The following is a 103,000-nucleotide window of genomic DNA, read 5'->3' as shown; positions in this document are numbered from 1 at the left end:
AGCTTTTCTTATTTAGCTCTAGGCTTTGTTTTTCCTTGGATGATATACAATGCTTGGGGACTTGGGTATTTATAGCAAACCAAATGAAAGCTACACCACACACTTACTTCACCTACAACATCCACCTACTTCACCTACAACCTCCACTTACTTCACCAACCTCACACACTTACTTCACCTACAAATGACATTGATTCTCAACAGAATATTCCACAAGGACAACTTCTTTCAAATATGAAAACGTTACGAGAGCAGTGCCACCTTCAACGGACTGGAGAAAGAAGGGAGCCGTAACCCCCATCAAGGACCAAGGCAGATGCCGTAATAATATAAGTGCCTGCTTAGTTCATTAATATCTTAGAAACACTATATGTTCTTTTTAATTTAGGAGTTTAGTTAATTGCTTAAGTTATTCTAACTACTTTTCACTGCAATTAAAATACAGGATGTTGTTGGGCTTTTTCGGCAGTAGCAGCTACAGAAGGAATTGATCTTTTTGTCTGAGCAAGAGCTGGTTGATTGTGATACCGCTGGTGAAGACAAAGGGTGTGAGGGTGGCTTGATGGATGATGCTTTTCAGTTCATCCAACAAAATCATGGAATTAGTGCGGAAGGTAGTTACCCATACAATGGTGCGGATGGGACATGCAACACCAAGGAGGAAGCCAACATTGCAGCTATGATAAGTGGCTTTGAAGACGTGCCTGCAAACAGTGAAAATGCCCTCCTCATTGCTGTTGCTCATCAACCTGTTTCTGTTGCTATTGATGCTAGTGGTTCTGACTTCCAATTCTATTCAAGTGGTGTCTTCACTGAAACTTATGGAACAATCCTCGATCATGGCATTATAGTTGTTGGTTATGGAGTGAGCGATGACAGGACTAAGTATTGGTTGGCGAAGAACTCATGGGGTATAGAATGGGGTGAAAAAGGTAATGACTGAAGACACATGGCAATACTACAATGGTTGTTGCCATGTCAGCTTATATGGTTGGGAATGGTTGTAATTGGTTGAAGTTAGTTAGAATCTATGAGTGGATAAGGAAGGGTAGCTTAGTCATTAAAAATTATGTAGTTGGGAATGGTTGTAATTGGTTGAAGTTAGTTAGAATCTATGAGTGGATAAGGAAGGGTAGCTTAGCCATTAAGAAATATGTAGTCTATAAAAGCATTGTAAAACCTTTTCATAATTCAATTCAATACAACCAGTGCTTTGTTTCTATTTCTCTGATTCATTTCTTTCTCTCAGTTCTTTTTCTTCGTATACTTTTATCTCATAGTTATGGATTGTTGTTGGTTTACATATGTTATCATGGTATCCAGAGTTGTCGGTCCGCTGTGATTCTATGAATGTTCTTGCGCTCCGCGACTTTGTCTTGCAATCTAAATTTCTGGGGAGTTTTGCTGGGAATTCCATCTGTCAAGATTCAACCTTTGGGCATTACTGGGAATTTGTTTTTCATCAATAAGTATGTCGATTTTAGTTGATATGTTTCAATTCGTAGTCGTGATTTGCTTTTATCATGTTTCTTGATGCACGAAGCCATTATCCTGTCAAATTTGTTAAGGCACGAAGCCATTATCCTTATTGAATCTGTTGAGGCACAAAGCTGTAATCCTGTAGAATCTGTTGAGGCACGAAGCCATTATTTGATTGAGGCACGAAGCCATTATCTTGTAGAATTTGTTGAGGCACGAAGCCATTCTTGAAAGTTTTCCTGCGTTTCTTGGTTGTTTGTGTTTCTGGCTATTTTTGTGTGGTATTCTGATTGTGAAGATGATTGTTCTTGGTGTGAACATTGAGGGAGTTTTGGGAATGTTGACAATAAAGCTAAATGATATGAATTTTTCGAAGTGGGCATTTCAATTCAAGTCAGTGTTAAAAGAGTATAAGCTGTTTGATCATTTCGATGGGTCTGCTGTGTGTCCTTCAAAGTATGTCATGCATATAGATAATGGGGTGACTACAAAAATCACATAAGCTTTCTTAGACTGGGAAGCAATTGATATGGCATTATTGATATAGCTACTTTGTCTAATAAAGCAATTGAGCACGTTCTTAGGTGCAAAACTGCACATGAAGCTTGGTTTAGTCTCCAAGATAGGTATGCTTCAGTATCCAAATCTTGAGTACATACTCTGAAAACTGAATTTCAGACATTGCAAAAAGGTGGAGATTCAATAGATTAGTCCTTGGCAAAACTCAAGAATATTAAAGAACAACTTCTCGCTGCTGGTGAAGTTGTTTCAGATAATGATTTTATCTTGGTTGCTTTATCTGGATTACCTAGGGAGTTTTCTACTATTAGAACTGTGATTCTTACTAGAGATACACCACTCATTTTGAGAGAATTTCGTGAACAGTTGTTGTGTGCTGAAAGGGAAACTAAATTATGAATAGTTTATCTCATAGCTTCTCGGGACTATACATGCAACAATCATCACAAGGTTCATCTCAGGGATCTACTACCAATTCCAGGGGGCTTCCCTTCACAATTGGTGGTGTTTTAACTCAAATGCCACCTAAAGCTTCATCCTTGGAATCCATTCTTCTGGTCCATCACATAGTACTATTTCGAATGGTTCTTTGCCATTTCAGTCTTCTTCCATGCCAATTCCCTCTAACATACCAATGATATATCCTCAGTTTCCTAGCTCTTCTTTTACGGCTTCACCACTTGTATTCCCGGGATATTCTGAATTTCCAAATGCATATGGTTTTGTGGGAAATATTGGTGCTACAAGGCAATTCTCGAATCACAATCCTGGTCCAAGGTCTTTTAGGCCAAACAATAATAATGGAAATGGGGGTTTCAGGTCTTCACAAGGTGGGAACAACATAAGTAGTGGCAGAGGTCAATTTTCTGGTAACAAGCAGATGCCTAGTAATTGGAATTCTTGTTCTGGTAATACTGAAACAAAGTCACACATTGTTCCAAAGTGCCAGATTTGCTCAAAAATTAGGGGTCATACAGCTCCAAATTGTTGGAAAAGATCTATAAATGCAAGTTCAAGTGGTCCAGTGATTGAGTGCCAGATATGTGGGAATAAGGATCATAGTGCATTAGACTGTTATCACAAGAATAATTTTGCTTATCAGGGCAATCCACCATATGCATCCTTAACTGCAATGCAAGCTCAAGTTCAGCCAACTTTCTTGCCAAATAACTCCTAGATTGTTGATACAGGTGCATCACATCATATGACTGCGGATGTGAATGCTCTTCAACAAGCTACTCCTTATGAGGGTACTGATCAAATTACAATTGGCAATGGAAAAGGTTTGCCAATTCAGCACATTGGATCTGCAACTTACACACATTACCTCATTCTTTAATTTTGAGAAATGTGTTACATGTTCCCACTATTGCAGTCAGCTTGTTATCTGTTAAACAATTGTGTAAAGATAACTTCTGTTGGTTCATATATGATGACCATAATTTTTTTGTGTAGGACAAGGTAACCAAGGCTGTGATTTACCAAGGAATAAGTAATGATGGAGAGTTGTTTAAGATTCCTACCAAGTTGATTACAAGTGCTGCAATGAAGTCTAAGAGTAAGCTTACTAGGTTAATTGGTCAGAAAGTGAACCATGTGGTATGGCATCAAAGATGTGGACATCAAAGCAATGAAGTCTTGTCTGCAATGTTAAAACAATCTCAGATAGTTAGTACTAATGATAATACACAACAAATGTGTTCACATTGTATTTCAGGAAAAATGAGTAGATTACGTTTTCTAGATAAGAAAGACAAATGTACATTTCCTTTTTAAAAGATTCATTCTTATCTTTGGGGTCTTTCACCCACTAAGTCTATTGAAGGATTCAAATATTATGTTAGCTCTGTGGATGAGTTCTCTAGATGTTTATGGATATTTCCATTGGTTAATAAATCAAAAGTGTTTGATGTTTTTCTCAAGTTCTACAATTTTGTATATAATCAATTCAATGTTGGTATTGAATGCCTTCAAACATGTGGAGGAGGAGAGTACATGAGTAAGAGATTTCAGGATTCTCTGGCACACAAAGGTATACTTCATAAAGTCTCATGTCCTCATACCCCTCAGTAAAATGGAATTGCTGAGAGGAAACACAGGCATATTGTAGATACAGTTATAACCCTTATGACTGCTGTTGGTTTAGCTCAAGAGTTGTGGTGTCATGCATGTGTTCACTCTGTTTTTTTAATTAATAGAATGCCATGTAAGGTTTTGAACAGGCAATCTTCTTATCAAATGATGTTTGGTGTTATTCCTCAATTGCAAGGGTTGAAAGTGTTTGGCAATGCAATGTATCCATATGTTAGACCATATAATCATAATAAGCTACAACCAAGAGATGTGTTATGTATTTTTCTTGGATATGCAACTGAATATAAGGGTGTTATTTGTTTTCATCCTCAAACTAGAAAATTCATCATTTCTAGACATGTTATACACAATGAAGATCTGTTTCCTTGCAAATCAAGTTCTGGAGTTTCAACAAGTCAATCTCAGGGTGTAACATATATTCCAGAGGTAAAAAACAATCACACATCTGCAACATTTGTTCTTCCAGTAAATCCTAGAATTAATATCTCAATATCAGACAATATGAATCTGTCTCCCAGTAATGAAGTGCAAATTTCGAACTCTGAATCTACAACTTAAGTGTTACAATTACTTCATCAAGACTCAAGTTCTGCAGTTGATAGTACTTCTTCATCTCAACAATCTAAAGCAATTCTCCCATCTCCAAATATAACCTACGTGTTACTTGTCCTTCATCATGCACAATTGGAGGTAATCCTTCCCTTTGATACCTCTGATATTAGTAATTCTTCACATTGCAATACTCATACTCACAGGATACAAACTAGGTGATAAACTGGGGCTATTTCTAGAAAAGATTATTCTAGTTATAATGCATCTTTACCAGAATTATCTACTTTAAGAGTAGAAGAGATGGATAAGTGTCAAAATGGTTATTCTTTTCTGGCTCACATCCATGATATTGCTAAACCAACATCATTTTGAAGCACTACAACAAATTCAAACTGGCAGAGGGCAATGCAAGAGGAATATGATGCACTTCGAAGTCAAGGTACTTGGATTTTAGTTCCTCCACCTAGTCATCGAGTAGTTATTGGAAGTAAATGGGTGTATAAACTAAAGAAGAACTCAGATGGCACAATTTCAAGATACAAGGCACAATTGGTTGCTCAAGGGTACTCTCAAGAACATGGTCTGGATTATTTTGAGACCTTCAATCATGTGGTTAGGCATACCACTGTGAGACTTATTATTTCACTTGCAGCATAACACAAATGGGAATTGAGATAACTCGATGTTATAAATGCATTCTTACATGGTGATTTAGAAGAAGAGGTTTATATGAAACAACCACAGGGGTTTATTGATTCATAGCATCCACATCATGTTTGCAAGTTGATAAAGTCCTTGTATGGTTTAAAACAGGCACCTCGAGCATGGAATGCCAAATTCACTGGTTATTACTTGCAATGGGATTCATAATGTCTCTATCTGACACAAGTCTATTTGTGAAGTATGATGGAGTTGATATTGTTGTATTACTACCCTATGTGGATGATATAATCCTAACTAGTTCTAATTCAGAGAAGGTGCAAGCAGTCATTAAAGAGCTAAGGGATGTGTTTGATTTCAAGGATATAGGCAAACTGTCGTATTTCTTAGGACTGCAGGTCACCTACAAAGCAAATGGGGATATATTTCTTAGTCAGTCTAAATATGCTAAAGACTTGTTGCATAAAGTAAGTATGGATAGTTGCAAGCCGGTGAATACACCTTATCGACCACACACTCAATTTCTTGATTTAAAAGGAACAACTATATCTGATCCTACTTCATATCGGAGTTTGGTAGGAGCACTGTAATACCTTACATTTATGAAACCCGATTTGGCATATGTTGTCAATGCTACTTGTCAATATATGAATAATCCTACTGATGTACACTATGATTTGGTCAAAAGGATTTTGAGATATGTGCAAGGCACTATCAACTATGGTCTAACTTATTCAACTGCAACAGATAACTCACTTGTAGCTTTCTCATACTCAGATTGGGCAGCTGATCCTAATACTAAAAGATCAGCCACTAGATTTGTTGTTTATTTAGGGTATAATCCAATCTCATAGCAGTCTAAGAAATAATCTTCAGTTTCTAGAAGTTCAACTGAAGCTGAATATAAATCTCTTGCTCATTATGTTGCTAATATTACTTGGATTCGAAACATGTTGCATGACTTACATTAGTTTGTGTTTGAACCTCCTTTTATACACTATGATAACTTGTTAACACTAGCCTTGTGTTCCAATCTTGTGTTCCACACCAGAATTAAACATCTCGACACTGACTTCCATTTTGTTCTAGAAAAAGTTCAAAAAAATGACTTACTGGTTCAGTATATGCCAACTGAGGAGCAAACAGCTGATTTTATAACCAAAGGGTTACACAGTCTAATATTTTTCAAACATTGTTGCGATCTTCAACTTGGTTCCCTAGCCGAGATTGAGGGGGAATGATGACTAAAGACACATGGCAATACTACAATAGTTGTTGCCATGTCAGCTTATATGGTTGAGAATGGTTGCCATGCCAGCTTATATTGTTGGGAATGGTTGTAATTGGTTGAAGTTAGTTAGAATCTATGGGTGGATAAGGAAGGGTAGCTTAGTCATTAAGAAATATGCAGTATATAAAAGCGTTGTAAAACCTTTTCATAATTCAATTCAATACAACCACTGTTTTCTTTCTATTTCTCTTATTCATTTATTTCTCTCAGTTCTTCTTCTTCTTCATATACTTTTATCTCATAGCTATGGATTGATGTTGGTTTACATCTGTTATCAGAAAGGTACATAAGAATACAAAGAGATGTTGGTGCACTTGAAGAACTTTGTGGCATTACTATGTCTGCATCTTATCCCACTGGTAATTTTATGGGTAAATTACGTTTAACCCCCTTAGGTTTAGGATCGATTTCAACTTCTTACAACATCTTTAAAACATTTCAATTTTATACATTTACTTAGCATTTTATTTCAATTCCATACATCCGCTAGAAAATCCGTTAAGTAAACTATTAAGTGATGACGTGATAAATATGGGATCCACATTTGTGCTGACGTGGCTGCCAAATTTGTGTCACGTGGCAAAAAAAATAATTTTTTTATACATTTAAAAGATAATAATTTACCCTACCCTATTAGAATAAAAATAAAAACCCCTAAAACCCATCTTCCCCGACCCACCTTCTCCCTCTCCTCCACTCTCTTCTCCTACCCCTCATCTTTAACCTTTTCTTTCCTCCCTCCCTCCCACCAACACACTCTATAAATCCTTGCAATTCCCACACACCTTGAAACAAAACCCAGCAACTCCAAATCCCTCGCTGTAAAGCTCTCTCCTCTCTCTGCCGCTAACCCTAACCCCATCCCCGAACCAACCCAAAACCCATCATCTCTCCTTACTCTATCTCATCTCACTGAATCCATATAGGCTCATCTACCCTTCCCCCAATTTCAAACCCCCATATGGGCACAACCACCACTGTTGACGCCTCCAGAATCCGTGAAGCGCACAAATGCACGTCTTTGTGTTTTCCGGATTAGTGGTAATGTGGTTCATCCTAAGAGTCTACACCTTTCTGAGAGGCTCATAGACCTGACGACGTGCAGTCATCCCTGGTGACGGAGATGTCATCCCTGACGACTAGATCTGAGTGATTTTGGTGAAATAGGTCTGGAAGATGAAGATGCACAGCGAAAGAGAGAGGTTGCTGAAGAAGACGACGTGGAGAAGATGTGGGGTGGGGGGGGGGGGGTTGCGGGGGAAGTGGGGATGGGGTAGGGGATTGCGGGGAAGGTGGAGGTGGGGTGGGTTTTTTGGATGGGAGTAGGGGTAGACAAATGGGTCATGGACCTGTGGGTTGGGGCAGGTTCATGAGGTTCATGGCAGGTATGAGGTGAATCTAAATTCTTTAAAGACAAAACGGGATGGGGAGAGTCCACAAGTCTGAGGACAGGGGCCCTCGGGATGAACTGTCTGATAGAACAAGTCTGCAAATCTCGAATCATGCTCGAGTCTCTACCCAACCAAATTTCTCTCTTGTCAATCACAAACCCACCCACCCTCTCCCAAATCCACCCTCAAAATTTAATAAAGATTTTTCCAACCAAATCTCTCTCTCTCTTGTCAGTCACAAACCCTTCATTCTCCCAAATCCCAAATCCACCTACAAAATTTAATAAAGATTGAAGCTTTCACTCTCACAGATAGTGAGAATGGGCAATGAAAACCCACATGGAATTCTGATCAAAGGAAGCTTTTTATTGGTGGAATTTCATGGGAGACCTTAGAAGATAAGCTTAATGAGTAATTCAACTACGACGACGTTTTACAAAAGGTGATCATGAGGGATAAGGTCTCCGGCCGCCCTAGAGGAATAACCAATGAACAACGCCGTCATTACTAGACCGACCCCTCCTATTCATTTGCTTCGTCACATCGGAGTCTATACGCATTGTGTTGAAGCCCAGAACTCAAACCCCCACATATGCCACTGTTGGCTGTCGCCTCTTGCAATCCAAAATCTGAACTCGACAATCGTTTCCGTTACCGAACCTCTTTGCCTGAACCAACCAGCCACGTCTGAGCTGCCACTGAACTTGCTCGCACTCACCATCGCACTAGTCCACAACCATTTGCTGCAAGTTTTTTTTGCTTGCACAAATCCCATCGGTTGCAATCCTTTGGTATCTGTGTGAACTGAAAGAAGTCTAGAGAAAAGAAACAATTTAAAAAGGGGAAACGCAGAAGCATTGAAAAAGAAGAAAAGAAAAAGTACGAAAAAAAAAGAGAAAAAAGGGGAAAATCATTGTTTTTGAGTTGTAGTTTGTTTTCTATGTGGCCCACACACTACAATTAAAATGGCTTGCGATGAAATCATTATAGCTCGGACCCGTGGTTCTTCCTATCATCCACCCAACAAGTGTCCTTGTTGTGGCTTGACAGGACATTCCAAAAATTGTTGTTTCGAACTTATTGGTTATCCTATTAATTGGGATAAGACTCGTGATCCCCGATGTAATAAGTTGCATGCATTGATTGCTGAAACTAAGGTACATTCTGAACATACAATTAATGATGGTAAGACTTTAAAAGTTTTTGCATCTGTTACGAATAATACATGGATAATTGATTCTGGTGCTATTGAACATATGACTTGTGATTCTAGACAGGTACAAACCCTAAAACCATCCCCCAAAACTGTGGTGAGTCTTGTCAATGGTAATGTTGCACCCATCATCGAGGAAGGCGATGTATCACTTTCTGATACCCTAAATCTTGATTATGTACTCTGATAGAGATTTTACCACACACGCAAACGGGTAAAAAACTCCTATAGTACTTGCAAGAAAGACAAGGTTGTTGTAGTATAAAATGGTTCTCGCAAGGTCGTTCTCCACAGGGATTATTAAGTAATTCGAAACAAACTAAATTTCAATTAAGTACTGTAAAGCAGAAAGTTGAGATGATTGGTTTTATAACCTACTTAAATTAAAACGAATTTAATTAATAAAAATAAACTAAAATGCAATATTAAAGATGAAAGGAAAAGAAAACTATTTTGGAAAAATCAAATTAAGAAAGCATTAGGGTTCCACCATCAACTAGCAATCCTATGTATTTTTGCCAATTACTTATGATCTACACATGCCACTTTGAAGGTTAGGTTTTCCTAATTTATATTCTACTTGGAACCTCCAACATAGAACGTATATCTAACATGCAACCCGTTCGGCATTCGGATCAAATCTGAACATGAGAGACTCATTATGCCTTATGAAAACCCTTTGAAAAACCATGCAACCCTTAAGACGTGGTGTTCATCTTAAGTGAAATTACAATTATTAATCACAAGAAGCCAGCATCAATTTCAAGGAACCTTCCGACCAAAATTGCATCAAATTACTTTTCTAAATATCCTAATGGTGATCAAGCATTAAGACAATTAGATAGTTTTAATCACGGTGATCAATAATTCAAAGTATGCATGCAATCAATCATAAGCAATTAAATAAAAACCACATATTCATGCTAAGGCTTACGGCTTCACCCTAGCAAAAGGAATTAGTTACGCATATTCATAATTGAAATCATAGAAAATATTATTAAGAATAAACGGAATGAAAACACCTTAAAGTAGAAAACCTCCAAGAACCCTAGCCAAGTTCTCTGTCTCCCAAGGTAGCATAAAAGAAAGCCTCTCCAAGATTAAGAACGGCCAAGCCTTTTAATATCTCTCTAAAGCCAACACACAAACCCTAACCATCAAGTATTTTATTCCCACTAAGAAACTAAATAATAATAAAATAAAATAGAAAATAAATTCCTAATTAAACTAGGAAAAACTGCACAGAAACTGTTCAGCCACATTTTAGCCTCAAATCTCCTCCAAATCCGGCCCAAGATAGCTTGTTTTAAAAATAAGAATGCTCTGAACACATCTCCAGAAGGCCACAAATCCATCCAAGGTCATCTTGGGCTCCAAAAACGCAATTCAAGCCCAACATGTCACTATTCCAGCACTGCGCATGGCTCCTTTATTTTATTGCCAGAAAATCATCGCTTGGTAGAAAAAAAACTGATATTTTAACATGATCAAGCTTTTAAGTGACTCACGAACGTCCTCCAATTAGAATTACTCCAAAATTCGTCCATTTGACCATATTTTGCTCCAGATGAAGTCGAAAATCCTATATTGGAAATATAATTCAAAGTATCAAAATTCTTCCAAATTATTAACCAAAATATACTAAGAATAGGGTTAAATATATAATATAAAATATACTCATCATACTCGTTGTTCTTCTTTTAACTATAATTTATTATATGTTGCTCAAATAACTGTCGCCATGCATTGTCTTGTGATTTTTTGGCCTTCTTTTTGTGTTTTTAAGGACATTCGGACTCGCAAGACGATTGGTTATGGTATTAAGAAGGGGAAGCTTTACTACTTGGAGCTGACATCGAACAGTTCCCGATTGTTGACCCAAGCTCTTGCAATGGAAAGAAATCAAGGGGATAGGAATAAAGCTTCAGATATTTGCTTGTGGCATCATCGACTTGGACATTCTTCATTCAGCTATCTACGGGGGTTGTTTCCTAGCCTATTTGTTAAGCATGATATTTCTAACTTTAATTGTGAAATGGCTAAAAGTCATCGTACTACGTTTCTGCCTAGTTTGAATAAAAGTTCAATCTCGTTTATGATAATTCATTTTAATGTTTAGGGACCATCTAAAACTACTACACTTGGTGGTGCCTATTGGTTTGTTACTTTTATTGATGACTGCACACATATGACTTGGGTTTGTTTGATAAAGTCCAAAAATGAAGTTACTTCTTTGTTTCAGCAGTTTTACAAAATGGTACAAGTACAATATAAGTCACAAATACAAGTTCTTAGGAATGACAATGGCGGCGAATATGTAAACTCTGAACTTCGTGCCTTTCTTGATCATAATGGTATTGTTTATCAGACTACATGTCTATATACTCCGTAACAAAATGGTGTTGCAGAACGTAAGAATCGTCAGCTTCTATATAGGTTGTTCGTGCTTCTTTCCTTGTGGCGCGTCTGCTGTTATCTTTTTGGGGAGAAACTTTCACCTCAACTGCGTATCTCATAAATCGTGTTCCATCCCAATCAGTCGACTTTCAAACATCGCTCCAGACTTTCTTCATATGTTGATGCTTTTACAGTTCCTAACCTTCCACCTCACGTGTTTAGTTGTGTGGCCTTCGTTAATCTTCATAAACAATAGAGAAGTAAGCTTTAACCTTGGGCTTTACAATGTGTGTTTGTGGGGTATGCCTCAAATCAAAACGGGTATCGTTATTATCACCCTCCGACGAAAAAATTGTTTGTCACTATGGATGTTGCATTTCATGATAATGATATGTACTTTGCTGATCCCGAGTCTTCACTTCAGGGGAAGAATCAGACAAAAGTTCAAACTCTTGATTATACTATTTGATAGGAGCATATTCATGCGACTTAAATGGCTTGTTCTCGTGCATTTACGTTATGTTTCTTTAGTTATTTTAGTCCTTTATGCTTCTTTTGTGTGTTTTGAGGTTCTAAGGGCAAGGTATGCAAAAGGATGCATTTTGGAGCCTTTTGGAGCAAATTAGAGATTGGAATGGATATCATATGCTTGGAGCCAAGAGGATGGACGAAATTAAAGACTTGAAGTAGGAAAGTTAAATCCTAAAAAAACCTCATGTTTAAGCATCATTGAAGACTCCTACGCATTTTAGAACACAAAAACAACATTCCTTGCAACCTTAGGACATTGTCGTGTGCTTCCTTGTGTCTCCCTTCCTTGCCATGCAAGGAAGGGCTTTGTTCCCTATTTTAAACACTTAAAGCATTCACTTATCATATCATTCACTTATCACTCACCACATATCATTCATTTATCACTTAACATATCATTCATTTATCACTTAACATATCATTCATTTATCACTTATCATAACCATACACTTATCACTTATCATACTCATAATCATCTACACATTTCAACCATTTAAACATATGCATTTCAACTCACATGCACACCCACCTCTTTCCAACCTAATTCACATGCATACCTATTCTTTAAATCATCACATGCATCATCATCATGCAACCAACCTTGCCACATGCTTTCCAAGCTTTCCCCCTTCATCATTAAGCCACATTCACTCCCATTTCTCTCCCCTTAACAGCCCTAAACCGTCCATAATTAAAGGATACCATTCAACACAACACAACACCACAAACACATCCACCTTCCTTAGCCGTGAGTCTCCCTTAGAATCCAAAAACCATCTTCCATTTCCACCAATCCTCATTCATTTCCATAATTCCCCAACACTTCCATCCCCCCAACCAACCTATCCTTAAACCTTGTGCTACAACAACGAGGAAGAGAAGAGTGCCTAAACGTTCATACAATTCAAGTTTTGAGTTGTTGAAATGTTTAGGTGTTTCTTTGATTTCAAAGTTTCATTTTAATTCTCTTTGTTTTGTACGTATGAGAAATGGAAGAAAAGAGTGCTTAAACGTTCATACAATTCAAAGTTTTGAGTTGTTGGAATGTTTAGGTGTTTCTTTGATTTCAAAGTTATGAGGAACTAAACCCCCTTTAGCTAGGGGGTAATTCGAAACTATGTTTATGTTTGTAATATGATTTGATTACTTTTAATTACGTTTCATAAGTTGTGAATTCAATTTGTTTAACTGTTTGATTGATAACCTATTTATGTATGTTTATTAAGAATGAACGCTTAATTTTCATGCATGAATTTGACGCTAGAATATAAGTGAGTTTCACGTAATAGTTATGAACTTATATTCACAAGTAGTGGAGGTTGCTTATAAACAATCGTGTTAAACATATTCTTGGCATAAGTTTCATGCAATCATAGTAACGAATGCCTCGTCAACACTTATAGTTTTCATGATGCTTAATGATTCTTGCTTGTATCTCTATTATGCAATTCATGTAGGGAACTTGTGAGGAATGCTTTGGATTGTCGTATGCAATCATCCAATTCATTAACTTAAGGAAAACTTGACGGTTAATTTAAGCGGACCTAATTAACCCGGGGCGTTGAGAATTCATGGTTTATTGAAAAGCAATTAGACATCGTTTTGTATGCAAGTATAACATATGTGGAGATGAACCCCTTAGCTAGCTTCCCATCCATTCATTTCCGTCAAATCCATATTTACAATTTGTTTTGTTTCCAAGTTTCCATTTTTAGTTTAAAGTCGTCCAAATCCAATCCCCCTTTACTTTATTGTTCAATTTAGTTAGAAATCAATTTAGTTTGTGTTTTTAAAGCATTTTGAGTCTTTTGGTTTGTCTTAGTGTTTTAACGTTTAGTTTCACATTCTTTGAGTCTAGTTTAGTGTTTTATCTTGTTTTTACGTTTTTGAAGTCAAATCCAAGGGGTTAACAATCCCTCCTAATCCCCGGTCCAGAACGATCCCTACTTATACTTATACTACAATTGACAAAAAGAGGGTTTAATTTGTGTGCGTATAATTCTCACATCAAATTTTGACGCCGTTGCCGGGGATTAGCAACTTTGCTAATCCCTTGGATTGTTTTATTTTCGTTTGTTTTTATTTTTCCAGATTCTTAAATTTGTTTTGTTTCTTGTTTTAGGTACTAGTTCATGACTCGGAGTTCTCATCCGATTCGTGAACATATCCTGGAGTGATTGGGTTCTTCGTCCGGCTGCAAGACGTAAAAGAAAGCGCTACTTGGGAGGCAACCCAATACAGTAAATAAAACTTTTGCTTGTTCATTGATTTTTTTCGATAAATTACAATTGTATCTAAACATGGCAGAAAGATGGAGCCTTTACAAAGGTTGAGTACGTGAGGCCCCACTACGTGGTGACACTCTCGGAGCAAGAGGCATCGGAGCAGGAGGCATCGGAACAGGAGGTCTCGGAGCAGAAGGCATTGGAGCAAGAGGCATCGGAGCGGAAGGCATAGGAGCGGGAGGCACCGAAGATAGATCATTCAAGGCCCCAAACCTTGGTGGAACGTTGGATGACCCAGGAAAGAGGTGCCTCTGGAAGAAAGCTGCAAGCCTTTGACGGTCATCAAGCTCATCAAGTTTCCTCTTCATGCCTGACGAATAATTGTTGGCAAGCACGTGCAAACTTCGGTTCTCGTACTTAAGCTGTTTGATCTCCTGCTTAAGACTCTCCACCTCCGCCATCAAGGATTCAACCTGACGGGAGCGAGCAAGAAGGCGTTGGCCCATGTTGGACACAGAGCCAGCGCACTGAACACTCAGAGCCAGGGATTCTTGAACGGCCAACTCATCGGACCGTCCTGAAAGCAGCTGACTGTCTTTGGGAGTGAGGAGGTTCCGAGCCACTATCGTAGCCGTTGTGGGATCCGTCATCACAGAGTCCTCATCTGTAAGAGGGCCATGGGAAGATAAGAAAGACGGGCACCATACCTTACCCTGACGAGGCGCGACCGGGTCACTGCTTAGACTCAAATCTAAGCAAATGTTCGATGGGTTGGATGAGCTAGCCATTGTTCAAGAAGTTAAAAGAAAAGGGTTGGATGGAGGAAAATCTCGACGGGCCGAAGATGATTTTTGGGAAGTCTTCAAAGTGTGCAGATAGAGGTGATCGATCACCTCTATTAAAGGAGATGCGTTCACCGATTCAGAAATGAAGAGACGCCACTCTTCAAAACCGGATTTCCCGGCATAAAGATCGCCAGCTCTTCAGACGCAATCCAGGCTTTTCAGAAAGCGTGTGCAAATTTGTCAAAAGCTCCCAGCTTTTCAGAAGACGCGTGGAAGGCGAGAAATCAGCTGCACACTTTAGCCGACAAACGTGGGTGACAAAGCCGAAAGCTCCCGGCTTTCCAGAAAGCGAGTGCAATTTTGTCAAAAGTTCCCGGCTTTTCAGAAGACGCGTGCCACTTTATCAAAAGCTCCCAGCTTTTCAGAAGACGCGTGGAGGACATTGCCGCATCCGCACTGCCATTTGCCATTACAATTCCTATATACATCAACCTTCATGGCAAGGCATACACCCACAAATGCATAATTTTCCTTCTCGACCGAAAATGTAAGCTGCAACCAACCCTCTCAAACATGCTCAGATTTCTCCTTCTCTTGAGAACACACTTTCAAACATGGATGTATCCCCCAAAGAAGATACCACATGCCTGCAGTACGAATGAGGAAGAGGAAACGGTGGATCGAAGCATGTGGATTCATTTGCTGCCTCTTCGAAAGCAAAGGTATCTCATATCATCAAGGGCAAAAGCAAAGGTATCTCATATCATGCTCTTTCCCTGTCTTTTCCTTTGTCCTTGATATTACTTGCATGGCAAAGTTAAAGAAGCAATCAGCCGGCACTTGGAGTCTATCTGGACTCTATTCCCTGGTTGCTTACCTAGCTTTGTTGAGCTATCCTCTAACCTTCTTCAATACGAATTGGAGAGATTGAACAAAGAAACAGATAAGAGGAGGAAGCTCAGACCTTCGGGGGAGACCAAAGGAAGCCTGCTGCCCAGTTCAAGAGTAGCACAAAGGAAAATCAACGATGGGAGCAGCGCAGTTCAAGAGTAAGCCTGTGGAATCACAAAGATCCAAGCCTCACTGCAATCACCAAGGAGAAGATGGAACGAAAACTCCATAACCAGATTTGCATCTCTAAACTCTTCTCTTTGTTAGATACATTCTGCCATGTTTAGTACGTTTAATTGTTGTTTATATGTTTGTTTGTGTTTAGTGTGGTTTTTAACATTGAGGACAATGTTTGATTTAAGTGTGGGGGAGATACTAAAGTGTCTTGATGCAAATTCGTAGGGTTTTATCCACCATAACTTCAAATGTTGTTTCTTGCTGTTTTTAAGTGTCTTTAGTGTGTTTTGACTTAAAAATTCGAAAATCACATAAAAATTTGAAAAACATGTTTTGAAAAGCCTAAAAAGAGTGTTTTGAGTCGTTTTTGTGTCGTAGGTCACCTTCCAACACAATGATAAGGATTTGGTTTCTAATTGCATGACTGTTAAAAAGAGTTATAAACATAGAGAAAAGTTTGATTTACTCTTGGTATATGCTTGGTTATGGTTATAATGTATGACTTCACATGCAATCATAAAAGAAAAATTCGTTTTTGTAACATGCCTGAAGGAAGGAACTCAAACAAACGCTACAGCCCTGAAAGACTTGAGCCTATAACGTTCTTTGGAGAGTATAGTCTGTGATTTCTTGTGTTCTAAAGTCGTTGCATGATCTCATTATTCTTTGCTTGGTTACTACTTAGAAGGCGTTTCATCATATAGTTCCAAATGCTAGAACTCATGCCCATTTCATTCAAAGCATGTTATTGATTTGCATAACACATATTCAAGAAGAAGTTGTGTAGTGACCACCAACATAGCCAAATAGCCTCACTTCCCATATTTCGTATTTGTTGTAAGTGTTACCCCCGTTGAGCTTTGTTTAGCCTTTATTCTTTGTTAACCCACATTTTCCTCACCTAGCCTAGTTTAGGACAATCCACACCCTTGTTCTTAAAAGATAGTGAGCATGACTTAAATGAATTCCTTTTGAGTTACATTATGCAAGAAAATGAGTGTGGGGGAAGGAATGCTTGTTCTTAAGTATGTTTGAGATTCAAAAGAAAAGAAAAACAGAAAAGAAAAGAAAGAAAGAAAGAAAGAAAAAAAAAAAAGAGCTTGAAAAAAATAAAAGATTGAGTGATTGAAGAAAGGGTTCAAAACACCAATTCTGGCCGTAAATTGTCTAAATTCTCCCTTGGGGGTTCAAAGTTGACTTCTGCATTCTTAAGGGAATTCTAAGTGCCTGATTCAATACTTTGCTCACTATTGCTTTAAGAATGTTTGTTTACCCTTCACCTTTCATTGTTAGCCAATACCCCAAGCCCCGTTACAATCATTGACTTCTATCTTGAGTGTTGTGCATTTCAATTGTGGAGTTTGAATTTGGTATGAGCATATGGTGTCACTAGTTCTCGCGTCTAAGTAGTAGCATTCCATTCATGAGATCATATCTAAACATGCTTATTAACTCTAGGAATTGCGTTCTTTGTGATACATATATGTGAGTGTTCGTTTTCGTGTTTACATCAATCTTCTCACATATACTTAGTGTAGGGTGTGTAGTCAGAAAATCTGAGTGAAATTGAGTGCATATCTTGTGAGGAATTGAGCAAATTCTCTAAGGCATGTTACTACATTCAAAATATGGTTTTAAATGCTTAATTGTGAAATAGTATGTGGTGATTATGATTAAGAATGTACTTAAGTGTGAAGATGACTAAAATCTGTGGGAATGATGATTTTTAACATGTCATGTGCATTGGAAATCCCTAAGACGATTGTTGGAAGGTTTAGGTTGTGTTTTACTTGTTTTGTTTCGTTTCGTTTTGTTTTGTTTTTCTTTCTGTTTTGCTAGAGGACTAGCAAAAGATAAGTGTGGGGGAGTTTGATAGGAGCATATTCATGCGACTTAAATGGCTTGTTCTCGTGCATTTACGTTATGTTTCTTTAGTTATTTTAGTCCTTTATGCTTCTTTTGTGTGTTTTGAGGTTCTAAGGGCAAGGTATGCAAAAGGATGCATTTTGGAGCCTTTTGGAGCAAATTAGAGATTGGAATGGATATCATATGCTTGGAGCCAAGAGGATGGACGAAATTAAAGACTTGAAGTAGGAAAGTTAAATCCTAAAAAAACCTCATGTTTAAGCATCATTGAAGACTCCTACGCATTTTAGAACACAAAAACAACATTCCTTGCAACCTTAGGACATTGTCGTGTGCTTCCTTGTGTCTCCCTTCCTTGCCATGCAAGGAAGGGCTTTGTTCCCTATTTTAAACACTTAAAGCATTCACTTATCATATCATTCACTTATCACTCACCACATATCATTCATTTATCACTTAACATATCATTCATTTATCACTTAACATATCATTCATTTATCACTTATCATAACCATACACTTATCACTTATCATACTCATAATCATCTACACATTTCAACCATTTAAACATATGCATTTCAACTCACATGCACACCCACTTCTTTCCAACCTAATTCACATGCATATCTATTCTTTAAATCATCACATGCATCATCATCATGCAACCAACCTTGCCACATGATTTCCAAGCTTTCCCCCTTCATCATTAAGCCACATTCACTCCCATTTCTCTCCCCTTAACAGCCCTAAACCGTCCATAATTAAAGGATACCATTCAACACAACACAACACCACAAACACATCCACCTTCCTTAGCCGTGAGTCTCCCTTAGAATCCAAAAACCATCTTCCATTTCCACCAATCCTCATTCATTTCCATAATTCCCCAACACTTCCATCCCCCCAACCAACCTATCCTTAAACCTTGTGCTACAACAACGAGGAAGAGAAGAGTGCCTAAACGTTCATACAATTCAAGTTTTGAGTTGTTGGAATGTTTAGGTGTTTCTTTGATTTCAAAGTTTCATTTTAATTCTCTTTGTTTTGTACGTATGAGAAATGGAAGAAAAGAGTGCTTAAACGTTCATACAATTCAAAGTTTTGAGTTGTTGGAATGTTTAGGTGTTTCTTTGATTTCAAAGTTATGAGGAACTAAACCCCCTTTAGCTAGGGGGTAATTCGAAACTATGTTTATGTTTGTAATATGATTTGATTACTTTTAATTACGTTTCATAAGTTGTGAATTCAATTTGTTTAACTGTTTGATTGATAACCTATTTATGTATGTTTATTAAGAATGAACGCTTAATTTTCATGCATGAATTTGACGCTAGAATATAAGTGAGTTTCACGTAATAGTTATGAACTTATATTCACAAGTAGTGGAGGTTGCTTATAAACAATCGTGTTAAACATATTCTTGGCATAAGTTTCATGCAATCATAGTAACGAATGCCTCGTCAACACTTATAGTTTTCATGATGCTTAATGATTCTTGCTTGTATCTCTATTATGCAATTCATGTAGGGAACTTGTGAGGAATGCTTTGGATTGTCGTATGCAATCATCCAATTCATTAACTTAAGGAAAACTTGACGGTTAATTTAAGCGGACCTAATTAACCCGGGGCGTTGAGAATTCATGGTTTATTGAAAAGCAATTAGACATCATTTTGTATGCAAGTATAACATATGTGGAGATGAACCCCTTAGCTAGCTTCCCATCCATTCATTTCCGTCAAATCCATATTTACAATTTGTTTTGTTTCCAAGTTTCCATTTTTAGTTTAAAGTCGTCCAAATCCAATCCCCCTTTACTTTATTGTTCAATTTAGTTAGAAATCAATTTAGTTTGTGTTTTTAAAGCATTTTGAGTCTTTTGGTTTGTCTTAGTGTTTTAACGTTTAGTTTCACATTCTTTGAGTCTAGTTTAGTGTTTTATCTTGTTTTTACGTTTTTGAAGTCAAATCCAAGTGGTTAACAATCCCTCCTAATCCCCGGTCCAGAACGATCCCTACTTATACTTATACTACAATTGACAAAAAGAGGGTTTAATTTGTGTGCGTATAATTCTCACATCACTATTCCAGATTTAGGTAGTGTGAATGATTTAGATTTAAGCGATGATGTCTTGGAAATAAGTGGTGATCATTCACATGAAAATAATGAGGTGAGTGAATTGGAACTAAATGATAATGTCTTGGAGACAAGTGGTGATCATTCACATGGAAACAATGTTGAAAACCTTAAAAGGAACGAGTCGACATTGCTAGATAACTTACTGCCTGATAGCTCACTACCAGTTTCTTCACCACTGGATAGTCTTGTGTTAGGAGCTACTTCACAGTCCATCTTGAGTCCCAATAACCATAATCAATCGTCTTTAATCCCAGATGCACCACCACCACATCGTCTACCTAATCGCGTCAACCAAGGTATTCCTAAACTTACTTATAAAGCCGACCCTAATGCAAAACTAGGTATCCGGTGAGTAAGCCCAACCCTGAGTCTAATGTGTTATACCCGTTAAGTAATTATGTGTCTACCAATTGATGTGAGAATTACTTGACACTCAAATTAAACCCTCGTTTGACAATTGTAGTAGAATGGATAAGTGAGGGATCGTTCTAGACCGGGGATTAGGAGGGCTTGTTAATCACTTGGATTTTGACTCAAAAACGTAAAAACAATATAAAACACTAAACTAGACTCAAAGAATGTGAAACTAAACGTTAAAACATTAAGACAAACCAAAAGACTCAAAATTCTTTAAAAACACAAACTAAATTGATTTCTAACTAATTTGACAATAAAGTAAAGGGGGGATTGTGTTTGGACGAGATTAAATTAAATGGACAAATTGTAATTAAAGGCAAAACGTAAATATGAATGAGATGAAAATATGGATGATGGAATAGCCAAGGGGTTCATCTCCACACATGTTATACTTGCATACAAAATTGATTCTCAGTTGGTCTTTCGATAAATTATGAAACTCAACACCCCGGGTTAATTAGGTCCGCTTAAATTAACGGTCAAGTTTTCCTAATGTTATTGAATTGGATGACATCATTCGACAACCCAAAGCATTCCTCACAAGTTCCCTACATGAATTGCATAATAGAGATACAAGCAAGAATCATTAAGCATCATGAAAACTATAAGTGTTGACGAGGCATTCGTTACTATGATTGCATGAAACTTATGCCAAGAATTTGTTTAACGCGATTGTTTATAAGCAACCTCCACTACTTGTGAATATAAGTTCATAACGATTAGGTGAAATTCACTTATATTCTAGCGTCAAATTCATGCATGAAAATTAAGCGCGCATTCTTAATAAACATACATAAATAAGTTATCAATCAAACAGTTAAACAAATTGAATCCACAACTTATGAAATTCCAACGAAAGTTAATCAATTCATATTGCAAATATAAACATAGTTTCGAATCACCCCCTAGCTAAAGGGGGTTTAGTTCTTCATAACCTTGAAATCAAAGAAACACCTAAACATTCCAACAACTCAAACTTGAATTGTATGAACGTTTAGGCACTCTTCTCTTCCATTCCTCATACGTACAAAACAAAGAGAATTGAATTTAAACTTTGAAATCAAAGAAACACCTAAACATTCCAACAACTCAAACTTGAATTGTATGAACGTTTAGGCCCTCTTATCTTCCTCTTTATTGTAGCATAAGGTCTAGGGATAGTTGGTTGGGGGGATGGAAGTGTGGAATGGAGTGGGGAGTGATGGAAATGGAAGATGGTTTTTGGATTCTAAGGGGAAGTGTTTATTTGTGGTGTGAGAATGGAGAGATGGAATTGAATGAAATGGAAGTGTGGGATGAATTGAATGATGCAAATGAATGAAGTGTGTGTGGTTTATATAGGGAGAGAATGGATGGGAGAGCATGTGAATGATAGCTAGGAGAATGATTAAAGGGGTGTGAATGGTTGGAAATGCATGTGGGTGAATTGGTGGTGCAATGATGAAAGAATAAGTGCATGTGTGTGTTTTGTGTTGGAATGAATGTGGATGCATGATGAAGAGTTAATAAATAATGCATGTAAGGTTAGGAAATAAAATCATAACTTAAAGGGGGGATGATTAAAGGGTGTGTGAATGCATGTGTTGAATTGGTGGTTCAATGATGAAAGAATAAGTGCATGTGTGTGTGAATGGTGGTAGCTAGGGTGAATTATGATAAATGCATGTGGAATAAAGATGGAGAAGGTGGTGAAATGATGAAGTAGGAAGGTGGAAATGCATGTGAGATGTTCTTTGGAGAAAGGTGGATGAATGTGCATGTGAATTAAGTTGTGAAAGCATGTGGAATGTTTTAAATGGTTGAAATGTGTAGATGATTATGAGTATGATAAGTGATAAGTGTATGGTTATGATAAGTGATAAATGAATGATATGTGGTGAGTGATAACTGAATGGAAGTGATAAGTGATAAGTGTATGATAATTGAATGGAAGTGATAAGTGATAAGTGTATGATATGATAATTGAATGATATGTTAAGTGAATGATATGATAAGTGTTTAAAATAGGGAACAAAGCCCTTCCTTGCATGGCAAGGAAGGGAGACACAAGGAAACACACGACAATGTCCTAAGGTTGCAAGGAATGTTGTTTTTGTGTTCTAAAATGCGTAGGAGTCTTCAATGATGCTTAAACATGAGGTCTTTTAGGATTTAACTTTCCTACTTCAAGTCTTTAATTTCGTCCATCCTCTTGGCTCCAAGCATATGATATCCATTCCAATCTCTAATTTGCTCCAAAAGGCTCCAAAAGGCATCCTTTTGCATACCTTGCCCTTAGAACCTGAAAACACACAAAAGAAGCATAAAGGACTAAAATAACTAGAGAAACATAACGTAAATGCACGAGAACAAGCCATTTAAGTCGCATGAATATGCTCCTATCACCAATCACCTGTCAGAATCAAATAAGTCATTTGTGCAATTATCTACTATATATATTCATAATATTGTGCATGAGGCTTTAGCTGATCCATGTTGGCAAGCAGCAATGAATGAAAAGTTGAAGTCTTTGAAGAAGAATGCTACCTGGGAAATCACAAACTTGCCAGCTAGCAAGAAACCCGCGAGATGCAAATAGGTCTATACGGTGAAGTACAAAGTTGATTGGACGGTGGATCGCTTCAAGTCAAGACTAGTAGCAAAATGATACACTCAAAAATGTGGAATTGACTAAACATATATATTTGCCCATAAAGCCAAGATCAATACAACCCATGTTTTGTTGTCCTTAGCTGCAAATCTTAACTGGCCATTACAACAGTTCGATGTGAAGAATGCCTTCTTGCATAGGGATTTGACAGAAGAGATTTACATGGAACTCCCACCAGGGAATAACGTTCCAGATATGCATAGACAAAAGGTGTGCAGGCTTCGAAAATCATTGTATGGGTTGAAGCAGTCCCCAAGAGCGTGGTTCGGTAAATTTACCAAGTCTATGAGAGCATTTGGATATAAGCAAAGTAAATGTGATCACACGTTGCTCTTGAAACACCGGAATGGAAAGCTTACAACACTCATTGTATATGTGGATGACATGGTAGTTACCGGTAATGATTCGGATGAGCGTGCTGCCTTGTAGAAATATTTAAGTACAAAATTTGAGATGAAGGATCTTGGGTCTCTAAAATATTTTCTTAGGATTGAGGTATCAAGGAGCAAGTCAAGAATCTTCTTGTCATAGAGAATGCATATTCTTAACCTGTTAAAAGAAACTGGCATGTCAGCATGTAAACCCGTGACTACTCTGTTGGCAGAAGGAATGAAGTTGAGCATTGATTTAAAACAAGTACCGGTAGATAAAGGGAGGTATTAACGACTAATGGGAAGATTAATGTATTTAGCACATACTAGACCAAACCTTGCTTATGCCTTGAGTGTCGTTAATCAATACATGCATGATCCAGGATAATACACATGAATGCAGTTATGAGAATATTGAGTTATTTGAAAGGAAGTTCGGGAAAAGGGATTTTATTTAAGAAGAATGGTCATTTTAGTATTGAAGGTTATACAGATGCTAATTGGGCCGGTTCGAGTGATGATAGGCGCTCAACATCATGTTACTTCACCTTTGTTGGTGGAAATCTGGTTACTTGGAGAAGCAAGAAGTAGGGAGTAATAGCAAGGTCAAGTGCAGAAGTGGAATACAGAAGTATGACCCTTGGTATTTGTGAGATTTTATGGCTTAAACCACTACTACAAGAATTGGGTGTTAAACATAGTCAACCGATGAAGTTGTTTTGTGATAATAAGGCTGCTCGCGATATTGCTAATAATCCAATGCAACATAACATGTAGAGGTTGACATGTTTTTTATTAAAGAAAAGCCATAAGGTAAAATAACTGAAGTGCCTCCAATCAAAACGGAAGATCAAATAGCTGACATCCTCACCAAAGCAGTTTCTAGTGAAAAGTTCTCTAAGTTTCTAGACAAGTTAGGCATGTGCAACATATATGCACCAACTTGAGGGGGAGTGTTGACTTGTATAGTTTCCTATAATTTAGGATTTCCTAGTTTATGATGAATCCCTTTTAATTTGGGAGAAATCTCTTTGTAATCTCCTGTAATTATTCTTCCCTATTTGGTTAGAATTAAGATTGTATATTATACCTCTTCCTGAGAAGAATAAACATATTATTCAAATCATTCTCTTCTATTCTCTTATCTTTGTATTCTCAAGTTGAAATCTAAAATCACATTTGAGTGAACTTTCGTGTTGATAAGTTGAAAATAAAATAGAGAGTAATAGAGAATTTAAGAGAGAGATTGGGAGGAGAAATCAAAGTATTTAAGAGAGATTGGGATGAGAAATCAAAGTCAACATTCCTTCTCATTAGACAATGTATTTATGGGCTTTAAAGTTTACATAGAAATGTGTTGAACTATTAAGATATTACATATTGACCCCAGAAGTGAACAACTAAATAATAAATATCACCTACAACAATTTATGTCCCTAATTATATATTTAAATTATTCGATCCAAAGTGCAATAGAAAGAAAAAAACAATGTGCGAATAGCACTTTCTTGTAGGGGTGGGTGCAGGTCGAGTTGGATCTATTTTTGGTTGATCCAAACTCGACTTGTTTTTTGTAAACAAGTCCGAGCAGGTTCGTTTTTATGTATTTTTATTAGTAGAATAAGCACATTTGGATTCGTTTGATACGGTCTAGTTTCTACGAGTCGAACAGATCTGTTTTCAATTATGTGTTGTAAATTAGCAATCTAATGGATTAATGATCATGATATTTCATAGCAAATTAGCAATCTAAATATTTAATGATAGTAGTGACACACCCCGACCCAGAAAGTCCACTTGGACCCTGAATCGAGCTGTGCTGGCCGACACCTGGAAGGTGACGAAGCCATAAAATGTGATAGTGCATAAAAAGTGAATAAATTTGAATCTAAAAGTGTCTAAATACCAGAGTGCGCTACGAGTGGGAGCGAACCCATTTCACGCGCGATGTCAGAGCATAAGTAAGGTACAGTAATGTGAGTAAGAATCATACCCTCAAAAATATTCATCAATACTAAGATTCGCCACAGATTTTTATCGATACAAACTCAGCAGCTAAAACCTGGAGGGCACCAAAGAGAAGGTGTGAGTAAGCAATAAAACCAAGCTTCCCAAAGTTACTACCTCTCTAAAAGTAATGCCCCTAAATGTACAACCCGTATCGTTTTCCGTAAGACAGTACAACATATATACATATATCCAAACCATACTCGGAAATGACCAAAATCACGATTTGCCATCAAATCCACCACACATTAACAAGTAGGCCAAATGAACTAAATCAATACAAAGTGATATATCAGTCAGAGTCATCTAAAATGACATGTACAACTTAACCGTATCTCGTCAATCATGGCTAGTATATAAGTCGGAGTCACCTATAGTGACCTGTACGACTTATCTATATCTCGTCAACCCTGGCTAGCATATAAGTCGGAGTCACGTATAGTGACCTATACGACTTATCCACATCTCGTCAATCTTGGCTAGCATATAAGTCGGAGTCACCTATAGTGACCTATACGACTTATCCACATCTCGTCAATCTTGGCTAGCATATAAGTCGGAGTCACCTATAGTGACCTATACGACTTATCCACATCTCGTCAATCTTGGCTAGCATATAAGTCGGAGTCACCTATAGTGACCTATACGACTTATCCACATCTCGTCAATCTTGGCTAGCATATAAGTCGGAGTCACCTATAGTGACCTATACGACTTATCCACATCTCGTCAATCCTGGCTAGCATGTAAGTCGGAGTCACCTATAGTGACCTGTACGACTTATCCAGATCTCGTCAATCCTGGCTAGCATGTAAGTCGGAGTCACCTATAGTGACCTATACGACTTATCCACATCTCGTCAATCCTGGCTAGCATGTAAGTCGGAGTCACCTATAGTGACCTGTACGACTTATCCATATCTCATCAATCATGTGCAACACATGGCAACCAGTACGACAGTATCGAAGTTGCCTAACTCATAACTGTAGTCATGCTATAACTCAATCGATTCAATTAATACCATAAACTCACCTGAACTTACCTGGGTGTCCTGAGTTCACATTTGCACTTGAAAGCATTCCCAATAATTATAAGCAAGTAATATACATATGGATATATCATGATGCAATCTACTACTCAACCATGTCGTAGCATTTTCAATTATAAACAATATGGTGTGAAGTGTACAATCAATAACGCCATACTCCCAAACTACTTATTTTCAGGGATAATTATCCATAACAATCCAATTAACTCTAATTTAACTAACTAATTCACAAAACTAAAACTTGTCTTTACCAATTTCCTTCGCATTACTCAATTTCCCAAGCAAGGCTTTTGTCTCAAATATTTTATGGCTGCATCTAACGTCTCGTTAGACTGCCTACGTACCCTAAACAGGGATCAAGCCATTCGTAGTTCACATTGTACGTCAAGCATTCACAATAATTATATATGAAAGTAATATGCTTAATCAATTTAAAGGTGTCGATAGAACTCTCAATAATATGCACAATAAAAAGGAAAAGATCCACTCACCTGGAGTCCACGCTATACTACTCTAGCACGCGCATCGAGGCGTCCTGAATGATCGGTCCCTGTGGCCAATTATCAAATCACATCTCAGAACTCTTATCTGAAGAATATGCAATTCCCATAAAACACAACCTCGACGACTTTCTAAAATAGGTTGAGACCTATTGACCACAAGTCAACCGTCGATCAAAGATCGACGGTAGGGTTTACAACCCTGTATAACCTGACCCGGAAGATCCGCATATCAGATTTCCAATCTGCAACTTCCAATGATCCACAATATGTTTCTAGAATAACATCTTAAAATTTCATTACGATCCAACGGTCAGATCTTCGCCAATTGCCTAAAACAAGTGGCCGTGAACATTTATTTTACTAACTTACAAATCCAATTCAGGAAGATCCGTAAGTCGGATTCCCGATCCGTAAATTCCTATGATCTTTAAATATTACGTATTATAATGTATCCAATTTTGGTGACGATCCAACGGTCGGATCATCGATTCACATTTTTATCAAGTAGCGTATTATAACGAATTTAGGTTCCAACGATCAACCTACGTCATTCAAATGACAAAACTGAATTCAAAACATTCGACATAGCCTAAAAATAGCATTGGCGGCTCACTGGCCACGCGCCGCCGCACGCGCCGCCGCGGGTGGCGGTCGGCCGCCCCGACTCGCCGGAAAATCCAACTAATTCCAAAAATTATCAAACTTCACAGAAATGAAGATCTCAGTGAGTGGAGCAACTTTCATACCTGCCACGAAGTCCAAAAGTGGACGGAAGATGGTCAATTTTGCCCACGAAGCCGGCGGGTGCCTAAAACTTCCCGACGTCGATTCGTCGTCTACGGTGGTCCAACGGGGTCAAGGTTGGTTGGGTTTTGCTCCTGGGGTGATGGGCTACAAAGCCCAAGTGGTGGTATCGGCCATCGCTTTGCCGATTTGCCGGAAAATGGAGAAGGGTGGCCGGAGCACCATTGGTTTTCGTCAACTTTCGTGGCCTCAAACCTCCACATCCCGTGGTCAATCAAGGTGGTTCTTGGGTGGGTTTTGTAGAGGGGAATGAGAGCTTCAAAATGGTGGTGGTGGCATCGAAAAACTCCACCGGAGTTGGCCGGAATCGGCCTTGGAAAATGGCCACCCGCGGTGGGTGCGGGTGGACGAAAACCCATTTCCCTTTTTTTTTTTTTTTTTTTTTTTTTTTCTTCTCCCTCCATTTCTGATTGGTCCTCCCTTTAAATACACACTAACCTTGAATAACCGATTTCGAACGTCCGTAACTATACCGTTATAATCCGGACTCGCAAACGGCTTTCGCCTATACGTTCGTACCAATGAGTACTACGAGGATATGCTAAAAGAATAAGTCCCACATCTTTCAAGTCGATGGTCAACGGAAGTCAAAGTCCTTGCCTCTAGGGCAATTTCGTAAATTCACGCTTTTAAAATAAAATAAAAACGTAAAATTTGGAACGGGTTGTTACAATCTACCCACCTTAAGAAAATTTCGTCCTCGAAATTTAAAATCATCAGTCCAGTGTAGAATACTCAAATTTAAAGAGATATGTATGTAAATACATACATGAGGAAGACACAAAGTAATAGCGCCTACATAAAAGAGGATGACATTCCGTCATGATCGGAGTGTAATGACTCTTCTTTCATGCCTCCAAATTCGTACTTTCCTTCTCTTTCACATAAACGTGTTCAAAGCGTGACGCACTTCGAAATTTAGCAGCATGTAGTATTTTTGGGTCAAGCCCAAACAACAATTAACGAATTAAATAAGTAAATATAAATATTAACGTAGAATAATCTACTTGTTTACTTACTTAACAACCCAACGAATCAGTTATTAATATTACGGTCTGCACACCACAAAACCGACAATTCACTGATGTCTTGATAAACAAGTAACAATTCCCGAGGGTGCAATATTACCATCTTGCCCCTCAATGGGAAATACACATACCAACCTCAATTGTACTCATTCACTACCTTCTGAGGTAACATCGTCAATAACATAAATTTTCTACATCACAATCTCAATTAAATATTCGTTCGCAATAATCTGCTGTAAATCACAAGCTGCACATACAATATTTGTATTATATTTCGAAGAATACCATACTCCTAAACAGGAATGTAACCTTAGTTACCCATAATTCTAACAAAAGTATGCGTCCATTAAATATGCGCTATGCGTAAAATCTCCATATATCAACTCCAATGATACCATAGTTAACCCGAAATTGTAACCGTGGTTACAAGCGACTAGAATGGAGATAAGGATATACTGCAACCATGCTACTGGTGGACAAACAAAATATAACTCGTCCACAAAGGTCTGAGTAACTCATTTCAAACTAATCGTTAATCTAGGGATAGAAATGCAATAATGAACAACTTCTAATACTCAAAACCTTCATAACGACTTCCAAAGGCTTGGAAGTGGAACATGTAACACGATGAAATATAAATACACCAAGATGATAATCTTGTCAGGTTTCTGTTTGCTGAATTTGTATAGAAGTCTAAGAGTAGTTTTCTCAAAAAGTCATCGTCCTCTGGACGCAATTAGAAAATTGTAATTGCCCAAGGAAGTTTGAACTCTATATCCTCAATATCCCCACAACATTAATCAAAAGCGGGGTGCATCTAGGGTGAGGATTCATTTAGAACACATCAACGGGAGCCTCGATTTTGTCTCTTTCCCACTTCCACATTTGATCACGTCACAAAGAGAATTTCTAGATCACATCCCCCGAAGAAGTTGACTACATCCCACTTCTATCTTAGTGGTCTTAACAAGTATCTTGTTGTTGAAATTTCAACACCCATTTTCAGGAAATAACTATTGCCAATACTTCAAAAAAAAATTTTTTTTTTTTTTTTTTTTTTCTTTTTAGAGCAAGAAGAATATTGTTTTATACTTAAGTAAACAACCACCAATTGGAACATCATATAAGCGTATCATTGGTTTAGCATCACGATTAATGAATTTCACATTCTTTACATATACCACATATCTCGAACTGCGCATAAAAAAGATACTTCTTAATTCCATTCATACAAAATGATTAAAATCATTTGAACCATTTCTTGGTAGATTAAAGGTAACTCTATATCGATACTCATATTTCCCAATCAAATAGAAAAGGACATGCTGGAAGTGTGTGAGAGTAGGGACACCATAGTGCACTCATAGATGCCAATTTAATTCTACTATTGCTTCCGACAAAACTTAGCTTGTTCCAAAAAGTAAATGTAATAAAAAGTTCGAAGATCAATGAAGATTTGGACACATTTTCTACATAAAAGTCCCAATCAATAATCCAATAAAATTAGAAATTGTTAATTCTAGGTCATAAGTATGATGGTTCATCTTTAGCGGTTCTACCACCGAGAAACATAAGCGTTAACCTACTAAGAAATTCTGAATCCGAATTGACTTGTCACATCAATCGACAATCACTATGCATCATCAAAATCTCCACCGAGAAGTGTCATCTAGCCTTTGAAATAAGGTAACGACTGTTGACTTTAGGTCAACGAATAAGATGGTTCGTTTCAAACGGTGCTAATCGTGAAAATAAAAGCAATACTCCGTCATGTTGCCATACCAACTTAACAACGTGGTGGTATCCGCAGTAAGATTTTTGAGATATGACGCCAAAAGTATACGTCCTCGAATTTACAATACTACTAACCAACTCTACGACACGAACTAAAAGGTCTTCACAATTTTCCTCGACACTCATAACAATTTAACAGTGAGATACCGTCCCGCATTTCGATTCTAATGTCTACCTATGGAAGTGATCGAGAGGTGGTTAGTCAAAGGGTTTTCGTTTACCTAGATAAGTGATAGGGTAAAAACAACAATCATGAGTTTACCGTTCTATTACAAAGCTTATTTCTAAGCTTCCACGATCCTAAGGCTCAAGCGAAGTAGTTCATTGATCCTAGGAGGATTTAATGATTGCTTTTCGGATTTCTACAACTCCCAGGATATGACAACTTACATTCGCAAGCCTATTCTCACCCATTTAATAAGTACAACTACGAAAGCAAAAATTTGGAATAGCGTTGATTGAAAAATCTCAATGCTAGAAAAAGACCTTGCCTAAGATCTACTTTCAAAAAGACTTCATCGACAGTCGATCTTCCTCCTAAAGATCCAACATGAACCCAAGTATGCTTGAAGATATTAGTGCTAATAGGGACCGAACAATAATTATCCCTCAGATGATCTTCCGCGAAAAGTTACTAAGAAATCAAGACTAACTAAGATTTCCAATCCTTAAAGAATCAATACTAACGACGGTAGGACAATGATAGAATTATTTGGTAATATCCCTGGCGATACATAATTATCAAAACATTTACTTAGGCCATCAACTTGCCTCACTTTTACACCTTTCCTCCACAAGGAAAAACTTTGTTTTAATTCTAAGGACAACCGCCAAAATGATTTTATAAAATGTCGTCAAGACCACAAAATTGTCCAAAACTGAAGAAAAGTTAACATATTTTTCCCTATTCGCCGAGGTGGCATCATTCGAACATCAAACACAAAAACCTAGAGTGCTCACATCACGCGTGTGATGAACACAATACTGCCCAACATATGCTCTGATACCAAACTGACACACCCCGACCCAGAAAGTCCACTTGGACCCTGAATCGAGCTGTGCTGGCCGACACCTGGAAGGTGACGAAGCCATAAAATGTGATAGTGCATAAAAAGTGAATAAATTTGAATCTAAAAGTGTCTAAATACCAGAGTGCGCTACGAGTGGGAGCGAACCCATTTCACGCGCGATGTCAGAGCATAAGTAAGGTACAGTAATGTGAGTAAGAATCATACCCTCAAAAATATTCATCAATACTAAGATTCGCCACAGATTTTTATCGATACAAACTCAGCAGCTAAAACCTGGAGGGCACCAAAGAGAAGGTGTGAGTAAGCAATAAAACCAAGCTTCCCAAAGTTACTACCTCTCTAAAAGTAATGCCCCTAAATGTACAACCCGTATCGTTTTCCGTAAGACAGTACAACATATATACATATATCCAAACCATACTCGGAAATGACCAAAATCACGATTTGCCATCAAATCCACCACACATTAACAAGTAGGCCAAATGAACTAAATCAATACAAAGTGATATATCAGTCAGAGTCATCTAAAATGACATGTACAACTTAACCGTATCTCGTCAATCATGGCTAGTATATAAGTCGGAGTCACCTATAGTGACCTGTACGACTTATCTATATCTCGTCAACCCTGGCTAGCATATAAGTCGGAGTCACGTATAGTGACCTATACGACTTATCCACATCTCGTCAATCTTGGCTAGCATATAAGTCGGAGTCACCTATAGTGACCTATACGACTTATCCACATCTCGTCAATCTTGGCTAGCATATAAGTCGGAGTCACCTATAGTGACCTATACGACTTATCCACATCTCGTCAATCTTGGCTAGCATATAAGTCGGAGTCACCTATAGTGACCTATACGACTTATCCACATCTCGTCAATCTTGGCTAGCATATAAGTCGGAGTCACCTATAGTGACCTATACGACTTATCCACATCTCGTCAATCCTGGCTAGCATGTAAGTCGGAGTCACCTATAGTGACCTGTACGACTTATCCAGATCTCGTCAATCCTGGCTAGCATGTAAGTCGGAGTCACCTATAGTGACCTATACGACTTATCCACATCTCGTCAATCCTGGCTAGCATGTAAGTCGGAGTCACCTATAGTGACCTGTACGACTTATCCATATCTCATCAATCATGTGCAACACATGGCAACCAGTACGACAGTATCGAAGTTGCCTAACTCATAACTGTAGTCATGCTATAACTCAATCGATTCAATTAATACCATAAACTCACCTGAACTTACCTGGGTGTCCTGAGTTCACATTTGCACTTGAAAGCATTCCCAATAATTATAAGCAAGTAATATACATATGGATATATCATGATGCAATCTACTACTCAACCATGTCGTAGCATTTTCAATTATAAACAATATGGTGTGAAGTGTACAATCAATAACGCCATACTCCCAAACTACTTATTTTCAGGGATAATTATCCATAACAATCCAATTAACTCTAATTTAACTAACTAATTCACAAAACTAAAACTTGTCTTTACCAATTTCCTTCGCATTACTCAATTTCCCAAGCAAGGCTTTTGTCTCAAATATTTTATGGCTGCATCTAACGTCTCGTTAGACTGCCTACGTACCCTAAACAGGGATCAAGCCATTCGTAGTTCACATTGTACGTCAAGCATTCACAATAATTATATATGAAAGTAATATGCTTAATCAATTTAAAGGTGTCGATAGAACTCTCAATAATATGCACAATAAAAAGGAAAAGATCCACTCACCTGGAGTCCACGCTATACTACTCTAGCACGCGCATCGAGGCGTCCTGAATGATCGGTCCCTGTGGCCAATTATCAAATCACATCTCAGAACTCTTATCTGAAGAATATGCAATTCCCATAAAACACAACCTCGACGACTTTCTAAAATAGGTTGAGACCTATTGACCACAAGTCAACCGTCGATCAAAGATCGACGGTAGGGTTTACAACCCTGTATAACCTGACCCGGAAGATCCGCATATCAGATTTCCAATCTGCAACTTCCAATGATCCACAATATGTTTCTAGAATAACATCTTAAAATTTCATTACGATCCAACGGTCAGATCTTCGCCAATTGCCTAAAACAAGTGGCCGTGAACATTTATTTTACTAACTTACAAATCCAATTCAGGAAGATCCGTAAGTCGGATTCCCGATCCGTAAATTCCTATGATCTTTAAATATTACGTATTATAATGTATCCAATTTTGGTGACGATCCAACGGTCGGATCATCGATTCACATTTTTATCAAGTAGCGTATTATAACGAATTTAGGTTCCAACGATCAACCTACGTCATTCAAATGACAAAACTGAATTCAAAACATTCGACATAGCCTAAAAATAGCATTGGCGGCTCACTGGCCACGCGCCGCCGCACGCGCCGCCGCGGGTGGCGGTCGGCCGCCCCGACTCGCCGGAAAATCCAACTAATTCCAAAAATTATCAAACTTCACAGAAATGAAGATCTCAGTGAGTGGAGCAACTTTCATACCTGCCACGAAGTCCAAAAGTGGACGGAAGATGGTCAATTTTGCCCACGAAGCCGGCGGGTGCCTAAAACTTCCCGACGTCGATTCGTCGTCTACGGTGGTCCAACGGGGTCAAGGTTGGTTGGGTTTTGCTCCTGGGGTGATGGGCTACAAAGCCCAAGTGGTGGTATCGGCCATCGCTTTGCCGATTTGCCGGAAAATGGAGAAGGGTGGCCGGAGCACCATTGGTTTTCGTCAACTTTCGTGGCCTCAAACCTCCACATCCCGTGGTCAATCAAGGTGGTTCTTGGATGGGTTTTGTAGAGGGGAATGAGAGCTTCAAAATGGTGGTGGTGGCATCGAAAAACTCCACCGGAGTTGGCCGGAATCGGCCTTGGAAAATGGCCACCCGCGGTGGGTGCGGGTGGACGAAAACCCATTTCCCTTTTTTTTTTTTTTTTTTTTTTTTTTTCTTCTCCCTCCATTTCTGATTGGTCCTCCCTTTAAATACACACTAACCTTGAATAACCGATTTCGAACGTCCGTAACTATACCGTTATAATCCGGACTCGCAAACGGCTTTCGCCTATACGTTCGTACCAATGAGTACTACGAGGATATGCTAAAAGAATAAGTCCCACATCTTTCAAGTCGATGGTCAACGGAAGTCAAAGTCCTTGCCTCTAGGGCAATTTCGTAAATTCACGCTTTTAAAATAAAATAAAAACGTAAAATTTGGAACGGGTTGTTACAGTAGTACTAACAATATAGTAGCTAATAATATTTTGTAAGGAAACCGAAAATTGAATTTTGATGCAAGCAGTAGCACTATAACATGGTACGGATTATGGTATTCCCAAAACCCATGGTGGATGCGTTGTTATGGGAAAGCTTAGAGCTCGTTTAAATGTACTTTTAAAATGACTGAAAATGCTTTTAGAAAAAATGTTCTTGAATTCCAAAAACATAACATCAGTTATGTGCTTCTTCCAGGAAGCACCTTAAATGTTTTTCCACTATTTATCAGCAATTTTACTAAGGATTGTTTCCAAAAAGATTTTCATCAAAAGTGCCTTCAATCATTTTAAAGACACATCCAAACAAGCTCTTAGTTTTAGGCTTTACTAATTGAACCCTTTTATTTGGTTTAGGAAAGTAAGAAAGATTTAGAACCTATATGGTATAAATTGCTTAGTGCTTGGTGTTGGTGCTTACCTTTAAACTGTCTGAGTCGGATTACCCCTATCTAAGAAAAAAGGGACTCGATTTATAGAGTCGAACTCAGACATTTTTGAAAATTAGAAAATAAGAACCAAATATGTTTACATTGGACGTATAAATATCGTCCAAATCCACAGATCCCAATTCCCATATTCCCAACCCTATTTTCTTCCTTTTTTATTTTTTAGGTCAAACTACCTCCATTGAAATGGGTTTTGCCGACATTTAACCTTTTACCCAAATGGAAAACAAAGAAATAAGGGTACATTTTTGCTAACTACCTTCGTATGGTGATAATGTTCATCATCCAATTGAATGAATTTAAATTTTAGGATTTGTGTCTATTTCCTACTCAAATCTCGGAATTTAAATTCATCGAACATTGACAAATAAGGTGATGAATATCATCATCATTTAAGGACAATGGGCAAAAAAATTCAAAAGAAAAAACACAAAAAGAAGTATAATCCTTATGGGTAGAGAAATTTTTTTTTGTGACTGGAACATGGATGATACACCTAGTGGCAAAGCCAAGATTCGCTGAGGGGAGGGGCGAAATTCCAAAGGGTGCAAGGTTCAATCGAAGTGGTTGCTTTCACATTGGAAAGTGCAAAGTTTTGAGTCAATATTCATAGCAAAAAATAGTCTCTCCACCAAAGCGGTTGTAAGCAATAATATCAAAGCCAATGTAAAAAAGCTTAAATTGGCTAGGATTAGATCCTAAAAAATGTTAGGCACTAGTCAAACAACGGACTAGGACCTAGCAACTACACGAGATCTAGACAGGAGCCTAGATGGATTTAAATTATCGTAAAATGAGTATTAAACAAAATTTACATTATTTTTAAAAAGTAATACAATATTTATAGATAATGTGAGAGTTTAAGATCAATACGGTGGCAGTCTTAAAAGAGAAAATAAAAATACATACAAGAATAAATAAAAAAAAAAGAAAAAAAAAGGAGATAAATGGGTTAATGAACCACAAAAAAAAGTTGGGGTCAGAATAGAAAAAAAAAATACTTGAGTACTCAATATACACATTCATTTAGGCCTCGTTTGGCACACTAGATAGTATTAATAATACGAAGTAGGTGTTTGGTGAGCTTCGTATGAAATAAGCACCGAACTATTTAATCTGGGCCCACTTATCTTATACCCCTCACATCCGGCTATTTATCCCGTCTAAAACCACGGGACAATTTAGTCGGGCTCGCTCTTTCCTTCCTCTCCGAACGCACTGTCGGTCCTCCCAGGTTCCACCCCTCCCTCATTCATCTTCTTCTTCATCTGAATCCAAGTTCATCTTCTCATTCATCTTCTTCTTCTTCCCAGTTTCTACCCCTCCCTCTGTTTCATGGAATTTTTCTGCAATTTTTGATTTCTGGGTTTTTTCATCTGCCATTATCTAACACAACAGAGCTTTAAAGTCTGCAACTTTTTGCCATTTTCTAGAGCTTCAAAGCTTGTGAGTAATTTATTGGGTGAAAATCAAATTCAACTTTCTGCAACTTTATGCCATTTTTTTTAAAGTAGAATGGGGATCAAACGGTATAAAAGGGGAGTGCACAATTGTCGTAACAAGCTTTGGGATGGACACCCATCTCTCGCATTTTCATTTGCGAATTATGACCACTTATCACATACCGTTTCTGCTTGAAGGATCATTCTCTGCCATTTTCTAGAGTTTCAACTTTCTATCAACCTCTATCATCGAAACGAAGCCGTTTTTAGGCCTCTGAACCCCCTCTTGTCTGAATCAAACACCACTAGAACCTAGAAATCTGGGAAGGGAGTGATGGAGGAGGAGGGAGTGAGGGGAGGAGACGATCGGAAATCTGGGGAGAAGATCAGCAATCTGGGGAGGGAAGAGAGAAAAGTTCATTCAACATAAAAAGATTCCTTTTCTTATCCGGTTCAGTGCCAAACACAGTATAAATAATACGGTCATTAGTCTGATACTGTATCAAACGCCTGACTAATTTAGTCAGTACTATTCGGTGACTATTTATCATATCCGACAAAAATAGTCAGCATAGTTTGAGCTGCCAAACGAGGCCTTATATGGCACAATAAAGCAACGACTCCTGTCCTTATTTAAATCTCGCAAACACAACCAAACATCCTTTATTCTTGTAGCCAAACACTCATCATTCTTCCTCGCCAAAGCACACAATTAGACAGACACTTCCATTTTCATATCTTAAAAAATCATGGCAATCTAGCTATGGTGGAAGATTTCATTTCCAGAATCCCAATATGGTAGTCCAAAAATTTGGGTTCCTTGATTTTCATACAGAGAGGGTGATGGCTCGTGGGGTTGGGTGCTCTTCTTTTCACGGCTTTCTACTCTTACAAGAGATCCAAATTTTACAACGATGAAGGTGCCATAAGTTTCGGCGAGGGACAATGGCTGATGGTGGTGGGCGAGGACGCTGGTCTGTGGTGGGAGACGACCGTGGCCGATGGTGGTGGCCTGGTGGGAGAGGACCGTGGCTGGTAGTAGTGGGATCGTTGTTGGTGATTGTGCGGCAAGGACCGTGGCCACTAGCGGTGGGAATTCTTATTTCCGACGAGAGCGGAGGGGCTAAACTAGAGTTCCTAGGCTTGTTTTTCGGTGAGATGATGGGCGGCCGTCACTCCTCGCCCTCACGTTGATTCACCACTAAATACACCGCGTGTTTTTATATAAGTCATGGGAAATTTTACTTTTTAAGTAATTAACTTTTTAATACATATCTCACCATTTACATAGTAACATGTGATATATTATCCCGTATTCCGTTCACACTAAAAAGTCTCTCGTTATGGATCCTAGAAGCTTACTTGGCAAATCCTAATTTGTCCCCAGAAAACACTAGTTTTTGTCCTTTTTAGACGTGGCTTTTGCATAGGCCACAACCCACAAATCCAAGCCATTTGCCGTGTGACTCGAAGTCCCAATTCTTGCCACATAAGGACAAAATAAATAATTTTTTCAGGGGGGGACAAAATAAAATAATTAAAATGATAATAAAGGGTTATTCTTGGACCCCATTTTGTTCCGTATAAATGCTTTGCGGAAACAATTAGAAGTTTGAGTGAGATCGAAAGAAAATTCGGAAGCCCCAAATTCTCCCAAACTGTAGGCTGCCAAAAACCCTAGATTCGATTCGCTATGGGTCTCGCTACTGAACGTGAAAACTGCGCTTACCTTGCCAAGCTCGCTGAGCAGGCAGAGCGATACGATGGTTAGGGTTCCTCCCTTATTTCTTTCGTACACTTTTGTATTTCTGTTTCACACTGAGTGTGATTATTTATCTGGAGTTTTGTTTTATTTTTAATCGCTTAATTTTGCAAATTTAGTGTTTGGTTGGTGAGAAAGTGAGGGAAATGGGAGTCTTTCGTTTAATTTTATGGTTTAATGCTGATGATTGGAACTAGGAATCAGTCAAATACTCAGTTATTGCTGTATAGATCTTCGGTGCATTCGATTTCTTGGTATGGTGTTTTTTTTTTTTTTTTTAAGTACTTCTTTGATTTGATACAAAAACTTACTGCTACAGAAAGTGTTTGTTGTTTTTCTTTTGATGGAAACTAAAGCAGTAACGGAGGCTAAGTAATGTGTGCATTGAATTTGGGTTAGGCTGAGTAAATCAGTGAGTAATTTTTTAATCTCGTTATCTTTAGTTGTTTCAATCAAAAGATGCAATTTTTAGAGATAAACCTTTACTCAACCTTTTATTTTCTAGAAGTGCATCTCGGGTTGTGACACATGATTATTTGTCGCCCACTGACCTAACCGATTAACATAGTTCATCGATTTCCATTCTAAGTGTTCAAAATTTTAATTAGAACTCTAATTTCAATTTTGACCAAGAAATTGTTTTAAGCAAGTCATATTGCTTCAAAACTCAAACTGAACCTACCTGTATCTGCTTATTCCAGATTTAATAGAGCAATTGCTCCCCTCTCTGTAACATGGTTCTGCCTTGTTGAAAAGTGTGGGTCCTTTTTACTGGACCATAAATCTAATATAAGATGTTGTTTGTGATTTCTTTGCTAAATTTTAACAGAGATGGTTGATGCAATGAAGAAGGTCGCAAATCTTGATGTTGAATTGACGGTTGAAGAGAGAAACTTGCTCTCTGTTGGGTACAAGAATGTTGTTGGTGCTCGTCGCGCATCATGGAGGATCCTATCATCAATTGAACAGAAAGAGGAAGCAAAAGGAAATGAGATTCATGTGAAGCAACTCAAGGAGTATAGACAGAAGGTTGAATCGGAGCTCTCAACCATTTGTAGTGATATCATGGCAGTGATCGATGAGCATCTCATTCCTTCTGCTACAGTTGGTGAATCAACTGTTTTCTATTATAAGATGTGAGACTATGTTTTTCAAAACCGAAGAGATATTATTTATTTATTTGTTCTTCTATTGTTTTTAAAATGGGCATCATGAAGGTAAATAAATGTTAACATCAAAATAATTTGGTTATAGGAAAGGAGATTATTATAGGTATCTTGCAGAATTCAAGAGCGGTGACGATAAAAAAGAGGCTGCTGAACAGTCAAAGAAAGCATACGAGGTTACTCTCTCTCTCTCTCTCTCTCCCCCTCCCCCTCCCACTCTCTCTCTCTTTCTCTCTCTCTCTCTCTGATGATGCTCTCAAATTGTTGTTTCATTGCTGTTACTGTTGTTCTATCTGCCCAGGTCCTTTTTCTTTTCCCCTATTGCTTATACACTGCAGGGTTGGCACAATTTCTTTTCTGCAAAAAACGGCATCTTAGGTTTTCATGCTCTATTAACACTGGCACTGGAAAATGCTTATTTATCTTAAAATTGATGCCTTTGCAGACTGCCACCACTACTGCTGAGGCCGAGTTGCCTTCCACACATCCCATCCGTTTGGGTCTGGCTCTGAATTTCTCAGTCTTCTATTATGAGATCATGAATGCTCCAGAAAGGTTTGTAGGACGCTATTTTGGGATTGATTACTGTTATGTTTATCTCAAAATTCCCTTCTTTTGATGTGGATACTGTTTTTCAGTGCTTGCCACCTTGCAAAGATGGCTTTTGATGAAGCTATTGCTGAGCTTGACTCTTCGAATGAGGAGTCATACAAAGATAGCACCTTAATCATGCAGCTTTTAAGGGACAACCTCACATTGTGGACTTCTGACCATCCAGAAGATGGAGGTAATGGTAATAATAATTTCAGGAGTTAATGATGCACACAATTCCCATCTCTATGAAAGTTCAGAGGATTAGTTTCTTTTATTAGATTAGTTCCCCTCTCTTTTTTTACCTTTCTGCCCATTTCAGGATTTGCTTCAGTATATACTACGCCTTCATTTGACTGGATTTTAAATATAATTGTGTTTCTAGGCTTTCTTGTTGATGCATTTATAAAGTTACATGCTGTTACCATTCTTATGCTTGTGATGTGTGTTTGCCTACTTTTGAACTATCTTGTTAGAGGGAAAATGTTCACATTGGCTGAAGTCTTGTCTACTATTGTAGAGTAATGACATGAAAGGTTGCATAAGCTCGATGAGAAACTATGTTGTTTACTATTAACTCATATTTTTCAAGATACATCACCTTAGAATGGTCCTAAATGTGATGGCTTGGAATACTGGTATAATTTGGTTTCTTTCCTTCTTTTCGAACTCCTGGGTTTTTTCGTTGAAGGAGAGAAATAAATAGGTAGTGGAAGAATTTTCTATAACTCAATGCCCATCTGAGACCTAGATCATATTTCAATTATTTCTAGCAGAGATGATATCTCCATTTTATGCTTATGGAATTGATGTCTATGGATTCTTTGATTCAAATACTCTTCAAAGGAATTGATAATCTGCTTTTGGTTGTTAGTTACGGCCAAATGTTTTCTGCTAACAAATAAGTTGTCACAATTATCATTGCGCCAATATACTACGCCTTCAGAGACTGTTTTTTTTCTGCAACTCACCAGTTGCTCAGACCCAACGAAACCAAATTGTAATGGAAAAGAAATCTTAAAAGTCAAATATGTACTTCTTGCAGGACTTATGCAAACAAATTAACAAGTTTATTTTAGTACAGGCAGTGGTTTCTTTTTCCATTTTTAGATTCTATGATCACATTAGCTTTTTTATAGTTGATTTTGAGGAATCTTGTTGGGTTTAGAAACCTGTATGTTGGAAAACTTTTGTATTTATGAAACTTGCCTGGTTGTTGGGTGGGTTTCGTCTCAGATGTTTTACGTTGTATGCCTTGATTCTTGACAATCAAAAGTTTATGTCTCTAATTATGACTTAGTGGAGGCAGTTTCATAACAAAACAAGTTTTCAGCAAGCACTTTATATAAGAGCTCCCTCCAATCTTATTTTATGATATTTTTCATTTAGTAAGTAAAATTAAGCATGCATTTATAATTTACATTCAAAGAATTGGGTTATATTCGATTTACAGGCTTTGAAATGATATCTAGAGTTAAGCAAAATGTTATCTAACCTTTGATTGTTCTCTGGGTGCATTTAGATGAAATGCAATGATCCTGTTTGTTTTGTAGTTCGTTATGTGAATTCCTTCAAGTGGTCATAGCTAATGCACCAGTTCTGCAAAGTGATACTTATTTTCGAAACTGTCCTACCAGTCACAGAGAAACTATGCACGGGCTAAAAGATATTAGTATAGAAATGCACTGTCAAGTCATCAATAGTCTAGTACAAAATTCTAAATAAACTCGTCGGTGGATAACATGTTTGATCTATGTTTTTTAAATACCAAGCATCGTCTTTAATACTTATTATTGCTCTCATATTTCTGCCGCAGAGGATTCCCAAAAGGTGAATGGCAATGCCAAGGTTGGCGAGTTGGAAGAGGCAAACTCACAGATTTCTTAGCTGTTTGTGAGTAATATTGATGTACGACTACTTTGCTCTTTTGTTTACGTGGCAGTGATTTAGGTGGCATCTTAGGATATGCTCTGTGTATTATGGACCAAGGATGGGCCTGAGTCTCATTTACTTTGGTGCTGAACAAATTCCGGTGTTCGTTGTTTGCCGTGTTATTTTGTAGTTGTTCTCTTCTCTTTCCCCCTTTATTGAGTTGTGTCCGATGTTATGTGGTGTGGTTTATAATAGCATTGTATCCGGATGTAGTCCTATCTGCTTTGCACTAGCTTTTCCTACTCGTTTATGTTGGACGGAGTATAGAGGATTAACCAGTTGCTTAGGGTGACTTTCTGTTTTGGTGAACATGCCGTAGCCCAGAGGGAGGATTTTGTGCTCGTGTGTAGTTTGTTTCACTGTTGCTACAAGCCTTTTGTGTACGGTGTTGAATCTGTGATATGAAAAGTCTACCCGTTCTTCTTGCTCCTTGTCCCTTGCTTTGTTGTCGCGTTTATAGTTGTAGTGACTAGTGAGAAACAATAAAGATTGCTTGCCTTCGAAGAATTGGGGGAGTATTGCAAGTACTAGAGCTCACATGGGTCGCCTCTGAAGGCGGCGTACGCTAGTTTTGTTGGTCTCCACCGAGTTTTGAGCATCGAACGAGTAAACCCTAAACCTATGTGTTTGAACCCCCATACCACCGATACTTGTATTAGTCCTGTCAATGCCTGTCCTTGTCGTCGAGCACTGAAATGGCGTAAGCTGTGGAGTTTTGTGCTAGTGATTCTGTGATGCTTGAACAGGTCCACGCATCCTAGTGGTAAAAAAAGCTCTGGTTTGGAGTCGGGTTTGTGATAAAGAATGGATTCGTGCGTCCACGATGTCGTTGTATCGACATGCTTTTCATATATTCCCAAAGTTTATGGAACGATCGAGTCCAATCCAAATCCGAATGGGGGACTTTAACGTTCACGCTGGACTTGTATTGGTGTCTGCTTCGTACAACAGTTACCTATTTGTTTTCTTGTTAATTAATCCAGTGGTTTTGTTGATTAATCAAGATTTGAATTCAATGGAATCAATTGGCATAGCAAGCCAGCCACCTACATTCTTGTTTAAAACAAAACGCCAACTCTTTTTGAGTTTTGTTCGTATTTATTGTACTTATGTGCAAATTTACATGATTTAATTTAGGTACCGTTTGGTACGTGAGACGGGACAGAACAAAGTGAGATAAGGCGTTCCGTCCCACGTTTGGTGCGCCTAAAACGGGTGGAACGAGCTGTTCCACGGGACGAGTTTTGGGTGAATTTTCGTTCCACCTTACCCCTTGGAATGACTCGTTCCACCTTACCCCTTGAAACGACTCGTTCCACATCTGTGGAACACAAAATTATAACCTCTCCGTCTCCTTCTTATTCCTCCTTGTTTCCATCTGAGGGCATCTTTGCTCACGCTCCGTTCCATTCCGTCCCGTCCCGTCTGCATACCAAACGATAAGTTAGGGAACTTTAATGAAAAAAACTGTTCACTTTAACGAAAAATTACATTTTTACACTAAAAAGTCAAATTTGGTACTATTCACTTTACCCTTTATTTTGTCCTTATTGTTAAACTCAAAGTTTTTAAGCTCTTTTCATTAGTTTTCCTTTTAATTATACTCATCTTGGTAATATTTGCTAATCACAAACACTACCTCTATATCTTCTCAATTTTAACCAACTTGCTTTTAGGGGTGTACGCAATTAGGATTTTAAGAAATTTTAATAGATTTATAAATTCATGGATTTTGATTTGACTTTAATTCATCTGTAGATATTCCATGTAAGATTTTAATTTAATTCCCTTGAAATCTCAGGGAGAGATGTGAGATTTGTTAATACTTAAAATGCACCATGAAATCTCTCTAATTCCGTCAAATTTCTAAACTTTTTTTAAAAAAAATTAAAATCAATTCTTAATTGAATGCACCTGAAATGTTATAAACTTTTTTAAAATCATAATTGAATACACCCGGATTTTTAAGAATTTTATTAACCTATCTTAAAATCCTAAATGAAATACCCCTAAGATACATTAAAAGAATTAAAATTTCTCAAAATCCCAATTGAATACACCTAATAATAATGGTCCTAAGTTCGGATTCCCATCCCCTTCCTACATTGACCTAAACAAACAATCTCAAACGTGACTCTACTTATAATCTTGGTGTTAGCATTGTATTTCTTGTCCTAATAACGATGTAGTTTTTACTTTATACAAACATTAGTGTAGACGGCAGTCGCTTTCAGGTCTTGTACGCATACGACATTGTTTACCTTTTTTTTTTTTTTTTTTTTTTTTGAAAAAGATAATGAATGGCAAGCCACGGTTATTCATTATTTTTGGGAGCCGGAAAGACTTACAAATGCATTTTAGCCTCTCATGACCACAAGTCTGGCTATTGTTTACTTGGCGCAACTACAATTTACAACACGAGAGAGAGAGAGAATCTGAAACTCTGAAATTATTTCTTCAATTTGCACTGTATTCTCAGCACAATGGCATTCGAATGAATGCTCATCTTTGTTTACACCCAAAAGTTAATTGGGGGTTAATTAAATTTAATTACAATTAACAATCTGGCCTCCCCTTCTGCATATTTATACACTTAGATACTTGAACACTGGAAAACCAGTTCCAATTCCAATTCAATCCTTGTTTTCTCACTTGTCTCACTACCAACACCAATACACCAATATTACCATGAACTGCTGTGGGTGCGAGTGCAACAATGCAGCCGCAGAAACCCCAAAACCCAAGATTTTGGCTGTTATTTTTGATTTGGATGGCACCCTTTTGGACACAGGTCTCAAATTTCCTCCCCTCCCCACTTGTTCTTGTTTTTTTCTTTTTTCTTAATTTTCAAACTCTTAACTCATTAGAGTTTGCTTGTGTGTGTGAATGTGGCTCAGAGCGGGCAACAAAGGGCGTGTTCGAGGAATTCTTGGCCCGCCATGGCAAAGTTTTGGACACAGAAGGGGAGGAGAAGAAGAGGTTGGGGATGACACTCAAAGACTCGGCAGCTTCGGTTATTGAGGACTATCATCTTCCATTCACCCCTGATCAGTTTGTCCAACAAATCATCCCCATGTACCAAGAAAAGTAAGTCTCACTCTTGCCTCTATTCCATACCAAGAAAAGTAAGCGCTTTTGGACGACCTTGTGCCATTTACATGTTGCCACTCAATTAATTGTTGTTTAACACATCTGCAAAAAAAAAATGTGATACTTTCAGGTGGATGTACGCAAAAGCTCTACCTGGTGCTAATCGCCTTATCAAACACTTCCATGACCATGGAGTACCTATAGCTCTTGCTTCAAACTCCTTACGAGAATACATAGATGCAAAAATCTCTCACCATCGAGGTTTGTACAATTTTCCTCACTGTTAACAATAACCAGTGTTATATCTTTGTGCTAAGCTGGCAATGAAATGACGAGACATTGTGTTGCTGCGTTTGTCCCACTACTTTACGGTTATTTTCTGAATTACAGTCTTTAATAAGGCTAGCTGAAGCTGATTCAATTGATACTGAATCTACAAACCAGTCAGAAAACTTATTCTTGTCGAAATTTACTTGGCAAAGAAGTGTTCCACATCTGTTGTCGTTGTTGTTGTTGTTGTTGTATTCCTTGATCCAATTTTTCTGATTACCTATCATTCTGCGTTATTCTCATACAAGTATCTGTGAAACATAATGGACGACCTGTGATGCCTCTGTTTGTTATTAATCTGTTTAATCATATGTATACTATAGGTTGGAAGGAACTGTTTTCAGTAATTCTTGGCAGTGACCAGGTTAAAGCGGGGAAGCCCTCTCCATATTTGTAAGTGAATTCACAGAAAATACAAGGCTTCCTTGGATGCATACAAACGGAAATTTGGAACTCCCCATCCCTTTTCAACCTAGAAAACGTTCAAAGACCTGATCAATTTCATGCCAAGAAGAAAGTATCACCTCACATACATTGTACTTTCCTTTTCACCGATGCTAATATAGTTTCCGAATTGTTTATAGATTTGAAGAGGCAGCGAAGCAAATGGGTGTGGATGCAGTTCACTGCCTTGTGATTGAAGACTCATTGTAGGATTTGATCACAAACATATACATCTGAACTTAAATTTGTCTCATTTTTATCAATAGTCCATCATGTTTCCCTGTCTGCCAAGAAAAGTTGGTATACATGGATATATGCAATGCTGATTTATTTAATCAATGTATTTTAACAGGGTTGGTGTTAAAGCTGCCAATGCTGCCGGAATGGAGGTAGTGGCTATTCCATCCCGTGGTGAAGCTGCTGGTTCTTCCTCCCTTGCAGATACTGTGCTTCATTCTCTTTTGGAGTTTCAACCTGAGCATTGGGGCCTTCCTCCATTTGAGGACTGTACGTCTCTCACCTCTCATGGTTTGCATGTATTTGTCCGTAGGGCCTTCCTTCCCTGTCAAATATTTTCTTGATTCATTGTTGCAGGGGTAGATAAGGCACTGCCAATTGAACCAATTTATTTCAGTGGTCTCTATGTCAATGGGTTTGTCTGTGAAGTCACAGGTTAGTGTAACGTTTTATTCTTGCGCGATGGAATATATTTTTCAAGTTCTTGACAGGTGGCTTTTAAGTCCTCTGTCAAATCCCAGGGCCCAACCCTGGACAGGCGCCGGTGGAAACTGCCAAGCTGGAGTACGGTTGATGAGGCACTTTTAGTTAATTGCATCCTCATCTTTATGGTTGAATATTTGTGGAAATTTGTATTTATTCTAATCCGCAGTCCACATATCAGGGGATGGAAGATCTGCTCTCCCGGACCAAGTTTGGGGAGTTTTCTTCGGTTGGGCTGTAGCTGTAGCTGATATGCAGAAGACCTACAGGGTAGTGGTTGGCATTGGATTGGATCACAACAGTTCTCCTGATAAAAACATTGTGGGCAATCTACCTTAAATTCTTAATCAATTTAGCTTCATCTGTTCATTAATTTTGGTAATTGGTATCCGTTGAAAGTAACGAGCTTACCAATTGATTATAAAGTGATTGTGTTTTTCGTTCTTGCAACTTCCCGAAAACAAGTTATTTATGCATTGATCCTGTCAGTTCCATATTGATGATGCTCTTTTTATCCTTTGATGTAGCAATTACATGTAGTTGATGGAAACAATTGTTGTACATCCAATCAGCAAATGAAACTGCTACTTGTCGGCTACATCCGGGAATCATATACAAAGGTAACAGCATAGTTTCAAAGATGAACTAAAACTGATGAAAGATAATGCAGGAAGTCATATAGTTTATGTACTTCCCTGTGTCACTTTGTGGAGGAGTGCCTTATGCCTCGTAACTTAAATCAATGCAACCGAACGCAAGATGTCCGAAAAATGTATGCTCTTAAATATCTGTGTTTGATCGTCATCTAAGCAAAACGACGCATGTGTTGCAGGAAGTTTCATCAATGGATGCAGAAACACTCGAGGAATGTAAGTCGATTGCAAGTGCTTCACTCGATCTGCCAATATTTAGTCACCATGGTTGTGTGCCTCTGTATCCACCACAACCTTTTTCTGTGGAAGACATGATTGCCAGTGATGAGATAGAACAATGCTGACTTATTCCAGCATTTTGTTTGCACAAATAAGAAAGGGGAAAGCGATTATGTACTGAATAAATAAACTTTGATCACGATACATTTACGAACTTTGCTGTGCTGTATAATGGCCTCTCGACACGCACTGGCTAGTGCCCAGCACTCCAACATTAATCAATCAGTAAATTAATACGACGTTAGATACTTGTTTGGTCACCACGTAATTTATTCTCATTATCGGAATCGTTAATTTTTTAGGCCTTCATACAAAATGTCACAAATCAAACATTTCATAATTTATCAAAAATATTGTGTTCGTTTATTTATTTCCTTTACGAAATGAAAATGGGGAAGAATTAAAAGTGGTGTTGGTTTTTTACTAATTGTCAAAACCAAATTTCCAAATGTTACTTTACGGGTTTAATTTCCCTACTAGGTTAGAAATACCCGATTGAGACCCAAGTTAAAATTTTAATGTCAACTGTTGAGATTGATGCAATGTTTTAATTATCTTCAAAATATTTGATCGGATAATTATGAAACATATTCTATATTTCCAGACAAAATCAATAGGATTTCAAAGATATTTTGGCAAAAAAAAGTGACAAAACTTTTGGTGAATTTTCCAAAAGCATTTGATCTTTAATAAAAAAAAATCTTGAACACTTCATACATTATTCGCACAAAGATATCGTTTTGGGATTTTTGGCTCCTCAACTCACCCGCCCAAAAAGTATCCGCTTTTGCCTCTTACAATCGCAATAACATTTTTAAATTTTAATCTAATTTTTAAAAACACCCCCCCCCCCCCCCCCCTCGCTCTCTCTCTCTCACATTTTGGAAGTCGGCAGTTGTGACAATAAAATGTAAAAAATCTCCCTCTCAATCTATTTGGCGCATGAAAATTTCACTTTTCAGAATTTAGAATTAGAAACCCACCCACCGCCACCGCGCAAACCCAAAGCATTACAAATATGCCCACCCCCACCACCAAACTCAATCATCCATTCTTCCCGTTCAATACCGAACACTTCCTCTCTTAACTCTCTCAACGTTTTGTTTAATGGGCGCCGTCTCCGTCGCCAACGCCATCGCCTGCCGTGACGGCGACCACAATAACAAAGAGAACATCCCTCCAACTCCAACTCCAACTCCAATTCCGTTGTCTGCAACTGCAAAGGCAAAGGTGACCAACGCAGTTTCTGAGGATAGCAAGAAATGTAATAAAATGAGGCTGAGGAGGAGGCGGATGAGGAAGCCTCTTGCCGACATTACCAACCTCTATATCTTCACCAATTCGGTTCAATTGCCATGCCGGACATCTCTTTCTTTGTCTTCCTCCTCCGTCTCCATCTCCGTCTCCACATCCGCCTCAATTTCTACAAAAAGAAAGTCTCTTCTTCCAGTCGCCGGCCCCAACTCCAAGTCTCTGAGGATGGGTTTCAGATAATGAACTTTGCCTGTGTCACTATATCACTGTGTTTCTTACAAATTTTCCTTCTTTTTCTTGTTTCTATACTCACAATTGTTATGCTCTGGAAATATAATCAAATTTCCAAGGAAATATAATTTATACAAAGAAAGAAATGCAGTTTGTCATTTCCCACGCTTAGGGGTGTTCGTGATCCAATCCAATCCAATCCAATCTGCCCAAATGGACCAATTTCATCCAATTCAATCACATTTTTATCGGTCATGGTATTTGGCGAATTGGGTTAGAATCACCTTCCGAAATCAATATAATTGAATCGAATGGCAGATTTGGTTGAGAGAATCCAGCTGAGAATAATTGGGTTAGACCTTAACGACCCCAACCAAATCGAACTAAACTAACCAACTTTAGGTTGGTTTATTTAGTACAATTTCCTCATCAATTTTTGTCAAAACTGAATTTTATCAAACCTGTATATCGTTATTTGTTTAATTATAACATTGGGGTGAAACCGACCTAATTTGAGAAAGATTTTAGGAACATGGTTCGGTACACAAGTATCATAATGTAAATAGTTCATACTTGAAAAAACAAAAGGTTAATGATCAAATCGTGTTCTTAATACATTAAAAATTACTCTAAATCCTGAACACATTCACTCCTATCGAGGATGATTACATTTGATAATTGATTATGGCGCCAATTAAGATAAAAAAATGGAGCCAAATATTTACTTGGATGACACGCGTTTTGATTTGGCGGCTCCTTCCTTCCACTCCCTCCCCGCCAAAAGTGAGGTTGTAATTTTGCACCATTGCCAATTGGCGGTCGGTTGGGGTTCAAACTTTTTCCAACCTTTTGGTGTGAGTAGTTCTGTGTACACTTTAACCCTCACATTTTTTGGGACACTCAAAATAATTTATTAAACTATCAATAAAACCTTCTTTTGTACTTTTAATGAATTTAGTTTTTTTCTGTACACCCATTTTTCATTTTCTTTGTATTAATTACGAAGGTTCTCTCTTCAATTTGGCGATTTCTGCCGATGACATATAATTATGTTCTCCATGTGACTGCATGGTTCTTTTATTTCATAAAGCTTGAGTAGAGTTTCAAGAATACACGACAATGTGAAGTTTAGATAAGTACGGTAAAATAAAATTCAACAATCGTAAAGTTTATCAATCGATTAATTACTACGTTGTTTGTTTCAAAACTCCATGGGTGTCCAAGAAAATAATTGTTCTTCTTAAAAAATTGCTAAATCTTTTAATGCGGGTGGGGAGACAAAACTTTAGTGTACAAAGAACCACTATTTTTGGAAATTGTCAGCTGAGTTGCGGTGAAGATCTCCGTGTAGCCATGTGAGTTTTAAAACTAGTCAAAAAAATTCAGGCTCCGAAAATTCAATTTTTAAGCCGAAAAACATCCCTCCAAATCCAAACTCCAAAACAGACCGTACAGCATCCCTCCAAACCCACAAATATTACAAATGGCTCACTTATTCCTTCCTTCCGTCGTCACAGCAGCACCACCATCAACTCATTCGTAATGGAGGAGGAGGCGGCGGCAACTGCAAAGCCAAGGCCATCTTCCAAGAAGAAATTATATAATGGCAAGATGAGATTGAGGAGGAAGCCTCTTGCTGATATAACCCATCTCTGCAACATCTACAACGCTTCACTTCCATCTCATCTTCCGATCACCAGCGCAACACCAAATCCAAATTCCAGGAAAAGAAAAGCAATCGCGGTTCGGGAGGAGGAGGAGGTTCAAGTAGTCACCTGCGGGAGCAGCTCCCAACTCCAACTCCAAGTCTCCGAGGATGGATTTCAGATGATCTACTTTGCCTCTGTCTCTGTGTTTGATGCAAATTACAATTAATATCCTATTCTGCTCTTCGTACCGGAAAATCAAAATGAAATGCAAATTTACACGAATAAATACACAATTCTTTTCCCCCTTTTTTGTTGCTATTTCTCAAGTTATGGTATGATGTATATTTTTTTAATACCCTTTCTATTTCTTTTTTTTTTTTTTCACTTATTTTTTGCAATATCCCGGAATCCGAACTTCATCTCACTTTTTTTTTTTCTGGGACAAAAATATCATTTTGAAACTCTATATTCGCTCTATTTTAGCAGAATACCTGTCTGTTCCGTCAAAATGAGGTTAAATGTGTTGACGTGGGAGGAATACTGCTTATGTGGCTTTCATTTGGTAGATGGGGGAAGGGTATTTTGGTCAAATGCCTGGGGAGTTTGCTTGAGTTTCAAAGTTTTCTCAAGTTGGTGGTCTTCGGCATCATCTTTCTGGTTTGCTGGGTCCATATTCCGCACTCACAACCCCATTTTAGCCTCCCTATTTATTCCTTTGTCTCCACTTTCATCTCCAGAAAAAGGAAAGAACGATTTCATAGAGTATAATTTGCTTTTGTTTTAAGCCTGTCGTCATTGAACGGCGGGATTCGACAGAACGGAAGATCGGTTCTGATGGTTGTTTTTATGGCTGTGGGAGCGGAGGGGGTGGAGGAAGGGGGGGATGCGAGGAAGAAGATGTGGCGAGAGTTGCAGTCTTGCAGAGAAAGAGGAAGAAAATGGATCTCATGGGTTTGTCTCTTTCCCAAACATTAGCAATGGAAATTTGGCGGGAAAAAGTTTGGGAAATGCGGGGGAGTCTGATTGCAGGGAAAATGCAGGTGAAGAAGTGAATATGAAGACTCTTTGGTCTTGACGTGGAAAGAAAACCCACGCGGCAGCTTCTGGTTGGATATATTTAATGTGCAACAATGCCAACTAGAACACAATTACTATATTACCCTTCATTTTGATAGTATTGTAGACGGAATACTACCAAAGTGGGGTGGAGACTTTGAGTTGTGGATTATTGAGTTCCATAAGTGGCGATATTTTTGTTTGAGAGAAAAAGTGGGATTAAGTTCGAGTTTCATAATGTTAAGTGGTGATATTTTTGTTTGAGAGAAAAAATGGGATTAAGTTCGAGTTTCATAATGTTAGAGAGTGAGATTAAGTTCGAGTTCCATGAATATCTCGTATACGAAAGCTAGCAATTCATTCTATCAATCTTCCAGGGTCCAAATAACTCAATTTTCTTCCATGAACTATTTGTATCAATGAATTAGTTCGATCCACGTAAGGGCGGATGGACCATCCACCCAGTGCCGCTACCCACTTCTACTAAGGCTATGCTCCCCATATTGTAGGGTGGATCTCGAAAGATATAAAAGATCTCTCTCCAAACCATACATGCGACTTTCATCGAATACGGCTTTCCATATAATTTTATATGTATCAAAGAATAAGTCTTTCTTTTTACTCAACCGACCAAGAAGGGGAGACAAATGCAATGCGAGTTGAGATATGGATCATGGAGTATTGACCTCAACAAAATCTGAGAGCACTTTGCTAGAATGCAAGAAAATTGAGGGTTATAAATGGCTAAAGTGGATTGGATTGGAATTACAACTTTCGTCTAAAGTCAATTGGATTATTGAAATGGATTTGCAAGAAATGCAAATAAATGACTCCTAAGTTATACCTCATGTGATTGAAAACGTTACTCTCCATTTTTATTGGAGAACAATTTACATAGCACGTGTACATCTCTGTATGTTTTGTGCCAATAAAATATTTTGTATAAAAACTTACACATCTTTATTTTATTGGTAAAAAATATCACATGAAGGTGTACTCGTAACATATAAGTCATTCTTTATATACTAATAATGTAATCAAATCCTGCTGAGAATTCGATAGATTGCAATTTCTCTCTCATTCTAAAACATCCATTACTATAAAACTAAAACGTGCATTAGTCAATCCTACTCATTAAAAGGAAACCACGAGACGCGTAGATTTGGACTCACTTTACCGATTAGCAATTACCACAACCAACTACAAAGGAACAAAGATAAAAAGCCCGAAATACCCTTAACACTTCTTCACAAACACAATTGTACCAATCTACACGAAATTCCAGAAATACCCCTCTCCTTACACGAATATCACAGCTCTACCAATCAAGTGCCCAACTCCCGCCAACACGGTAAGTCTGCTGCGAGAAAAACAACCGAAACAAAAAATTATTAAAAAAAAAAAACAGAATATCCGAATTTGAAAATAAAAAATAAAATACAGTAAACAAACAGCGCGCACACACAAAGCGTGAGTCGCGAAAATTCACTAATTCAGTACCTGTGACGTCAGCACGATCCGTACGAAAAAGAGTCCAGAGCAGCACGAGCGAAACCCGCGGCTATCGGCGATCGCTTCCTCCTCCTCTTCGTCACCAGTTTTTTCGCTGGAGGAGCGGTCTCGGAAGCAGAGTTAGGAGCCGAAACGACGCCGTAGGGTCTGAAATCAAGGGCCAACGGCGGTGATTGTTGAAGCTGGGAGTATTGGACGAGGTCGTGGCGGAGGCTCGCAGGAGCAGCAGGAGCGATGGTTGTGTATTTCCACGAGCTTAGAGTTTCAACGGAGGTGACGCAGCACTCCTTCCAGTTGAGGTCGGCGAGGTCGGCGACGACATCCTCCAGGGTAGTGATCACAAACGGCGAGATGTAGTCTTTGAGCGTCGAGCGAGCCGGATCGACAAGCGACAGCGAACTCACGGCGTCGCTCAAACGTTTCTCAAGAGTTGAAAAATGGGGAAAAAAGGAGGAAATGAGATGGATTAGGGCTTGTTTGGCTACCGAGAAATAGTGAGAGAATAAAAGGGGCCAAGACTTCGAACCAAATTTCAAATAAATATGAAAAATGTTGAAAAAATAAAGGGAATGCGATGGATTAGGACTTGTTTGGTTACCGAGAAAGTGTGAGAAAAATCGGCCAAAGGCTTGAAGCAAATTTCAACAAAATATGAAGAAAAAAAAAAAAAACTAGCTAAAATCATGATTCATGACATTTAAAATATAACGGACCAATATAACAATAGTAGATTAATTTAATATTTTCTCAGGAACCGAACAGAAGCTAAGAATATGGAGGAAATTGAAATTTCACCTTGGGAACTTTGTAGATCTTCTTGTATCCGTGCATGCCAATGATCTGAAAAACCAAAATTTCGAAAAGGAGCTCGAATCAAAAAGTTTAGAAATAAAATGAAAGAAAAATGTGAATAAATTACTAATTTAAAACTAGATGATCTATGAAGAAGAAGAAGAAGAAGAAGAAGAAGAAGAAGAAGAAGAGGGACCTGATTGAGATGAGCGACGGTGAGATGGAGGTGGGAGTTGGACTGAATGAGGAGAAGGTAATCTTCTAGAAACATCTTTTCGCTCTTGAAACTCGTCGTCTTCCTTTTTCTCCCACTCGCACTTGCACTCGCCATCTCCATTTTCGCTCTGCTCCCTCTCTCTGGGATTTTTTTTCTGCTCTTTTATTACTGCCAACCGGCTCTACCCTTCTGTTTATATAGGCGGTTGGTTTATCAATTAACCTTTTTTTTTTCTTTTCTTATTATAATTTAGGATTAAGTGCCCTACACCCCTTAGCCTTTTAGTGTTATTATTTTGAGAGTTTTAACAAAACACTTATAATATTATTTACTTTTAATGAAAAGTCACATTTTTTTTTACTATTCACCATACCTTTAAAAAGGGTTTTTCATTAAAAATGAAGTTTTTTTGGACTTTTCGTTAATTTTCCTTATTTCAAATTGGTCTTAACATTTTTTATTTATATTCTGAATTCGTTAAGTTCTAGTTATTTTTTCGTTAAATATACATGTGGCAATAATGGGTTCCACTTATTTGCTTACTTGGATACTAAAATAATAATAAAATAACTCCAAAAAAGGTATAAAGATGAAAAGATAAAAATAAATAAACAAATTCACGAATAAAATGGACAACAAAAATAAAGATTGGGAAGTCTTGTAACAAAAAAGAGAGTTAAGAATTCAGATAATCTTTCAAGAAGCTTGTTTATGCTCATGTGATTTTCTCATTCACCAATTTTGGGCTAGTAAAACTTCCAGTTCTTCTTTGTGAGTGATGAAGATAGTGGTGCCGACTTCATGGCAGCCCATAGCATTTCAGCAACCTCAGGACCTTCTCGATATTGGCTGCTTGAGTTGTAGAGTAGAGTTTGTGGTTGTGTATTGAGTTTCGAGGTGATGGCCTGAAAGAGGTGGTGGCGGCTGTTACTTGGTGGAGGCCATGCTTTCATGACCTTCTATTAGTGTTGGAGACAAAGTAAGCCCTAGTTAATTTAAGAGAAATTCAATTGGGGCTTAATGGATATGATATTTTTAATAGGTTGATTACTTGTTTGAAATGTTTAAAAATGATGGGACCAATTTGGAATGACACTAAAATGTTAGAGGGATTTAGGTACTTAATCCTATAATTTATGACATGCATGATCCTAATATTCTCCAAACACTAGGGTAGGCACATGCTAGCCGACACCCGAAGGTGACGAAGCCATTAGGATGCATGAGAACTAAAAACAATTAACCGACATAAATAAAACTTGTAAATTTAATTATTATGAATATGCAATTGTGGAACGTGTTCAGAGCATACAACTAATTTGAGACACTAAAAAGGAATAATATTAAATTGAATGAACAAAGGGATGGATCATACACCGAGAGGACTCGAAGATGCATATGTGAAAGTGCCTTGACGCCAGGATTGTGCGCCTCAATTCTAAGTCCTGAGGAAGCGCAAAACAAAACATGAGTGGACCAAGTTGATATATAAGTAATATTGAACCAGTTATTCATCAACGTACTAACTCTCAAAGTTCATGAAAACTCAATAGTATAATATTTAATAGGTTTTCCGAAAACCCTAGCATGCCATAACACCTTTCATAAAACATATATCGTATATAATGTGCTTAGTAATGTTATCATAATCGATTGAAGCCACTACATCACGTGACCAAAGCCAAATCCAAATATAAATATCTTCCAACTGAAGCCACTACATCACCCAACCAAAGCCAAATGTAAGTATCAATCGTCCGTAGGCTCATAGTATGGATAACCACTAAGTAAGCACATAAAATCACGAACATAATCTTTCCAAAATATATATCTCATTGGAGCTCAATAGCTCAAACATCATATCATAAATATCTCAGTAAACAGTTATTTGATAAAGTATGATAATTCATAAAGCGTAAATTCGATTTACTCACGTGCGCCCACCCAAAGACCCACGCGCTGCCTAGGTTATGGGATCCGACCAGGTCGGGTCGGATCTGGGTTGGATCTTGGCTTATGGGCTTAGGTTTAATGGTTCTAGGCTTTGGTTCCAAATATGGGTTTGGGCTTGGTAGCTTGGCCCAAAGGTTTGGGTTGAAGGATGGGTTAGGCCAGGTTTCATTTGGGTTTGGCCTAGACAATTAGGCCGGCTTAGATCTGTGGATCGGGTTTGACACGTTTCCAAGGCAAGTTGGCCGTTTTGAGGAAGAAGAAGGCCGGAGTTATCCCAACTCCGTTCAACCCTAAAGCCTAACTAAAATTTATCATGCACTATACCAAATTGAAGCCAAGGAACAAGGAAGAGATTCGTACCAATTTCAAGATGTGTGGTCGCTGGAGTAGGCCAGAAAACAGTTTAAAACCCACGGGTTCTCGCCGAAATTTGGGGAAGTCTCCCCGAGTCGGTTTCTCGATGTTTCAAAGTCCACAATACACAAAAACGATCAGAAATGAAATGTGAGGATGAAAAGGGGAAGATTTATGGTGTTTTTCGTAGCTTACCTACGTCGGAGGTGCTGGAAACTCGCTAAGTTTCGTTCATGAACAGTGGCCTTTACCACAATCGAGTTCCCAGGTTCCTTGTCTGGGGTTCATGGTGATGAGGTCTAGGTGGTGGTGAGTTAGGGGCCTCGCCAGAGACGATAGGGTGGTGTGGGTAGTGGTGCCATGTGTGTGTGTAGCTCGAGAAAGGTGAGGAGAGCGAGAGAGAGAAAGATAAAGCGAGGGGGAGAAAGAGAGAGAAGGTCACAAGGAAGGGAGAGGAGAAAATATAGTTGGGCCAGGGGGTACAAAACCCAAAAGAAGTGGCCCCACAAGGCACACAATTTCAGACCCAAAAACACATTTCAAAAAATCTATCCTAATTTACCAAAATGACCTTCCATTCTAAAATCCGTAATATTATTTGGGACTGGTTGTTACAATTTAACTACACACTAATGCAATAAATTACATATCACAATTGGATTGATTAATAAGAAAACAAGAAGAGCTAAACAAAACGAAACAATTAAATAGAGGTGTACTATACGAGTAATGAGCCTAAGGTTCGAAATCCACAACAATCATACACTCCTCAAATCGATGCACCTTTCATACAAGTCCATATTTAATTTTTAAGTACATCTACATAAAGTTATTGGTCCAACTTAATAAGTTGTTTTCCTTAGACATGTGGACACGGCCAAGAATCAAGTATTCTTGTCTACATACACGAATCCATTTAGCTTTGCAAAAACGACAAATATGCACTGTACAAGTCTTGGTCTAGGTTACATGCGTATGCAATCTTTAAAGCATTGTGTTTATATGCAATGCAAAATGGTCACTCAACACAAGTAAGCACAGGTATGTGTATATGCAATCCTTTTGTAGAGAGATAATAATCTGGTAAGTTATATGATATGGATTCATCTAATGGTTTCTACTCACAGATTATATGAATAATAATATATAAAAATTGGTCTAGTCATGAACATTTAGAGGTTTTTTTATAACCATTTTGTTTTCGGTTTTCATCTTTTAGTTTAAAAAAAACAAGGTAAAAATTAAAAACGAAATGGTTGTCAAACAACTCTTAATTAATTTAAACTAAATTAAATTTAGAGATCGACACGTGTGACGAGATAGAATGAAGGGAAACAAAACTTGCGACCACTAAGCACATACTTTAAATTCCACCATATCCTAATTTGTTCATTCATCCTTGGTTTTGAACGTAAAAAGTAGGTACATAGATGGATTATCGGCAACAAAATAATTAAGTTACTAAGCAAGCACACATGTCATATGGCAGAGAAGGAAGGAGGCATTCTGAAGAGACGGCATGAATAAGGCATGGAATTGGCACGTTCTATCCTTGACAAACAGACTCCCTGGAGGAGTTCTTCCGCTCGCTCGCGGTTGTGATCGAAATCAGGTTACTCGGAAGCAGCGGGTCCGTGTGGATCGAATACTTAACTACAAAGCACACCTTGGGTCTCCCAGCCATGAGAGTGTAAGAAAGAGGAAGAGGAAGAGGAAGTGAAGGAGAAAAAGAAAGACGAAGAGATGGGCAAGGGATCGGTTGTGGGTAGGCCTGAAAAACTAATGTTTATTGTTTTCATAACGTTTTTGTGTCATCTTCGTTATTTTAACGGGTCGTGTCAAATTCATTATCTTAACGAATTCTTAACAAACGATCAGATAACAATTCGATTTATTAACGAGTCGTTTTATTTTGTATCGGATTACCTATCCGATAACGACCCTAACAAGGTAAAATGTTTACGCAACAATGATCTTACACAATGCCACCTACCACCCGACATTCTCTCTCTCTACCAGAGGAGAGAGAGAGAGGGAGACATTATAATCAAAACTATCCACTTTTGCTCAAAATCAGGAATTGACACAGGCTGGCATTTTGGGGAAATAAAAATAAAAAATAAAAAATAAAAAAAACTTTAAAAGGACAACCAAACCCATGGAATCCAAAGGCAGGGAAAAATAAATCTAGAGGGAGAAAAATAATATAAAAAAAGAAAAAAGAAAAAAAAGAAGATGAAGAATATTATGTATATAATTCCCAAATGTAGAGTAACAGGAAGTCACAGCAGAGCTATTTCTCTCTGCAGGTTCTGAAACAATTGAGTAACTGATTATGTATGTCGCAGGTAAAAATGGTATTCCTTGTAGTAGGAACGGGAAATATGAATAAACATGGTAAATACTAGGAGAGTTACCATACACATATACGCGAGCCAACGGACCAGACCTGAGATGTTTCGCCATTCCTGCTAGAGATTGCAGCTTCTCACCGATTCTTCCAGGAATTGATGGCTTGGACGGACCATCTCCTTCACCTTTTCTCCATTTTTGTAAATTTTAAACGCTGGAACGGTTCTTATGCTCTCCGCTTTTGCTACGGATAAGCTCTCCTCTACGTCCACCTTCAATCAAACAACAAACTACTTAATTGTAGATCCTCCCGTATAAGGTAATTCTCCTACTGCATTATGATATATACGATCAATGCAAAAATGGTAAAATAAATCTCATCTGAAACGGTAGGAACACGGTGAAATGATCTCTTGATCATGAGGTGGTGAATATAGACCAATGAATCATTTAACTACCTTAAAAAAGTGAACATACGGATATCGAACACAAAGCATGTTTATGAATGGCGATATTTCTGCGCATTGCTCGTTGGATTCAACTTTGAAATGGACGACGGAAACACCTGAAATTTCAAATCTTCAGTTATACAATGGACTTGGATTTTAATTAACTACTAAGAATTAAAAATGGATGAAGCTTACCGGGTGATGATACCGCAGCTTTAAATTTATCCAAACTTGAGACTTCTTCCACTTCACCATCAAACTTCACATTATGAAATTCCTCTCCACGAGACTTGTTTAATGCAACTCGTGCCCGGTGTAGAGACTCAGCAACCTCATTGTCTCCAGGAAGGTCCCTCCTTAAGGCCTCATAATCTCTCACTGCCTCTTCCCATCGTTCAAGCTATAAATTTTGGGAGAAAAGACACCAACAGTCACATATAAATCAACTCAAATAATGAGCTCCCACCCACATGCACATAAGAAGGACAATGTACCTTTGCATTTGAGGCAGCCCTTCGAAGAAGAGCTTTGATGTAATTAGGTTGAATCTTTAGGGCTTGGTTGCAGTCTTCAACAGACTGTTCCCATTGTCCGAGCTTGGACCGACAAACTGCTCTATTGCAATAGAGAACAGAGTTGGAACTATCGTATTTGAGGCCCTCCCCATAAGCAGAGCAGGCTTCAGCAAATCTTCCAGAGCTAAAAAGATCATTACCCTGAGAACGAGCATTTGCGACCTTCTTCACTTTATTCGAAACCCTCATTACTTCAACATTACTGTAGTCAATCAGTCCAGCCTTCTCTACCGCTGCTACTGCATTCTCAAACCTGCAAAAAATCTATTATCCTTCTAGCTCACTCTAAAAACCATGGCTGGTGTGTTACGTAAGTTTGAAACTTCAGTTCTTACCTTCCTAATGCCATCTCAACCTGGGCTCTGACATACAGAACATAAGCTTCAACAAGCATGCCAAAGAGTTTGGTTTGCAAGTAAGGAGGGTAATTTTCAAACTTGGGTATATCTGCTTGGCTAGATTCTGCATCTTCGAGCTGATGTAGCTTCAGTAGAGCTTCAACTTTACAAGCAACAAGCTGTGTTTTAATTCTAATTAGTTTTAAGCGATTTGAAAAACTTTGTTCCACATCAATCAGAAAATTAAGAGAACTTGTGCTGTGTTATACCTGAGGAGAGGACTCTGCCCCAGTTGCTATGGCTGCCTCAGATTCCCTTAGCACACTTTTCCAATCACCAAGCTTACGGGCATCTTCACATTGTTTCAGATGCTTCTCCAATGACTTCAACTTCTGCAACTCAGACTGATCCGGCCGTTGCCCAGGAATACAGAGGTGATGGTAGGCATTTTCAACTAGCCCAAAACTGTAAAGTTTCCAAGTTATGGATTAACTGAGATGACGCTGAACGAATTCGAAATGTTCACTTCAGAGTATGATGCAAGATAGAGAGTGGACTGACATAACTGAAAACTTCGGAAAACTTATAAGAATCCCAGATGCAAATGGAGGGCCACTAAAACTAGAAACTCTATGCAAATAAATTAGCCATAAATGTTTCAGTTACAAGCCCTAAAAAGACTCAAAGTCCAGATATAGCAACAAAAATACTAGAAATCTGTACTCGAACGCGCAGAAAGATAAAAAGAACATAACATAGAACAATGTTCCAAAAACCATTCAGGTTGCCAGCAACACAGAACCCAATGTTGATATCAGAAGTACTTGTCTACCAATTCAAATAATAGAAAATGGAAGCGAAAGCTCGAGGTAACACAAACCAATGACACATCAGAGATACCAACAAACCAATAAGAAACACACTTGATGCACAATTCATGTGAAATATAAACAAACAGACCAATCACATTCCGGCAATGTAAAAAAACAAGTTTACTATAAAAGTTGCACAATCATACAAACAAATAAGACATCGTAAACAAAATTGCGAAAAACCTACTTTCGATTGATTAAAGTCTCAGTTTTCAACACTACTCACCGAAGATAAAGAGAACCCAAGCGCTGATGCGCCCTCCCATAACCAGGGTCCAACCTGACAGCCTCCTCACACTCCCTCACTGCCTCCGGAAGTCTCCCCAGCGCTGTTAACGCTGCTGCACGGTTACTCCGGTAGGCAGCATTGTCCGGAGACAAGGATATGGCACGATCATACAATGCCAATGCCTCAAGAAACTGGCCTCTTCTATAAAGCTCATTGGCAGATTTCTTCAGCTCCTCTGGATCAGAGTTCCCAGTTGCCCTCTTTGCCATCGCAGACTCGCCGCCATTCGCACCCCCACCGCCTCCTCTGACTATGCTGCCGTGGCCATAGTTGCCACCGCCAGACCCCAAAACATCGGTCTTGTTGGTTCCTCTGCAGACCAATCCAGACTTGGCGATTTTCCCAGATGGGCAAATGTTGCCACTCGGAAAAACAGTGGTGGTCGACGCCATTGAAGCAGAAGAAGATGAAGTTGCTGTATTAGTATTAGTACTATTCGCATTAGTACTGAAGCTGGTATTGAAGCTTCCACCAGAGTAGATCAATGGGGGTCCAGCAGACACCGATCTCCGGTGAACCGGCTTCCAATTCCTCGGCGTCGTACCGGATCGGACCGCCTCGGAGGCTCTCGGGCTTGTTTCGGACGAAACCGAGAGCTCGCCGGAGTGGTTGTTAGGTTTGGAATCCGATCTTCTGCTCAGCTGGGTATTGCTGGTTTTGCTCGAAACTGAACCAGAAGAAGTACCTGAACTGCAGCTTGAACTGGTTACTGCTGCCCCACCGCTGTGGCCGACTCCATTGCCGCCATTGGCTGAACTCCGAGTCATCAATGGCGAGACGGGCGAACCCAGATCGAGCTGTTTGACATCTGGCTTGTTGCTGTGGTCCTTGGTGGTGGTGGTGTCGTTGTAACTCAGTGAGTCACGGAATCGGTTCGTGAGGGAATCAAAGCCCATTTCTTGCAGAGATTTGGCACTGGTGTGAGGCATTTTTGCTCCGTGCCTAAAGCTTCCCCAGAACAAAACAGAGTTTGTGAATTCTGTGAGCTTTCTTTCTTTTGTTGTTTCGAATTTCAATGCTCTTTGTTGAAAGAAGCAAAAGGAAGGGAGTGATAAGAAAATGTGGTGAGGTTGGCTTGCGGCGGCGGTAGGGAGGAGGAGACGAAGGAGGAGGAGGTGGAGGAAATGGAAGACATAAAAGAACGAAGAGAGAAAAGATGGGGATGGGGATGGGGATGGGGATCCCGTGATGTTAAAAGGAGCAAGCAAACAATGACTGAATGAGAGACATTTCCCCCTTTCCTTTAATCAATTGAAACAAAAGGTAAATAGAAATTAATTTTTTATTTTGGGGTTTTATCTTCTATTTTTTGGTGAATTAGATTTCTTGCCAAACAAAGTACGAAAAATGATTCCCCTTTAATTTTATTAACTAAAATTGGATTAGACCATTTATTATCTTTGTCACAATTGTATCCATAGCTACCTGCCTCTTTCTCTATATTTATAATTTACATACAAAAAAGCTCAAACGGTAACTAGATCATAACATATTACGGCGCTAACCACTTTTGTCATCTAAAACGTTAATTTTTTGGATCTACCTTCTTAGATAACTTTTACAAAATTTCATCCAAATTACAAAATGTTTCATTATCTAATTACGCCAAAAAAGAAAAAAATAGACCTACAAAGCGTCGCTGAGAAAACAATGAACTTTTCTCTGTAATAATCAATTGGCTAAATGATTTCCGATTGGATTAAATTTTGTAAAGATAATTTATGAAGGAACTTCCAAAAAATAAATGGTTAAAATGATAAATAATATATATATATATATATATATATATATATATATTGTAGAATCGACTCAAACACGTGATTAGTGACATAATAAATTAATAATCAGTTAATGCTTGAGTACTCTTGTATTTTACATACATTTGGGCACCCATTATATATGTGTTAATCTAATTATTTGTTTGACCTAATAGTTTCTTCATTTTTACCCATCTCACCACTAAAATAAAAAGAATATCAGGCCATCTCCAACCGAATGGGCTATGTTTAGCCCCCGTCCAGATTATAGCTATGTAAGAAATTATTTTTTGATGAATAATGTCAGGCTATAGTTAATTAGTTATATACTAGCTCCAACCGGAGGGGGCTATTTCTTAGCCCCTCAATAATTATTATTTTAAGTTTGTTTTTTTAATTTTATTGGATAATTGAATTAAACTACCATTAAAATAAAGTTTCCGGATATTTTTTTAGTACCACTTATCGCTAAATGAATAAGCCTCTGGACTATTTTGAGTGCCACTTAAAGATGTGGCCACTTGAAAATTATTGAAAAATTAAAGGAAAGATTATTGGAAGAGGTAAGAGAGAGCTGTGTATGAAAAGAGTGTATGAGGTGAATTGAATGTGAAAAATTGAATAAAATAAGGTAAGATAGTATGAAAGGGTGAAATGATGGAAGAAATGGTATAGATATTTATAGGAAAAAAATTAGAATTTTTAAATCTTTTATTTGAATATTGTCTTAATATATATATATATATATATATGTATATATATATATATTAGCTGGGCCCAACTGAATGGGCTAGCTAGCTGGCTAAGGATGGCTAGCCCGCTGGCCAAATGGCTAAATTTTGACCTCGTGGGTTTCAAGGTTTTTTTGGTCAAAATAAGTACCTAAATTTATTAAAATTGCTAATTTCATCCCTACTATTATATTCAAAACTATTTTATCCAATTTTTCGTCAACTTAAGTCACTTGACACACGTTAAAGTGTAATATCGTATTTTCTCACCCATAAGCTCTTAACATTTCATATAATTGGGAATCTAACGTCTAATTTACCGTCCGAAGTTAATTCCATACGCTATTTCTTTATGGAAAATTATCATTCTACCCTCCAATGTATATCACATGAAAGTAACGTGACCTAAATTGACAGAAAATTGAATATAGTAGCTTCGAATCTAATATCAGGGATTGATTGGCAAATTTTTATAATTCAAGTACTAATTTTTCTAAAAAAAAAATAGTTTAGGAGACTTAATTTTCACTCAGGTGATAATTCAAAGACTAAATTGACAGTTCACTCTAGTAGATATATAGTTTAAAGATATATGTAATTAATTTTTATTTTATCCCTTACAGAGTTCAAGATACAGAAACCTTTGAGTTCTTCGTGTTAGCGACACAACACTCGACGTACAAACTACGAAGGACCTTTGAGTTCTTCGCGTTAGCGACATAACACTTGACGTACAAACTATGATGGACCTCTCACCTCTCCGCCGACTCCGAGGCGCTTACCAAAAGTCTGAGACCTCTCTTCGTCAAGGCGCCGACCCCACTCCTCCGAGGCTCTTGACTGCAAAGGACCTCACCACCGAGGCACCAACCACTAACCACACTCAATCTCCATTCTCCATGTGGGTTGCTCAACTTGCTCTAAATTTTGATTATATGGTGTGGGTTGGACAAGTTTTTATGAAATTTGATTGTTTGGGTTGATAATCGTGTGTGTTTACTGATTTATATGTAGTTTTGATTGAAAAAATTTGAGTTTTCTTGTTTTTTCCGTATATATAATTGTGTGTCACTTACTCAGTTTGTAATTAGAATTTTTTATCTTTTGGATTCCTGTTTAAATATTTTATTTAATATATATTCATATATTGAAAAATTCACATTTTAATTGTTCGCTTCATGCACCAAAAAACTCAAGACCTGGAGATCATATTGTACATTTCTTTAATAGACTTTTGAATTCCAATCCTATCCCATTACAATCTGTTTGGATCTGATCCAAATTTTTAAGGAAAACTAATGAAAATGGTTTGACAATTTTGAGTTTTAATTTTTAACGATAAAGACAAAATAAAGGGTAAAGTAAATAGTACTACGATTGACTTTTAAGTGTAAAAATATGTTTTTCATTGAAATGAACACTATTAGAACTTTTCGTTAAAGTTTCTAAATTTTTAAATGCCTTACCATGTAGACTACAAAGTGGGGTTTAAAGTTTGTTTATTTTACCCAATATGCCATTGACCCGATACGCGTGAAATATGCTTTCAATCCCCACATTCAGCATATCCTTGATACCGCATGGTTTAATTAGAAAAATTCAATTTAAATATTTAAAGGTGCTGCATAGTAAAAAATTCATGGGAAACAACTCATTTACTTTACCGTTTTGGACCCCATACAACTCGAGGGTATATGATAGATATTTGAGAAATATATATTTTTTTTCTTTGAGTACATTGATTTTTTATACTAAGGGAAGGAAGAGTTCGATAAAGCCACACAATGAACAGCCTAATTTGATATCGAATTCGTCATCTACGAGATTCAAACCTAAAACCTTTCACTTACAAGTGAAGAGGAATTCTTCATATCATATGTCACATTCTAGACCAGCTCCGTCGTAGCACGATATTGTCCGCTTTGAGCTTACCATTCCTTCACGATTTTGTTTCTGGGAACTCCAACGAGAACTTCCTAGTGGGTCACCTATCTTAGGATTGTTCTCGTCCGAACTTGATTAATTTCGGAGTTCCGATGAAATCTGAAGTCAGTGAGTTTCCAAAAGGCCTCGTGCTAAAGGAAGGGGAGCATGTACATATAAATCACATCACCTCCTCCCCGTTGGTCGATGTGGGATCTTACAAGCCACCCCCCTTAGGGGCCCAACGTCCTTGTCGGTACACTCGCATCACACGACAGAGTGGCTCTGATACCATTTTGTCACATCCTAATCTCGGCTCCATTGTAGCACGATATTGTCTGCTTTGGGCCCTGGTCATGCCCTCACGGTTTTGTTTCTGGGAACTCACAAGAGAACTTTCCAGTGGGTCACCCATCCTAGGAATGCTCTCGCCCGATGAAATCCGAAACTAGTGAGTTCCCAAAAGACCTCGTGCTATTGGGAGGGGAGCATGTACATATAATGCACATCACCCCCTCTTCATTGGTCGATGCAGGATCTTACATCATAGTACTGAATGGCAAATACTATTAAAACTCATCTTTAGAAGGAGCACTTATCGTCACAAAATAGAAAGTTTACTCACTTGGAATAAAAATTAGAGGACCTAAACTGGTAACCAAAATGTCTCGGATTAAACTCAATAATTCACTCCGTTTTGGACTTGTACCTGATTATCTCTTCTTTAATAGATGTGGCTACTTGTAATTTAAAGGTAATTGGACTGAATTTGTTGAACTGTCAACAAATTATGAAGGAGTCATAGTTTAGTCATGATTGTTTTCTTTAAATTAAATACTTAAATGTTAAAGATAATTCGTTATAATCTATTTCAATGGGCATATTGCGATCTTTTCTTTATATTAGACCACCTCCAATTGAGATTTAAATCCAAAGTATAATGTCACAGTTACAAAATTTGGATGTAAAAAGAAGTTCTAACTAAGATGTCTATCCTACGTGGATTAGAGAAGGGATTGTTTGCTACTAATTCTTGTTGATGAGAATATATGATGTCCTCTTTTTTTTCTTTTTTTTTTATTTTATTTTAATCTTTGTTGCTTGGGTCTCAGATTTGCACCAATCATAAATAATGATGGTTGGTTTTAACTGATTTCTATTCAAAAGTGCTCCGGCAAATATTATTTGAATAACATAAACATGTACTGGAGCAAGAAAAAATTTGACATTGTCTCATGACTAATTGGAAAGCAATGAGTAGATTTCAAACACTTCATTGAGCAAATTGATAATCGCAAAATTATAAATATCAATAGAATCGCCAAATCTCGTGCTACGTGAATATCATGTAAGAACAAAAATCTCAAATCATATAGATAGTTTAGATCGTTGAAAAGAGTTACAGAATGAGCACCATAAGGAGTATATGTAAATGGTTAGGATTTGAGGACACACGCTTTTAACACTCATTTTTGTGGCCCCACTCGTAATGTAATTTCTATGATTCAACTGTCTATCATTTATGTCTTACCTCAAAGATCACGTTTGTCAAAAACCACTCAATTCTGAAACCATATAAACTTTGGATTAATTTTAGTGTTTCTTTGTAAAATCGTATCCATCTATTTTATTCACCACAAATAGATGTCTTAAGGGTTTTGAATTTGTCTAAAGTTTTGCAAGGATGATCTATAAATAATGTACTAAAATATAGACAGTTCAAATTGTTAAAATAAAACTATATATTTATATCTTTAGGAGGTAGGCTTCACTAGTAAAAAAATAAAATTCTAAATTTACACCTCTCACATAAAGTAGAACTCAATATTTACATTTCTTAAAAGTGTAAAGTGAAATATAAAATGTAAATTGTACGTTTTAAATTTGCCTGTCTTTATTTTGAGTACAAATATATAAAGTGAGAAGGATAAAAAGGTGAAACATTTAAAATACCAAAATTGTCCTTCAAAAATTTCAAAATTACAATTAAACCATAAGAATTTAAAGTAATTCACCACATTTTAATTTTGAATGAATTTTAAATTTCAAACTTTAATTAAAAAAAAAAGAAAAAAAACCTCCCACATTAGTAGATGGTTTCACGGTTTTGCTTCATTTTTTTTCTGAATAATTTTTAATAAAAATATAAAATAGTTATTTAAAAAAATTAAAAGACATAATCTAATATAAAAAAGGTAATTGCTACATGCGTATATATGTGACAAGAGGCTAGTGTTATACTAAAGGGAGATATGAGTTCAGTTAAGCTAAATAATGGACAATCTAATTTGATATCGAATTCGCCATCTACGAAATTCGAACTTATGACTTTTCATTTACAAGTGAAGATTGTGGATGGAGATGTTGGAGAACCTGCCGCTTTCATTGTTGTGTTGCTCATCATGAGCTTACGTGTATTATGTATTACCCTAATTAGTAATTTAACACGCCCATACATCATACATCATATATCATATATCATATATGGCCAACGTATGCCGTACTTGTGAGACAGTTGGATGACATCAACCCTTCAATAAGTGAAATTACCCAAGTACCCATGCCTTAACACTGCATCACAGCCCATTATGTACTGTCAACAATTCTCATATGAAATATTGTATGCGTCGTGCAGTGCACAATGCATGTCTTGGTCTGACTCAAAACAAAACAAGACAAGAAAAACTAGGTCGCCGTGATTTTCTGTATTCCGCATAAATAAGGATAAACCCAAAATCTGAACACCACATAGAGGGCTCAATAAATCACCTCCCTCCTCCATTTATGGTAATATTTATGTCTTAATAAATATGCTTACAGCGTTGCTAGAGATATATAGGGGCGAAATGGAAAAATCGAAAACTGAACAAAAAAAAAAAAAAAAAAAAACACAAACAAACCATTCGTAACAAACCAAAACTAGTCACTTAATACTATGGTCTAGTGGTATTCCTCTTCATTTGTAAGTGAGAGGTCTTACATTCGATTCTAGCCAAAGACAAATTTGAACCATATTATTGCTAGCCCATTGTGAGGTTAAGCGGTTAAGCCCAACCCTTCCCCCTTTGTGTAGATACTATTGTTTGTTTAAAAAAAGAAACAAAACTGATAAAATAAAAAACCTGAAGCTAAAGAAATTGAACTAAACAAAAAACTATTGGTTTGATTTCGGTTTTAGTGGTTTCGAAAATTGAATTGAACCAAATCGATATAACTTAAACCCAAGAAGGAATCGTTTTACAGTTAGGTTAACCCTAGGCCTGACAATTTTTGACAAGACCTGTTAACCCTACACGAAATTAACAGGTTATCGGGTCGACACAATAACGAATCGAGTCGTTATCGGATAACCCGATAAGATAAGAAAAATATTAATTTAATAATTTTATACCCCTAAAAATACATAATAATTATATATATATTAATTTAATAATTTTTTACCCCTAAAAATACATAATAATTGTCATATCTTGGCCTGGGACGGATCACTTCCTGGGCCCGCTCCACCATCACCACCGTAGCACGATATTAATTTAATAATTTTATACCCCTAAAAATACATAATAATTATATATATATATATTAATTTAATAATTTTTTACCCCTAAAAATACATAATAATTGTCACATCTTGGCCTGGGACGGATCACTTCCTGGGCCCGCTCCACCACCATCACCGTAGCACGATATTGTCTGCTTTGGGCTTATCATTCCCTCACGGTTTTGTTTTTGGGAACTCATGAGCAACTTCCCAGTGGGTCACCCATCATGAGATTGCTCTAGCCCCCTTCTCGCTTAACTTCGGAGTTTCGATGAACTTTGAAGCCAGTGAGCTCCTAAAATGCCTCGTGCTAGGTAGGGATAAGAATATACATTTAAGGATCACTCCACTGGGCGATGTGGGATGTCACAATCCACCTCCCTTAGGGGCCCGACGTCCTCGTCGGCACACACGCAACCAAGGTTAGGCTTTAATACCAATTGTCACATCCCGGACCGGGGCGGATCACTTCCCGGGCTCGCTCCACCACAATAGCCCGATATTATCCGCTTTGGGCTTACCATTGCCTCACGGTTTTATTTTTGGGAACTCACGAGCAACTTCTCAGTGGGTTACCCATCATAGGATTGCTCTATCCCCCTTATCGCTTAACTTCGGAGTTCCGATGAACTCTGAAGCCGGCTCGGGAGGTGACCACTTCCCGGGCCCGCTCCACCACCGTAGCACGATATTGTCTGATTTGGGCTTACCATTTCCTCACGGTTTTGTTTTTAGGAACTCATGAGCAACTTCCCAATGGGTCACCCATCATGGGATTGCTCTAGCCCCCTTCTCGCTTAACTTCAGAGTTCCTACAGAACCCGAAGCCAGTGAGCTCCCAAAAGGCCTCGTGCTAGGTAGGGATGAGAATATACATATAAGGATCACTCCTCTGGGCGATGTGGGATGTCACAATAATTATAATATATATATATATATATATATGATATTATATATTTATTAAATTAAATTTAGAAAATTTGGAAAAAATGAGGTAATATATTTTTATATGGTAGAGTACTATTGTTTTATTTCTTTTCATAATTATTTTGGTAAACTTCTTATAATTTGAATGATTTATAATGTTTGATTTTTCTATACTTAATTAATGCGGAAGAGAGTTCTGATGTGGAAAACATTATTGAAAACATCATCAACATAACTCTTGAAGGCAATAGATCAAGCCAAAGTTCCAATACAATTTCCTCATGATGATCGATGAAAATTGAAGGATTTTGTAAAAGAAATAACATGCAAGCTTTAAGTTTCATTGGCAAGGCTTTAACTTTTGAGAAAAGCTTCACAACTTTGAAAAGAAAAACCCATTCATTTTGCATATCCTCGCACATTTGATATTTTGTGGTAGACTAGTAGTGTATTGGTGCTTTTTTATTAAGCTCGTATTTTGGAGTGTAGATGAAGTACTTGACGACAAATCTGTTTTAATATTTTTAAGTAATATTTATGTGGCAATGTGGTATGTGCAAATTTGAGGAAAAAAAAATATTTTTCATAATGGGTCAGGTCATTTTATGTGACATCCCACATCGCCCAGGGGAGTGATCCTTATATGTATATTCACATCCCTACCTAGCGCGAGGCCTTTTGGGAGCTCACTGGCTTCGAGTTCTATGGGAACTCCGACGTTAAGCGAGTAGCGCGCGAGAGCATTCCCAGGATGGGTGACCCATCGGGAAGTTCTCGTGTGAGTTCCCAGAAACAAAATCGTGAGGGCGTGGTTGGGGCCCAAAGCGGACAATATCGTGCTACGGTGGTGGAGGGGGCCTGGGAAGTGGTCCCTTCCGGGCCAGGATGTGACAATTTGGTATCAGAGCCTAACCCTGGTCGTGGTGTGCCGACGAGGACGTCGGGCCCCTAAGGGGGGTGGATTGTGACATCCCATATCGCCCAGGGGAGTGATTCTTATATGTATATTCCCATCCCTACCTAGCGTGAGGCCTTTTGGGAGCTCACTGACTTTGAGTTCCATGGGAACTCCGAAGTTAAGCGAGTAGCGCGCGAGAGCATTCCCATGATGGGTGACCCATCGGGAAGTTCTCGTGTGAGTTCCTATAAACAAAACCGTGAGGGCGTGATGTGACAATTTGGTATCAGAGCCTAACCCTGGTCATGGTGTGCCGACGAGGACGTCGGGCCCCTAAGGGGGTGGATTGTCCCTTTCGGATCGGGATGTGACAATTTGGTATCAGAGCCTAACCCTGATCGTGGTGTGCCGACGAGGACGTCGGGCCCCTAAGGGGGGTGGATTGTGACATCCCACATCGCCTAGGGGAGTGATCCTTATATTTATATTCCCATCCCTACCTAGCGTGAGGCCTTTTGGGAGCTCATTGGCTTCGGGTTCCATGGGAACTCCGAAGTTAAGCGAGTAGCGCGCGAGAGCATTCCCAGGATGGGTAACCCATCGGGAAGTTCTCATGTGATTTCCCAAAAACAAAACCGTGAGGACGTGGTCGGGGCCCAAAGCAGACAATATCGTGCTACGGTGGTGGAGCGGCCCTGGAAAGTGATCCCCTTCGGCCCGGGGCGGATCACTTCCTAGGCCCACTTCACCACCGTTGCACGATATTATCCGCTTTAGGCTTACTATTCCCTCACGGTTTTGTTTTTGGGAACTCACGAGCAACTTCTCAGTGTGTCACCCATCATGGGATTGCTCTAGCCCCTTCTTGCTTAACTTCGGAGTTCCTACGGAACCCGAAGCCAGTGAGCTCCCAAAAGGCCTCGTGCTAGGTAGGGATGAGATATACATTTAAGGATCAGTCCCCTGGGCGATGTGGGATGTCACAATCCACCTCCCTTAGGGGCCCGACATCCTTGTCGGCACACCACGGCCAGGGTTAGGCTCTGATACCAAATTGTCACATTCCGGCCCGGGGCGGATCACTTCCCGGGCCCGCTCCACCACCGTAGCATGATATTGTCCGCTTTGGGCTTACCATTCCCTCACGGTTTTGTTTTTGGGAACTCACGAGCAACTTCCCAGTGGGTCACCCATCATGAGATTGCTCTAGCCCCCTTCTCGCTTAACTTCGGAGTTCCTACGGAACCCGAAGCCAGTGAGCTCCTAAAAGGTCTCGTGCTAGGTAGGGATGAGATATACATTTAAGGATCACTCCCCTGGCGATGTGGGATGTCACATTTTACATATTGGGTAAAATGACCCGACCTGTTAAGGATCCGTTAAGATAATGAGTGTGACATAACACGACCCATTAAGATAACAAGTATTACATGAACACAACACAAAACACGACAAACACAACCCATTTGTCAGACCTAGTTAACCGTGTTCTTCCTCTCCCCGTCCACATCACTTGAGTCATCACTTGAGTCGTGTTCGTTTGCCTTTGCCGCTCCTCGTCCAACACAAATGTTCTTGATGGAAGAAAACAAAACCGTTACATACACATTTGTGCATTTAGCATAAAAGTTGCTAAATGGGGTTTCCCTGTTAAAACAATCACTTTCAATGACATGATGCAATTAAATTTTAAGTAATAGTAGAGTAACTAAAACACCAAAGTAGGATTGGAATAACCCACTAAATTCAAAGAATGTCGAATAAAAATATAAATGTTAATTTGCATATATTGTCCAAGTTAATGTACTAGAAGATGAAGAAGTGAAAGAAAACTTGTACCACTGTATCTTATCATTTTTTATGAGGATCAAAAGGGATACGTTTCTTAACAACTTATCCAGTTTTTACTTTCATTTGGATAACATATGCTAGCTAAAATCCATATTTTTATTTAAATTCATAGTGGCCACATACATCTCTTAACTTGTTTTTGTCCAACTTCGAAGATTTGAGGCCATTCTAGCGTTCTTTTCTTTTCCTGTGAGTTTACGAATCGTAATAGAGAAACAAACAACTACAGAATTCGATTTCTTCGACAACAACAAAACTACGGTCCTTGAGGTGCATACAATTCTCAAAGCGGTGTGATATTCACACACTAATTTTTACTTAAGGTCTTTTGATATGAATCCAAAGTAACTAAAAATTGGACCTATTTCAAAAGGTGGCCTATAAAATTAGACTTATTTCAAATTTTCCCTTTTTTACTTCTCACACACTTCTTATTAACTTCTATTATTTGATTTTCTTCATTTTATTCCATCAGACAATCATAAATTAAGAGCGTGTATGAGAAATAAAAATATGCATGCGAATAGCACACCCCTTCTCAAATTGTTGAAAAATCTTGACAACTATTTTCTAAAATAATTAATCAAGTAAAGTACATCCCACAGGGTTGAAGATTCACACGTACATTTCAGAATTTATTTCAAACAAGTATATTATGCACACAAGGACAAACGTACAGCATAAGGCCCAAATCCAAATTAAATCAAAGGTCAATTTACTATTTAATAATCTTACAGGTCCATATCAAATATTTTCTAAGGCGCAGACGATGCTACTCATCATTTATTGGGGAACTGAAATAGCAAAAACGCCATTCTGTACCGCCTGAATTAGTACATAAATAACGGAGCAATCTACCATTTCAGTATATCTGCTCATATACCCTTTACATTATCATAAGCCAGCTTGCTTCTAGTACACTAGCAAGCTACCCATGGAGTTCCTTAACAGGAAGCTGTGGAAATATATGTGCCTTAGCTTGATCCTCACCTTGGGGGCTTGGTCTTCTGAAGCCACTTCTCGTACTCTGCAAGATGCATCTATGTATGGGAGATACGAGCAATGGTTGACTCGTTATGGTTGTGTATATAATGACGTTAATGAGAAGGAGACTCGTTTCAAGACATTCAAGGAGGGCGTTTATAGAATCTTCTAATAAGGATGCAAACAAACCTTACAAATTAAGAGTTCAAAGGCTCAAGAAATGGATTCAAGGGACACGAGTGCTCCACGAAGACAACTTCTTTCAAGTATGAAAATGTGACTGCATCATTACCAGCAACAATGGACTGGAGAAAGAAAGGAGCAGTAACCCCCATCAAGGACCAAGGCCAATGCGGTAGTTATATAAACGTCTAGCTTATTTATTTATTTATTCATATTAACTGGTTTGATTTGATACTTTATTCGAACTACATTAATTCCAATCAAATACAGGAAGCTGTTGGGTTTTTTCAGCAGTGGCTGCCACTGAAGGAATAACACAGCTTACAACTGGGAAATTGATCTCTTTGTCTGAGCAAGAGCTTGTTGGTTGTGACACCGTTGGTGAAGACCAAGGATGTGAGGGTGGCTTGATGGACGACGCCTTCCGGTTCATCCAAAAAAATCACGGGATTAGCACAACACCAAGAAGGAAGCAAGCCATGCAGCGAAGATAACTGGCTTTGAAGATGTCCCTGCAAACAGTGAAAAGGCCCTTCTTGCTGCAGTTGCTCATCAACCTGTTTCTGTTGCTATTGATGCTAGTGGTTCCGACTTCCAGTTCTATTCAAGTGGTGTCTTTACCGGAACTTGTGGAACGAGCCTTGACCATGGTGTTACCGTTGTTGGTTGTGGCATGAGTGAGGATGGGACTAAGTATTGGTTAGTGAAGAACTCATGGGGTGCAGAATGGGGTGAAAAGGGGTACATTAGGATGCAAGGAGACGTTGCAGCAGCTGAAGGACTTTGCGGAATTGCTATGTCTGCATCTTACCCCACAGCTTAGTTAATTTTACCATCAACAGTGAAACCACTGCCTACTATTTATATGCCTGGTAGGCTGTATGATGCGTATCAACTTGTATGTGTAAAATACTTATAAGATTGGCCGTAAGTAAAACTAGCCATCTTGTGAAAACCTTCTTCAGTTTCTGTCTGTTTTAGTTAAGCATATAGATCTAAACAGTTAGATCAAATACATGCGAACAACCTCTATTTGGTGATCATGCATTCCAATCTGTTGATTATCCCCTGTGAAGACTCGTGCAAATCGATAATTGTTTGGTCTTCTTCTATCATGCAGACCAATCAATATACAGTCGTCAGATTCAAATGAAATCTCTTTTCGTTGTTATAAAGAATCTGGTTTCAACTGAGTTATTGTCCGGACGATCTTTAAAAGTGAACCTGAAACTTGGAACGATTCCGATCAATCAAACGTATATATTTGCATATATCTTAAATGTGCATATCTCCTATATCATGCAAATCACAAAATCGATCGCATTAGAATGCAAAGAGACGTTGGTTGGGACCAAGCATTACTAGGTGGGTTGCTCAACTTGCTCTAAATTTTGATAATATGTTGTGGGTTGGACGAGTTCTTGTGAAATTTGATTGTTTGGATTGATAAGCGTGTGTGTTTACTGATGAACCTTAGGTGTAGTTTTGATTGATAAATTTTGGATTTTTCTTGTTTTTACCGTATATATAATTGTGGGTCACTTCTCAGTTGTTCATAGGATTTTTTTGGGGCTTCTGAATTCCGGTCCTATCCCATTACAATCTGTTGGATCTAATCCAGACACATATTTTTTTCAACCCAATTCAAGGGCAAGCTCTTTTTTTGTGCCTTTATCTCATATATTGTAACCTAAATTCATCAATCATTCATCATTCAATAAGTGAAATGATGCATCAAGATTCATGATGGAAATTAAGGGTACAATTCAAATAGAATTTATAAACCAAATCAAATAAAAGTTAAGTTTACAATCCAAATAGAAGTTAAAATTTCAAACCAAATAAAAATTGGAAGTGGATCTAAACTTCAAAAATAAAAATTCATCGATCAATTCTTCAAGCTTGAGATGTCAAAGCATTTGGAGGAGGCATTGAACTTATAGAAGATTGAGGTTGAGCTTGTGTCAAGCCTACATTACAAGCAAAGAAAATATATTAGTAGCATTTAGAACAAGAACTAAAGTTGAATCCCTTTAAATATTATTGAATTATTATATATATTATTATAATAAATATAAGTTATATAATATAATATATATTTATATTTTTCGGTACGATACATTAATACTATCAGTAATGTTATTGAATACTATGACTGTACCATAAAATTTCGGTTCGGTACAATACCATGTCATTATTAATTGGCACAAAATTGGTATGGTACAGTTGATAATTCGGGTGGAATGGTAATTTGGCAAAAAAAAATCCATTACTATTGTTAAATGCCTTGACTTGCAATGTAGACTACAAAGTGGGGTTTAAAGTTTGTTTATTTTACCATATATGCCATTGACACGATATGCTTTCAATCCCCACATTCACGCATATCTTTGATAAAGTATGGCTTAATTAGATACTAGCATATGGGCACACACAAAATGTATGTAATTTTTTTTTTTTAAATGGAAGGAGTGAGGAAGAGAGTGAGAGAGAGAGTGCGAGTGGGGAGAAAAGGGAGAGAGTTTTATTTTTTAATTAGGGACATGTAAAAATTACATGTAGGTGAAGTTAAAAAAAAAAAAAAAAAAGCAAAATTTTGGTTGTATAAAATTACATATATTTCTTATTTATGTTTAGTTTTAATTAGAGGTTTAGAATGATAATTTCGTAGAGTTTTGGTTGACAATAAAAATTATATTAATATGTAGTTCAGATTCAATTTAAATCTTCAAAAGTGCTACACAGTAAAAAATTCATGGGTATTGTTGGAAAGGAAATTTTAATTAAAACGGTGGCTCAAACATTCCTGCTTCCCAAAATGCTATGTGATGATTTAAACCACATGGTTGCCCAGTTTTGATGGGGGCATGAGGTAGGTCAAAGAAGAATGCATTGGGTTAATTAGAGACAATTATGCATACCTAAAAGTAAAAGGGGGCAGGATTTAAAGACTTATATGCCTTTAACTTGCTTTACTTGCTAAACAAGGTTAGAGGTTTATTCGCCATCCTTTGTCACTTGCGGTAAGAGTATTTAAGGCAAGATATTTAACTATTACCGATTTCTTACAAGCACTGGTGAGGAACAATGCATCATACATATGGAGGAGCATTGCTGAATCCAAAATGATTATTAAGAAAGGTTATGTTTGGGTTTATATTTGACACTGGGCCTTGTGATAATGGAGGCCCAAAGATGCAAAAGCAAAGAGAAGACTGGGCTCGAACAAGTCGATAGCCCCTAGAAGAATTGGAAGCTATTTCAGCAAAGGCATAGACCACATGCCTATGTTTGAAGTGATGGGAATTAGAGGATACCTCACCACCAGCCAAAAAGCACTTTTCAGGGGCATGGATAAGTAAATAGGTGATGACTCACTGCCTTCCGAAAGTTATCAGCTAAAGGCAAAACTTGGACAGTTGGGCCAAATTGTCTATAAAAGCAGAGAGCGACACTAGAGACAAGGATACTCAACCAATTAATCAAAAGACATCCTACTTTGCTCTCAAACAAGCAAGAAACCAGAAAGCTGAACTTTGTCCAGATCTTGTCCTTTTTAATTGTAGTTCCCTTATAGAAAGTCGTCTTTTGTGAAGATTAGAAGCTTTGCTATCTTCCCTTAATATTGTAATATCGATTCCTTCTAGTAAAACCCTTTTACTTTTCATCCCCCAGAGTATACAAACCCTTGTAAATACAAAGAGAAGTGGTTGCAAAAAGTTGAACCTTGCCCGACAAGGTTAAATCTTGCCCGAGTCTCTTTTGTTTGTACTTATATATAATAGATCTGTTATTTAGTGCATTTTCCTTCACGTTTTAAAATCATTTTCAACTGTTTTCCACTTAAAAGTTTCATCTGTAATCAAATCTGGATAAGTTAATGAACCTGTTTTCATTAAAGCAAACTTTGATCAAGGAAATGGTTGGAAGGGCCCTGAACCCTTTTCATTTTGGACATACAATGTTATGAATTAAAAGTCCTTGTTTACAAGGCAAGAAAGAACCTTATACAGACTTAACCTATATGTGACAATCATTTGATAAACAAGAAGTCTAAATAACTTGTGGCGCAAGTAACCAACCTAATTCACACCTATTCAACAATCTTTTATACATAGATAACAGTGGCACGCTCAGATCCTTGTTAGTTTGGATTGTGAGCCTCAAGGCCTAAACCAAAGGCCTCAAAAAGGCATCTTTCAAACTAACAATAAACTCATATTGCAGCACACCAAGTAACAAGACTTTGCTCGACTGGCAAGAAAGAGCTAGAGCCCAGTGGAGCTGTGCGAGGGACCAGATCCAGAAATCCATCCCGAACATAGTTTTGGCACGCGCGGTGGCACCTTATTGATATCTTGTATGCCAAGAAGAAGGAAGGAATGAACATTCAGGTGGAAAGTAGAGTTTGGGCAACCCCCTTGTCTAACAGAAGTTAACATGACAGATCACTCGAAAGATTTTCCCTCACTACGAGGCCCTGTGATTCTAGAAAGCCTGACTTCTTCTGAAAAGTCAAGTGGACAAGTCACCAATGAAGACGTGCAAGCCACTATGGTGCAGCTGTTAAGAAGTATGGAGAAAATCTTTCTGGACACTAGAAGAGAGGTTAGCAGACTCTATTCCCTAACATGAATTCTACATAGAAAGCTGGAGTTATAATACTTTACACTGAGGGATGACTATTTCGTGGAAGTAATTAGGGAAGCAAGCCCAGAAAATGGACTAGTGATTCCTTTGTTCCCCTTACTCGAAGAAAAGAAGGATAAGGGGAAGAAGAAGGAAAAGGCTGGAACAAGTCGACCCGATGAAGAAGAGTTCCAAGAGACAAGCTTGCCCGATCCTTTGTTACTTCTACCAGATGGAATGAGGTAGATTGAGCAGGAAGTAGTGAAGATGGAGGCAACCAATCCAGTAGGAGAGACAAGCAGAAAAGGTTTACCCATAGCTGTGGGCAAACCTCTCCCTTATAGGCCACCACCGTAGGTTAACAAAGGAGGAGAAGTTAGATGGAGGCAGCCATAACCACATAGGGAAGCTTTCTTGGGCATTGACTATAGCCTGAAGTAGGGGACTTCTTACACCTCACACAATAACATGGCCAACCAGTAACTTAGAAATGATTTGGCAAAACTAAGAAGGATGGTGGTCCAGAATGCTCAGCCACAGGCTCACCTGATGTTCAAGATAACATACCAGAAGCCTTATCCTGAGCAAAATCATTTCCTTCTTAACTTCAAGATGCCCGCATTCCCAAATTTTAGTGGGGAAGACTATAATGTGTCTTCTAGAGACCATATTTTCAAGTTTTCAAATTATTGTGTAGCATTTGAGGACAACCCCAACTACAAGTTGAGACTGTTTTGAAATTCATTAGTAGGCTTGGCCTCCCAATGGTATTCTATGTTACCCCTTAATTCCATCGCCAACTAGGGGCAGATGGAGATGGCCTTCCATAAACATTTCTATAGGGTGGAGCCAGAGATGACCATCAATGATCTGGTGGAGGTAAAGCTGTATAAACATAAGTCTATGGAGGATTTCATGATGAGATTTAGAAAAATTAGGATGAGAAACCAGTTCCTAATCAACCATGCTTAACTCATAACCATTGCCCAGAAGGCTCTGAGGCTACCTTTGAGAAAGAAGTTTTATGATGTGTAGTTTAATGAGCTTCAAGAATTGGTGATTGCAGCTACTAAGTATAAGAAGTTGCTGATGATAGGAGCATATTCATGCGACTTAAATGGCTTGTTCTCGTGCATTTACGTTATGTTTCTCTAGTTATTTTAGTCCTTTATGCTTCTTTTGTGTGTTTTCAGGTTCTAAGGGCAAGGTATGCAAAAGGATGCCTTTTGGAGCCTTTTGGAGCAAATTAGAGATTGGAATGGATATCATATGCTTGGAGCCAAGAGGATGGACGAAATTAAAGACTTGAAGTAGGAAAGTTAAATCCTAAAAGACCTCATGTTTAAGCATCATTGAAAACTCCTACGCATTTTAGAACACAAAAACAACATTCCTTGCAACCTTAGGACATTGTCGTGTGTTTCCTTGTGTCTTCGTTCCTTGCCATGCAAGGAAGGGTTTTGTTCCCTATTTTTAAACACTTAAAGCATTCACTTATCATATCATTCACTTAACATATCATTCAATTATCATATCATACATTTATCACTTATCACTTCCATTCACTTATCACTCACCACATATCATTCATTTATCACCACATATCATTCATTTATCACTTATCAAACCATTCACTTATCATAACATACACTTATCACTTATCACTTCCATTCACTTATCACTCACCACATATCATTCATTTATCACCACATATCCTTCATTTATCACTTAACATATCATTCACCATTCACTTATCATAACCATACATTTATCACTTATCATACTCATAATTATCTACACATTTCAACCATTTAAACATATGCATTTCAACTCACATGCACACCCACCTCTTTCCATTTAATTCCACATGCATTCACTTCATCATTCCACCATTCATTCTTTATTCCACCAACATCTCACATGCATTTCCACCTTCCTACTTCATCATTTCACCACATTCTCCCTCTTTAATTCCACATGCACCCTTTATTCTTCATCATTGCAACCATGGCACATTTACACCAACAAAACAACTCCCATGCCATGGCCTACTCATATTCCCATTTCCTTTCCAACATCTCACATGCATTTCCACCTTCCTACTTCATCATTTCACCACATTTTCCCTTTTATTTCCACATGCAATTCTTCATCATTGCAACCACAAACACCTTAAACAAATAGCCATATACATCTCCACTCCTCCTATAAATACCCTTGCATTCATTCATTCAAATATCATCTCATCTCATTCACAACACAACAACACACCACAAACACATTCCTTTCTCCCTTAGAATCCAAAAACCATCTTCCATTTCCACCAATCCTCATCCATTTCCATAATTCCCCAACACTTCCATCCCCCCAACCAACCTATCCTTAAACCTTGTGCTACAACAACGAGGAAGAGAAGAGTGCCTAAACGTTCATACAATTCAAAGTTTTGAGTTGTTGGAATGTTTAGGTGTTTCTTTGATTTCAAAGTTTCATTTTAATTCTCTTTGTTTTGTACGTATGAGAAATGGAAGAAAAGAGTGCTTAAACGTTCATACAATTCAAAGTTTTGAGTTGTTGGAATGTTTAGGTGTTTCTTTGATTTCAAGGTTATGAAGAACTAAACCCCCTTTAGCTAGGGGGTGATTCGAAACTATGTTTATATTTGCAATATGAATTGATTAACTTTCGTTGGAATTTCATAAGTTGTGGATTCAATTTGTTTAACTGTTTGATTGATAACTTATTTATGTATGTTTATTAAGAATGCGCGCTTAATTTTCATGCATGAATTTGACGCTAGAATATAAGTGAGTTTCACGTAATAGTTATGAACTTATATTCACAAGTAGTGGAGGTTGCTTATAAACAATCGTGTTAAACATATTCTTGGCATAAGTTTCATGCAATCATAGTAACGAATGCCTCGTCAACACTTATAGTTTTCATGATGCTTAATGATTCTTGCTTGTATCTCTATTATGCAATTCATGTAGGGAACTTGTGAGGAATGCTTTGGATTGTCGTATGCAATCATCCAATTCATTAACTTAAGGAAAACTTGACGGTTAATTTAAGCGGACCTAATTAACCCGGGGCGTTGAGAATTCATGGTTTATTGAAAAGCAATTAGACATCGTTTTGTATGCAAGTATAACATATGTGGAGATGAACCCCTTAGCTAGCTTCCCATCCATTCATTTCCGTCAAATCCATATTTACAATTTGTTTTGTTTCCAAGTTTCCATTTTTAGTTTAAAGTCGTCCAAATCCAATCCCCATTTACTTTATTGTTCAATTTAGTTAGAAATCAATTTAGTTTGTGTTTTTAAAGCATTTTGAGTCTTTTGGTTTGTCTTAGTGTTTTAACGTTTAGTTTCACATTCTTTGAGTCTAGTTTAGTGTTTTATCTTGTTTTTACGTTTTTGAAGTCAAATCCAAGTGGTTAACAATCCCTCCTAATCCCTGGTCCAGAACGATCCCTACTTACATCCATACTACAATTGTCAAAAAGAGGGTTTAATTTGTGCGCGTATAATTCTCGCATCAGCTGACAGAGGAATAGCAAGTGAAGCACTCATCTAAAGTGCCTCATTTCTATAAGAACAAAGCCCCAATACACTAGTTAGAGTTTGAAGGCCTAGAGCTAAAAGAAAATGATAGCAGTTTGGGAGATGGGATTGAGTTATGTGAAGCAGAGATGACCACTCCTTTCAAACCTTTAATGGTGAAGGGATTGGTTCGGCCTATTAAAGACCAGAAGATCGTGATGAATGATGGAGGTTTTCTACTTATGAAACCCCGAAAGTACTAGTCATATTCCTTCGATTTAAACCAAGGCAACAGACATCTATGAGGTATTAGTGAGGGCTAGAGTAATCTTGCCCGATAGTACCAAAAAGATACCTAAACCTGAAGAGCTTAGAGGAAAAAAATACTGCAGGGTTCACTACACCTTCAAACGCTCCATAGCTAATTGTGTGCAGTTCAGTGATTGGATCCAAGACCTCATAGTTCTTAGACCTCATAGTTAAGAGAAAACTGTTATTAGAGAAACCTCAAGCCAATATGATGATTGACACAGATCCATTCCCTGAAGCCCTAATCAACATGATCAACCTTAATTGGGTTGAGAAAGGAAAAGGAAAAACTTCCTGGGATGAGAGGGGAGAGAGAATGTAAGCTGTTAGGCCATCAGAAGGTGTTAGAAGGTTACCCGACATACGCTAAGCAACTGTGGTCAAAGTGTGAACTCGAGGTGCCATCATAGGGCGCTATATTAATCGGGAGTTCGTCAGAAGAAGAGAGATAAAGGAGCGAGATGCCAGCAGATGTATTAGTCGGGTTGCTGAGAAAGAAACCACCAAGAATGTGTTCCAGAGATTGGGAAGATATTCAGAGCCCAATGGTCTATCTGAGGTGTTCAGATACTATGAAGCCTCTGAAGAAGCTGAAGATAAGGAAGCAAAGTTGCTCAGGTGGGTGGATGTGAAACCTCCCTAGCCAAGTTATCACAACAACATGAGACAAAGATGGTGGGAGGGAACCATAAGCCCAATTCCCCCAGTTCCTAAAAGAGATTCAGCCCGACTCAGTCGAAAATGGTACATAATAAAGAAAGATGAGAGACTTGTTAGAGAGATGGAGGCATCCATGATAAGGAGGGTTCAAAGATAGTACAAGGCTCATATGAACTCATTAAAAATCCCTGCCATTTCAGAAGCTTCTGAAAATCTTAAGTTCGAGAAGGTCACCCAATGAGGAAGAAGACAATTCCAGTGGAGAAGTAAGAAAGAGATAGAAAGAGCTAACAGTAAAGTTGAAGGTAAGGGAGACCATGTACCTCAAAACCCTCATCTAGGGAAGTATAGGGTGTTGAGAAGAGCTCAAGTGAGTGTGGTGATGATGCCTACACCATGGTGGAATTCAGAGCCTATATGTTTTGGAACCATCTCCCTTAAGAGGAGGATACCTCCACCTTTACTGGAAGATTCTCCTTATGAAATCCCAAAGGCAGTTGCATAACTTCAATATGGCAGAAGAAGAGGAAATGCCCGAGTTGATGCTAACCAAGGATGCCCAAACATGTATGGATAAATTTCTGTGTCAGATTGGAGAAACGAAAGAAAAAGTGCCTGGACTAAACAACTTCCATGTGAACATGACCTATGTCTTATCAACCATGTTCTGTACAGAACTAGATCAACCAACAGCAATGGAAGGTGGCTATTTGGTACCAGAACCAATGATGGCACTTGTGAACGTTGAGGAGGTTGGGAAATAGGGATTAAGCTTGGCGGACTTGCTTGACCTTGCATGAAAAGAGCTCGAGAGGGTTTATTATGATAAAATGGTGTTTAGCAAACCAAGTCTAGCTTTAGAAAACCATCTAAAGCCCATATATGTGACAGTTTATCTGGAGGGAGTCCCCTTTAAAAGGGTGTTAATAGATGAAGGGCAACAATTAATGTGCTCCTACTTAAACAAATGAGGAGGTTTTGCAGAAATGAAGAAGATCTTATTCCTACTGATCTTACAGTTTCTAGTTTCTTTGGGGTTATCACCAAAACCTATGGGATATTGCTTTGGAGGTTGACTTAGGATCCAAGAAAATCATGTTGGCATTTTTTTTGGTGGACAACAACTCTATTTATGGGGCATTGCGGATCCACCAGAGTCTGTTTGTGCCATCTACTTTGCACCAACAAGTTGCTGTCTGCCATGAGGCCAGAACTGAGGAGCCTAGATTTTGGGAGATACTGGAGGCCGAATCGTAGCCATTTCTCTCCACAGCTAATGTTGCAGAAGCAAATTTTTACATTCTTATTGTTGGGATCTTACAATGTTTAGGTGCTGATAATAACGGCCGCCCTACCAAAGTGACGGTCCAAAAGCTCATAGGGCAAGGACTTTCTCTCACTAAAGAGGAATGAGACATACCTTATATTGTCCCAGCTCACCAACACCAATGATGGTAGACCAAAAAAGAAAGGACCAAGTGGTTGCAGTCAGGTCTTTAATCAAAAGACTGTTGGAGTATGAGAGAGAAAGAAGAGAGATTAAAGAGAGCTCAGCCAATGCGGTGGCAAAGTGGGGAGAAGGAACTTCAGGCACTTAAGATAGAGAAGGAAAAAAGATTTTGGGATAAGAAGTGGAAGGAGCCATTCACATGGCAGAATGTATAATGACTTAGACTGGACAAAGGATGAGCCCGAGGCCTCTAAGTCATTAGAATTTTTATGTACAAAGCCTGATAAACCAGCACCAGAAGTACAAGACCCCTTGAAACCATTAATTAGGGGACTGAGGAGGATCTAAGGCCAATACAAATTAGTGGCTTGTTGGAGGTTGGAGATTAGGCAAAGATAGTTGACCTTTTGCATGAATTCAAAGACTGTTTTGCATGGCATTACATAGAGATGCCTTGATTGAACCTTAGTTTAGTGGAGCACATAATGCCTATCAAAGATGGGTACAGACCTGTGAAGCAAGCACCAAGAAGAATGTCGAAGGAAATAGAAGGGAAAGTCAAAGAAGAGATTGAGAAGTTGGTATATGCAGGATTTATTAGGCCTACAAAGTATGTGGAGTGGTTGGCCAACATTGTACTTGTATTAAAAGCTGTAACTAATGCCATTTGATGTTGTGTTGACTATAGAAACATTAATGATGCAACTCCTAAAGATGAATACCCCATGCCTATGGATGACCTATCCATTGATGCGATTACAAAACATAAAGTTCTATCTTTTATGGATGGGAATGTTGGATATAATCAGATAAAAATGGCTAAACAAGATATACATAAGATAACATTTAGATGCCTAGGACATATATGAGCATATGAATACGTGGTCATGCCATTTGGGCTAAAAAATGCTGGTGTTACTTATCAAAGGGCAATAAATGTTATTTTTCATAATTTAATCAGGCATAGCATGGAGTTATACATTGATGATATTGTGGTAAAGTCTAAAACTGAAGATCAACACCTAGAAAACCTTAAACAAGCCTTATTGAGAATGAGGACCCACAAGTTGAAGATGAATCCTAAGAAATATGCCTTTGGGGTTAGATTGGGCAACTTTTTGGGATTCTTAGTTCATCAGAGAGGAGTGGAGATACATAAGAACAAAGGTCGGGCTATAATGGAATCACCTTCCCCCACCAACAAAGTGCAATTACAGAGGCTGTTGGGGAATATCAACTTTTTTAAAGAGATTCATTGCTAATCTGGTGGATAAGATCCAACCATTGACTTCCTTATTAAGATTGAAGAATCAAGATAAGTTCGAGTAGGGCCTTCAACACCAAGAATCTTTTGACAAAGTAAAAGCTTGTCTAGCCTCTCTGCCAGTGCTCATGCCTCCCCAAAGGGGGAAACCTTTGAAACTCTACATTTCTACATCTGAGAAGTCAATAGGGAGTTTATTGGCACAAAACGATGAAGGTGGGAAGACGCAAGCAGTATATTACCTCAATAAGATCTTTACTGAGGTACCCCAGTTGAAAAGCTACGTTTAGCTTTATACTTCATTGCCTGCAAATTGAGGCATTATATGTTGCCTTGCCACATTCGTATAATTGCCAAGACTGATATGATCAGGTACATGCTGTCTAAACCAACGCTAATTGGAAGAATTGAGAAGTGGATTCTAGCACTATTGGAGTTCAGTTTTCAATATGTGCCTCATAGGGCAATAAAGGGGCAAGCAATTGCAGACTTCCTGTCCAAGCACCAAGACTTTAAGGAGGAACTTGTTAACATCTTAGGAACTCTGGAAGTGGCCAGCCTTTGGATCTCACCTAGTAAAAATCACTCGGGTAAGGAAGAATAGATCCAACAAGAAGTACGGAGAATAACTAGCCTATATATCACTCCCTGGAAGTTATATTTTAATGGGTCTTGCACTCAACATGCTGTAGGAGCTGGGATTGTCATCATTGATCTGAAGGGAATCCAACATTGCTACTCATTCCTTCTGGATTACCAAGATACTACCAACAACAAGGCAGAGTACGAGGCATTGATCATTGGCTTAGAAATCCTAATAGAGTTGGGGGAAACTGAGGTAGAAATATATGATGATTCATAGTTAGTGATTAATCAGTTGAATGGAGAATACAAGTGCAGACATCTCACAATGGCAGACTATTATTTGGTAGCTACTCAATTGCTAAACTATTGGGGTAGTGAAGTATCATTTAATCATGTCCCCAGAGAAGCAAATTTAATTGCCAATGAAATGGCACAGATGGCTTCTGGAGCACAGATTTAAGAAAAAAGGTTTGAGAGAGGATTTAGCTTGAATATAATGACCAATGAGCCTGAGATAGAAAACTGGAAACATCCATGATTCAATACTTAAAAGACCATTCTTCCCCCACATGTAAGAAAATTAGACGGCAAGCAACTAAGTTTGTTATGTGGGACAAAACCTTGCTAAGAAAGACTCCAGATGGACTTTTGTTGAAATACTTGGGTTTGGAGGAATCAATGAGGGTAATAGATCTTTTCAGCACATACCCTCAGTACCCTTGAACCCAGTAGTGAAGCCATGGTCTTTCAGAGGGTGGGCAATGGATTTCATCGGCCAAATATACCCAACTTCCAGCAAGGGGCACACCTTCATAATTGTGGTTTTTGATAGAAAATGGCATCTTAAGTGATCAGGTTATGTTGCAAATAAAATGCAATTTATTATGCATGCATGGTTGCACTTGGACCAACATGGTGGAGAAAGAAAAGTTTCAGTTGGAATATGATGCATTCAGTTGGTCAAGTCACACATGTGGAAAGATATATTTATCTTTTCAAGGAGAATCATGAGATAGCCTTTATCATATCTTGGAGATATTGGACGGCTAAGGTGATTGGACATAAACTTTGAGTCAACGTAACAAGTGATGTTTTACAAAGTTAGAGTGGCATTTGGACTCTACAAAGCTATCAGGCCGTGCCAAGTAAAAGACAACCACTATAAATATAGAGTCACATGCATCATTAAGCCCCCTCCAATTCAACAAACAAACTGCCCTGCACAAACTCTCGCTTTACGCGAAACCTCTCAACAACCTTGAGATTTTCATTTTCTTTTTTCACCAACACATCTTTAGTTTGGATAAACAGCACTGTGAAGGTAATCGGCGAACATCTTCAGTTTGGATAAACAGCACTGTTGCCGTAGAATCAACCGACCGTGGAGCACCTTCAGTTTGGACAAACAGCATTGCGTCGAGGTTGACTGATTACCTATCCAAGTCTCAGTCGAGAAGGATTTTCGAATCCTTGTTGGTAGAGGTCATCTCATCAGCATTCTTGGTGAAGTGAGGTGTTACATGTTACTCCATTTGGCACATTGAAAGCTGAATTTGATATTGAACTTCGTAGAACTAGCAGCCTTGTCTTTAGGCTCTAAAACCCTAAGGCCAAGATGTGTTTCTTCCTCGGCTGCAGTCACAAGATCAAGAAGTCAACAGCACGCCCAACATGACATCAACACATTTTACTCTTCGCCGAGCTCGGTCGATGAGTTGGCACGCCCCTTATACAACCGAAGGACGTAGTTAGCTTATTAATTACTCGGCTTGCACGCCACGTAGGCTTGGTAGTTTTTAGGGTCAACATCATGTAAATCTTGTACATTCATCTATGAAGCTTACATAGTATCGAAATCCTTCATATGACAATAGAGGGGTAGGTCCCCATACATCACTATGTATGACTTCTAGTGGGTGTACAAACTTGGTTGTAGGAAAAAAAAAAAAAGGTAATTTGGTGAATTTTCCTTCTAGACATGGTGTACAAATGGATTTACATGTGTCAAAAGATGCAGAGACTTTATTTTGATGAAGCATTGCAGAGGTGATTGCATTAGATGGGTGTCTTAGCCTTTGATGCCATAAACTTGTGCTAATAGGTTGTGCAAGAAAGCATTTTCGTGATTGAGATGATGCAGATGATGACTTCTGATTAATGGAAAGGTATAGGGTAATAGCCAGCCCTACACAGCCCATTGAGAAGGATTGTCCCTGTGAACTTGTCCTGAACCCAAAAAGAAACATCATCACATATACAACTCAATTACTTTACCATTTTGGGCCCTATACAACTCAAGGGTAAATGATAGATATTTGAGAAATACTATTAAAACTCGTCTTTAAAATAAGGAGGACTCATCCTTATTGTGAGGCTAAACCCACCTTATTTCCTTAGTGTATATAATATCGTTTGTCTAAAAAAAAAAAAAAAAAAAAAAAGGAGGACTCATCCTCACGAAATAGAAAGTTTGCTTACTTGGAATAAAAATTAAACCTAAGATGGTAACCAAACTGTCTCGAATTAAACTTAATAATTCGCTTCGTATTGGATTGTACCTAATTATCTCCTTTTTAATAGCAGTGTAACCTACTTGTAATTTAAAGGTAATTGGATTGAATTTATTGAACGGTCAACAAATTACAAAGAAGTCATAGTTTAGTCATGATTGTTTTCTTGAAACTGAATACTTAAATGTCAAAGATAATTGGTTATAATCTATTTCATGGGGCATACTGCGATTCTTTCTCTATATTAGATCATTTCCAACTAAGAACTTAAATTCAAAGTACAATGTCACGTTACAAAATTTGGATGTAGAAAGAAGCTCCAACTAAGATGTCCATCCTACGTGGTTTAGTGAAGGGATTGTTTGCTACTAATTCTTGTTGATGAGAATATATGATGTCTTTTTATTTGTTTTTAAAAGGAAAATTTAGTATGTGGTCCCTAGTTAGTAATGCTCATTGATCGAGACCTTATAAGTTTTCAGATTTTAATCGAAGTCCCTAACATTAATGTATATATTAATGAATTTTCATGTCAGTTACATAATTTTAAAATAAAAATTAGTAATTGATTAGATTTTTAATACTCAACCCTTCTTAAACTCCTAATTAATTTCAATTAAAAAATTGTCAAAATAAAAAAAAATTAGAATAAGTTTGTACCCATTAATTTTTTTTTTTTTGTAAAAAGATTTTCAATTTTTTAATCTTAAATGCACCCATACATAAATATATCAATTTGTTATATGTAAAATGTACCATTTTTTAATATTAAATGTACTTTTTTTTTATTTTATAAAATTAATTCAATTTTTGTCTGATCTATTTTTTAAATTATATGGGTACATTCTATTTTGTTGATTTGAGAATGTATTCATGTAAGTTTAATCAAAGAAATTTAATAATGTTATTAAGCCTAATATCTATTGTTATTTTTATATTTTCGTAGTTTTAAAAATGTACCCATGTTTTGGTACAATAACTTTTTGGTTAATTTTGATGAATGTACATATGTTTATACACACACACACACACACACACACACACACACACACAATATATTAAGGGAATTGTTATTAGCACTCCAAAAATCTCATTCTACACTCCAAACTTTTTATATTAGGAAAGAAAAATACACTTGTGAGGAGTGTAGAATGAGATTTTTGGAGTGCCAATAACACTTCCCTATATTAGAGCGTACAATTTATCATTTAATTTAATCTCACAAATTATTGGTTTTATTTAAAATCTCATTAATTTAAGTAACAACGAATTTCAATTTTTAATTTAAAAATATAAAACCTACATCGAAAACATTATTACATTAATGTTAGAGACTTCGATCAAAAAATGAAAACCAACAAGGTTTTAATTAAGAACATTGGTAGTTATGGATTGCATCCAAAGTCTCCATGTTTTGGAAGTGGTCCTACAAATATTATTGAATAAGAAAAATATGTATTGGAGCAAAAGAAAATTTGTCATTGTCACATTAACAATTAGAAAACAATGGTAGACTTCAAGCACTTCGTCGAGCAGACTTATAATCGCAAAATTACAAATATCAACAAAATCGCTAAATCTTGTGCTACGTGAAGATCATGTAAGAACAAAAAATTTCAAATCATATAGATGGTTTAGATCGTTGAAAAGAGTTACATGATGAACACCTCAAGGAGTATATGTAAAGGGTAATGCTAGAGAAACTAAATTTGTAGACAAAATCTCATTAATATAAGTAACTACAAATTTCAATTTTTAAATTAAAAATATAAAACTTGCATCGAAAACATTTTACATTAATGTCAGAAACTTTTATCAAAAAATGAAAACCAGCATGATTTCAATCAAAGAATATTGATAGTTATGGACCGCATCCAAAGTCTCATTTTTTTTTAAAATCTTTGTTGCATGAGCCCCAGCTTTTTGACCAATCATAAATCATGATGGTTGGTTTTAACTGATTTCTATTTAAAAGTGGTCCTGCAAATATTATTTGAATAAGAAAAATATGAATTGGAGCAAAAGAAAATTTGACATTGTCACATGACCAATTGGAAAATAATAAGTAGACTTCAAGCACTTCATCGAGCAGATCAATAATTGCAAAATTACAAAATATCAATAGAATTGCTAAATCTTGTGCTACGTGAAGATCATGTAAGAACAAAAAATTTCAAATCATATAGATGGTTTCGATCGTTGAAAAGAGTTATAGGATGAACACCTCAATGAGTATATGTAAAGGGTAATAATAGGGAGACTAAATTTATAGACATATTTTGAAAACTAAATGACATGGAAGTTGATGATTGGTTTATTACTTAAGCATTGACAAACGTACCCATTCCTATTGGTGACACATCATTTAGTTTGCAAATTTTATCTCCAGATTTAGTCTCACTAACATTACTCATATGTAGATGGTTAAGATTCGGGGCACATGCTTTTGGTATCCATTTTTGTGTGCCTACTCGTAATGTATTTTCAATGATCAAACTGTCTATTTTTATGTCTTGCCTCAAAGATCACATCTGCCATAAATCACTCAAATATGAAAGCATATGAACTTTGGATTAAATTTAGTGTTTCTTTGTAAAACCGTATCCATCTATTTTCTTCACCACAAATGGATATCTTTAGGATTTTGAATTCATCTAATATTTTACAAAAATGATCTATAAATAATATATTAAAATACAAACAGTTCATGTTGTTGAAACAAAACTATATATTACTATTTTGGCTTTTTAGCCAAAATAGTCTCTGAGATTTGTATAACACATCACTTTGGTTCCTGAGATAGAAAATTAATAGAAATGGTCCCTGAGATTGTCCACCATCCATTATTTTGGTCATTCTGTTAAAACTCTGTTAAGTGTCCTGGAGCTCTTGGCCGAAAGTTTGGATAAGTTTCAAAGCTTTGTAACTCAATCGTTTCTTAACCAAATTCAACCCATAATATATCAAAATGAAGATAGGAAAGTGTAGAACAATATTATACCTATTTGGAAGCCCAATGGTTGCCGGAGATGACTGGAAAATAGCCTGAAAGGGGACTAGTCTGTGGGAAAACTGGAAAACTCGTCGAAAACTGGGTAAACTTTAAATGTTCATAACTTCTTCAATACTCAACGAAATTGAGTGATTCAAAAATAAAAATCATACTTATCAATGAGGAAAATAGAATGGTACCTTCTTAGATGGCTAATTAGCCGTGGTATGATCGGAAAATAGCTCGAAAGTGGCTAACTCGAGACCAAGACAGCTACTTTTGAGTAGTTTTCCGGCCAAACCACATTGATTTAGCCATTGAGAAAAGTTCCGTTCTCTTTGTCTTGTCAAGAAGTATGATTTTTTTTTTTGAATCACTCGATTTCATTGAGTATTGAAGAAGTTATGAACGTTTAAATTTTACCCAGTTTCCGGTGAGTTTTCTAGTTTTCCCGCGGACCAGTCACCTTTCAGGCTATTTTCCGGTCATCTTCGGCAACCATTGGGCTTTCAAATAGGTATAATCTTGTTCTACACTTTCCTATCTTCATTTTGATATATTATGAGTCGAATTTGGTTAAGAAACGATTGAGTTACGAAGTTTTGAAAATTGCCCAAACTTTCGGCCAAGAGCTCTGGAACACTTAGCGGAGTTTTTAACGGAATGACCAAAATAATGGATGGTGGACAATCTCAGGGACCATTTCTATTGAGTTTTAATCTCAGGGAACAAAGTGATGTGTTATGCAAATCTCAGGAACCATTTTAGCTAAAAAACCTACTATTTTCACACACCCTTTTATCCTATATGGCCCATGTATGCCGTCCTTGTGAGACCGTTGGATGACATTAACCCTTCATCAAGTGAAATTACACAAGTACCCATGCCTTAACACTGCATTACAGTCCATTTACTGTCAATAATTCTCATAATGAAATATTGTATGCATCGTGCAATGCACAATACATGTCTTAGTGTGACTCGAAACAAAACAAGACAAGAAAAAATAGGTCTCTATGATTTTCTGTATTCAACATAAATAAGGACAAAAATCCTATATATGCTTACAGTGTTACTAGAGATAGAGGTGGTTTGAAAAAACCGAAAAAAAAAAACCATTTGTACCGAACCAAAACTGAAAAAAAAAAAAAAAAAAAACCGAATATAAAGAAATTGAACTGAACAAAAAACTATTGGTTCGATTTCGATTTTAGTGGTTCAAAAACTGAATTGAACCTAATCGAAATACCTTAAACCCAAAACAGAGTCGTTTTATAGTTAGATTAACCCTAAGCGTGTCCCTTATCTCGTCGTCCACATCACTTGAGTCCTCACCCGAGTCGTGTTCGTCTGCCTTTACCGCATTGTCTGTATTTCGCCCAAAAAATGACGTAGAAAGTACCGGGCTTTGCCGTCTGGAAACAGATACTTCGAGCCTTCCAAATTCTTGGGCACTGGTCGTTTCCCATTTCCTATCCAGACTTGATTGAAGCAAAGAAAGTATAGATGGGAGTCGATACGTTCAAAACCATCACCCCAGTAGCCCTATATAAGAAAAAAAAAAAAAAATGAAAATGTCCCAAGAGCTTGGCTTGGATAACTCACTAGTTAGGATTCCTTGTTATGCAAGTATTTGTAAACTAATTGTATTACTTCTCTTTCTCTTCAAGGAACGTGTTTCTTGATTCCCCAAGAGCTTTTGGTGTGTGTGTGTGTATATATATATATATCATGTACATTAGTTGTCGGTTTGAAAACCATTTGAGTGTTTAGTTTTTTAAAGTTTGTCTAGTAAATACTTTTAATTTTTTTTTATAAAACATAAAATAGAAACTAAAAAAAAAACCAATAAACTGAAATTCAGAATTTCCTGCTTTGTTCGAGTAATATCTTGCTCGTGTTTGTTCCTAGACCATGCATTGTCTTCTCTGACTTTTCCAAGTTTATGTCAATATTATTTATTATGATAACCCAAGTAACATTTATGTGATTGCCAATTCGTTGTTTCATATATGCCCGCACTAAACATATTAAGTTTGATTATCATTTTGTTTGTGAGCGGATTGGGTTCTCATCAAGTTCATTACATACAATATGTCGATTACCCAGCTAACATTCTCACCAAGGGACTATACAAGTATTACTTGTTCTTATTCGGTCCGAAATTGTCTCTTCCCGGTTGTCGCTGGGGAGAATATCCTCTTAGTTAGGATTCGTTGTTACGCAAGTATTTGTAAACTAATTGCATTCTGTTTCTTTCTCTTCAAGGAACGTGTTTCCTGATGCCCCAGAAGCTTTTGGTGTACATATCATGTACATTAATTGTCGGTTTGATAACCATTTATGTGTTTAGTCTTTTAAAGTATGTCCTGTAAATACTTTTAAAAACATAAAATAGAAACAAAAAAAAATCAGTAAACTGAAATTCAGAATTTTTAAAACTTTAAAAAGGGTAGCTTTCGCATTTTGGTTTTTAGTATTTAAAATAATTGCCAAATATGTTTTTAGTTTTCAATTTAAAAAAGAAGTGAAAATAAAAATGGAAACAAATTGGTTATCAAATGAACTCTTAAACGTATAAACTCTAGCCCAACACATACGTGTTATAATATGGAAGAATGAGTGAGACTATCACGCTCAAGCCTTCAAATGTGACTTCAACACCAAATTATAGCTGAGGAATGTGAATTGAAGTATTAGAGGAGTCGGTTGTGGCACCCCTTATATTTTTTTTCCATACAGAATTTGATCAGCAACAATATCCACGAACCAATTGGGGAATAAAATAATCTAAGCTAGGGTTTTCCTTACATCAGAATTTTTGGAACTTCGAAGATTACAAAACAGTAATCAACGCCTTCTGAATTATAAGACATAATTAAGTGTATTTGCATTATCCCTCGTTGTTTAAATAAGAACCCACTACCGCACAAAAAGATAAAGGTTTAGCGTCAAACCCAAATTATAATAAAGATTAACATATTAATCTTAAAGGTCCATATCAACATAAATTCTAGGGCACGTACGTATATTGCAGACCAATTTTTGGGGCACGGCGATAGCTCGAGAGGCCATTATGTAGTACCTGGAGCTGGATGGACAAGTATATAAATTCCCAAGCAATCTAGCATTTCAGTATTATCTGCTCATATCCTTTACTTGGTCAAAACTTAGCTGCTCCATTCCAGTACACTAGCTAGCCAGCTAACATGGAGTTCATTAACCTGCAGCCGTGGAAATTTATGTGCTTGAGCTTGATCCTCATGATGGGAGCCTGGTCATCCGGAGCCACTTCTCGCACTCTACAAGATGCATCGATGTACGGGAGATATGAGCAATGGTTGACTCGTTATGGTCGTGTATATAACAATGTTAATGAGAAGGAGACTCGTTTCAAGATATTCAACGAAAATGTGGCGTTTATAGAATCTTCCAATAAGTATGCAAACAAACCTTACAAATTAAGTGTCAATCAATTTGCAGACCTTACAAATGAAGAGTTCAAAGCCTCAAGAAATGGATTCAAGGGACACGAGTGCTCCACGAAGACAACTTCGTTCAAATACGAAAATGTGACCACATCATTACCAGCAACAATGGATTGGAGAAAGAAAGGAGCAGTAACCCCCATCAAGGACCAAGGCCAATGCGGTAGCTAGTTATATAAACTTCTAGCTTATTTATTTATATCAACTGGTTTGATTTGATACTTATCCTAACTAGTTTTAATTCCAATATGAAAATACAGGATGTTGTTGGGCTTTTTCAGCAGTGGCCGCCACAGAAGGAATTACACAGCTTACAACTGGGAAATTAATCTCTTTGTCTGAGCAAGAGCTCGTTGATTGTGACACTGCAGGTGAAGACCAAGGATGTGAGGGCGGGTTGATGGACGATGCCTTCCAGTTCATCCAACAAAATCACGGGATTAGCACAGAAGCTAATTACCCCTACGACGGTGTTGATGGTGCATGTAACGCCAAGAAGGAAGCCAGCCATGCAGCCAAGATAACTGGCTTTGAAGATGTCCCTGCAAACAGTGAAAAGGCCCTTCTTGCCGCAGTAGCTCACCAACCTGTTTCTGTTGCCATTGATGCTAGTGGTTCCGACTTCCAGTTCTATTCAAGCGGTGTCTTTACCGGAACCTGTGGAACGAGCCTTGACCATGGTGTTACCGCTGTTGGTTATGGCGTGAGTGAGGATGGGACTAAGTATTGGCTAGTGAAAAACTCATGGGGTGCAGAATGGGGTGAAGCTGGGTACATAAGAATGCAAAGAGATGTTGCTGCAGCGGAAGGACTTTGTGGCATTGCTATGGCTGCCTCTTATCCCACAGCTTAATTAATTTTACCACCAACAGTTAAATCAATACCTACTATATATATGCGTTGTAGGTACTGTGAGATCTAAGAAACTCCTGTGTAAAATACTTGTGAGATCTACGTATTTTGGCTGTAAGAACAAGCCATTTTATTGAACTTTATATCGTAAAAGCGTAGGCTTTCCTATCAAAATGGTAAACAACTTTCCATGCTTTAATAAACTGGTAACAGCCAACTAAATCATTCAGGTATGATCAGCGTGACAATTTATTCTAATTATTTAAGGAATCCCAGCACAATCGCAATATTAATTCTAGACGGATTTTGTGAAACCGTACACTAGGGCAATTCAAATTCATCTAAATTACAAGGAGGGAGGGAGAGAGTCTAAACTTGGAATGAAGATGAAGACCAATCCACAAGGGAAATCCACTAATTTTTGTGATGTAACAAATTTTGGTCTCGACATTTGTAGAGTCTACTGTAGATCTCTACTCTCGTGCTTGTTCTTAGACCCTGTGTTTTCTTTGATTTTCCGAAGTTTAATTATGTCAATATTATGTATTCTGATAACCTAAGCAGCACTTACGTGACTGCCAATTCGTTGTTTCATATATGCCTGCACTAAACATATTAAGTTTGATTATCATTTTGTTTGTGAGTGGATCCAATTGGGTTCTCATCAAGTTCATCACATACCATCTGTCGATTACCCAGCTAACATTCTCACCAAGGGACTATACAAGTATCACTTGTTCTTATTCGGTCCGAAATTGTCTCTTCCCGGTTGCCGCTGGGGAAAATACCCCCTAGTTAGGATTCATTGTTATGCAAGTATTTGTAAACTAATTGTATTACGTTTATTTCTCTTCAAGGAACATGTTTCCTGATGCCCCAGGAGCTTTTGGTGTATATATATCATTGTACATTAATTGTTGGTTTGGTAATCATTTAAGTGTTTAGTCTTTTAAAGTATGTCAAGCAAATACTTTTAAAAACATAAAATAGAAACTAAAAAACGTTAGTATGAGCGTGATTCTCACAGTTTAGTAATAATCCTTGTTGTCGATGCAAATTTCTGCCGTCTCTAAATTTGATGAAATGCACCTGCAAAACAATCAACACCTTTGATTAAAGACCTAAGTCTCACGCGCCCATGGGATTAAGGAGGGGGGGGTGGTTAGGCTAATGGATCTCTGATGCCTAAGTTAGTTTCTCTGAAAAGAGTAAGTGTTTAAGGCTTAGGGTTGTAAAAGCTTACCGAAATTTGGTAGAATTGGGGGTATATAGAGGGGAGTGGCCAGCCACGGTGTTAGGGGTTTGCCCTACACATGGCGGCATCCTATTAGCCAAGGTTTATGGAGAAATATTCTCAAGACATTAAATAGGAAACATTATCTTGAGATAATGGAGTAATTATCCCCAATTGATTTCAATTGGGATTACTTACTTGAATGGAGTCAATCTTCAATTGGGAATGTATTAAAGATAGAATTTGGGTAATTAATCCTTATCTTTAATGCTTTGACGTTTCCTTACTATGGGCAGGTGAGCTATGCCCAGTCGTATTCAGCTACATGGACCTTCAAGGGTGTGAATTGCGCATGGGAGCATCTGAGGAGTCTGCCCATTTAATGAGGGCAATCTTTTCTTTCTTGAGAAAAAAGTCCACATGTCGCCTCTAGAATTTTAGAATTATTTTAGGCTCCACAAATGCCACCACACCTGCTAAGGGCAATAAGTGTAGAAATCCCAAGATGCATGGGTTTGTAGACTTGTTTCCTAATTTGAACTAGATCTTCTTCCTTAATTTGGAGATAGACTTCTTCTAGGAAAAGGAAACCAATTGCCCCCAGTACTTATTTAATTCTGCCTTAAGCAGGGGATTAAATAATTTTGGAGAACAATCATCATTCTAACAAGAAAGAGAAGAGGAAATTTGTTCCTCCTCTCCTAGCTTTCTTCTTCTCTTGCCTTTGCAAAGAGTCATCTCTCGTTGTTGTTCTTTCTCTCCGTGCCGCACCAAGGTAAGAAAATTTTGAATTTTTTATCTTCTTAATTTTTTGAAACTTTAAGGCTTGAAAAATTGGCTCGATGAGGACTGAGGAGGTGTGTGAAACGTGGCAGGGGTGCCATGGGGCTGTTGTGTTGCAGTGGGCAATGTGGGTTACTAGTGGCGTTGCACGGGAGTCGGCTGGCATGAGCTAGAGACTCGGGTAGGCTGGGCCGATATGCTAGTGCGTTGGACGTTGGGAGGCCAGCTTGGGCTGAGCCTCTATTGCTGCTGGGCACGGCCAGTGTAGGCGAGGTGAAAGAGAGTGGGAGAGACCAGCGTAGGTCGGCTCTCTGGTCCTTGCGACCTGGGCTGAGAAGCCTAGGCCTTTCTGGGCTTGCGCGTAGGTCGACTCTCTTTTCCCATGCTGCGTCTTTTCTAAGAAGTGATCCGCTACATGAAATGCGCACTTGCTCAGTGCTCCTTGAATGCGGTACATGCGATGGTGGAGATTTCGAACTTGAGTAGGTTCTTTGATCTTAGCTTGACTATTAATGAGTTTTGGTACTTCTTCGAAATTAGCCATAAGGAAGGCGTGGGGCAGCTGAGGTTTTGCCATAGGCTATTTGATGCTTCCTACAAAGGTGATCATGAGTGGACGAGAGATACCTTGGAGGTAAGTGGAGAATGAGAGTCTAACTCTTTTCCTGAGCTGCATGTTCTGACTATCTTTATTAGTGGTAAGTGAAATGTTTTTTTCCTGGCCTACTTGAATTTTTGTTGAGTTACTTCATTACTTCAATTTATTGATCATCCTTCTTACTTTGTGTAGATTCAGATTTTGGCTCAACTCCAAGAACTTCGATAGATATTAAGAAGGTGCACATCGTCTTGGGCATTCTTGCTGAATACCTAGAGTGGCTTTGGTTGCTCAATCCTCTTCACTGGGAAAAAGGTGGGCTACCTCCAAAGGAAGAGGTGTTGCTCGTCTGATCGCTGTTGTAGAGGCCGCTGCCAATGATGGTGGAATGAAGAAACCTTCTTCACCTGCTTGAGAGCCTTCAGCCAAGAATAAACCAACGACTTCTTCTGCTGCTCGTGTGGGCTCGTCTACTACTGAGAAGCTTGTCATCGATCTAACTTCACCCAAGGGGGGAAGAAAAAGATTGTTGAGTTTGAGTATATGAAACCTGCCACTCCAAAGGTGGCTATAACCATTGCTAAGAGGATTGCCCAGCAGAAAGGTTCGATGGTGCCCTCGATGTCTGGGTTTGTGTTAATGCGTATCTGGGGAGCTAAGTCCGGTTTGACTCTAAGAGGCTAGCCACTATGAAGAGCGGGAAAATGGATTCTGCTGCTAAAGTGGCGCTTTGACTTGTTTCTCCTTCTGCTGCAATTGATTCTTCTGCTGAGAAAGGGAAGTCTGCTTGCACAGACAGTTATAAGAGATCCATTAAGTTTGGTTTTAGGGAGTTTTTTTTGAAATTTGTGCGCTACTAAAGGATGACATGCTTGAGGATGTCGATGCATGCGCTAAGTTTGTTGATAGTGTCAGGAAAGTTGTCGTCCGCTTAAACTCTTTTATGAAGCGTCCTGCCTACTTGAGGAGATCTTCCATGCTTACTACAATACATAAGACTTCAATCTTGGTAGCTGAGTCTATGCGGGTTGATTAAGATGTTGTCAAGTGTGCTAAGGAGGTCGAAGTAGCGTTAACGGCTCAGCTTCGCTCAGTTGCTGAAAAGATCAAAAAGCTCAAATATGAAGTCGTCGTTTTGAAGGGGTCTAATGTCTTTGCTCCTACCTCTGTGCAGCTGAAGACCGTTCATCAGGAAGTCATCAATTTGAAGGCTAAGCTTAGTGCGACTTATACGATTAGGGGTGGGTGGTAGAGGAATCGCAGGTAGGGGCAGGTAGTGTAGGTTCGAGGCGGGTATAGGCCGGGTCCTCTTTTTTTTGGGAACAAATGGGGAGGGGCTAGGTCGGGCCGGGCCATGGTTATTTACAGGGCAGGTTAGTCCTTAAACCTTAGAAAAATGGCCCCGGACCGGCCCATTTCTAATTATATTCAACGGTGGAGATTGAATGATAACCTATCATTCAATCTGAACCGCTAATTTGTAACATAGGTTTCTAAAATCCCAATCAATTTCAAACTTCAGTGAATCAGTCTCAGTTACTCTCGAATCTCGATCTTTCCAACACTCCCCAGTCCCCAACCCTCTTAGCTCTCTCGAATCCGTAACGCCACTCCTCCATCCACCTTTTCCGACATGACTCCTGCCAGCCACAAACAAGCCACACATACAGACAAGCGCACGCACCCTGCTACTTACTCTCTCACTCCCACACCCCACTTCTCCAGTCTCCACCGTCATTCCTTCGAGCCTTGACTCCCTCGATGACTATTGTCTACCATCGGCGTCAAGACTACCATCTACGTAACCAAGACTTTCTGGGGTGGGAAAGTCGAACCTGCTTTCTAGGTTCACTAGGAATGAGTTTAATTTGGAGTCCAAGTCTACCATCGACATCGAGTTCGCCACCAAGACTTTGACTGTTGATTCCAAGCTTATCAAGGCTTAGATTTGGGACACTGCTGGCCAAGAAAGGTGATATTTTTTCTCCTATTTCTTTTTTCCTCTCAATATTCTCTATATTTTTAGTTTTTCTGATTTGGGTTTGATTGTCTAGCTGATTACTTGGAAATATTTGATATATATAATATCTTGGTTTGAGTTTTGATTGAATTGTATGCGCAGCTCAATAGTTAGTATGGTTATTCTTTCAAGTATTGATATCTGAAGTGAATAGGAAAAACCCCAAAATTCAGTTTTGGGAAAAGGGTTGTCCCCTGTTTTCGGAAATTTCATGGGGTTATGGAGTTTTTGTCTATCTCCCTAATTTTCAAGCACTTATTTTGAAATTTCACCTGTAGATTTGCGAAGTTTTGCATACTCATATTGTTGCAGTCCTCTTTTTCTTGAGGAAAGGTGACTTTGATACTTGTATATATAATTGGTTGAGGAAGATGTTCTGTTATTGGTTGAGGAAGATGTTCTACTATATAGTTTGTCTTATGTGTGTGTCATGTGTATCATTCCAATGCATAACATATTCTGTGTGTAATGTGTATCACAACCAGATATGACGTGGGGGTAGTTTATCTCATACCTAAACAACCAGATTCATTCCTATTCTTCACTAACCCAATTCCAATCAAGTAAACTTGCCATAGGTGGGATAGTGAACCTGGCTGATTTTATATGCTCATAGTCAGATTTTAGTGTGTGGGTTTCATCCAGTGTTTTAATACGCAAAATAGTATAGGGCTTTCTCTCTTTTGCAAGGCGAGGTGTAACCTTTTGAGACATGAATATTATTAGTAAAAATATTTAAATATACATATGGTATAGAATTTTGTATATATACATGTAGAATATAAATGTAGTATCAAATACTTGAGCTAAATCGTTGTTTTCTTTGGACAATTGTTTATTTGTTAGTGGTTGTTAGTGGTTCCCATAGTCGTATTTTTAGAACACTGGCTGCTTTTCATTCTTTGAGTGTCTTGAATTAGTTGCATAAAAAGTGTTAAATAACGTGATATATATGGTGGGCATTTCTGTGTGCTGTGCATTTAGTGCAGAAAAAGAAAAGCACCACCTATCTGTGCAGAACTGCAGTTTTTGCTTCTTCTGTGTTGTGCATTTCTATGTGATGTGCATTTATGTGTTATGTGCTGAGCTTAGCTTGTGTGTTTTGATTACTATATGGTGGGAAAACAGTGAACGTGCTTCTTCCTTGTTTTGATTATTAATTGGTGTGCATATTTCAAAATATCTTTATTTAATTAATGAATATACTTTCATTATTTAATTTTTACAGATTTTTACATAATGTCTCAATCTCAAAGCCAAAGTACCCTTAGTACTAATTTAGCATCATCTATGGCTACATCACCATCACCATCACCATGTCCTCCACAACCACCAACACAAGCATAACCACACAGTCAAAATCATCAATACCTTCCCCAAAACCC

At 38.0% G+C, this 103,000-nt stretch overlaps 6 protein-coding genes, 1 non-coding gene and 2 pseudogenes across 9 annotated transcripts; 6 read left to right on the top strand and 3 right to left on the bottom strand.

Annotated features, from left to right (window-relative positions):
* LOC103947983 overlaps nt 1–23,704 on the top strand; it is a 32,452-nt pseudogene extending 8,748 nt beyond the window's left edge.
* Nucleotides 23,705–37,114: 13,410 nt separating this feature from the next.
* LOC125469313 lies at nt 37,115–37,222 on the bottom strand. Its single transcript, XR_007251657.1, has one exon. It is a non-coding gene; the product is annotated as a small nucleolar RNA Z279/snoR105/snoR108 (small nucleolar RNA).
* A 1,409-nt stretch (nt 37,223–38,631) lies between these two features.
* On the top strand, nt 38,632–42,644 carry LOC103947928 (14-3-3-like protein D). Its single transcript, XM_009358902.3, has 6 exons — nt 38,632–38,804; nt 39,630–39,936; nt 40,055–40,142; nt 40,412–40,521; nt 40,605–40,753; nt 42,374–42,644. The coding sequence occupies exons 1-6, from the start codon at nt 38,732–38,734 to the stop codon at nt 42,442–42,444; spliced, it is 798 nt and encodes a 265-aa protein (XP_009357177.2). The 5' UTR covers nt 38,632–38,731; the 3' UTR covers nt 42,445–42,644.
* A 2,293-nt stretch (nt 42,645–44,937) lies between these two features.
* Nucleotides 44,938–48,253, top strand: LOC103947927 (bifunctional riboflavin kinase/FMN phosphatase). Its single transcript, XM_009358901.3, has 10 exons — nt 44,938–45,280; nt 45,387–45,576; nt 45,710–45,840; nt 46,233–46,302; nt 46,494–46,559; nt 46,706–46,860; nt 46,948–47,025; nt 47,255–47,394; nt 47,601–47,693; nt 47,906–48,253. Exons 1-10 carry the CDS (start codon nt 45,178–45,180, stop codon nt 48,068–48,070), a joined length of 1,191 nt encoding a protein of 396 aa, XP_009357176.2. The 5' UTR covers nt 44,938–45,177; the 3' UTR covers nt 48,071–48,253.
* Nucleotides 48,254–48,960: 707 nt separating this feature from the next.
* On the top strand, nt 48,961–49,655 carry LOC125469309. Its single transcript, XM_048566527.1, has one exon. The coding sequence runs from the start codon at nt 49,113–49,115 to the stop codon at nt 49,497–49,499; it is 387 nt and encodes a 128-aa protein (XP_048422484.1). The 5' UTR covers nt 48,961–49,112; the 3' UTR covers nt 49,500–49,655.
* A 3,759-nt stretch (nt 49,656–53,414) lies between these two features.
* On the bottom strand, nt 53,415–55,069 carry LOC108867282. 2 transcript variants are annotated; one of them, XM_048566519.1, is made up of 4 exons: nt 54,696–55,069; nt 54,503–54,547; nt 53,696–54,129; nt 53,415–53,555 (listed from the first exon to the last, which is right to left on the bottom strand). In XM_048566519.1, exons 1-3 carry the CDS (start codon nt 54,834–54,836, stop codon nt 53,704–53,706), a joined length of 612 nt encoding a protein of 203 aa, XP_048422476.1. In that variant the 5' UTR covers nt 54,837–55,069; the 3' UTR covers nt 53,415–53,555; nt 53,696–53,703. The 2 variants fall into 2 exon arrangements, with proteins under 2 accessions (XP_048422476.1, XP_048422477.1); XM_048566520.1 differs by having other exon boundaries at nt 53,415–53,552.
* A 4,185-nt stretch (nt 55,070–59,254) lies between these two features.
* On the bottom strand, nt 59,255–63,118 carry LOC103947926 (inactive TPR repeat-containing thioredoxin TTL3). Of its 2 annotated transcripts, none has more exons than XM_048566497.1 (7): nt 61,836–63,118; nt 61,007–61,202; nt 60,735–60,916; nt 60,319–60,652; nt 60,020–60,224; nt 59,834–59,940; nt 59,255–59,647 (listed from the first exon to the last, which is right to left on the bottom strand). In XM_048566497.1, exons 1-7 carry the CDS (start codon nt 62,825–62,827, stop codon nt 59,495–59,497), a joined length of 2,169 nt encoding a protein of 722 aa, XP_048422454.1. In that variant the 5' UTR covers nt 62,828–63,118; the 3' UTR covers nt 59,255–59,494. The 2 variants fall into 2 exon arrangements, with proteins under 2 accessions (XP_048422454.1, XP_048422455.1); XM_048566498.1 differs by having other exon boundaries at nt 59,620–59,706.
* An 11,342-nt stretch (nt 63,119–74,460) lies between these two features.
* On the top strand, nt 74,461–75,516 carry LOC103947981 (annotated as a pseudogene).
* Nucleotides 75,517–95,849: 20,333 nt separating this feature from the next.
* LOC103947925 (senescence-specific cysteine protease SAG39-like) lies at nt 95,850–96,981 on the top strand. Its single transcript, XM_009358898.2, has 2 exons — nt 95,850–96,291; nt 96,389–96,981. The coding sequence occupies exons 1-2, from the start codon at nt 95,850–95,852 to the stop codon at nt 96,979–96,981; spliced, it is 1,035 nt and encodes a 344-aa protein (XP_009357173.2).
* The last annotated feature ends 6,019 nt before the right edge of the window (nt 96,982–103,000 follow it).

The sequence above is a fragment of a genome, unplaced genomic scaffold (assembly GCF_019419815.1).
Source record: "Pyrus x bretschneideri cultivar Hongxiangsu unplaced genomic scaffold, Pyrus_bretschneideri_v1 Contig41, whole genome shotgun sequence".
NCBI lineage: Eukaryota > Viridiplantae > Streptophyta > Magnoliopsida > Rosales > Rosaceae > Pyrus > Pyrus x bretschneideri.
Note: the sequence above shows the minus strand (reverse complement) of the source record. Positions and strands in the feature narration are given on the sequence as shown.

Excerpts from the sequence above, each read along its gene's own strand:
- LOC103947928 (XM_009358902.3), top strand. The coding sequence starts at position 38,732 with ATGGGTCTCGCTACTGAACGTGAAAACTGCGCTTACCTTGCCAAGCTC. Across the intron at positions 38,805-39,629 it reads GCAGGCAGAGCGATACGATG|AGATGGTTGATGCAATGAAG; the intron begins GTTAGGGTTCCT and ends AAATTTTAACAG. Across the intron at positions 40,522-40,604 it reads ATCATGAATGCTCCAGAAAG|TGCTTGCCACCTTGCAAAGA; the intron begins GTTTGTAGGACG and ends ACTGTTTTTCAG.
- LOC103947927 (XM_009358901.3), top strand. The coding sequence starts at position 45,178 with ATGAACTGCTGTGGGTGCGAGTGCAACAATGCAGCCGCAGAAACCCCA. Across the intron at positions 45,281-45,386 it reads TGGCACCCTTTTGGACACAG|AGCGGGCAACAAAGGGCGTG; the intron begins GTCTCAAATTTC and ends AATGTGGCTCAG. Across the intron at positions 46,861-46,947 it reads CCTTCCTCCATTTGAGGACT|GGGTAGATAAGGCACTGCCA; the intron begins GTACGTCTCTCA and ends TCATTGTTGCAG.
- LOC125469309 (XM_048566527.1), top strand. The coding sequence starts at position 49,113 with ATGGGCGCCGTCTCCGTCGCCAACGCCATCGCCTGCCGTGACGGCGAC.
- LOC108867282 (XM_048566519.1), bottom strand. The coding sequence starts at position 54,836 with ATGGAGATGGCGAGTGCAAGTGCGAGTGGGAGAAAAAGGAAGACGACG. Across the intron at positions 54,548-54,695 it reads CCGTCGCTCATCTCAATCAG|ATCATTGGCATGCACGGATA; the intron begins GTCCCTCTTCTT and ends TTGGTTTTTCAG. Across the intron at positions 54,130-54,502 it reads AGATCTACAAAGTTCCCAAG|AAACGTTTGAGCGACGCCGT; the intron begins GTGAAATTTCAA and ends TCAACTCTTGAG.
- LOC103947926 (XM_048566497.1), bottom strand. The coding sequence starts at position 62,827 with ATGCCTCACACCAGTGCCAAATCTCTGCAAGAAATGGGCTTTGATTCC. Across the intron at positions 61,203-61,835 it reads TTGGGTTCTCTTTATCTTCG|TTTTGGGCTAGTTGAAAATG; the intron begins GTGAGTAGTGTT and ends GAAACTTTACAG. Across the intron at positions 60,917-61,006 it reads GGGCAGAGTCCTCTCCTCAG|CTTGTTGCTTGTAAAGTTGA; the intron begins GTATAACACAGC and ends ATTAAAACACAG.
- LOC103947925 (XM_009358898.2), top strand. The coding sequence starts at position 95,850 with ATGGAGTTCATTAACCTGCAGCCGTGGAAATTTATGTGCTTGAGCTTG. Across the intron at positions 96,292-96,388 it reads CAAGGACCAAGGCCAATGCG|GATGTTGTTGGGCTTTTTCA; the intron begins GTAGCTAGTTAT and ends ATGAAAATACAG.